Here is a 115461-nt window from a genome sequence, read left to right as displayed (position 1 = left end):
TAGTAATTGAGTGTTTACACTTTAGGAATAGAATGCAGTGAGCCAACACATTACAGAGACTTCAGAGGTTTTACTTTAGGTCTTTAGGGCCTTTCATGTCTAAAGATAAAAGGCATGTTAGATTTTAATTCTGAAAAGAAATTAGAATTAAAGCCATCCTGGCAATTACAGTTCATTTATATTTGCTTAGCAGCAAAGAATAAGTTTGTTATTAGTTTGGTTGTCATATGAGTGCAAAGCCAAGAAAGAGCTGAAATGATCTGACATTTGAAATCACAATTTTTAATGTACTTTGCTGTTTATTGTTATTGGTAATATTTCTTTATATATTCCATCATTTTCTTGCCAGCCTGAAAAACACCTGCAGGAACTGGTTGCATTTCTAGATGTCTTTCAAAGCACAGCATCTGTAAATAAGCAGATATTAAACACAATGCATGTGATTATAAAACATTTACATTTAGCAGTGCATTTGATAAATTGTCTTTTTGTTTGTTATTAACCATTTTAGTAAATACAGTGGAACCTCGATTTAACAGACTAAAGAGGGGAGCACTGGTATGTAAAATGCAATTGTCAGAAACAGCGATGCTTTTTTTCCAGGGGGTGTGAAAATATATGAAAACACAGAACTAAGGTTCTAAAGTGCTAAAATGAGCAGTAAAATGAACAACATAAATAGATATGTAAATATGTAATGTAAACCTGTAAATAAATATTAAAATTGGTGTACTGTACTACTGAAGGGAAATTTCATTTACCTTGTGTGGTGCAGGAGATGTTCATAACTAAGCACTAGAACTTGCAAATACTGTATTAAGCATAAAACGCATAGAAAAAGGCGAAAACAAAGCGAGCCTCCCGACAAAGTAAAGCCTATCACTCATGTAAACAGGTAGACATGCACAGACTAGCGAACAATTACTAAACTACTGGTCTTGGTACACTTTTTGTGGGAATTTTAAACTATCGCACCGGACATTTGGTTTTCCAGATTTTGTCCATTAAATCTGAAATCTGTTAAATAGAGGTCCATTAAATTGAGGTTCCACTGTATAATGTGTTGATAATAGTACCTTTACAAAGCAATGGTTAAACAGTAAATTGGTATGATTCATACTATTAAACAAACTAGTGTTACTGAACTGACCATAGTGCTCGTAAACCTCCGTTTATGCCACTGTGTTGATGTTGTGGAATGCTTTACTCCCATTGCTTGAATAAGAAAATTATGGCCACAATATATGTGGAAGTGAGGATTCCTCAATATGCTATTGAAATGCTACTAAAACTACTTAAACAACCCTTTTAATAATTACAGTTATTTATTGCGTAGTACCTGTATCTGCGAGGTGGTAGCCCACCATATATTCTTGGGCATAGCAATGCTTCCTGCAAACTCCTCGATAGCCACACATCCAGCTTTTTGCATCTGTTTCTGTAGCTGAATACATACAACATTAATAAGCTAACAAAAACTGTAATAACACCAACATCATAAAATTTGGCGATTCCTCTTAAACAAACGGATTGTTACGGTTTGTAATAGAACCTTAACAATTCAAGAATCAGATACAGAACACAAGGTCTAATCATTATATAGCTATGGAGAAATAACACGTATGCGAATCAGCTTTGCGTACAGAGAGCCACGTCCTGATCGCATTATCCCTCAACTCTATCAATCAGCCAGTAGAGGTTGTAACTGCATCAGTTATGAGGTCCCTATCCAGTATGAACAACAAGCCAATCAGCCGTATGGCAGAGCTGAGTTTTGAACCGACAAGTTCGAAATGTCTGCTCTGGTGTGCTAGTGTGTTTTACCGCTGCTCCACCTGAGCGGCTACGTCCACATTTATCAACACCGAGTGAAAATGCCAAGTAAACTATTACAATCTACTAAATTATCAGTTGAGTTTTAGTACAACTGTCCGGTGTTTACCAGGTTGGTTCTTACAGTATGTCAACAATATTGTATGTACAATGTAAGAGCATGTAAAACACAAAAGAGAATTAACTGTGCATCTTCTATTATTATTGTCTGGATGATTCAGAAAAATGTGTTGTTGTTTTTTTTATAAATTATTTTAAAAGCTTAGATAAAGTATGTATTGAGCTCCTCTACATCTCTAGTTTGCTGCTTTTCATGGTAAATGGACCAAAAATGCCACGTACCTTCACCAGCTGTCAGCAGCAGTAGGATAAAGAAGAGAAATCTCAGTGTTTCCATGTTGTTGGGCTCTGCATCATAGCTGCTCAGTTCAAGCTCTGTTTATATATAGACTATTACAACACCCATAATGAGGAGCGGTGGGTGCTTTGTGTAATACATAAAATACCTACATTCACTGCTTTGTTTTTACATTAAATTTTGGGTCACAGATTAAAAAAAAGGTGTCTTCATACATCAAATTACTGTACAGAGGCCAAAGTAAAATAAAAGGATTAGAAGAACATTTTGCACTATTAGATTTAGTATTCTCATATCCCAACTAAGATGTTGAGAAATACTATGTCATCTGACAAGCGTTTCTTTAAATACAAACCCTATTTCCAAAAAAGTTGGGACGTTTTGTAAAACGCATTAAAGAAGAATCTGTGATTTGTTAATTCTGTTGACTCCTTATTTAACTGACAAAAGTAGGAAGAAAAGAAAATGAAATTCTGAAGTTTTCACTGATCAGCTACTTTTATTTTGTAAACAGAAACACATTTAGAATGTGACGCCTTCAACATACTCCAAAAGTTGGGAAAGAGGCAGAATTAGAGTGAAAATGTTATAGAATATTCAAGTTACAGCATTCTACAGTACAACAAGCAGGTAAATTGGTAACAGGTGAGGGAGCCTTGATTGGGTATAAAAGGAGGATCCACCATAAGATTAGACAAACCTACAGATGGTATACATGCTGGCATCAAGGCGATGTGTTTCCCGGGAACAACATTGTTTCAACAAGATTTTGCCAGTTTTTATTCTGTACATGCAAAATCATCATACATCATAGACACAGAAAATGTGTGCTTGACTGGCCTGCCTGCAGTCCATTTCTGTCTCCTGTTAAGAATGTATGGAGCAGCATGAAAACGAGAATCAGATGACAGTTTTCACTTGCAAAACTGCAACAATTAGTATCCTTAGTTCCCAAATCACCATGTCACCATAAGTCTCTGTAACAGGAAAGGTGATGGAGCACAGGGGTCAACATTTCTGTCCCAACTTTTTAGAGTGTTTTGCAAGCATCAAATTATGAATGTGTTTATATTTACAAAATACAATGATCAGTGAAAATATTAGAAATGTTTTCTTTTTACTTTTATCATTTTAATAAAGATTTAAGAATATAACAAATCACAGAATCTACTTTTTTTTACTGCGCTCTACACAATACCCCAGCATTTTTAAAACAGGGTTTGTAAATGAATTTATTAATGAATCCCCTATTGTATAACTTTGTTCATATAACCTACCACACACATCACTTACCATTGACTGTCAGTTACAGTTTGAACTGCTCATACATAAACACACAGTGGTGCGCTGTGAACAGCGAGACACTTTGTCAGCAAAATTGATTCAGATTCCACTACAACAGCAGCAATGGGGACACATGCTATCCCTTGTGACCAGCCACACCTCCTACCTATGAATGGTTGTAAAAGCATTAGAGTTGTGAAGAGGGAAAAACATATTTACTGAAACCTGAACCTAAAATAGTCATTCAGGTAGATACTAAAAAGAGAAAGGTGATTCAACCAAAAATATATAGACAAGTAATGCAGTTTATGTTTCATGGAATATCATACAAAATAAAACTGTACAACATCTGTACAACAACTGTAGATCTGTGGTAAAATAAAACTACATTTGAAGAATTTAGAGGATGCATTACTGTGAATTGTTGCATATATGCAACATGATATCTTGACCGTAACTGCATAATGTTGCATATATGCAACATAGTATCCTTCTCCATAAACTGCATGATATTGCATATATGCACTTTTTTTTCACCTGTTCCACATCAGACAGAAAAAAAAAATCATATATAGCAAACCTTACTTCCAGACTGCAAAAACATTGGGTTTACTGTGAGAAATATTTTTTTTGCAACAAATAAGAGCAGACGCTCTTATCCAGAGTGACTTACAGTAGTGCTTCCATAGTAAACATTTCATTACTGTACTGTAGTTTAAGTAGACAACAGTCCAAATCTGCTAAAACCTGTTAGAACCAAAGTGTTTTTTTTTTATTTTTTTTATTTTATTTTATTTTATTTTTTTTTTTTTTTTATAAATGGGAAAGTGTGTTAGTAAGTAAGTACAAGTCAGCTTAAGTGCTTAGTAAAATGGTGGGTTTTTAATTGCTTTTTAAAGAAAGCAAAAGACTCAGATGTTCGGACAGACAGAGGAAGTTTGTTCCACCATTTGGGTGCCAGTACAGAGAAGTGCCTTGATGCTCGTCTTCCTCTAGTCCTGGGTGAAGGATCAAGTCCAGCAAGACTAGTGGCTCGGAGGTTGCATGGTACGGAGCGGGGTTTGATTAAACCTCTAAGGTAACTTGGGGCTGCTCTATTTTTGGCTTTGTAGGCAAGTGTTTTAAACTGAATGCGTGAGAAGAGAAGGTCAGCTGGTTATCCAGGACGACACCAAGGGGGTTAAATATAACAATGACCATGATGTTTTGTTAGGCCTTTTTAAGAGACATCCAGTACTGGATAATGTCACTGTTGTGCCCTATACTATCCACTTGTTGACCATCTTTACTGTGTTCCATGTCATATGTCTTTTTGCTGACCATGGCTTTTGCTGTAGGATGCAATTAAGTAAATGTCAGGAAAATCCTACTAGACCAGCTACACTTTATATGTGGTTCATCAGAGTCACTTCAATTAATGGTAGGTGTCACTGACCAATGTTAAACATGAGTTTAAATGTGATTGGTTAATTTGTGATTTACACATTTGTGATTTACCAGACAAATTCTAATTTCCCCATTAATTTTGTTCGAAAAAATGACGATTATGTAAACACTATTTACCCTTTAAAACAATAAATTCACAATAATGTGTCAAAATGAATGTGCGTAATCTGTGAGCGCGCCGGTGACGTAATCCCTCTAGTCTCGAGCCGCCAGTTTGTAACCAGAGCGCGCGTGAGCAAGTGAGGAAGCGCGCGCACGCAGTGATCAGGTAAACCAGCTCAATTTTACTTCAACTAAAGAAGTGCACAGTGATTCTGTTACTGCACACTGGGACGGAATGACAGGGTTTATGGCTGCCTTTTCAGTCAATAATACTACAGTTACCAACTCCATCATCATGGTAAGAAAAACACTGTTTGTTTGGGTGTTTATAATTGGGAGTCTGTGGTGTGCACTCGAACCTGTGACACTGGAGCTGATTTCATAGTGTCCACACAAAAATGATGAGGATTTTTTTAAAACTATCATTAACCTTAAGTGTATCTGCTAGCCAGCTTTTTGTGTCCTTATTTATTAATTTATCATTTCTGGTAACAAACGTGTTTTTATTTGAATGTTAAGCATTTAACTTGAAGTGCAACATTAAATGTTGTACTCTTTTGGCATAAATTACAATAGAATTTTAACAATAAGCCTAATACTAATTTTCTTTTAATTTACATTTTTCATTTACATTTTCAGCATTTAGCAGACGCCTTTATCCAAAGCGACTTACAGTATACAATCTGAGCAAATGAGGGTTAAGGGCCTTGCTCAAGGGCCCAACAGCAGCAACCTGGCAGTAGTGAGGCTTGAACCAGCGACCTGTTGATTACTAGCCCTGTACCCTAACCACTAGGCTACATTATTTTTTTAATAATTAGATTTTACTTATTATGCTAGACTTTATACACTGAGCATATTAAACATACAATGTAAGTGATAAAAGTACTAGGTTATTGTAAGTCAACCAGGTTTTTATCTTTGGCTTACATTAAGCTCTTCAAAAAAACATCACTAGTGTCTACAAACTTTATGAAAAATCACTTCACACTTACTAATCTGTTGCATCACATCAATACTTCAGCAAAAAGACTGAGGAGAAAAATAAACAGACATTATGTGACACATATGTAATATAAGCCATCAGTTATTCAAAGTTTACAATAAACTATGGAACTGGGCTGAGCTATAGATTAACATCAAATCACATTAAATGTTTCTGAAACCTGTTATGGTTTTGCAAAGAGAATACATAGTAATTACATAGTAAAATAAATATTAAACATAGACTATTATGTATTGTTATTCAAATACTTTAACTTTACAGACTTGCCTTAATTTTTCCAAAAGTACCCAAGCTAATTTTGTAAAGATGCATGAAAAACTTAACCATAGCAGTCCAGAATATGACTGTACTGTTATTTAACATAACAAAGTGTCAGACACAACATCGTTTTTTTTCTCACTTAGTTCAACACATATACAAAATATTACTGTGTCTTAAAGTTGTATTTTTTGTGATTTAATGCATAATTTGTGTGTGTATTTTATAAACGTACCTGCTGAAATTATTTTTTTAAATTGAGTTTATTATTATTATTATTTTATTATTATTATTATTAGTAGTAGTAGTAGTAGTAAGTTCCCTTTTTTAACAAAACCATTACATTGTTTTAAGGTAAACATGCAAAAATGCTTCAAAACTGCTGTCGGAAATAACCATATAATCTTGCACAGCAACGTTGTTACAACCCTTAAAACTGTTTAATTAGACATTTAAACTTTTATACAGTGTTTAACAATGTGTATGCATGGCAGAACATTAGTATAGAATATTAAATATTTATGTTTAAACATTACATTAATATTCCTAGTCAATCATTGCACACTACTAAATCCTCTGACAATTAAGTATTTATCAGGCATTCGATGCCTTCCGTCTGCTTAGAATAAGGTTTGACTGATAGTAACCCCATCCAGCATCTGTAACCACAGGCAGAGGGATTAGACAACTGAATTTCCTTAACAGAGCACACTCCCCTGATAATGTTCCACAGCATTACTGCCACTCCAGTTCATGCATCACAAGCCAAATAAAAGCAGTTTCTATTTAAAGTGTTGCTGTAATATAATTAATGTGTTACACAATAGACACTTTGTATCCACTTTGTATTGTTTTACATGGTGGAGTACATTCGAAAGGTGCAACAACTTTGTAACAAATGTCTGTGGCTTATCAGATGATGTTTCGGTACCATTATTTGATGCTTACTTTTTAGCTCACTTAAATGTAACTTAATGCTGTGTTCAGATCTCTGTCACTTTCATTTTGCTTAGCACAATACTAAGAGGTCCTAATCAATCTTGTGTTTCCCAAAAAAAGCTCTTATGTTTTTAAAATTATGATCCCTCTTTGGTCCTGCTTTACCTATGTTCTCTTATTTTCTCATTTTAGAACACCAACGGACCCCCTGATCTCATGCTGGACCCCAGGACTGTGTGTGTGTCCGTTGACAATGTGGTGCCCAACCACAATGTGAGCCAGCAGACCGCCTTGCTACATGCACACCTGAAAAAAGTGGAAGACAATCTAACTGAGGCACAGCGCTTCTCGTACCTGCCCCAAAGACCAGCAGTCAATATCGAATTCAGAGACCTTTCATACTCTGTTCCTGAGGGACCGTGGTGGAGAAAGAAAGGTAACCCTAAGTAAACCTGATTTCTAAATACAGAATAAGCCTTTTACTTATTAATAATTCAGATGTTAATGCTAACCCACATGCACTGTGCATTTAAATGTACACTTTGTGTAAATATGATTGTTGTGTACAACCCTACTAATCAGTGAGGTCACTCCCATTGTTTACAGGTAAAATCATATATAAAATCAATTTGGCATAATATAAATTATATGCTTTTTAAATTTGTGGCATCAGTTTGGGGACAACGTCCATTGTTTGACAAGTTTGGTGTGGAGGAACAACTGGGGCTTGCATAGAGCCTCATAAAACCCCTTTGGAATAAATGAGAACATCCCAAATGCTCATTTGAAGTCCTCACAGACTGTGTATTAGGATAAGAGGGGAATACTGTATTAGTGATCTTAGTAGTAAATTTTACTTTGTGCATATTTCTTCTTTAAAATTACAACATTAGACATTATTTTTAATTATGGCAGCACTTCCTCTGCCTACATACCACCCCAGCTGGCTGTTTTGCTTTGGTTTGGGTCTTGCATCATAAAGGTTGGCTAAATTTGCAGCTGGGCTACATTGACGTCATTAGCCATCTGGATTATTTTATACTCATCAGTTGCTGTCTATTTTCTTCTCTCTTCTGTCATTTGGTCATTGTCTTTAAATGTTCTAAATTGACATGTTATTTTGGGCATCTTCATAAGCAAATCACTAGCTGTCTGAACTGAGAAGTGAATCTTACTGAGTGAATTTAATTGAGTTGTATTGAGTTCTTATTAAGTGTCCCTGGCTGCATTTCTGTCTGTGGCTTTGAGTTCTTTGGAAGAGACAGAGTACAGGGGGACCTCATCGGAGGAATCCCTTCTTACAGAGAGCCAAGAATAATCTGTTCTTTACTTGACCTGTGCCATGTCACATGGCTGTTGTTGTTAAACCAATCTGCTGTCGATATATTTAAGTAACAAACATATACAAGAATTTTTTTTTCTGTTCTTTGTTTTTAGTCTTTTTGGAGGAGTAAATTTTTAGTTGACATTCATAATCGATACAGTTGTTTTTAGTTTACTGTTTAGTGGCAATAATTATTTTTATGTAATATGTATTATTTATGTTGGGCATCCACCTAAATTTTGGGGCCGTTTACGTATAAAAGGCTTATTTTTGTGGACTTTCTGAAAACCTTTGATTGTTTTTACCCATTTTTAGGTAAAAGCATTGCAAGATCAATGGTGCTCCAAAAAAGTGTTTATCTTATCACCCAGAGGTTCCGCATGTAGTCCAGATGATGAAATGAGCAGCTTCATGGTAGGAGATTGAAGCTGGGAGCTAATTGTCCCTTCATCTGTTTGGGTGCTCTACCCTAATAATTTTGCAATTCTAGCAAATCTCAGGTATCATTAAGCATGTATAGACCAGGGCAATAGGTTCCTCCTGGAGGTATGTAGCCAGAACCTCAGTTTGTAAATTCGTTGGAATTTCATGGATTGTGGAGAGAGCACATACTATTGATGGATTGATGGGTTTTGATGGGCATTATTATTTTGTTATTTTATTTGTGGCAGAAAAGTGTGACAGTTTCAACTTTAAATGATCCACAACAATGTTAAATAATGTACAAAACAGTTTCCTCTTTACATCCATGTGAAGCATTTAGAAAGTGTTTATATATACATAATGTCTATTAAATATTAGTAAATATACAGTATATGTTTTTTTTTTTGCTTTTTTAATGTCTTACCTACATGCTTACAATAACTGTAAGCTCACTTCTCACTAACTTGCATGCATTCAAAAAGCTAAATTCTGTCCCTTTACTCATCTTTAAATGACTATAACTGAATTTCAGGCCTTTGAGCTAAATCTTTGTAATCCATACTTAGTGGAAAGTGAGATCTGGCTGCAGCGGAGGCCATGACCCTGATCCGTACTGACTGCTCAGGCGGTTACTATCGGTCATTGAACTTTATTAACCTTAGTTCAGAGCACAGTGGGTTGGGCTCTTTATTTATAGAGCGGTACAGAATGATGCTCTGGAGGGGAGGCTGTCATCTGTCAGAAAAAGTTGGCAGTATGGAAAATGCAAATACAAACACAGCGTTTCTTAAATTGACCTTTTTTTTGACAAATGTATTTTATTGAAGACAGTATAAACCCAAGATATTTCATGAAAGAAGAGGGTATGGGTACTGGACTGGCCTCCCTGCAATCCTAACCTGTCCCTAATAGAGAATTTTTGGAGAATTTTGAAGCAAAAAATGTGACAATGACAACCCTGTATTTTTAAATGCATATATTGCTGCTACTGTTAAACATTTAGTTTTCTCTTAGAAATAGGTAGAAGGATAAATTGGCTGCTCTAAAATCCCCCTCTGTGTGACTGAGTTCATATTTAAGTATGTAGTGCCATAAAATGGAATATCGCCCTATTCAGACTCTGGTGGCACGTTGCCTCTTATTAGTATAAAGCTGTTGTTAAAGATAAATGAAGATAAATCTTAATATGGGCCTTATATAACTGACATTACCACTACACCTACAGATTGTAGATTATAATAGAGTAATTTTGAGAATTTGTGCAGTAATTGTAAGCATTATTAAAATATTTTGGTGTAATGAATTATTTAAAATGGTTATCATCAATTTTAAACCTTGTCTTCCAGTGAATCTTTTCAGACCAAGTACCACACCTGTTCAAACCAAATCCCCAGATAGTATGTAAATGTTTTTTAGAGTGAGGCTACATGCAAACACACACACACACACACACACACAGCAGGCTAATAGGTGCATCAAGTGCTTATCATTTTAGTGAGATGAGTATGCCTGTGGGGTCTGTTTTTACATCTTTGTACAACCAATTAGAAAGTTGTGTTTTATACCCTGCAGCTTGCAGCTGTTTTATAATGCGTGCACTGTATGCTAACAGTGTTGTCCGTGTCATTCTGTGTCATTATTCATAAGGCAGTGATAGCTCAACAGAACTCCCAACTGCTGAAAATGTATTTAGTCAAAATTGTAAGGTGATTTGAATAAAAACATCTGTTTAATACCACCAATGTAATTTAGTCTCACCTAGTAAAGCATGTTGAATGTGTTGCCTAGTATTATTATTTAAATAAAATATGAAACCCTGTTTTTTGTTTTCTGAAACATTTTATCTAAATTACAGACATTTTTACATCCACTTATTCATTTCATTTGTTTTATATTTGCATGCAGCAACTATATCAAGGTCATCTGGTGAACTACCTTGGGGTGCTTCATGTACCACCAGTGTTACTCATACCACAGATAAAGAACAACTGCTTTAGTTGAACAAAGCACAAATGAGCTTCCTTACACCCATTTTAGGAAATAGTATTAGTCGTTCACTAATTTTAGGCATTGGTAAATCTATATAGTAAACAAATATTTCGGTTTGGGTCCCGCATCATAAAGGTTGCCTATATTTGCAGCTGGGCTACATTGACATCATTAGCCATTTGGCCAGCATGTATTTACATAAATACAGTGTATCACAAAAGTGAGTACACCCCTCACATTTCTGCAGATATTTAAGTATATCTTTTCATGGGACAACACTGACAAAATGACACTTTGACACAATGAAAAGTAGTCTGTGTGCAGCTTATATAACAGTGTAAATTTATTCTTCCCTCAAAATAACTCAATATACAGCCATTAATGTCTAAACCACCGGCAACAAAAGCGAGTACACCCCTAAGAGACTACACCCCTAAATGTCCAAATTGAGCACTGCTTGTCATTTTCCCTCCAAAATGTCATGTGACTCGTTAGTGTTACTAGGTCTCAGGTGTGCATAGGGAGCAGGTGTGTTCAATTTAGTAGTACAGCTCTCACACTCTCTCATACTGGTCACTGAAAGTTCCAACATGGCACCTCATGGCAAAGAACTCTCTGAGGATCTTAAAAGATGAATTGTTGCGCTACATGAAGATGGCCAAGGCTACAAGAAGATTGCCAACACCCTGAAACTGAGCTGCAGCACAGTGGCCAAGATCATCCAGCGTTTTAAAAGAGCAGGGTCCACTCAGAACAGACCTCGCGTTGGTCGTCCAAAGAAGCTGAGTGCACGTGCTCAGCGTCACATCCAACTGCTGTCTTTGAAAGATAGGCGCAGGAGTGCTGTCAGCATTGCTGCAGAGATTGAAAAGGTGGGGGGTCAGCCTGTCAGTGCTCAGACCATACGCCGCACACTACATCAAATTGGTCTGCATGGCTGTCACCCCAGAAGGAAGCCTCTTCTGAAGTCTCTACACAAGAAAGCCCGCAAACAGTTTGCTGAAGACATGTCAACAAAGGACATGGATTACTGGAACCATGTCCTATGGTCTGATGAGACCAAGATTAATTTGTTTGGTTCAGATGGTCTCAAGCATGTGTGGCGGCAATCAGGTGAGGAGTACAAAGATAAGTGTGTCATGCCTACAGTCAAGCATGGTGGTGGGAATGCCATGGTCTGGGGTTGCATGAGTGCAGCAGGTGTTGAGGAGTTACATTTCATTAAGGGACACATGAACTCCAATATGTACTGTGAAATTCTGAAGCAGAGCATGATCCCCTCCCTCCGGAAACTGGGTCGCAGGGCAGTGTTCCAGCATGATAATGACCCCAAACACACCTCTGAGACGACCACTGCTTTATTGAAGAGGCTGAGGGTAAAGGTGATGGACTGGCCAAGCATGTCTCCAGACCTAAACCCAATAGAACATCTTTGGGGCATCCTCAAGCGGAAGGTGGAGTCTCGAATATCCGCCAGCTCCGTGATGTCGTCATGGAGGAGTGGAAAAGCATTCCAGTGGCAACCTGTGAAGCTCTGGTAAACTCCATGCCCAGGAGAGTTAAGGCAGTTCTGGGAAATAATGGTGGCCACACAAAATATTGACACTTCAGGAACTTTCACTAAGGGGTGTACTCACTTTTGTTGCCAGTGGTTTAGACATTAATGGCTGTATATTGAGTTATTTTGAGGGAAGAATAAATTTACACTGTTATATAAGCTGCACACAGACTACTTTTCATTGTGTCAAAGTGTCATTTTGTCAGTGTTGTCCCATGAAAAGATATACTTAAATATCTGCAGAAATGTGAGGGGTGTACTCACTTTTGTGATACACTGTAAATATTTATGTAAATACTTAAAAAGTGTTTACAGAGAGGGGCACTTAGCATTCTTTTACAAATGTGACATGGCAGGACGAATGAGTTTGAAAAGAGTTGACGGGTGGTTTCACAAGACAGAAAGGAAGCAAGTTTTAGTCTTTACCCTCTCAGATAGGCAGCTGTCATACAATATACAAAACTGAGTTAGTGGATGGGTCCTGGCAACATTTAATTCGGAATTGGAGAGAAATGTCAAAATAAGAAGGTGCTAAAGCTCCACAATGTTAAATTTAGCTTAATGCCTTTCGAGTAAGTGAAGGTTTAGCAAGTCAGCATCTTGTGTTTGGATCTATTTATTACTTGTTCTCATCACTTTTTTTCAGGTTTTTTGGAAGCTTAGCGCTGACGTAAGAACTGACAGTGTTTCAGTGTAAAAAAAAAAGGGTGGCTGTTTAATTAATTAGCACAAGGAGGCTGTTTACTTGCAAGCCAGTCATCTTATTATTTTTATCTGAATGCAGGTGTGTTTGGAGTGAAATTATGTTATTACAAGTTATGCTTGTTTACACACTCACTCTCTGGGTATAACCCATGGCCTCTATGCTAAATGAGGACAGCGAAGGTCAGAGATATTTGTGTCTCTTTCTGACAGATTAAGCCCACAAATCCAATTAAGTTGGTAGCCACTGGAATCAACTGGATTAGCATCTGCGCTACTGCTATTGGATAAAAGCAGGTTACCATCGGACATTTCTCTCAGCCTGGCCACTGTTTCAGCAGATGTTTTATTTCACAGTCAGAAGTTTACATACACTTGTAAAGGGACTTTAATGATTTTTAGAAGGCATTTCTAAAGCAGATACTTTTAGTTCTTGTGTGTTCTCTGTAAATATGGGTTAAAAAATTAAGTATAGATGGTTAAGAGGGGGAATCCTGACAGGAAAATCAATAGGCTATTGGAATATGGTAGTTCTCTTGTGCTGTCATTATAATCTATTTTATACTACCTTTATATTATCTATAACCTACTGTGGGTCTTTGTGAATGGACAAATATTTTATTCATGGAGTATGAATGATTCTAATGCAGTTGTTGATGCAGATGAGCAGGGCTAATATACTGTATGTTGGTTTAAAACAAAACCTTTTGTCATCCTTGTTGATTTTTTTTTAACACAGGGGGTATAAAAGGTTAAGAAACACTGCTGTAGACTATTATTATGACTAGAGGAAGTACACCACTGAATGCCTCAAAAGAAGTCAAGTCAAGTCAAGTCTTGAATTGAACCTGAATTTTATCCTTTCAGTTTATTTCAGAGCAAGGTTGCAGTTGTTGCTGCTAATTATAACACAAGCAGTTAAGAAAGTGGTAATATAGGTGTTGCATTACCTTTTTTATTCTTTAAAATGTTATCTAAAACTGTTTCCTCACTTTCTTCTACTCCTTTATTACATCTTGTATAAGTATCTGAAACCATAGTGTAACAAACATACAATAAATGAATGAAATTCAGGAGGGGGGCAGATGCTTTTTACTGCACTCTATGTGTCATAAGTGTATTTAAACATTAAGGTTTCTTGTGTTTGATATGCATTTCCTCATATATTAATAAATATATAATAAATATAATATATAATAAATTACTGCCCAAACGTTGTCTTTACAAACTTACTCAACTTTAGATCTGATCAGGAATGCATTGTCAAATTATACAAAAGAAAGTGAACAGGTAGAACAGAAAAGCTAGGTTCATATAACCAGTCCAGTTATTTGGGCCAGGGCAGCTGGAGGTCAGAATGAGCTTAATTCTATTACGAACAGGAGCAATCATGCACAAAATACTCCTATCAACCCAATCACAAAGGAGAAAGCACCGAATGAGTATGCTCTTTAGGAACACTGGGAAAGATTTTTCACAGAAATCTCTTTTCTTTTGTATTTTTCTGACTCAGGTAACAAGACCTTACTGAAAGGCATTTCTGGAAGCTTCACCAGTGGTGGTTTGGTGGCCATTATGGGGCCCTCAGGAGCCGGAAAGTCTACACTTATGAACATCCTGGCAGGCTATAGGTGAATACAAAGTACAATCAAATTTATCTGTATGTGCTGTATTTATAACTTATACATAAACACTCCATTGATGTGTATGATGTAGGATGCAACTAAGCTTATTAGTCAATCAAAAGACACCTTTTAATTCACCTTTTTATACATACTATACATATCCTTTTTTGTATTTTAGGGAAACAGGGATGAAAGGACATATCTTAATAAATGGACGACCTCGAGATCTGCGCTACTTTAGGAAAGTGTCTTGCTATATTATGCAGGATGACATGCTTCTTCCACACATGACAGTTCAGGAGGCCATGATGGTAAGCAGCTATAGCTATACATGTATGCATTTCTCACACCTGGGGTTGCCAGGTTTACCTGTGTGAAGCTTTATGTGTGTAAGCAGTTTCAAATGCACATAACTCAATAAAAGTGTGGCATGGTGACTTGGCAGGCTGAAATGTTGTCTGGATTCAGACCTAACTTGTAGTTTTCTAGGAGTAAATGAGTGAGTGAATGTGTGATGCCCAGCATTACACTGGCACTCAGGGAGTGTTTCTGCCCCAGGCCCAGTTTATTTAGACAGTGATGGTCACAGGTTAAAAATGCTGCCTGTTTTATTTTAGATACATGTTAAGTACAAATGCATATACTTAAAAAGCTAATATGGAGCATTTATGTTATAAAATAACATTTTTATAGTTTTGTGTGTTTTTATTGCCCCACACATGACAAACAAGATCAAAAATTTGTTTACAACAGTTGCTCATGACAGTTCGGCTCTTTGTTCAGCTTTGATTATGGCCCAATATATTAGAAATACATGTACTGACTGTGTTATGGGAAGAGGAAAAACATTCTCACACTTATATGTTTGAAAGATGATTTGTGTTTGGGATTGATAGTCCTCTCTGTTCTGTCTCCTCAGGTGTCGGCTAATCTAAAACTTCAGGAAAAGGAGGAGGGCAGGAGAGAGATGGTACTTCATCCTGTTATTTATTTACATTTTAATTAACATTCTATGGTACTGCAGTGGAAAATAGAGCAGTTGGTTATTAGCATGACATGTGCAAAACTAGTCAAGGGTACCTGGTTTGTAGGTAAACAAATCTTACAAATCTAGTACTGGAATATAAAGGCGCAAAAACAAAATTAACTATGTTAAAAACATGATATTTATTATAAATATATAATTTAATGGACTTTATGAAATATGACCAGCTATATGAGGTGGAGTCTTTTATGCAATGATTAAACACATGTTTCGAGAGAGAGTTAATTGCTCATAGTTGCCTCTGTGTTTGTAGGTAAGGGAAATCTTGACTGCGCTCGGCTTGTTGGAGTGTGCTAAAACCCGGACTTCTAACCTCTCTGGTGGACAGCGGAAACGCTTGGCAATTGCCTTGGAACTTGTCAACAACCCACCGGTCATGTTTTTTGATGAGCCCACAAGGTAACCCTTTTAAAAAATAATGTGTTTAGCTGTGTCTAGCTTTGCCCTCATATTACATAAGGATTAGTGCATTCATCTCACTAAGCAAGATGAAAATGGGCTTTTGTAAAAAAACAAAAAACAATTAACAAAATGAGTAGCCCATGAGGTTTTTCAGTCACGCCATCACACCATCGCAATAAGCAGTAAATTAATTTATATTATTTAGACAAGGTTATTTCCCAATGGATATGGTGACAGGATAACTGCATGGGGATGCATGTCCTTTGAGAGCCACACAATCTATTAATTTTCTTCTTCCCATGGCTCACAGTAGTGTTGGGAGACATTAAAAAAATGCTACCCTCTGTTGGTAATCATGTAGAAAAACCATGAATACAAAAACAATTAATTGTGTTTTAAATATACCTTTTTTTTTTACATAAGAACATTAATTGTATTTCTCTTATGTTATCAATTAGCATTAAAATGTATGGCAAATTATACTCACATCAGCATAATTATGTCTGGTTGCTTATTACTTGCATATACAAGTCAATTCAAACATTTATATACTCTTGTAAAGGACCTGTAAAGCACGTCATGGGTTTTTAATCAGTTATGCACATGTTCTTTTGTTATGTAATGATCGGATCTTCTTACTTTAATGTAAAAAATAAAGCTTATTAGTTTGGCACATTTAGAAGCTTATGGTAGGTTTTCTGAAAACCTGCTTGGTTAAATATATACACCCAGAAATGCACAGATTATTGATTTAGTGATCGAGAACATTTAATGCCATTTAACTTTGTGGCAATACCTCCTAATATATTTTTGAATTGTTAGTTTTATTAACAGAGGTAATGTAAACAGGTGATTACATAAATGATCTTTTTTGTATTTTGCTCTCCCTGCAGTGGATTGGACAGCTCCTCCTGTTTTCAGGTGGTCTCACTCATGAAAGCTCTAGCTCAGGGCGGCCGAACCGTCATTTGCACCATCCACCAGCCCAGTGCCAGAGTCTTTGAGCTCTTTGACAAAGTAAGCAATGGTTTACAACAGGTATCTTGCACTCGACAGGTTATCAGGTATACCCAAAGTTACATTTTATATGTAAAAAATTTTTTTTAATTAATCCATTGAGGGTGAGGGCTTTCTGTAAACTATTTATTAGCCTTTCCATTGTATTAAAATTTTTAATAAAATCTTGGCTAGGCCAGTCTGAAATCTTTATTTTTTTTTTTTGCAGTTTAGGGCTGGACTTTCACTGTAATCTATCATGCTTTAGCATTAGACCAAAAACTCCCAATTACCACACCTAATTTATGGTGAATTATGAAACATCTTGAACATTACTTTGTTCTACACCATCTATGTCATCTTTCTACAGCTCTATGTCCTGAGCCAAGGCCAGTGCATCTATCAAGGAAAAGTATCCAACCTCATTCCTTATCTTAGAGATCATGGACTTTACTGCCCTACATATCACAACCCTGCTGACTTCAGTAAGACATTAAACTTTGCTCTCAAAATGAAAATTTACATACACTAGTATGTGACTTACACTATATGGACAAAAGTATTTGGACACCTGACCATGAGCTTGCTCAGCACCCCATTTCAAAAACAAATGGTATTAAACAACCATATCAGCTATAACAACAGACACTCTTCTGAAAAGGCTTCTTACAAGACTGAAGTATGTCTATTGATATTTGTGCTCATTCAATCCAAAAAGCATTTGTATGGCTGAGCACTGGTCAGGAACGCCTCAATTAATGTTCCAGTTCATTCCGAAGCTGTTCAGTGGGGCTGAGGTCAGAGTTAATCCAGAGTTGGCCACTTTTTTTAAACCAAGCTTTTCTTCATGTCTTCATAGACTTTGTTTGTGAACAGAGGGGTAGTAATGCTGGAACAGGAACGGGCCTTCTCTAAATTGTTGCTGCAACATTGGAAGCATATAATTACCTTTATATAATTGATTTATTACACCTGTTAGCAATTATTGAGGCTGAAACACATGGATTCAAAAATTAGATGGGATGTCTCAATACTTTGGTCCATATAGTGTATAGGCTGCATTTTTATTCTTAATTAATATTAAATGAACAAGTTACATTAAAGAAAATCGTATATTTATACTGTAAATAATGTTTGTCTTTGTCATTGTTTTTAAAAACCCACAGTAATGGAAGTGGCTTCTGGAGAGTATGGAGACCACATGTGTCGGTTGGTAAAAGCTGTTCATGAGAGAAAATGCGAGAAGGATTACAAAAGCGAGATGAATGTAGACGAACGCTTAAACCCATTTATGTGGCATAAACCCTCTGATGAGGTACAAACACAATTTTGTACTGTATGTCTTATTATAGCATTGAGTAATACATTTAATAATGATGATAATAATAGGCTGTTTTGCATGATATAGAATAAATGAACCCTTCCAGAAATATTGGCACCCATGGAAAATGATAAGATAATGAATGAAACAGGCTGTGAAAAACATTCTTTATTGCTTATCTGTTTGATCATTTATTCAGTTTTAACAAACACCTTTCCTTTATCAAAAAAAACTGTTAAAAGAAAAAATAATTTGTGCCATAATTGTTTACACCCCAAATAATTCTTAGAAGTGAAATCTAACAGAAGAGTATTGCCATTTTTTATGTTTGAAAGATCATCTGAGTGATTAGGAACATGTAAATGGTTGCTTTTGACTACATGTTCTACTGGTTTAGTGCATTTTGTCTTGTTAATGTGTGTTATTAAAATGATTTTTGTATTTTTAGGACTCCTCTTCCACTGAGAGCTGTCACAGCTTTTCTGCCAGCTGTCAGATGCAGTTTTGCATCCTCTTTAAGAGAACGTTCCTCAGTATCATGAGGGATACGGTAAGCCACTGCCACTTAGTGGACCAAATTATGTATGGCAGTGCTTATTTTTATAACAGTTGTGCATGCTATGCTGATGAATGGTGAGTTTATAGTGCTTACTTGTAGTACAAGTGTTGAGTGCAGCAGATATGACAAAAACCTTGATGACTTTCATTTGAAGGGCCAAATTGTTATGTCCAGATGACAGGTTTGAAGTATTTCCGAAAGGGTGTTCACACATCATTTTAACACTGTTGATGAGGTGATTGTGTCACAACACAGTGCATTGAATCCTTCTGTTAATGGGGCTGTATAGTCATGGGACAGACAAGGGAAGCAAAGGAAGATCGACTGGTCAGAAAGATGATGCACTGTAGGACGATTCACCTCACAGCGTACAAAAGCTTAAGGATCTTTTGAAGATGTGTTGGTACCCGATTGTACTGTGTACAATAGCTAATAACTGTGTATTCTACCCAGTACTTAGCATTTGTTCATAAATTTCCTTGTTGATGCGATTTCTAAAGCTACATTTACACAATCTGTTAAAGTAACAGCACATGTCCATAAAATCAGTGCACATAAGCTTTCCCACAGCACAATGAGTCTGAGTTTGAATCTTTTAGCTGTTTTTGCATGTATTGTTGCTCCCCCCGCCTGCACAAAATGTAATGAATACATATTGAAACAATAAAATGATTATATGTAATTATTATAATGCAGTTCATGCAGCATAATACAAAATAAGATTCTATATCATTTTACTAGGTGCTGACACACCTCCGGATCACCTCTCATATTGGAATCGGGATTCTGATTGGGCTTCTGTATCTGGGCATCGGCAATGAGGCCAAGAAGGTGCTCAGTAACTCTGGTTTCCTGTTCTTCTCCATGCTCTTTCTTATGTTTGCTGCCCTAATGCCCACTGTTCTAACTTGTGAGTAAATTTTTAAATATCGTTCTCTAAATCGTTACTCAGCCACTTACTTGTATATCTAAAAAAATAGCACATTATTAATCTTTTATTTTTATTTATTAATTTCTTCTTACTAATAAACATTTAATGACATGCTTTATCATTTCCATGTTTGATCCTAGTTCCTCTTGAGATGGGTGTGTTTTTACGAGAGCATTTGAATTACTGGTACAGTCTAAAGGCGTACTACCTAGCAAAGACTATGGCAGATGTCCCATTCCAGGTAACATGTCTTATGTTTGAGTCTTATCAAAAGTTTGGATGCTTAGGGAAATTACAGGATAATAAAGTTAATAAAATAATTTAATTAAAAAACTGATGAAAAAACTGTAATAAACTATGAATTGTGTAGTTGCAGTAAAAGCAATGTCATGAGAAAGTCAAATAACTATATTTTCTAAAATAAGAGTTTTTATTTTTACTTTTATTACAGTTTTATGCTAGAACACTGAACAATAATTTCTTTTGTCTCAGATCATCTTTCCAGTGGCATACTGCAGCATTGTGTACTGGATGACATCTCAACCATCAGATGCAGTTCGGTTCATCCTCTTCCTGGCTTTGGGTACACTTACATCACTGGTGGCTCAGTCTCTGGGACTGTTGATTGGCGCAGCATCCACATCCTTGCAGGTGATTTGAAATCATCCCAAACAATTATTATCATTATTATTTAGCCATTATGTTTAAATGCACTTGTTGACCTGATATTATTCTGTTTCCTAGGTGGCCACATTTGTAGGTCCAGTAACTGCCATCCCTGTGCTGCTGTTTTCAGGCTTTTTTGTTAGTTTTGACACTATCCCAAAATACCTTCAGTGGATTTCATATGTTTCCTATGTCCGGTAAGGAATATGCAAATATCCTTTATATACTGTACAGTGAGGAAAATAAGTATTTGATCCCCTGCTGATTTTGTAAGTTTACCCCCTTACAAAGACTTGAACAGTCTATAATTTTTATGGAAGGTTTATTTTAACAGAGAGAGACAGAATATCAACAAAACATTAAATAAAAAAAAACATTAAATAAAAGTTATAAATTAATTTGTATTTAATTAAGGGAAATTAAGTATTTGATCCCCTACCAACCAGCAAGAATTCTGACCCCCACAGACCGGTTATGTGCACAAAAGGCACACAAATTAGTCCTGTCCCTGTATAAAAGACACCTGTCACAGAATCAGTTTCTTCTGTTCAAATCTCTTGACCACCATGGGCAAGACCAAAGAGCTATCAAAGGACGTCAGGGACAAGATTGTAGACCTGCACAAGGCTGGATTGGGCTACAAGACCATCAGCAAGAAGCTTGGTGAGAAAGAGGCCACTGTTGGCACGATAATTCGAAAATGGAAGAAATACAAGATCACAGTCAATCGCCCTCGCTCTGGAGCTCCATGCAAGATCTCACCTCGTGGGGTAAGAATGATTCTGAGAAAGGTGAGGTCAGTCCAGAATTACACGGGAGGAGCTTGCCAATGATCTCAAGGGAGCTGGGAGCAGAGAAATGCTGGATATGACCCCAAGAACACCATCCCCACTGGGCATTTCTCTGCCTCCAAACACGGCGAGTGGAGTTGATGCCAAAGAGCTCAATTTTGGTCTCATCTGACCATATCACATTCTCCCAAGCTTTCTCTGAATCATTCAGGTGTTCATTGGCAAACTTCAGACGGGCCTGTACATGAGCCTTCTTGAGCAAAGGGACTTTGCGGGCACTGCAGGATCTCAATCCATTACGGCGAAGTGTGTTACTAATGGTTTTCTTGGTGACTGTGCTCCCAGCTCCCTTGAGATCATTGACAAGCTCCTCCCGTGTAATTCTGGGCTGACCTCACCTTTCTCAGAATCATTCTTACCCCACCAAGTGAGATCTTGCATGGAGCTCCAGAGTGAGGGTGATTGACTGTGATCTTGTATTTCTTCCATTTTCGAACTATCGCACCAACAGTGGTCTCTTTCTCACCAAGCTTCTTGCTGATGGTCTTGTAGCCCATTCCAGCCTTGTGCAGGTCTACAGTCTTGTCCCTGACAAGCTCTTTGGTCTTGCCCATGGTGGTCGAGAGATTTGATTCTTTGACAGGAGTCTTTTATACAGGGACAGGACTAATTTGTGTGCCTTTTGTGCACATAAATGGTCTGTGGGGGTCAGAATTGTTGCTGGTTGGTAGGGGATCAAATACTTATTTCCCTTAATTAAATACAAATGAATTTATAACTTTTATTTAATGTTTTTTTTTTCTGGATTTTTTGTTGATATTCTGTCTCTCTCTGTTAAAATAAACCTTCCATAAAAATTATAGACTGTTCAAGTCTTTGTAAGGGGGTAAACTTACAAAATCAGCAGGGGATCAAATACTTATTTTCCCCACTGTATACACTATATACACTATATGACCAGGATAATGCAGTCACCCCTTCTAATTAGTTGAATTGGCTGTCTCAGTCAGTTTGCCCTAAAAGAGCTGCCCTGAATAAATGTAAATATTGCTGCTGTGTACATTTTTGGGGGCAACAAGGGCAACACCCAAACTGTCCTTGTAGGACAATAGTTGTTCTTGGGGAGCTTATTAGAAAGTTATTACGTCTGAGGAGCCACATTCATGCCTAAAACTACCATGCACAACAGCTTTGCTTGGAGTGTTAAAGAAACGGTTCTTAACCTGTTTTTCTTAGACCACCGTGTACAAAAAAATCCTTCGTGACCCCCTTGACATTCAATATCATTCCTGGCAACTAGAATGTTTTTAATAGTGCATGCACTCAAAGTAATAGTGTTGCTTTTACGCATTGTTCCTCTAATGCATTATCTAAAGCAACTCTCTTCTGGTTTTTAGGTATGGTTTTGAAGGAGTGATCCTGTCCATCTATGGGCTGGACCGTGAGGACCTACACTGCGACAAAGATGACACATGTCACTTTCAAAAATCTGATGCCATCCTGAAAGAGCTGGCTATTGACAATGGCAAGCTGTATCTGGATTTTATTGTACTTGGCATCTTCTTTTTCTCCCTGCGACTTATTGCCTACTTTGTCCTCCGATACAAAATCAGTGCTGAGAGGTAAACATGTAGAGGATGTAATAGAATAGAACTAAAGAGACTCTTTCATTCTAGGAAGGGTGATGAAAAGGACCAAATCGTGCAGTAGATTTGCAAAACTACCAGTGCGGTGGGTACTCTTGATCTGCAACACACTGAAAAGGTATCTGGATCTAAACTGACTATAAAGATGCCCTTGTGCACTAATAAGCAAAAATTTAGCAGTACTCTAAAGCACTAGCCCACCACTGTAGATGAGTTTTTGAGTTTGAATCTCAGGTGGCTGAGGGAAGTCAAGAGGGTTTCATTGCCCCTTGTCTGGCTGATGGGCCAGGCCTAGTGGTAGAGCGTTGGTGTTTATAGTGTGTCTCTCTGTACAGCTCTGTAAGAGACTCCATCACTACAGACTCACTACTGAGTTACAAATGTCTGAAAACAGCACAAGAACTGTTTGCCAGGAACATCGTGAATTATACATAGCCAAAGAGCTAAACACAATCCTAATATCATGTGCAATGCTAAGTTTCGGGTGCAATGGTGTAACCCACATTGATTGATTGGCATAATTCATATAGATATCAAATAAATATTATTGCTATTGCGATCTCAAAGCAATCCTATTGTGGCTATTTTTGTAACAAAATCTTGTATATGAAATATAAAGCACAATTAAAATACTTGAGCCACTGGTTTATTGCTATATTTGTACCATCTGTATAAAGCATTGTGCCATATTTTCTTTCGACTGATTTTAATTAAGGCAGCTTCCACAAAACACATGGGTTTGTTTATCAGACTAAGACAAATGTGTCACAAATGTTACAGAATAAAAATAGCACATATATAGCGCACCAGCACCGAGTTTCTAAATTGGGTGCCATCTGGCGGGCATAATTGGCAGTGCCTGCAGCAGATATTAATTGGCCACCGTATCTGCTGGGTGGGAACCAAACTATGTGTGGTTTCATACACAGCGTAAGGACCCTGATTGGCGGAAGAGACGCCTGTGCAGAGTGCAGGGGCGAGAAGAGGAGGGCTGTACACGTGTCGGAAGAGGCGTGTACAGTGACGTGCTCTCCTTGGATGCAATCTGGTATCTCTCAGCAGCAGAAAATAAAAATTGAGTGCAGTAAATCGGGAGGAAAATGGGGAGAAAATGCATAAAAAAAATAAATAAATAAAAATAGCACATATATTAATCATATACAAAAATACATCAATAACACAGAAGAAGCAGATGAGATAAAATAAAATTTCCTTCCAAAACCTTCATTACTATGCTAAACGTTCAGTGTTTAATCTTTTTTTATTTATTTATTTTATTTATTCATCCTTACAAGGCAGATGATTTTGTACATGCTTTACTCCTATGGAATTATATATTCTGTACTGTACTTTTGAGTAATTGATACAACTAGACAAATGTGAATATGCAGCTACAGTGTATTTTGTAATAGGATACATTTGTAGCATTATTTGGCATTATGGTTTGGTTAGATCTAAAATAGAATAGAAAATTTGGTTATATGTAAAATAAAGGCTAATATTCAGCTTTAGTTATCAGATCTGAATGTTCATATAAGACGTATCTTGACAGTGTACTCTGAACTTTGCTTTGGATTTTTTACACTGTTACTAACTTTTGATAGCTTGTCTGTCTTGGATGCTTTGTACAGTTTTGCTTTTACTTATATATAATATATGTAATTTCTTTATTTTGTACCACTCTTGCACCATATTTGAAGTTTGAAAAATAAAAAATCTTCAGAAAATGAAATCAAGATATGTCATTTTAGCTCTGTGTTTAGTCATTTATGTTTATAGTGTATACTGAATGCGTAATGTAATGCTCTGGCAGGACAATACATAAATAAATACATTTAAAAACTGTTTAAAAACTCTCTTTCCTCTGGGAGCTCTGTTTTCCTCCCACAGTCCAAATACATGCAGATGAGGTGAACTGGAGATACAAAATTGTCCATGACTGTCTTTGACATTAAACTTGTGAACTGATTAATCTTAAACTACCTGTCCTGTCATCATGTTAAAATCCTAATAAATAAATAAATAAATAACAGACTTCACTGAGATGGGGGTTACCAAACATATCCAAAAATGACTGTTTTTGACAAAAAAATGACAAAAATGGTTTTCATATTAGCCAAGCTTACAAGATTCCACTGGTTGGTATTTAAATGTTTATTCAGTTGTATCAGATGTTTTGTAGCTTCTATCTGGTTGGTTTGTAAACGTGAAGCTCTACCAGCCTTTTGTATATAATACTGGACAACCCATTTAAACACTGGGGCCACTGCCTAAAGTTGTGCATGGCAATGAGTGTTTCATAACAAATGTCAACAAATGTTAGGAATATATCAAATGTTAAGGCTTATTATTTCCAAAGAACATAAAGGTTATGCATCCGGTATAGAGAAGAGAAAGGCTACAGTGGCTCAGATTGCAGATCATTTGAAAACTGGTGATAAGATAAATGAGTCACAACACACAGTGCATCTGTTCCTTCTGGGAATAGGGCTGTGTAATTGCAGACCAGTCAAAATGCATTTTCTAACCTCTATCCATTATTGAAAGCACTTTTAACGAACATGTATGCACCAGAACTGGACATAGGAGCAGTGGAAGTGGGTTGACTGGTCCAATGAATCCTGTTGTTTTTAAGATTATATTAATGACCAAACTTGTGTAAATTGTTTACCCACAGAAGAGGTGGCACCAGGTTGCACTGTGAACTGATTTATTTATAAGCCGTTTTATCCAAAGCAAATTACAATAGTGACTGAATACAATGTAAGATACAATGCTGATGATTAAGGGCCCAACATTTAGCAATTATGTTCTTTCATTTATCATAAAATTTTCATCAGCCACTTTATCCTGCACAGGGTTGTGGCAAATCTCCTTCCACCAAGAAACACTGATCTCAGTAAAAACAAACCTTGATCTCAGATTTGGTGGGTTAGCTAAATAGACCTAGCACCATTATAACTTATATCTGTCCCTGTAACTTACTATAAATCCATTCAAAATCAAATCCACAACACAATAAATTAAGCAAAAAGTCCCTGGGTCTAAAGAGTGAATCAATCGAATGTAAATTGTTAGTAATTAAACATTACATGTGGGTTTACTCTACGATATTTTATTGTACATGTGATTACAATATATTTTATGATATAATACCTGTGGATATACTGTATTTTACTGTATGATACATGTGAATATACTGTATTGTCTTGTCTGATGCATGTAAGTATACTGTATTTTATTGTAAAATGTGTGTGCATATACTGTATTTTATTGTAAAATGTGTGTGCATATGCTGTATTTTATTGTAAAATGTGTGTGAGTATACTGTATTTTATTGTAAAATGTGTGAGTATACTGTATTTTATTGTAAAATGTGTGTGAGTATACTGTATTTTATTGTAAAATGTGTGAGTATACTGTATTTTATTGTAAAATGTGTGTGAGTATACTGTATTTTATTGTATGATACATGTAAGTATACTATATTTTATTGTAAAATGTGTGTGCATATACTGTATTTTATTGTAAAATGTGTGTGAGTATACTGTGTTTTATTGTAAAATGTGTGTGAGTATTCTGTATTTTATTGTATGATACATGTAAGTATACTGAATTTTATTGTATGATACATGTAAGTATACTGTATTTTATTGTACAATGTGTGTAAGTATACTGAATTTTATTGTAAAATGTGTGTGAGTATACTGTATTTTATTGTGATACATGTAAGTATACTGTATTTTATTGTAAAATGTGTGTAAGTATACTAAATTTTACTGTAAAATGTGTGAGTATACTGTATTTTATTGTAAAATGTGTGTGAGTATACTGAATCTTATTGTATAATACATGTAAGTATACTATATTTTATTGTATGATTCATGTGAGTTTACTGTATTTTATTGTATGATACATGTGAGTATACTGTATTTTACTGTAAAATGTGTGTGAGTATACTGAATCTTATTGTATGATACATGTAAGTATACTATATTTTATTGTATGATACATGTAAGTATACTATATTTTATTGTATGATACATGTGAGTTTACTGTATTTTATTGTATGATACATGTGAGTATACTGTATTTTACTGTAAAATGTGTGTGAGTATACTGAATCTTATTGTATGATACATGTAAGTATACTATATTTTATTGTATGATACATGTAAGTATACTATATTTTATTGTATGATACATGTGAGTTTACTGTATTTTATTGTATGATACATGTGAGTTAACTGTATTTTATTGTTTGATACATGTGAGTATACTATATTTTATTGTCAAATGTGTGTAAGTATACAAAATTTTATTGTCAAATGTGTAAGTATACTGAATCTTACTGTGTACTGTATTTTATTGTATGATACATGTGGATATACTGCATTATATTGTATAATAAATGTAAACATAATGTATTTTAATTTATGATAAATGTTAACAGTATTTTTGTGTGATACATGTGAATATTCTGTATTTTATTGTATGACACATTTAATGTATTTTTATTTGAATGGTACCTACAGCACATTCTAGGCTAATTTTTGGAACTCTCGCGATATTATTGGAGATTCTCGCTTGGTGTTCAGACCGCTGTGCGCTCTCGCTACCATGTTTAAGTTTATTATGACGCGAACGGGAATGTATTTACTTCTGTGATTTAAGTTAGTATAATTATTAAGCGTTAATGTTTGGCTGAATTTTGATAAAACGTGAATGTTATTGGGACGCCGCGTTTTGGTTCATATTAATATTAGCAGTTAGTATGTGGTCAAACGAAGAGCTCGACGCTAACGCCAACGGCGTCATAAGCACTGGAGATGTGAATCTGGATAAACTGCTGAATCAGTGGATTATTTGGGATAAGGTCTGTAGGGATTTGTGCACTTTGTATGTGGTGCTTGCATTTATACTGCAGATTATGGAATCTATGCAAATTATGCATTGTGCTAAAGTGAGGTTCCCTTTTGAGGAAACGTCTGAATAGTATACATTAAAGTCACAGTGTTCCATACATTTAAGTTTATCATGAGGGTTTGTATTGATTGCAGAATAAATATTTCAGGTTTTTGTTTACGAGTGTTAAACAGCAATATGTGTTTGTTTATAACATTTAATGTGTTTAAATATAGAATAAATTCTAATTTAGTTGAATTATGTAAATATGTGGAATTGAGCTCTGCTGTAAAGGGCAGCCTTACATGTTTAGTATATGATGTCAGATGCTTTCTATTAATGATACTTGATATAAGATCTGTGTAAGTTTAAAGACTGCACTGTATTTGCAGGACCTTCCTTTTGCTTTCTGCACATGAAGTAACGACTTTCAAAGCAGTATAAAAGTGAAAATATCAACTTATTCATCACCTTTTAACTACACCTATTGTTTTATACACTTTTCTGTTACACTTACTCTAAAAGTGCACTTGAAATTACAATTATATACAGTAGTCCATATGTTGCTTTGCACATTCCCTTTCATTCCCCTTTATCATGCTCATTAGTGAAAAGAGATCATTACTGACTGATAGAGGTGGACTGATCATTTCTTTTGGCAGATTCATATGTAAGTGGTACTTACATATACAAGCATTTTTAATGTTAATAAAACAAAGATTGTTAAATGCATGCAATACTTTACAGTACAGTGTTAAAGTACAACTATGGTTAAATATCATGATCCATGTGTGATTTAGTGAATTGTGTAGGATCATGGTAGTGTATTGCACACTCTGTCTATAAACTTTGGATCAGTTGTGTCAGGTGAAGCCTTGTTGGCATGATGCCCTGTACACGTGTTCTTTTCCCAGCCTCCTGTGGAAAATGCTGTCATGGCCTCACCTTCACCTTACTTTACCAGGTGCCCTTTTGAAACTGTAAACTATAAATATAAACAATAGCACATAAGGTACACCGTGGATAGTGTATGACATACCATGATGATACCATGAATTAAAAAAGGAACAGTTGTGACTTTTGTGGATGAAATTATCCACAATGACTTAATTACTATTGATAAGGCAAAATTCTTTATTTATTTTTTGTGGGGTAAATGTACAGAAAACACACTTTTAACATTCTTTTACTAATGGTTGTTTGTTCTAGAGAAGTTTTTGTCTGTTTTTTATGTGCATTTCAAGTAGCCTATCAATTGGTAGCCCATCGGTTGGCTGGGATAATGTACCATTAATTAATCAAACTTAATCAAACCATACTATTACTTAATAAAGTCTTGAAATACTTAGTCTATGGAGAAAATACATTAGTCAATTTTTTTGTTAAAATCACCTACCTGTTTATTTATAGTATGATATGGTATTCATATGTCATACCTTTAAATATTGGCCACTACTTCAACTATTAACCCAATTTTATACATAATAGGTGTGAAAAAGGTTCAAGACAAATACTATTCTATCTTTATTTGTAAATATGTTCTGTTCTTGAAGATAAACAGCAGTCACATTAAAAAAAAAATCATCAAGTTATTAGATTGAAAATGGTCTCATGCGATTTTATGACATCCAACATGTAGACCACAGATGGCTCAATACTGATGATCAGTTTCAGATTGGAGTCTGTTTTGTCTTGTGCTGTAGATCTCTCAAGGCCAACTGAAATAGTGACACATGTGATAAAGCGATCCTTTAGTATACGTTTAAAAACAAACAGTAATGCTGCTAAAACTTGTACCTTTGTTTTAGCACCACAAAGACAACAATGTCAATAATGGTATTAGCATGTTTAGTTAGGACTGTTTAGTAGTACTGTTCACTGCATTAGGCCTTCATTTGTTTAAAAACGGCTTACACTTCAGGCAGGCTTATTTTGGCTGCAGGCCTCATGCAAAGGCATTGCTATTAATCTTTTATAATAAAATTTTGTTCTGACTGCATCAATAAAATAAATAATTTAAATCATTGTTTTATGTTGACAACTTTTGTATTGACTGCCTGCAAAATACCATTGTGTTGTGTGTTTTCGTGCTGGTGTTAGAATGCAGCAACACAGTCGCAGATCAAAAGCCTGGCACAGGAAGGCCGTGTGGAGGAACTGAGGAGGAGGCTGTGCTCCCGGATGTCTTTTGGAACTGCTGGGCTAAGAGCAGCTATGGGTGGTGGATTTTCTCGAGTCAATGATCTCACCATAATCCAGTCAACACAGGTTAATTTAGATTTGATATTTAAGTAATGTAACATTAATAAATAAAAGAATACATAAATATGGTGCATTTTATGTCTATTTATTTCTGATAATTTTTTATTATAGGGCATGTACGTGTACTTGGCTAAGGGTTTTCCTGATTTGGCTAGCAGAGGCCTGGTGGTTGGCTATGATACCCGGGGACAGGAATGCAGTGAATGCACTAGTGAAAGGTAAACCCCACTTTGAACATTTATGTAAGTGTTCATATACTGTACAGCATATACCGACAAAAAGTTAGGGCAGTAAGAAAATGTAAATTAAAATAGGAGATAGGGAGACAGGTTTGGACTGCAGACAGGCCAGTCTAGCACATGTGCTCCTTTACTACAAGGGCAGCGTTAGACAAGTTTTATGAGTAGATAAAAACTGAATTGACTATATTGCTAAATAAAATGGTTTTGTAATGAGCTTTTAATTAGTAAACTACTGCACACCTCCACACAACAACCAAAAAACTCCTGCAGTGTCTGCTTTAGAACTTGGCAAAAAAATATATAAAAAAAAAAAAACTAAGAAAACATGTGGCATCATGAATTTATTTTTTGCTACATTACCTGGTAATAGAACGTTCTTAATTTGAATTAATAGATAATGGTAGTTTTCTTAGTTTATTGCTTTGTTTATGTAGGCTTGCAAGACTGACCGCAACTGTAATGCTTTCCAAAGATGTTCCCGTTTTTCTGTTTTCCACCTACGTTCCTACCCCATTTGTGGTAAGTTTTACCCTTTGCAGAACATTTATGAAGAATATATATTTTTTTCATTGTAGCTATATGGTTAAAGCTTTTCTCTCTGTCCCACAGCCGTATGCTGTAAAGAAGTTTGGTGCTGCTGCAGGTGTAATGATCACTGCTTCTCACAACAGGAAGGAGGACAATGGATACAAGGTAGGAATGCACATTTCTTAAGCTTTTCTTAACAACAACAGTACAGTTACTATAAGATGATTTGTAGAGTTTTACACTTATACTTGTACATGATGCAAAATATTCACATCATTTTTGTAAAACAACATTACGCACAAATCCACATGTGTAAAGATTAACATGCTGTCATATTGACTCTATATTGACTCTAAACAGCGCCGTTATTTGAAGCCGTTATAGTTCACGTAAGTTTCTGCCTTGTGTCTAGTGTTGAATATTCATAAATTAACTTGCACAGTATTTTTCTCCTCTTGCAATTCTTAGTAATAATAATAAGGTGGTAGCACAGTGCGAATTATGCTAGCCCACTTTCTCTGGGGTCCAGGGTTTGGGTCCCGAGCATTTAGGGCATTTACATACAGACATGGCGGCCAGTCCGAGTTGTGTTACTGCATTGCGCCCATAAAGTGAGGCCCATGGCAACCTTGACCAGGATAAACAGATTGTAACCAAAAACACAAAAGAAAATCACAATCAGGTTTGACTTGTTCCAGTGTTGTTTACTTTAGGGCATTGCAGCTATGGGCCCAATAAAGCTAAAAAAATATCTGTTGGTTGGGTCATATGCATCTAAAAAAGTAAAAATTTAATTTAGCTAAGCCATTCTGTCAATGTTTATTTATTGATCTTTTCTCGCAGGTGTACTGGCAGAACAGTGCACAGATCTCTTCACCACATGATAAAGAAATTTTACGTTGCATAGAGGACAATGTTGAACCCTGGCCTAAATCCTGGAACGATGATTTGGTTGAGAGCAGCTCATTAAGGAAAGACCCACTGGACGACATCTGTCGCTGGTACATGGAGGATCTGAGTACTCTCTGCTTTCACAGGTACAGCTTCACACCACTGCTGGGACAAACCAAATTTCATACAGTACATGAACCTACAGTTACAGATAACTCTTCTGTTCTAGAGAGCTCAATTCTCTGTCTCCCTTGAAGTTCGTGCATTCATCCTTCCATGGAGTCGGACATGTCTACGTACAGAAAGCATTTCAGGTGTTCGGCTTTCCACCTCCTGTCCCTGTACCAGAACAGATGAATCCAGATCCAGACTTTTCCACTGTCAGCTGCCCTAACCCAGAGGAGGGAGAGTCAGTTCTGGTGAGTCTTTCATTGACTAGTATTAATTATTATTGTCATTAGAAAAAGAAACAGCAGAAACTCACAAAATCTCAACTATTAATAGTTATTAAAAGAATAATGTAAACATAGTTGATAAAATACGAAACATTTTCAACTCTTTATTTACTGTCTTTATGATATGTAGCAAATGTGTGTTTCCCACTGTGCTTTTCAGTTGTGACTGCACATCATTTGCCTACTATTTGAATACGTTTTATTTAATCAAATTCAGTCCTATAGTTTAAAAAAGAAGTACCAATACAGTGGTTCGGGTCAATTTTTGTGTGAAGTTTGCATGTTCTCCCCTATCTGCGTGGGTTTCCTAATAAATAAATTAAATAAATTTACATTTTGATTTAAATAAGTATTTCATTATTCCCATTCTTTTTTAGGAGCTTTCACTTCGGCTTGCAGAGAGAGAGGGGGCTAGGATTGTGTTGGCCACAGATCCTGATGCTGATCGCCTGGCTGTTGCAGAGCAGTGTGACAAGTAAGTCATTGTCAGGTTTAGTAATGCAAACATTTACTTGCTAAACAGCCAGTTTATACAGACATCACCACCTCATTTTATCTTATTACTACTAGATGTATGAAAATTGGTGCTTTGGATTGGGAAATAATGTGTTTAAACAAAAAATCAAATATCGATACATTTTTAACAGAAATTGCGGACTTGGATATTGTTATACGAGTGATTTGTATTGATATTGTTTACTTATAGTTGTGTATTATGTTTGTTAAAGGTTTGGTTGGAAAATCTTTACTGGGAATGAGCTTGCTGCATTGCTGGGCTGGTGGATGCTGTTTAATTGGAGGGAGACTCATCCAGATCCAGCAGAGACTCAGAATGTGTACATGCTCGCCACCACTGTCTCCTCAAAAATCCTTAAGGCCATGGCCCAAATGGAGGGCTTCTACTTTGAGGTTAGTAAAAACCTAAAAAATTATAACTCCCTAACTGTTTCTGTTAAAAGTAACTAATAAAAATACAACATGGTACAAGTTTAAGCACACATTTTATTTACACATGTAGCACATGTGGTTTAAAATTTTAAAATGAAAGTAAAAAAAAATTAGCTGTCATAACATGTGGCATTTAAACAACTTTAGCATTTTCAATATCTTAGAGACCTTAATTAAGCCCAGCTTATGCACCAGCAGCTAACCTGCCATACTGAAACACCAAAATGCAATATGGTCATTCCATTTGATACATTTTTAAAAGCACAATGTCTGGCCGTCTATCCATCCATTTATCCTTAGTGCAACAGAACCACTGTTTTACTGAGTTTGTCAAATTCAAAACACATTTTTATACAACTGCTTACCCTGTTTTTATGGCATCCTCTGCACCCTTTGGGTTTGGCATCTAATGCAGAAGTAGTTGAACGTTGAAATATGTACACACCTTGTTTGTCTTGTATGCATTACATAAGTTTGCCACAGACTAGGGCTGGGCGATATGGATCAAAAATTATATCTCGATATTTCTTTCTGAATGGCGATATACGATATATATCTCGATATTTTTTTATCCCATAAGGTAATAACAAAAAGACACTTCTGAGACAAAGCTACATGTTCAAATTTTTTTACAGGCACTTTTATTAATATTCATGCTGGGGAAGCTTCACACAAGAATTATTTTTCCTTAAAAAAAAAAAAAAAAGAGCTATTCTAAGAAAAAAAAACAGTTGTTTTCTAAGGCATCTCCTGTTGTCTAATGTGAATTACAAATATATTGTCTGGCCCTTTAAGAATGTTAAGTGTACTATAGGCCGCAGGGAGCGAGTGTGTAGGGAAGATGTCGGAATGACACGGTTTCTGGCTGAGCTTGTGTGACATTAAAAGTAAAACCCCGTTAAAGTAGACCCCTCGTTAACCCCCCACCCCCCCATGTTTGGACTTTATACATTATTTTATGTATATGTCGCCACAACATAAACATTTACATTAATATTTTCTTTTACTGTATAGAACTCGGTTCTGTAATACAGGCAGAACTAATCGTTCATGTTACTGTGTAACTATTACAACATTTAATGCATTTTAATCAGCGTTCTGCTTCATGCACTTCATTATTATTGAACAGCTTTATTTGTTGTTTAATTGCTGTTTGCGCCTTGTTTACTGCAGAGTTAGTTCATGCAATTTAATAATGTTTGGTTGTTTATTGGCCGACAACAAGAAATACTATAATAGAAGATAAATAAATAAATGACGTGTCGGACGTCGGGCAATCGTCCAGTATAAACTAACACAACCACGTACAACATCCAGTACAGAAATCACTCCCATAATGTTTGTATTTACAGATAGAGCAAATATATGCACATCACATATACAAACACAAGAGTCAGAACAACAGGAGACGCACCGTTACGTTATTATTACTTTCTCAACACTTAATGTGAAGTAAATACGGGCATGTCAGCGCGTGCATGCCCTTGTGTTGGTTTTTAAAACAAATAACGACTCGTTTTCTTGTTTTTTAACTTTGGGATTTGAAGTGAAAAACGAATGAAGGTACACGGAGCTGGAACCTTTTATCTGGACTTGTTTTCGGAATTCTCTACAGAATACATTATTCTGCTGCTCATCTGACACTTTGAAATCGAACCGTCTCCAAATAATTCAAAAATTAGTCATTATTTTTCATTTTAGTAAGCAGCTCCTCCTCGATAGCTTCTGTCACGTCTTTATCCGTCTCCATGCTATCGCTGCCTGCAGGAATTACTGGTGAAGCGGTGGGGAGGGGCGAGTTGTGTTCAGTGAGGGAGAGGGGCGGGGCAGTGAGGGAGAGGGGCGGGGCAGGTGAACATGTGCAGAGACTAACTGGGAGAAGAGAAAGACGAACTGTCTGATCTAACTGGAACGCAACATCTATATCGATATACGCGATATTGTCTTATCTTATATCGCGTATGAAAATATATCGATATTTTATAAAATCTCGATATATCGCCCAGCCCTACCACAGACCCACAGATCCATAAAACAGTGACCCTTCAGGATCTAAAATTTGATACTTCAGTTCTAACCACTGAATCAGCAATAAACTAGCTAATAGATTTCATTCATACATGTAAAATCTTTGCATTCTTGTCAATTGAAAGGCTTCCTGTGTCCTGTTCCATTTGTCCTGTTTGACGTTTCACCATCTCAGGAAACACTACCTGGCTTCAAATGGATTGGAAATCGAATCCACGAGTTAACCAAAACGGGAAAGGAGGTTATTTTTTCCTTTGAGGAGTCGATTGGTAAGCAGACATTTAAATTCTAGTATTCTAGGAGCAAACATATTTATGACTAATTGGTAATGCTTAAAATATTTGTTACACTTTCCAAAAGTATATATCCTTATTTATACAAAGTTGTCTGTCCCAAATAATGGTGCATTGTAACTGTGAAATAGTAAATCTTGTAGATATTGGAATGGTTCATTTGCTTAGTATGAGCATAAGCTCTTTTTGTATGACCTATCTTAAAAATAATGCTTGAGTAATTACCAACATTATATTTTAAATATTTAAGTCTGTAAATGAGATAATAAAAATTATTATTTTATTTTTGTTTGGTGTTAGGCTTTCTGTGTGGAAGAACGGTTCTTGACAAGGATGGAGTTAGTGCTGCAGTTGTTGTTGCTGAGCTGGCAAGTTATTTGAATACCAAAAATCTAACACTTAACCAACAACTTCGAAACATCTATGAGATGTAAGTGTTGCTTTTCATTTTTACTTGAAATCCCATTACAGCATGTCTACAACACAAAAACTAATACAATACAAATAATACTAAGGAATTGACCTTCAGCACTCTTAATTTTAATACATTTTAATACATTTTAATACATTTAAAATAGGTAACAATGCCAGGGATAAACTTGAAAATTGCCCCTTAGCATGTTTGCCTTATTTAAATTCACTTATAAAATAATAAAAATGCTTGCTTATGAAGGACATAATCATGTGAAGGACATGTAATAATGTGAAGGACATGTAATTTCATTTCTTTACCGCCAGATGTCAGTAAATCATTAGGCGCACACTTACTGATTTTATTATGAGTGAGTGGCACCATCTGGTGGTACAGCAGTGCAATTGCACGGCCTGTTAACAAAACATCAAAGGTATTGTTCCTAACATTCATTACTGTTTGTGTTTTTGGGACAGCTGTAAACTGTTCTGTTTCTGCTCTAGGTACGGCTACCACATTTCCAAAACTTCATATGTTATCTGCAATGACCCCATGACTGTGAAAAGAATATTCAGCCGTTTACGCAACTTTGAGGGTGAAGGCGTTTACCCAAAGATATGTGGCGGGTACAGCATTGATCACATTAGGGATGTGACTACAGGTTATGACAGCAGTCAACCTGATCAAAAATGTGTATGTATTCTCTTTGTTTACATGGAATGTGTAACAGAGTAGAGTGCCACGAATACACTAAGAAGGAACAAGAGAATATTGCAGATTTTAGATAAACATTTTAATAAAAAAAAAAGAGTAATAGATGTATGAACTATATATACACATTTAACGCATTTAGTAGACACTTTTATTTAAAACTACTTCTAATTGTGACTGATTGCAGTACAAGCATTAAATGTTCAGTAGCCCAACAGTGGCAATTAGGTGATGGTAAGGCTCTGATTAGAAATACACATTTTGCAGATTTTGTTTAACTGATAACTGACCATAATTTCAAAATGAACACATTACCAGATTTTACATCAACCTTAATTTATGAATCAAGTAAAGACATTTTGATGTAGTTAACATGGCAGTAATGTAGAACAGTAAGATGAACATGAAACACTGTGAGCAGAACCAGTTCAGATTTCAGAATGGAGATTTTTTTACTAGTCAGTAATGAACAGTTTATTACAAGCACTAATCAAACATGCTAATTAAATAATACAGTTGCTGTCCTTATCTTAAAGCTTTCATGACAAAATTGAAGGTGAATTTAAATGTCTGTTTTAACAAACAGAATTAATTGAACAATGACTTCATCGTTTGTTGGTTAAACATTAACATTCTTACATGTTATTACTAGTCTAGTAGCTTAACCAATATGCTACCACTGCCAGTAGGATTGCCTAGTTTCAGTGCTATGTTGTTTTTTTTATATGGTTTAATATGGTTTATGATCATATATATTGTATTTTTTTAGGTTCTACCATTGTCCAAAAGCAGCCAAATGGTCACGTTCACATTTCAGAATGGCATTGTTGCTACACTTAGGACTAGTGGAACCGAACCTAAAATCAAGTACTACACAGAGTTCTGTGCACAGCCTGGAGAAAGGTAAGTGTGTTTTACTTGCACAGTTCTTTTTTTCCCCCTAAAGCAGGGTGAATATGATTCACAGCCCTGGTAGTCAGTTAAGGAACAGAGATACAGCTGAATTGTATTATATTTGGTAAAAGAAATGCACATAAAATGAACGAACTTACCAAAATCACATTAAAGTAATTGTTAACTGTTAGAAATAAACAACAAGCAATCTTACAAGATTTTTCAAAATTGTCCATGCAAGTTTTTTTTATTTGGAATATTCAGTGGTTGATTGTAGTGGGATGGTACATAAAGCAAAATATTGTTCAAAATGCAGTTTTATATTTTCTGTCTCATCAACCAGTCAGTATTGTTATCACAGTGAGTCAGATTTGCAACTTGGGTCTGTGGTTTAAATATATGGGTGTCGGAGGCAGGCCATGTAAACTAAAGATGACACGTTTTGGTTAATATTGCTTATTCCAAATAAATAAATCAATAAATTAATTAATAATTTATCAATCAACCATAAATCAAACAGTCAATCTAGGCTAATGCTCATGACCTTCTCCAGTTCATGTAAACGTCTTTAGTTCACACAGAGACACACTAAACCACAAATGTGCACTTTCATGTGATAAAATTGATCAAAAGAAGGGTAAGGTGGTCTGCCCAAAAAGGGCTTATTTAGGCAGCACGGTGGCTCAGTGGGTAGCACTGTCACCTTACAGCGAGAAGGTTCTGGGTTCGATCCCCAGGTGGGGAGTTTGCATGTTCTCCCCATGTCTGTGTGGGTTTCCTCCGGGTGCTTCGGTTTGGAGATACAAAATCGTCCATGACTGTGTTTGACATTAAACTTGAACGTAAACTGATGAATCTTGTGTAACCAGTAACTACCGTTTCTGTCATGAGTGTACCCAAAGTTTGTGAAACATGACAATAAAATCCTAATAAATAAACGAAAAAAATAAATAAATAAATTGGGGAAAAAAAACTGAGCAGATTATCAACTCAAAGTATATTGACAGTAGTCATTTAAAATTGATCCGTGACAAGTATGTTGTTCACCATGTTTCTAGGGATTAATACTCAGATTTTATTTACTGGTTACTTAAACTACTCAGTGCTGTAATACTTGCATGATACGTAAATATTTTCTCTTATTTATCTAGTGATCTTTCCAGTCTTGAAGAGGAGTTAATTAAGGTGACCTCTGCTCTGGTGGAGGAGTTTCTGGAGCCGGTCAAGAACAATCTTATTCAGAGATCAGTTTAGTCAGATCTTGAGCTGGAGTTATACTTGCTGTATTACAGGTATAGGGTCTGAATATATACTACTGAATACACATCAAGTTTGCTTGCTTGTGAAATAGCGTTTTGCTTTGCTTGCTTGTGAAATAGCTTTAGATAATATATGTATATATATATATATATATGTGTGTGTGTGTTTATGCATTTTCTCCCCTTTTTCTCCTGACATTTTTCGGTATTCAATTACCCAATTGCATTATGCTTCCTCTCTATTGATGCCGATCCCCGTCCTGATTGAGGAGAGCGAGACCGACACACGCCCCCTCCGACACGTGTGCAGTAGCCGACTGCATCTTTTCACCTATTGAAAAGTTGATAGGAGTTGAGGGTTAATGAGGATCAGTGTGTGTCTCTCTGTACACAAAGCTGGTGAAAAGATTCATCAATCAATCAAAAATGCCATCAATCAGCCAGCAGAGGTCGTAATTGCATCAGTTATGAGGAAATCCCTTTCCGGCTCTCACCCTGCTCTTGAACAACAGCTAAACGTTGTTCATGTATGCGCCTGATGAGTTCAAAATGTCAGCTCTGGTGTTCTAGCGTGTTTTATCGCTGTGCCACCTGGAAATTGGGGGGAAGAAACAACAAAATATTATGGCATTTCATATTTTTTGTTATTTTTTTGAATTTAGTTAATTAATTGACCCCCCCCCCCCACACACACACACACACCAGCAGCAGATGCTAAAACAATTAAAAAACAATAAAAAAAACAGTTTGACAAGCAGCTTCCAAACATTTGAATAAGAATAATAACTACGATTTAACACAGCTTTAGCATTGTTAAGTCTAATCCTGAATTCACACTACACTGCTGTCACTACTGACTTGTATTACAGCATGTAAATGCATTGCTTGAATATTTATTGACATGCACAAACATCTTGCTGTTTAAATTCTGGATAGTCATTCGTCAAACAAGTAAAAAGCAAGTATATCTCCAGCCATACAAATTAATTAATATTTGTCTTTGTGGACTAGTTCCAAAGATGAAGTGTGAATTCTCACTGTGAAAGAGACGCTTAGCACTTATCATTTCATTGATGAACAGGTTAAAAAAACAGTCAACAAGCATGCTTAGTTTCTGCACTTATGGTCCATGTACCATGACTATTGAATAAATAGATGTTCTTGTTTTAGCAGAACTCAATGACACTTCTGGATACACAAATTCTGGATACTTATAACTTTCTCAATTACGATGCAGTGTTTGTGTTTGTTGTGATAATAATCCATGACAATCTGTAGTTATCCACTCAGTGTTATTTCCACCACTATTTAAACTTTCTTCTGTATGGACAGACATTATACCATTGATGTAAAACAGGCTACACTTGTTGTTCTGCTGCTTGGTGTTCTGAGCAAAGTCTGATAACTTACCACAGACTGCACAATGCGCTAAAACACTTCAGCTCATATAATAGACGCTGCACTTAAAAAAAAGCAATCAAATGTTACTTGAACTAATTGTGTGGTTTACTGTAGGTTCAGTGAATGGTTTCAGCTGCAGGAATTATTTTTGTAAAATACATTTATTTAAACTATATAGCATGCAAAAGCCACTCCAGATAGTCATATTTTTCTTGTTTGCGTATGACAATACTGTATACACTAATCAGCCATAGCATTAAAACCACCTCCTTGTTTCTACAATCACTGTCCATTTTATCAGCTCCACTTACCATATAGAAGCACTTTGTAGTTCTACAATTACTGACTGTAGTCCATCTGTTTCTCTACATGCTTTGTTAGCGCCCTTTCATGCTGTTCTTCAATGGTCAGGACCCCCACAGGACCACTACAGAGCAGGTATTATTTAGGTGGTGGATCATTCTCAGCACTGCAGTGACAATGACATGGTGGTGATGTGTTAGTGTGTGTTGTGCTGGTATGAGTGGATCAGACACAGTAGCGCTGCGGGAGTTTTTTAATTACCGTGTCCACTCACTGTCCAGTCTATTAGACACTCCTACCTAGTTGGTCCACCTTGTAGATGTAAAGTCAGAGACGATCACTCATCTATTGAGTTTTAGTTGGTCATCTTTGAGACCTTCATAATTGGTCACAGGACACTGCCCACTGGGCGCTGTTGGCTGGATATTTTTGGGTGGTGGACTATTCTCAGTCCAGCAGTGACAGTGAGGTGTTGAAAAACTTCATCAGCGCTGCTGTGTCTTATCCACTCATACCAGCACAACACACACTAACACACCACCACCATGTCAGTGTCACTGCAATGCTGAGAATGACCCACCACCTAAATAATACCTACTCTGTAGTGGTCCTGTGGGGGTCCTGACCATTGAAGAACAGCATGAAAGGGGGCTAACAAAGCATGCAGAGAAACAGATGGACTACAGTCAGTAATTGTAGAACTACAAAGTTCAATGGAGCTGATAAAATGGACAATGAGTGTAGAAACAAGGAGGTGGTTTTAATGTTGGCTGATCGGTGTATATCTATATATGACAGGATTGTGATCGAGTGAATCAGGTTAAAAGAGTAAAACACATCTGATGTAAATTCTGAGCTGTGTACCTTACAATGCAGATGTATTTTTGTTTTGGATATTTATAAAGTATGAGTTCTGGCAGATTATTGCTATATGTTTATTTTGTGATTTGTACATCAAAAGTGTAATACTACAATGCCAACCTGTATGTTTAAAAAGTGGCATTAATAACAGAGCTTTAAAGCCATAGTAAGAGTTTTCTTGATATTATTATTTGTGATGATACTTGCAGCAAAGTTCACATGTTCATTTGTTCCTCTAGTAAAGTTTTGCTTAGGCATATCTTTGTGTAGTTGTTATTGAACACGTCATCTCTCATGGATATAATCATCTCTGTACACTTTTATTTAGAAAGCTAATTGCTCAAAACATTAATAGTTATTGTAGGACAAATGTTCACATCTAGATTAAATACACAGATTCCAAATGTCATTCAAGCATCTGTGGCCTGTGAAAAGGTCAGAACCACATCACAAGTGCACACTTGTCTTTTTTTTTTGGCTTATTGTCGTATTTTAACAATATTATCTAGATGATTATTAAGACATTACATTATTGAGATTTAAAATCAACAACAATATTTTTAGAAAACAATAATGAGTTGATTCTAAAGGGGAGAAGGTGCTATTATTAATTTGATCCCTCTGAGTGCAAACTAAGATTTGCACTTTAATCCCCATGAACGTGCTATTTTAACACTGTGATGAAGGTTAAATCATCAAGCAGGGTTAGATAGAAATAAAATGAACATAATCTAAAAGTATAACATCTGGATTTACATTTTGTAACACGTCTTATAAAGAAATCTCTTACAATGTGGAATTCTTTTCACGCAGGTTATGATTAAAGAAGGTAAATATACTAGAAAGAAGTAAAGTTCGTCTTAATTGCCCAGTGCTTGGCACTATTGAATGTGACAATCTAGACATGGTTTACTGCATTAAAAACTTTTTACATTTGCTGATATCAAGTGTGTGGTAAACTCTCTGTCTGTACAGTTTTACAAACCCATGTCGTATCTGGGTCAGTTTTATTCCATATATAATAGGGTTTAGTATAGGAGGTACAATAACAAACTCAAGGCTTAAAATATTGCGTAGAGTTTGATGTCCCTGTTTATTGCCATAACGAGAGTACATTGCGTCAAAGAGGAGTGAAAAAGTGACGTTAGAGAGTGATAGTAAATGGGGAAGACGTCTGCATGAATTTGACTCGCCCTGAACTGGAGTGCAAACAAGCTCTGATTATAAGAACGTACGATACGACAATAACGATGCTTTGTGAACCATGAAAAAATATGAAACAATAGCCGTACACATTGTTTACGGTCACATCTGTGCAGGCTAACTTAACAACCTCCCAGTTATAACAGTAAAGCTTGTCGATCTTATTACTGCATAACTGAAGTCGTGCTGTTAAGAAAATAGCTCCCTGAAGACAATTAGTCATTGTTTTTGAAAAAGTCTCCATTGGTATTAATACCACAGTTATCATAACCTTTCTAGACCTTTTATATTCATTATTAAGCAGAATGTCTTACTGAAGATACTCAGCTATTACAAACTCATGTATTCATGCACATTCAAGTATGCATAATAAATGTCTTGCTTTAGTATGCAGATATGTTTTCTTCAAATGTGATTAGATTAAAATAATATAAATTCAGACTGTGCTGACCAGATATTGAAAGTTAATTCTTATTTTTTCAGTAAAGGAAATATCAGGGTCAGTTTAAAGTCTTATTTCTTCATTACTGACTGTGTGATCAGCCTGGCAGTACAAAGTTATAAACATAGTTACATACATACGAATAGGTAGGCCAGATTATATTCATACACAAAGCAAACAAGTAATGTTGTTTGTAACACCCCAGTAAACACACCCCTTGCAAAGTGCCCTGAAGCCCTTACTGGATCCTGACTGGTGGAGGACTGACCTGGTGATATACGCTAAAAGCTGGTAGTTATAGGCCTCCTTCCATGCTGAGGTGCTTACCTTCCTGCAGCTTGTTTGGACACAGACTGATCTGTTTGTACGTTGTTCAGTGCACACAATACACAAGTTTATTAGGTTGAAGTGATGGCTAGCTAAACTGATTATTACAAAACTATTAAACTAGAAAGTTTGCATGCAAATGACTCTCCATATAATATTTTTTTTCAACTGCACATAACCATACTGTAAATACCTACATATGGCCAGTTTAAGATTGGTTAAATGAATGTTAGAAGAGTAAAAAGAAGACACATTGTTATCTCTTGTGGTTATAATCATCTCTGTGCACTTTTATTTAGAAAGCTTATTGCACAAAAACAATAAAATAATTAGTTATTGTAAGACAAATGTACACATCTAGATTAAATACACAGATTCCAAATTTCATTCAAGCATCTGTGGCCTGTGAAAAGGTCAGAACCACATCACAAGAGCACACTTGTCTTTTTTTGGCATATTGTCATATTTTAACAATATTATCTAGATGATTATGAAGACATTACATTATTGAGATTCAAAATCAACAACAATATTTTTAGAAAACATTAGTGAGTTGATTCTAAAAGGAAAGAGCTATTATTAATTGAATCCCTCTGAGTGCAAACTAAGATTTGCACTTTAATCCCCATGAACGTGCTATTTTAACACTGTGATAAAGGTTAAATCATCAAGCAGGGTTAGATAAAGTATAACTATATCTGGATTTACATTTTGTACCACGTCTTAAAAAGAAATCTCTTACTATGGTAGAATTTTTCTTTTCACATAGGTTATGACAAAAAAAGGTAAAGGTACTAGAAAAAGTAAAATTTTTCTTTAATGCCCGGTGCTTGGCACTTTTGAATGTGACAATCTAGACATGGTTTACTGCATTAAAAAAAAGTTACATTTGCTGATATCAAGTGAGCAGTAAAGCTTTAACTCTCTGTCTGTACAGTTTGACAAACCCATGTCGTATCTGGGTTAATTTTATTCCATATATAATAGGGTTTAGTAAAGGAGATACAATAATAAACTCCATGCCTAAGATGTTGTGTAGAGTTTGATGTCCCTGTTTATTACCATAACGAGAGTACATTGCGTCAAACACAAGTGAAACAGTGAATGTGAGGAGTGATAGTAAATGGGGAAGACATGTCTGCATGAATTTAACTCGCCCTGTCTTGGAGTGCAAAGAAGCTCTGATTATGAGGACATATGATATGACAACAAAGATGCTTTGAAAAGTATGATAAAATATTAAACAATAGCCGTACACATTGTTTACGGTCACATCTGTGCAGGCTAACTTAACAACCTCCCAGTTAGAACAGTAAGGCTTGTCTATCTTATTACTGCATAACTGAAGTCGTGCTGTTAAATAAGTTCCAATAGATGTTTCTAGCACGGTGGTAAACCATATAAAAATGAGTAATTTTACCCCCTTCTGCAGTGTCATAATTGAATGATACTCCAAAGGTTTGCAAATAGCTACATAGCGATCATATGACATAACTGTTAAACACGTGAAATCACAAAAAATATAACAATACATGATAAACATTTGTGAAAGACAGCCTGTATATGAAATAACATAAGTGTCAGTCACAATATTTGTAAGAATTTTTGGATAGAAAGCAGATGTACCACATACTGCACTTATGAACAAATTGCATAGAAACAGAAACATGGGCTCATGAAGAGTTTTGTCCAGAATGATAGTAATAGCTAAAGTCCCATTTAAAAACAGAATTAAAATATAGGCTGCCAGACCTAATGCAAAGTAAATCTGTCTGTTTGTCCATGTGTCATCCAGTCCATTCAAAACAAAACTAATTTCTCTGGAGGAGTTTTCCATCATGCAAAGCACATTCAGATGAGAAATCAAATAGCAAGCTTTCTAATAAGTCTACAAGAAAACCACAAGCATGTGGTAGTTCTTAAGTGGAGATTTTCTTTTCTCCGTGGGTCTTTTCTCGTGGCTGGTTCACTCATTTATATATGCAGATTGTGTTTGACATGCCATGTGATGTTGAGTGAAATAGGGAGAAGCTCCCTGAAGACAATTAGTCATTGTTTTCCGAGAAAGGTTCCATAGGTATTAATACCACAGTTATCATAACCTTTGCAAATAAACCAATTTCCAAAACCTTTCATATTTATTATTAAGCAGAATGTATTTTAATCCATGTCCTTCTGAAGAGCGTAATATACTCAGCTATTCTAAACTCATGTATTCATGTACAGGGTGAGTCCAAATTATGTTAATACTAATGGATCTATTCTCCACGAAATGTGTGTATGGGCTTTGTTATTGGACACAAGTCATCTCTCGTGGATATAATCATCTTTCTGTACACTTTTATTTAGAAAGCTAATTGTACAAGAACAATAAAATGAATAGTTATTGTAGGACAAATGTTCACATCTGAAATACACAGATTCCAAATGTCATTCAAGCATCTGTGGACTGTAAAAAGGTCAGAACAACATTACAAAAGCACACTTGTTTTTTTTTCTTTTTTTCTTTGTCATATTTCATACATTTCATATTTAAGATATTACATTTTTAAGATTTAAAATCAATAACAATATTTTTAGAGAACATTAATGAGTTGATTCTACAAGGAAAAAGGCACTATTATTAATTTGATCCCTCTGAGTACAAACTAAGATTTGCACTTTTAATCCCCATGAACGTGCTAATTTAACAATGTAATAAAGGTTAAATCATCAAGCAGAGTTAGATAAAGTGTAACATCTGGATTTACATTTTGTAACGTCTTAAAAAGAAATATCATATAATGTAGAATTCTTCTTTACACGTAGGCTATGATTTTAAAAACTCTTTATTCTGAGGTGCCTACTACAAAAAAGTAAAGTTTGTCTTTAATGCCCAGTGCTTGGCACTTTTAAATGTGACAATCTAGACAGAACATTCACTGATATCAAGTGTGCCACAGAGCTTTAACTCTCTGTCTGTACAGTTTGACAAACCCATGTCGTATCTGGGTCAATTTTATTCCATATATTATAGGGTTTAGTATAGGAGGTACAATAATAAACTCCATGCCTAAGATATTCTTAAGATGTAAGATATTTGACTGTTTATTACCATAACGAGAGTACATTGTATCAAAAAGGATTGAAACAGTTATGTTGAACAGTGATAGTAAATGGGGAAGACATGTCTGCATGAATTTGACTCGGCCTGTCTTGGAGCGCAAACAAGCTTTGATTATAGGGACGTACGATACGACAATAAAGATGCTTTGTGAACCATGATAAAATATTAAACAATAGACATACACATTGTTTACGGTCACATCTGTGCAGGCTAACTTAACAATCTCCCAGTTAGAACAGTAAGGCTTGTCTATCTTATTACTGCATAACTGAAGTCGTGCTTTTAAATAAGTCCCAATAGATGTTTCTATTACGGTGGTAAACCATATAAAAATGAGTAATTTTACCCCCTTCTGCAGTGTCATAATAGAATGATACTCCAAAGGTTTGCAAATAGCTACATAGCGATCATATGACATAATTGTTAAACACGTGAAATCACAAAACATATAACAATACATGACGAACATTTGTGAAAGACAACCTGTATATGAAATAACATAAGTGTCAGTCACAAGATTTGCAAGAATTTTTGGATAGAAAGCAGATGTACCACATATTGCATTTATGAACAAACTGCATAGAAACAGAAACATGGGCTCATGAAGAGTTTTGTCCAGAATGATTGTGATAACTAATGTCCCATTTAAAAGCAGAATTAAAATATAGGTTACCAGACCTAATGCAAAGTAAATCTGTCTGTTTGTCCATGTGTCATCCAGTCCATTCAAAACAAAAATAATTTCACTGGAGGAGTTTTCCATCATGCAAAGCACATTCAGATGAGAAATCAAATAGCAAGCTTTCTAATAAGTCTACAAGAAAACCACAAGCATGTGGTAGTTCTTAAGTGGAGATTTTCTTTTTTCTCCGTGGGTCTTTTCCTGCGGCTGGTTCACTCATTTATACATGCAGATTATGTTTGATATGCCATGTGATGTTGATGAATGAAAGAGGGAGAAGCTCCCTGAAGACGATTAGTCATTGTTTTCAGAGAAAAGTTCCATAGGTATTAATACCACAGTTATCATAACGTTTGCAAATAAACCAATTTCCAAAACCTTTCATATTTATTATTAAGCAGAATGTATTTAAATCCATGTCTTACTGAAGAGCGTAATATACTCAGCTATTCTAAACTCATGTATTCAGGTACAGGGTGAGTCCAAATTATGTTAATACTAATGGATCTATTCACCATGAAATGTGTGTATGGGCTTTACATGGTACTGTCACCTCACAGCAAGAAGGGCCTGGGTTCGATCCCCAGGTGTGGCGGTTCGGGTGCTTTCTGTGTGGAGTTTGCTTGTTTTCCCCATGTCTGCGGGGGTTTACTCCGGGTGCTCCGGTTTCCTCCCACAGTCCAAAGACATGCAAGTGAGGTGAATTGGAGACACTAAATTGTCCATGACTGTGTTCTATATAACCTTGTAAACTGATGAACTCTGTGTAATGAGTAACTACCGTTCCTGTCATGAATGTAACCAAAGTGTAAAACATGACGTTAAAATCCTAATAAACAAACAAACATAAATGGTGCTGTTGCTTGCTGGTTTTTGTGTGTTGAACATGATGGGGCACAGGTTGAGACTGTCCTGTAAATCATCTTATGAATGATATGAATGTTTTGTGAATAAACGGTTTCCGCCATTCAAGTGTTAACATCATTTTGACTCACCCTGTACATTCATGTATGCATTATAAAGTATGTGTCACGGTGGGCACTGTCGCCTTACAGCAAGAAGGTCCTGGGTTTGATCCCCAGGTGGAGCGATACGGGTCCTTTCTGTGTGGAGTTTGCATGTTCTAGCCAAAGTCAAAAAAGTCAAAATTGTCCATGACTGTGTTTGACATTAAACTTGTTAATTGATGAATGTTGAGTAACATGTAACTATCGTTTCTGTCATGAATGTAACCAAAGTGTGTAAAACATGATGTTAAAATCCTAATAAAAAAAATTCTGTCATGTTATTGCTAAATGTTTATTATATGTTTATCAAGTGCAACACTACAATGCTAACATGAGCGTTTAAAAAGTGTTAATAACAGAGTATTTAAGCCAAAGTAAGAGTTTTCTTGATAATATTATTAGAGATGATACGTGCAGCAAAGTTTATATGTTTATTTGTTCTATTCATTAAAATGTAGTTGATTGTTATTGGACACAAGTCATCTCTCATGGATATAATCTTTCTGTACACTTTTATTTAGAAAGCTAAATGCACAAAAACAATAAAATGAATAGTTAATGTAGGACAAATGTACACATCTAGATTAAATACACAGATTCCAAATGTCATTCAAGCATCTGTGGCCTGTAAAAATGTCAGAACCACATCACAAGAGCACATCACTTATTGTCATATTTTAACAATATTATCTAGATGATTATAAAGACATTAAATGTTTGAGATTTAAATCAACAACAATAGTTTTAGAGAACATTAATAAGTTGATTCTAAAAGGAAAAATTTGCTATTATTAATTTAATCCTTTTGAGTACAATCTAAGATTTGCACTTTTAATCCCTATGAACGTGCTAATTTAATGCTGTGATACAGGTTAAATCATCAAGCAGGGTCAGATAAAGAATAACATCTAGATTTACATTTTGTAATGTCTTAAAAAGAAATATCTTACAATGTAGAATTCTTCTTTTCACGTAGGTTATGATAAAAAACGCCTCTTTATTCTGAGTTCTTAAAGGTACTAGAAAAAAGTAAAGTTTGTCTTTAATGCCCAGTGCTTGGCACTTTTGAATGTGACAATCTAGACATAACATTCACTGGTATCAAGTGTGCCGTAAAGCTTTAACTCTCTGTCTGTACAGTTTGACAAACACATGTCGAATCTGGGTCCATTTTATTCCATATATAATAGGGTTTAGTGTAGGAGGTACAATAATAACCTCAAGGCCTAAAATATTGCGTAATAAGCACATTTCGATGAGAAATCAAATAGCAAGCTTTTTAAAAGAGCTCAACAGCATAACTCCCAGAAAACAAAAGAAGACCACAAGCATGTGGTAGTGACTTATTTTCTGTGATTGGTTTGCTTGTTTATATGGGCAGGTTATGTTAAATATACCATGTGATGTACCATAAATGACACAGGGAGAAGCTCCCTGAAGACACAATTCGTCCTGTTGTTTTAAGTAGGAGGTTTCATTGGAATCATACCACGATTATATTAACCTTAGCAAATTAACTAATTTCCAGACTTTTCATATTAATATGTACTATTAAGCAGAATGTGTTTTAATTTGTGTTTTACTGAAGAGGTTTATACACCTACAGTATGTATTAAAAACTCATGTGTTCATGCACATTAATGTATGCATAATAAATTTCTTCTGTGTGCAAATTACTCATTAATACATAGAACTGTAAATAATGTCAATTTAGACACTGTAGATAATGTCAATTTAGAATAGACACAGCGAATGCAGAAAATTGCAGGCACGCTGGGAAAATGAGTTCTGAGGGAAGTGGGTACATTTAATTTAAAGAAGTATAACAGTCTTCCCATTAGGATTATCAAGTGGTGAGTGAAAATGGCAAAATGTTAGTTTGCACAACACTGTCAAAGATAGATAGTCTCTCAAAAAGGATGTGTTATTGGTAGTAATCAAGTAGGTCTATTATATTTGATTACAAACAACAGTCTGTTCCAAGTGTTTGCATATTTCTATTCCATCTTGCCACCAACAAGAAAAGTATGAGCACCCCTGTTTTATAACTTCCATCAACCATACAGATACATTTGTGGATACACAAGTACTGATTGTAGCCTATCTGTGGGTCTGTGGACCCATTTGTCAAGTAAAAGTGTCCCTAATAAAAAAAAAGATGTAATGGTGGTGGTGGACCATTTTCAGCACTGCAGTAAAACAAACATAGTAAAACCATAGTAGTGTGTGTGGAATTGGTATAATTATATCAAATGTATCAGTGTCTGGGATTTTAAAACACCTTAATGTCAGTGTTCAAAAGAAAATCGTGCACCAACCACAGCATCCTGTGATCAAAAATTCAAATCCTATGATAAAAGATTTTATGAAAAATTACACACCTCCACAGAGTTGAATCAGTTCATCTGGACACAAGTTTGTTGTAGAGATATGCTTCGTCACTCATCCAAGTGACTTCTTCAGTCTGAGCTGGTGGTGAATACCCCAACCTTATACCCACCAGCTCAGACAGAAGTAGTCACTTGGATGAGTGATGAAACGTATCTTTACAGGTGTCCAGATGAAGTGATTCAACTTTGTGGATTTGTGTACCTGGATTATTGAGCCTGTTAGAGTCATGTTAGTGTCGTTGCAGTGCATTGACTGAAAAATTAAGCACATGGAGTTACAAAGTGTCCAGAGCTATAGATGGGCTATGGAATCTTTCATCTCATCTATGGAAAGTGTAGCTTATAAAAAAGTATTTACCAGATAGGTTGCTTTTTTTTAAATACTATGAAAAATTGATTGCTTTGGCTTCTTCTGCTGCTTAATGTACTTATGCCCAGCCAAAACTTCAATTTTACTTTTTAAAATTTGGTATGTTCTGCACATACTGCTTTCAAATATTCCCTTTTTCTCTCAGCTTTCACAACTAGATGGTAAAATTGTTTTAAAAACAACCAGTTGTACATTGACAATTTATTGTTTTCAGAGCTTTTGTATCACCACAAGATTTTGTTTAACATGTAAATGCAATTAAAAGGCTAATACATATTTTATAGAAACAGTTTGCATCCTCAATGGTTTAAAATAAGAATATTTACAATTACTTTATAATTTAATGACCTAAATAAATACAATTTGGATTTTAACTGTAAAAACACTTGAAAGCCTAATACAAATTTCATAGATTTTTTTATTCTACTGTATTTTTAATCAGACTAAAGATATTTACCATGAACTGAATCGTCACTTGACCAGAACTGTATAAAGGCAGATGTGAGTTATTAAATATTATCTGTATCACATTCAGAGTAAACAGAAAACCAAAAAAAGAGCTGGGCTTGTTTTTCCTCATATATGCATATAAATGTCCATCTACTCTGTGTGATTACAGACAGTGAATCAGCTCGGTCGCACTGCTTTATGCCTGTAAACATACATTTTTAAAAATCCTTGCCGTATCTGGGTTAGTTTTATTCCATATATCAAAGGGTTTAGGAGAGGAGGCACAACAACGAACTGCATAGCCAGAATGTTACGCAGAGCTTGCTGTCCCTGAATTTTGCCATAGCGAGCGTACATAACATCAAAAATCAGTGAAACAGTGAAGCTAATGAGTGTTATTAAGTGGGGAAAACACGACTGCATGAATTTAACCCGACCTGTCTTAGAACGCAGTGATGCTTTGACAATTTGAACATACGACACTACAATGATTGCAGCTTGTAAAATCTGAAAAAATGTTAGAACGTAACCGTACACATTGTTTACAGTCACATCTATGCAAGATAGCTTAACAATGTCCCAATTAGAGCAGTAAAGCTTGTCAATTACATTACCACATAATGGTAACCTGGAAGTCAGAACAGCCCCAACTGATGTTTGAAGTAAAGTGAAAGTCCAGGTGAAAAGAAGTAAATTTCTCACTTTCTGAAGCGTCATGAGAGAGTGATATTCTAAAGGCTTACATATGGCTACATAACGGTCAAATGACATAACTGTTAAACATGTTAATTCTGAAAAAGCATATGAGAAAATGGCAATTACTTGGGCAAAACACCCGATATATGAGATGACATGAGTGTCTGCTAAAAGATCCACAAGGATCTTCGGATAGAAAGCAGAAGAACCACATATTCCATTTGCAAACAAATTACATATAAACAGATACATAGGTTCATGAAGTGTTTTCTCCAGAATAATTGTAGCAATAAGCATCCCGTTTATAAAAAGAGTCATGATATAGGCAACTAGACCAAATGCAAAATAAATGTTATTGTTTGTCCTGGTGTCATTCAGTCCATACAGCAAAAACATGAATTCTCGTGTAGAATTCTCCATCCTTCTCTTCCAGTGCATCTGCAAAGCAAATTACATAACGTTGTTTTAATCTTTAAGACCTAAAACGTCTACAACCACAATAAGTTCACTTATTAGAAAGTGTAATGAATTGATATCTTTTAGTACTGTATGTTGCATTAGATGCTCTCGTTGTTTATATATGCACATGTTTATAGTGTGACATTTGATGTTTGTAAATGAAGCAGTATGAGCTCCCAAAAGACACCTTACCTAATTGCTCACCAAGAGAGTTTGTGTCATCAATGTTCCTTGTAAACAAAATTACAACATTTTTATTGTTGTTTATACCCACAACTAGGGACTTCAGCTGCATAACAGTCTGTGGTCATCGTCGTCTGATTCTCCTCTTCATGCTGCACCATACATTTTTACTAGGAGCTAGCTCTGGACTGCAGGCAGGCCAGTCAGGCACACCTTAGCTTTGCTCATAATAGCATTACATTTTGCATTACATGCATTTAGCATGACTGGCTAAAGTAATTTAGCTGAGGCAGAAAGCATGAAGGTGGATTACATGTCAGTCTGGGCAATTTATAACCTTTATTTCCATGGTATATTTTATCTGTGGTAATTTGTACTTATAACAGAGAAATATTATTTTATCTATAAAATATTTCTGTGAAATTTGCATCATCTTCTAAAAAATTGCTGCATTTATTTGAAAGAGACTAAAGTATGCTATGCTACCATATAGGTGCATATAGGTAGATAACATGTCAGTCTGTGCAATTTATAACTTTTTTTTTACCATAATATATTTTTTTCTGTGGTAATTCTTACTTGTATCAGTGAAATATAGTTTTATCTATAAAATATTTCTGTCAGATTTGCATAATTTTCTAATGTATTGCAAGAGATATTTGAAAGGGACTAAAATATGGTATCAAACTTTTTTTGAAAGCTTTTTTTGAAAGCATACAGGTGCATAACATTTCAGTCTGTGACTATTTACTTTGTCTTGTAATTATTGCTCCTCTTAGATAATTATTGTTTTATGTGTAAACCATGTGCCAGATTTGAGAAACTTTTGTCATATGTATTGGTTCAGTGTACTTGAGTTTACTTCAAAACATGAGCCTGTGGACATTAGCGTCTCTGACAAAAACATATAGAGTATTTGTGGTTGAATTCTACATATATGTAATTATTTTTAAAATAACATCACTGTCACCACCTTTATTCATTGTAATCTCTTTTCTTTTATTATTCTGAGATGGATGGAGACAAGGCTCAATATGCACGCCTTATGGAGTCTCTGAAGAGGAGACAGCGGCTAGGCCCTGACGAGCTTAGGCTTATTGCTGAACATGACAGCGATGAAGATCATGAAGGCATGACCATTGAAGAGAAGGACTTCATGGACATGGAGCTCCTGGATGAAGGGGAAGAAGAGGATGAAGAAGAGCAAGATGAGCAGAGGGATCAACCAACAACCTCCTATCGGTAAATACATGTGTTCCAAGTGTGTGTATTTGTAAATGTGTGTGTGTACATATATGCTGACAATAAATGTCAGCATTTGCACCCACACACACAATCAGGGCTGCCAACAAAATATAAAATCAACAAAAGAGTACAAACTCAGATTATGATTTTTACTAATGTTTGTTTTCTTTTATGGGTTTGGTTAGTCTTTCTTGTCCCATGTCAGGTAGGAAGCGGAAACGCTTCCCTGAATCTGTATCCTTTCCTTCCTATGCTGATGTAGACACAGAAGCACCAGAGCCCATACCATTTAATCCTTCTCGTCCAGTAGGCATAGATCTGGGAAGTGTGCACAGGGCTGTACGGTCAGCCACAAGTACCTTGCGTGAAATAGACTTCTTCAAGTTGTTTTTCACGTACACCATTGTTGCTGAGATTTTCCAGTTTACAAACTCTAAGGGGTGGGAGCTTGTACTGAATAGGCCGTCTTATGCGAACCATCATGGGGCATGGGAAGAAGTGACCCCAGATGAATTCTACCGCTTTCTTGGGCTCCTCATTTACATGGGTTTCACGTCCCTCCACAGCATTCACAGATATTGGGGAACCAGATCTCTTCAGGGTTCATGGGCCAAGTTATTCATGTCCCGTGACCATTTCAAGGAATTGATGGCAGCCCTCCATGTTGTAGATCCTGCCACAGAAAATAATCTTGATCGTCTTAGGAAGTTGCGTTACCTGATGGACCACCTCAAAACCAAGTGTCAGCAGCTTTTCCAGGCTGATGAAAATCTGAGCATAGACGAGAGAATGGTAAAATCAAAAGGTCGATCAGGATTCAAGCAGTATATGAAGGGCAAACCTACTCGCTGGGGTTTCAAATTGTGGGTCATTGCAACTTCAGATTCGGGATATACCTTAGACTTTGATGTATACACAGGCAGTCTTGATGGGCGCATAACTGATTTGGCTATAAAAGTGATCGGAGACCTTGTGCAGCCATTTAAAAATCAAGGTCACACAGTTTGGTTTGACAACTTCTATACATCACCAACTGTTATGGTCCGACTTAAGGAGTGGGGAATCAATGCTTGTGGGACATGTAGGATTAATCGTAAGAAATTCCCAGTGGATTTCAAAGATGTCAAGAAATGGGAGCGGCAAGCTAACCGTGGTGATATGAGGTGGTGTAGAATTGACGGAAATGTCTTAGTTGTTCAGTGGAAGGACACGCGAGCAGTTACATGCCTCTCTAATTTCCACAATGCTAATGATTCATCAGAGGTTTCTAGGATGGTAAAGGTTGGTGCCAAGTGGGACAGAAAAGTAGTCCGTCAACCAGCTGTAGTAAAGGACTACAATAAACACATGGGAGGTGTTGACAGATCTGATCAAATGTTAAACACATACAGTCTGCTTCAGAAAACTCAAGTGGTGGAAAACACTTTTCTTCCATTTTGTGGACATAGCCGTCGTTAATAGTTTCATTTTGTTTCAGGACTGGCATCATTCCAATCCAGCATCACGTTATGGGTTTAGTTTAGCAGGCTACAGCCAGATAAACTTTAGGGAAAATCTTTCGCGCCAACTTGCAGACATTGCCGTAGATTCAATTTTGCCATCTCAGCTTTCAGTAGCTCCAACCACTTCCTCATCGTTTTACGTCACCCACATTCCTCAGATGGAGCAAGTATCAAGAAATTGCTGGCTTTGCTACAAAAAATTCAAAAAAGAAAATAAAACAAAGATTGCATGCATGGCTCCTGAGTGCCAAGGTAGAAGATTTTGTTTAGTTGGCAATCGAAACTGTTTTCAGTCTTGGCATTCTAGTGAAGGAGATGAGTTTCGCAGTTAGACCTACACAGGGCTTCTGTCTTCTACTGTCAGTCCCTCTCATCCTTCCTCAACCCCTGTGTTTGTGTATATGTTCTTTGTTTCTCTTTCTCTTCACAGGTCAAAGTTCAGTGTGCATTGTTCATTGGAAGGAGGTAACTTGAGGTAATTATCCTTTGTGCATTGTCTGTTAAATATTTTGTAGTGAATTTTTGGCAAAATGGCTTAGATGAGATTTGATATCCTGTTGCCTCAAAACTGTTTACTGAATTGTTCAATGATTATCCTGAACAAATAATTGCTTTTTCTTGTATTGTTGAATTGGATTATTTGAGAGTTTGTTTTATGGAGTGATGCATTGTTCATTGTTCTTCAATAGTGCTGAACTATATTGTATTGTTGTTTTGAAATTATTTATAGAATGAGAAGTGTATATAATTCTAATAAAAATCTTTAATGTTTTTGAACTATACACTGTTGTCAGAGTGCTTATTTTGTCAAATAAATTTTATCTGCTGTCTTATTTCAAAAATATGGATGTGGACAATTTAGTAATAATTAAGAAAAAAGTACACTTTCATTGGTTTATAGTGTATGCTGACATTGGTAAAAAGTGAGGTAAAAAAGGAGCGACACGAACATTCTAAATTGCTAAATTACACCTTCTGCTAAATTGGTCATAACTTTTGAATAGAAGATGATAGATTCAAAATTATTTTCTTGACAAATGGCTCACAAAATATTTTTCTCTATATTGCACAGAAATGTGTTAAAAATTTAAGTATTTATGTATGAAATAAAAATTGAGAGGTTTTTTAGGTTGATTTTGAAGGATTTTTGTATAGATTTGGTTATATTACACTTAAATAACCATACTGAGTTTTATATCATTTTAAAGAACTGATTCTTCTGGTTATAATGGTGTGTATATACAGTCTATGCTATGTACGGTATTTACACAATAAGGTTTTTTCTATGACCATGTTACATAGTGTCCGAAAATGGAAAGTTCCACTCAGGCATGAAAGGGTTAAAAAGTATGTAGAGAAATAGATGGACTACTTCTATATGGTAAGTGGAGCTGATAAAATAGACAGTGAGTGTAGAAACAAGGAGGTGGTCATAATGTTATGCCTGATCGGTGAATAATGTGTCTTAAAGGTACTAGAGAAAAGGTTTATTCTAGTGCTTAATGTACACATTCCCAGTGAAAATCTTTAGATTTTAGTTTTTAGAATTCGGTATGTTCTGTACGTATTGCTTTCACATATTCCCTATTTATTTCAGCTTTCACAGCAAAGTCAACTTCAAAAGAAAAATGACCATGAATTTTACTAAATATAAACTGTTGTACAAACAACTGGTTGTAAATTGACAGTTTATTGTTTACAGAGCTATTATATCACCACGAGATTTTTTTAAAACATGTAAATGCAATGGAAAGGCTAATAAATAGTTTACACAAAGTATGAACCAATGGCTTAAAATAAATAAAAAAATACAATTTTTAATTTATTCATCTTAATTAATTAAAATTTACTATGTCATGCTTTGTCACTTGACCTAATTAAAAAAAAGAATAATTAATAAAAACAAAACTGTTGTAATAGCAATGCTAAAAAAGATCCAGGAAAATGTATTAAGGCAAATGCGAGTTACTAAAGATTATTTGTATTACATTCAGAATAAACAGTAAATCAAAGCTTGTTTTTCTTCATGTCCTTCCCATTCTTTGCCCTTTGTAATGACTACAGGCAGTAAATCAGCTCGGTCGCACTGCTTTATGCCTGTAAATGTATATTTTTAAAAATCCTTGTCGTATCTGGGTTAGTTTTATTCCATATATCAAAGGGTTTAGGAGAGGAGGCACAACAAGAAACTCCATAGCCAGAATGTTACGCAGAGCTTGCTGTCCCTCAAGTTTGCCATAGCGAGCGTACATAACATCAAAAAACAGTGAAATAATGAAGTTGAAGAGCGTAATTAAGTGGGGAAGACACGTTTGCATGAATTTAACTCTGCCTGTCTTAGAATGCAGTGACACTTTGATAATTTGAACATACGACACTACAATAATTGCAGCTTGTGAAACCTGAAAAAATGTTTGAAAATAACCATACAGACTGTTTAAAGTCACATCTATGCAAGATAGCTTAACGATGTCCCAGTTAGAGCAGTAAAGCTTGTCAATTACATTGCCACATAACGGTAACCTGAAAGTCAGAACAGCTCCAATTGATGTTCGAAGTAAAGTGAAAGTCCAATTAAAAACAAGCAGTTTTGCCACCATATGAAGCGTCATGAGAGAATGATATTCTAAAGGCTTACATATGGCTACATAACGGTCAACTGACATAACAGTTAAACATGTTAATTCACAAAAAGCATATGAGAAAATAATATATACTTGGACATAACACCCAACATATGAGATTACATGAGTGTCTGCTAAAAGATCCACAAGGATCTTCGGATAGAAAGCAGAAGAACCACATATTCCATTTGCAAACAAATTACATATAAACAGATACATAGGTTCATGAAGTTTTTTCTCCAGAATAATCGTAGCAATAAGCATCCCGTTTATAAAAAGAGTCATGATATAGGCAACTAGACCAAATGCAAAATAAATGTTTTTGTTTGTCCTGGTGTCATTCAGTCCATACAGCAAAAACATAAATTCTTGTGTAGAATTCTCCATCCTTTTTTTCCAGTGCATCTGCAAACCAAACTACATTACATGTGTATTTACATCAAGTCTTCTGTGTCTTCTGGAGGGAATTCCTCTGTATTACTTCACACGTTAAGTTCACTTATTAGAAAGTGTAATGTGTTGATATCTTTTCGTCTGTTGTGTTAGATGTTCTCGTTCCTTATATATACAAATTTGTAGCATTTGATGTTCGTAAAAAAGCACTATGAGCTCCCAAAAGACACCTTACCTAAGTGCTCACCAAGAGAGTTTGCGTGTCATCAATGTTCCTTGTAAACAAACAAAATTACAACCTTTTTATTGCTCTTCATACCAATAGCAGATCTATAGAAAATGCGTTTTATAATAAATTAATTCTAACGGACTTGCTTATACATAATGTCCAGTTTATTTTTGTTTGAACTTAATTACTTTTAGTATTTTATACTTAGTTACTGTATATGGACCTTGATTTTACTGTTTACTGGCACACTAAATTTGCCCCATTAAGTGACAGTATTCCCCTATTAAAAACCATTATTATTTTAAACATTTAAATACAAAACACTGCAGGAAATAAACATTAAGTGACCAATTTGCTACTGCCCACTACATTTTACTTGAACATTATTAACAACTGAAACATGTTTTTAACAGTGGTGGCCTAGTGGGTAGAGCTTTGGGCTATCAGTCGAAAGATTGTCAGTTCAAATCCAGCCTCTGATATGCAGTCATTTTTGGGCCCTTAAGCAAGGCCGTTAATTCTGTCTGCTTTAGGGGTGCCGTACCATGGCTAAACCTGCTCTGACTCCAGCTTCCAAACGTACTCGGATGTATATATGACAAATAAAAGCATTCTTCTTATTATTATTATTCTAAAGTTTAATTAAGGACATGTTAAAAATGATACAATATGTTTACAGTTTTTTTTTTAAATGTCAGTTATCCCAACATGAATAAGTAAACTAATGAAACTAATGAACATTGAGTACATTTTTGTTTGAATAAATGTAATAGAAAGCCCCAGGTCCCAATAAAGTAAGTGTTGCCATATACACTAAAAGCATTGAACACCTGACCAACAGCTTGTCATTCTATTCCATTCCATTTCATTCCACATTCCATTAAAAAAATATTGTATTAAAATAGAGTGACCTCTATATGAGCTTTTCAGCTATAACAGCCACTCTTCTGAGAAGGTTTCTCAAAAAACCTCTGGAAATTAGAAAGCTTTGATGTTTCAGTTCATTCCAAATCTGTTCAGTGGGGCCGAGGTCAGGGCTCTGTGCAGGCTACTAGAGTTTCTTTAAACCAAGCTTTTCTTTTATAACTTTATAGACCTTGTTTGTGCACAGGGGGCACAGTTATGCTGGAACAGGAAATGACTGTCCCTAAACTGTTGCTGCAAATATTTTTTCTTTACTTGCTTTAATAATGCTATATCTTTAAACAATGTAAGTCACATAATGCACTTAAATAAATCAATTGCACTTAGTGTTAAAGTTTATGCTTAGAATAAATAACAACAGTTGTCCTTAACAGGCCAAGCTAAGAATTTATGGGGTAGTGTTTGTACCTCTCTCACAAACCTGATTCATCTCCCAATGACCAACAATTAAATTTGTATTTATTGTAATATTTTAATAATGTTATTTTATTATACATTTGTTAATAACACCAGTTTAAGAAACAGTCTTATTACATTTGAAGAACAATCTCAATATATTTTGCCGTATTTTGGTCAGTTTTAGTCCGTAGATAATAGGATTTAAAATAGGAGGCACAAATAGAAAATCCAGTGCTAAGAAATTCCTCAAGACGTGGGGAACTGAAGATGATCCATATCGACTGTAAAACACATCAAACAACATTGCAACAGTAATATTGAACAGTGCTGCTAAGTGTGGCACACAAGTCTGCATGAATTTATACCTGCTGTCTTTAGATTTCCTGCAGTTTATAACCAAGTGCATGTATGAGAAAGCGATCAATACTGCATGTCCAAAATATACAAGTATCACTATGTAACCAAACACATTATTCAGGGTTGTAGAGGAACAGGCCAGTTTAACAACTGCCCACGTTTCACAGTACATCTTTTCAATAGTTGAACCACATAAGGTTAATCTTGCTGCTAACAAGACTACAACAGCCATGCAAATGAATGGTGGGAGCCAACAAATAAGAATACATTTAAAAATCTTTTGGTTTGTCATTTCAGAGTGATATTCCAGCGGTCTGCATATGGCCACATACCTGTCATACGCCATTACTGTCAAAGTTGAAACGTCACATAAAACATATGAGTAAATAACAAATACCTGAAACAAACATGCAGAGTAGGAAATCTCATGAGTCGGGTTGAGTAAGTCATACAGGAATTTAGGGTAGAATCCTGAAGTGCCGTACAGCGCAGTCAGGCATAAATTACACAAAAATATGTACATTGGCTCATGAAGCTGTTTATCTGATGCAATGCAATAAATTACAGTAAGGTTACATAACCAAATCAAGTTATATGACAGTGCTGTTAAAGAAAAATACATGTATCTGTCTTCCAGAGTTAAATTTAATCCAGTGAGTGAGAATACCAGGACGTTGGACACATTTTCCATTCTGGATAGAGTCTATAGAGGAGAGAAGTAATTGGGTTAAATTATAAATAGTTATTCACAGACATACAGTGCACATATTATTTACCCTACATCATTAACAATGTGCATACTGCACATAATATTTTCACACAGTAACCTTTTTTTCTTATCTAATAATGAGATTCTGCACATCTACAGATGACATACCCATAGCAGATCTATAAAATATGCATTTCTATAATAAATTAATAGTCTAACAGACTATCCATGTTTATCCATGATTAAAAACAATGGTGTATATTATACAGTGTTATAATACAGTGAATAATGTAATAATGTACAGCCATGATAAACATGTGGATTTCTTTTTATAACTTTCTTTTTAAAACAATGCATGTTATGTAAGAAAAATCATAATAATATTATTCTACTGCCTCTTGCTTTGAACTCTGACCAGGTGAATTAGATTTTAATATGTTACTATATTATATTGACACTAAAGTTTACATAATGTTTAACATAAGTGTTAATGGGTAAATCATTTAGCCTTACCATTTGCGAATTTACTTGTCTGTCCTCCGGTGAACCAATTATTGGATGGCCTTTTTATAAGCAGTGTTGTCATGCTAGTTTTTTGGCAATTCACTTGAGACTTGGTCCAAGTGTTAAGTCATTCAGTTACATATTAAATGTGTTTAACATATTATGTTTCATGCTTTCTGAAATACACTCAAGCCATACTGAGTTATTATTATTATTGTTATTATTATTATTATTATGGCTTGGTGGGTAGCACTGTCACCTCACAGCAAGGTCCTGGGTTTGATTCCCACAAGCGGTTTGGGTCCTTTCTGTGTGGAGTTTGCATGTTCTCCCCATGTCCGTGTGGGTTTCCTCCGGGTGCTCAGGTTTTCTCCTTCAGTCCAAAGGCATGCAGTAATGTTAATTGGAGATACTAAAATTGCCCTTAAATGTGTGTGCCCTTAGAATTGAGAGCTGATTAGGATCAGTGGCTTGTGATTATTATTATTATTATTATTATTATTATTTTCTTTTATTACTTTTTCATCAACAGCTTTATCCTGGTCCTTGTCCTTATCCTAGTTGTGGTGGGTTTGGTTTAACCAGGAGACACTGGGCCCAACCTCTCAACATACTTGTCTGCATTGTGTTCTTGCTATTTAATCCATAACTGCATTGAGATGCAACTGAAAAAAGGTTTGAAGGTTTTTGCGTTTAAACTGCTTTGTTTAAATCCGACCAAATATTTTCTATTTGATTTGAATCTGGAGACTGAGAAGGTCACTCCAGGATATTTTAGGACTGATTCCTTTACCAAGCTTTGGTTGAATTGAAAGTGTGCTTGGGATTATTACCAGGGTTAAATTTAACCACAGGAGACAGAACATTCCTCCTTAAAATGACTTTGTATTTTTGTGAATCCATGATGCCAGTCACACAGGCAAAATGGCCAGTTCCTGCAGCAATCATATCATCACTGACCTTTCTTTATGCTTGACCGTGGTGATGGTAGTCTTCTGGTTACAAGCCTCACATTTTTTTTCACCAGAGAAACTGCTGATCCATGTCGCGAAACTTTTGATTCGTCACTTTATAGAACCGTGTCCCAGAACTGCAGACCTATTTAAATTCCTTCCTGTATTTTAGTTAAACCCTCTTGTGCATCTTGGATTAGAATGGCATACGTCATTAAGTTCGGCTATGAAGCCTTTGGTTGTTTAGTGATCTTCTAATGGTGTCACTGACACATTTTATGAGGTTATTCCGTAAGTCATTTGCAGTAACACAGGGGTTTTTCTTGTTGTTTTTATACTCTGTAGATACACCAACTAGGCATAATATTATGACCACTGACAGGTAAAGTGAATAACACTGATTATCTCTTCATTACTGCACCTGTTAGTGGGTGGGATATATTAGGCAGCAAGTGAACATTTTATCCTCAAAGTTGACAAGGGCCAAATTGTGATGGCTAGACGACTGGGTCAGAGCATCTCCAAAACTGCAGCTCTTGTGGGGTGTTCCCGGTCTGCAGTGGTCAGTATCTATCAAAAGTGGTCCAAGGAGACAACATTGGTAAACCGGCGACAGGGTCATGGGTGGGCCAAGGCTCATTGATGCACGTGGGTAGCAAAGGCTGGCCTGTGTGGTCCGATCCAACAGACGAGCTACTCTAGCTCAAACTGCTGGTTCTGATAGGTGTCAGAATACACAGTGCATTAGAGTTGCAGGGCTGTTTTGGCAGCAAAAGGGGGACCAACACAATATTAGGAAGGTGGTCATAATGTTATGCCTAATCGGTGTATGTTGAAGGTTTTGGAAATCTTATGGCCATTGCCATTTGGTGCGATTAAATTATTTCATCTCGCAGCTTTGTGTGGTCCTTAGATAAGACATCACAGCTGAAGCAACATTGGTGTATTCACTTGGAACATAATCCTACTGCCCATTGTTTATTAAAGCAGGAAAATTATTTCTAAGTTTCTTAGTGCTGTACCAACAACAAACACTCAATATTTATTTTACTAGTGCACACAGTATTTTTTTTAATGAGTTTCTACCAAACAGTCGAGATGATTTTATGGATGATTTTTCTGCTGCTAGCTTTAACACATTTTTAGAGTTTAACACGTCACAAGAAGTAGATATGGGCCAAACAAGATTATTTAAATACAGCTTATTTTTACTCCAATTTAGACTCTTACTTTTAAGGTTTCTCTGTGACAATTGTGTGACTATTGTTAATCAGTACAAACCCAAAACTGAGCAGGTGAGGGTTAAAGGCCTTATCCTCAAGATAGTTAATCACTGGCAAAGAAATTAACTACTGAGCTGTCACTGCATCAAGTATTTTTATTCTACTGTGAGTAATAACCAAAGAAACCCAGTTCTTAAAATCATGTTATATTTCAGTAAAAGATACAAAAAAATAGTATAGTCAGGTGTGCATTACATTTCTTTAAATAAGCAATGCCAGTTAAACACACAGGGTGGTTTTTATCTTTCTTAAACACATTTAATTCAAATTGTGATGGATTACCCTTTGGCTCAGATAAATACAGTCTGATACAGTCTGATACAGTCATTTACTGGAAGACACTTTCTACACAACGCTTATTCATGATTTGTACCTAAGAAACAGTTTCACAAGGTGTCTGCGTATTTTAGTGAGTTTCAGTCCGTAGATAATAGGATTTAAAATTGGAGGTATTAAAAGGATATCCAGAGCCAAGAAATTCCTCAAGCTTTGAGGCACAGAAGTTGAACCATATCGACTATAAAACACATCAAACAACAATGCAATAGTGATATTAAACAGTGCTGCTAAGTGTGGCACACAAGTCTGCATGAATTTATACCTGCTGTCTTTTGATTTCCTGCAGTTTATAACCAAGTGCATGTATGAGAAAGCGATCAATACTGCATGTCCAAAATATACAAGTATCACTATGTATCCAAACACATTATTCAGAGTTGCAGAGGAACAGGCCAATTTAGCAACTGCCCACGTTTCACAGTACAGCTTTTCAATAGTTGAACCACATAAGGTTAATCTTGCTGCTAACAAGACTATAACAGCCATGCAAATAAATGGTGGAATCCAACAAAACAGAATACATTTAAAAATTCTTTGGTTTGTCATTTCAGAGTGATATTCCAGCGGTCGGCATATGGCCATGTACCTGTCATACGCCATTACTGTCAAAGTTGAATAGTCACATAAAGCTGACGAGTAAATAACAAATACCTGAAACAAACATCCTGAATAGGAAATGACATGGGCCGGGGAGAGTAAGTCATACATGAATTTAGGGTAGAATCCTGAAGTGCCGTACAGAGAATTTATACACAAATTACACAAAAATATATACATAGGTTCATGAAGCTGTTTATCAAATGCAACACAAAAAATGATGGAGAAGTTACATAACAAGATCAGATTATAAGCCAGTACTGTTAAGGAAAAGAACATGTATTTGTTTTCCATCGTTAGATTCAATCCAGTAAGAGTGAACACTAAGACATTGGAAACATTCTCCATTGTAGGTAGAATCTGCAATACATAAAGTAAAAATCATTAATATAAATTAAATATTCCAAAAGCTGCCTGCCTGGATTAGGACCCTTTTTAAGCTTTTTTCTTCTCTTTAATATTAAATAAGTATTATTCTTTTGCTCTTTTTAAATCCTTGGTGCATCTGTAGAACTACTTTAATTATGAATTATGAAATATAAAAAGAAAGTCTTAAAACTAAAAATGGTTCATTTAAGCATATTGTAGTCGTTATTTGGGTAAAACAGCAATAAGAATAGTATTATTTTATGAATTATTCTTAAAACGATTTATTTAAAGGAATAATTTAAAATGAATAAATAATAGGTTCCATACCGTCTTATGCCTTTGCATGTGTTCTACAATGGAGAGACGATTTGATTGTCTTTTTATAACCAGGGGTGTTATACTGTTTTACTCTGCTCATTCTTTGGCAGAGCCCTTGAGACCCCTTCCCAGTGAACACCAATAAAAATAATCATTTAAATTCAAGCTTAACCAGTTAGTCTAGTACACAATACAGCCAACATTATGCAAACACACTGTTTACTTTATGAGTTCAGTTGTTTCAGTCACACCTACTGCTATTGCGTATAAAATCAATTAAATTAAATATATAATATGCTTCCAGTGTTTTGGCAACAGTTTGAAGAAGGGCCTTTTTCTGTTCTGGCATGACTTTGTGCCAGTGTGCGCAATGAGACTTCCATAAAGCCATAGTTTGTTGAGTTTTGCGAGGAGAAACAGTAGCCTCCACAGAACCCTGACCTCAGCTCTACTGAACACCTTTGGAATAAATTAATATGTTGATTGTGTGCCAGGCCTTCTACTTCCACTCTGTCAATGGCCTTGACTTTAACATAAGAGTAAGGATGAAGCATGACGCCAGGTCAGGGGAAGTGTTATTATTATTTCCCAGTCTTTAAATCCATTTTCGGATGCAGTCCTTACCTTCTAAGATAAAATCACTAGTATTTTTAGCAAATGTCCCGGTAAAAGTGTTTGCAGAGGTACAGATGCTTAATTTATTTAGGTTTCTATTAGAAATGGCTTTTGTGTAAAAAACTGAGGTGAAAAAGATGACAAAGGTGACATCTACCGGGTAATATTCAGGCTTATCTTTTGGTTCTTTATGCTCATTCTGGCAACACTGTAGCTGTTAAAGACTCTTATATGTGGCATTTGTTGACATGATACGTCCTTTTTTAGATATTTTAACTGCTTATGTATGTTTGGGCATGTTAACAGCTTAACATCTGTTCTATTTCCCCATGATTATAGATGTCAGTGTGGATGTGTAGTAAGTTTAATGACAATATTTAACTTTGTGGCCTTTTTTATTACTAATTAGTGTAAAAATAAAGTTATTTTTTAATAATTAATTCTTCCATGTTCCCAGAGACCTGGATTTGATTTATTTTGCTTCTGAGATTGTTTTTTTTTTAATATACATCAATTTCTGCATTTCTGGTCCAAATTGGGCAATTTAGTCTTTGAGGAGGAAAGATGGGCAGAGGAACTCCAGTTCCAACAAATGTGAGAGAAAATTATTAAAATGTTTTAAATAGGGCTGTCGAAGTTAACGCGATAATAACGCATTAACGCGATCTCAATTTAACGCGATTAAAAAAAATTGTGCCGTTAACGCAAATTCTATTTGGCCCTGCGAGTCATCCGTATTTTCATGTTGACGCTTGCCACCGTTTTTCATTTGCGGTTTGTTAACATAATGTAACCGAGCGTCGTAGTGATGCACTTGATTAATAAAGAAATAAATACATGGTATATTCACAAGTTGTCGGGAGCAGAACACTTTATTAACTTCTTCTGTTACTGTACCGAATAGCGGACAGCTAGAGTCATCGCGTTAGCCAAGCATGCTATTCCATGAACTATGGAAGCCCCAAAGGGTCAAAACACACTCACTTCGTGTAGAAACGTCCATCAAACCATTGTCACGATACAACCACAGAAAAGTCTGTAACAATAACTACGTCTTATCCCACCTAAAGCACCACTGATTTACAATGTTTGCTGATGGAGAAATTTTAACCTACAATCTGACATATATACGAAGTCAAGGGTCTCTGCTGGATAGTATTACTGCCTAGTATGTGAGTGAATAAAACTCCCTTACAGTTTTCTCTTGTCCCAGCAGTTTTTAACATAAGTACATTTAGCATAAAATGTGTTCACCATTTTAATTGTAACATTTCACTTAAAAATCCTTGTTTTCTTCTTTTTAAAAAAAATGCGATTAACTATATGAAATTTTGAGATTAATCGCGATTAAAATTTTTAATCGTTTGACAGCCCTAGTTTTAAAACAATGTTCCTTAAAGAGTGATTGGAAGTGCTTTGCATAGCGTCATTCATCAACAGTTGATTTAATCACATGGGCAAGGGATTACTTTGACAAACCTTTATTAGGCACTACAATACAGAGTCACATTTACAATGCCACTTAAAACTTTACTGTGTGAAAACAAAGCCTTATGTTAACCATGTCCAAAAGCGGTGTCAAGTTCTCTGGGCTCAGAGACATCTGGGATGGACCATCACACAGTGGAAACTTGTATTGTGGTCAGACGATTCAGTATTTCAGATCTTTTTTGGAAGAATTGGACACCGTGTGCTCCAGACAAAAGACAAAAAGGACCATCCAGACTTTATTAGCAACAAGTCCAAAAGCCAGGGTCTGTCATGGTATGGGGCTATGTTAGTGCCTTTGGCAAAGGTAATTTACACTTCTGTGATGGCAGCATTAATGCAGAAAAGTACATTGAAATTTTAGAGCAACATATGCTGCCTTCAAGACGTCATCTTTTCAACAGGACAATAAAAAAACACATGCTGGAAGAAGAGGGTACAGGTACTGGACTGGCCTTGCCTGCAGTCCTGACCTGTCCCTAATAGAAAATATGTGATGACTTTTTAAAACGAAAAAAGGTGACAACCACAACCCTGTATGTTGCACACCTTAAGATGTGTTTGCAGGAAGAATGGAACAAAATAACACCTGAAACAATAAATTGATTGGTATCCTCAGTGCCAAAACGTCTAAGTGAAGTGAGAAAGAATGACAACATAAAAAAATGGTAAATGCTTTACTGTCCCAAGTTTTTTTAAATGTGTTGCAGGCCTGAAATGCAGGAATGGATGTATATTAACAAAAAAAATTAAACTGATTAGACAAAACATGAACTATCTTGGGTTCATAATTAATGTACGAAACACTTAATTTTTTTATTTTATTTACATTTTCCATCCAAACTTTCTAATTTGGCGTTGTACTATAATAATGTCCAAACAACAAGCACCGTGTGAACGGTGTAATTTATTTATTTTCAAACAGGTGTTTAACATCCATGATGACATGATGCTATTAAAATTTGTTTACATGTTATTTTTACTGTAGGATAGTATGCAGAAATACATTCTGCTGTTTATCAGTACAGTAAAATCTCATTTGTACATTTTGTGGTAACAGAAATGTGGCATGAATTCATAACACGACAGGCACATATTAAATCATAGAATACATTCACAAATATTCTTACAAAGGCTATGAAAGCACTTCATAGCATTAAAACACCCAAAGTATACTGGGGCAGTCAGATAAGAAGGCCATAAAATAAGCACTTGTTCATACAGTATATCATTAATAATTGGTAAATACATACATGTAGATACAATGCAGAGTGATTTTACTTATAATAGAAATCAATAAATATTATTAATGATATTTATTTTTCACATATTGTTGACTACTTATAATAAATAATAACTCTTTCCAAAATTATAGAATGGGACTGATGAACAAAAACATCATTTAGGGATGTTTATACATGTACTGATTCTTAACAGTATAATACAAATTTCTTAAAGTTTACACTTACATGTCTTAATTTACATGTAAGAAGATACAAATTAGCCTGTAAGATTAATCCATTACTAAATTAAATACAATTATAAAAGACTATGATACATTCAACTTCGCATCTGAAAATGGCTCTTTAAATCAGTTTAAAATATGTACTTCAGGTGTGTGTGTAGTAGTCCATCGATTACTGATGATGACGATGTACTGTAGGCATTTATTATTGTTTTTTGTCATGTGAATCCACAGGTGACTGCAAAGGCCAAAGATGTTAGAGTGTAAGAGTCATTAAACATACAGCAGTTACTTCAAAAAATAAAACAATAGGTAATTAAAAAAAATAGTTCTTTAAAAACAATGAATTCAATTTTTAGACCAGGTCCATTAAATAAAAAGTGTCAGTCTTCTAAAGGGGCCTTGTAGCCAACATCTGTTATAATGTTTTTATTTATAGGCCTCATCAATGTATTATCTTCCAATTGGTTATATTTAAGTCATGAATTAATTTGAAATAAAATAAAAAATAAAATGTACAGTATTTTTGTTAATCTGTTCATACAGTACATACATACACTATGCTGAACATTCAAAGAGCACTGTGATATCTTCTAAGACTGTATTATTGAATTAATTGATGTATTATTTCACATTATTGTTTAATAGGTTAACCATATTAATAAAAACATTTTTATAACAAAGATTGCAAATATTTAACTATAGGGCTTAAGCTACAGGAACTTTGTGTTTAAAGAACAATCTCATGAGGTGCCTTCGTATTTTGGTCAGTTTTAATCCATAAATGAGAGGATTTAAAATGGGAGGCACAAATAGAAAATCTAATGCCAAAAAATTCCTCAATCCTTGATGAAAAGTAGTTGAACCATATCGACTATAAAGAACATCAAATAACAATGCAGTAGTGACATTTACCAGTGACATGAGATGTGGCAGACATGTTTGAATGAATTTCTTTTTCCCTTCTTTTGACTTTCTGCATTCATCAATCAAATGGAAATAAGAGCAAACAATCAATACTGCATGTCCAAAATATATTATTATTACAATATATCCAATTACATTAATCACTGTTGTAGAAGAACAGGCTAGTTTAACAACTGCCCAATTTTCACAATAGAGCTTTTCAATATTTGAGCCACATAAGGTTAATCCTGATGACATTATAACCATAACACCCATGCAAGTCATTGGTGCGATCCAACAAAAAATGATGCATTTGACTAATTTCTGGTTCGTCATTTCAGAGTGATATTCGAGCGGTCTGCATATTGCTATATACCTGTCATACGCCATTACTGTTAAAGTCGAATAATCACATAAAGCAGATGAGTAAATAACAAATATTTGTATCAGACATCCTGCATAAGAAACCACATGCACTGGAGACAGTAAGTCATTCAGGAATTTAGGGTAGAATCCTGAAGTGCCATACAGAGCATTTATACACAAATTACACAAAAATATGTACATAGGTTCATGAAGCTGCTTATCTAAGACAATGCAAACAATGACGGTGGTGTTGCAAAACAAGATCAAATAATAAACCAGTGCTACCAAGAAAAAGAATACATATCTGTTTTCCAATGTTCCCTCTAATCCAGAGAGAGAGAACACCACAATGTTTGACTCATTCGTCATTGTTTTATCTGTAATAAAAAAGTAGTTACATTTCAGTAAACGTTTGTTTTTCGTAAGCAAAAATTTAAAATGTCTTTTAACATTTCTGCCCTAATGCGTTATTAATAAAGATGTGGAGAAGCTATCTCCATCTGCCTAAATAATTCTTCTGTAGTAAAATAAACAATACCCTTTCGTGCCCTTACATGTGTCTCTTCCAATGAAGCCTTAACTGGACTGTCATTTAAATACAGTGTTGTCATGTTACTTTATCACCTAAATACTACTGATGCATTCAAAATGGTCCTTAGAGGCTTTTTCCCTATGCTGAAAGGCGGGTCCTTTTTAAATGCTGCTTATTATGTTTAAATAATGTAAATAGTTTTTTTAATAAAACAGATGCAAGTTCATGGATATTTGATACCAGAATATTATTGGCATAATCGGCCTAATGGGTAGAGCTTTGCGCTATCAACTGAAAGGTTGAGAGTTCGAATCCCAGCTCTGCCATGCAGCCACTGTTGGGCCCTTGAGCAAGGCCCTTATTCCTCTCAGCTCCAGGGGCGCTGTACAATGGCTGCCCCTGCGCTCTGACTCCAGCTTCACGAAGGCACGCCTGCATAACAACACTGTGGCAGTAAAATACAGATAAAATGAGGTGGAATAACTGAATGAACACGTTCATAAAACTCAAGAAATTAAGAAACCAAACCAACCCATAAGCTGCACCCCTAAATAGGACTCAAAAATTAAAAAACAGATGCCAGAAAATTACTAATACTCCTGTAATGCCGGTTGTTTCAGCCTGCAGAGTTCAAATTTTGTCTTATCAGACCAAACAATTGATCTCCTCGCTGTGCCAAAGTCTGTAACACGCTATTTAGCAAACTACACGGTCAACAGGGACTTTTGTCGGCCAGACTTATTACTAAATGTGCTGCAAAGATAATTTGTCATCCATCAGGTTTAACCTTCACTGCAGAGGAATTTTCAAGCTCTTTTAGAGTGACTGTTGAGTTCTTACTTACATCCTTAATCAAGGCCCTTTTCGCCAGCCAGCAAACTGTAAAAAGGTTTAAGGTTCCAAGCTTTTTCCATTTCAAAACTGCTATTTTGTCCCTTAATTTTAATTACTTTGATTAATTCTCATTTGCTCCAATTGTAATTTGCCATTGATGTAGTATGTGTAGGCCTGGCATTGTCTTTCTAAAATAACTATGGACAAAAAATAAGTCACCTTAATGGCAGCATATTTTTCAATAAAATCCCAAAATATTCCTCCACATCAATAGTACCTTCACACATGTGCAATTCACCCATGTCATGGTCATTGATGCACCCCTAAACCATTACAGATATTGGTATTTGCTTTTACTGATAACAGTCTGGATAAACTTTGGAGAACTCTAGGCCTGTTGTTTCTGAAAACAGTCTAACAGTGCAGTCTTTTGGACCACCTGAGATGAGCTTGGGCCCAGATAACTTTGCTGTCTTTTTGTATAGAATTAATGTTTGGCTTTCTCTTTGTGTAACAAAAGTTTAAAGGTCATGCACATGTTTTCAGCCTTGTTTTATACAGACTGAGATTTTTCTAGATTCCCTTATTGTTTTCACAATATATACCTGGTAAATGGTAAAAAAACAAAACAAACCCTAATTGTTTGCAGTCTTGTATTGAAAATATTTGTTTCTTGAAGTTTGGCAGAAATTGGTGATCCACATCACAGATTCCTCTAGTGTCCCAGCTTTTTTTTTTTTTTTTACAAAATAAACATTAAGATGTGGTAATTTTGCTGCACTGTTTAAATTTGCATATTTATCAAAACAGTAGAAAGAGTATTGCATAAGAAAATATGTCAGTGTGTGGTGACAGTAAATGTTCTAGAAGTTTTAAATAAGTTGTTTTTTAGTAATGGTTATGCTTGTTTTGTTTACTGAGGTAATGAGAATGAGACCAAACAGTTATGTATGTACAACATTATACAGTACTGTATAATCATCTTAATATTATATACAATAAAAAGACTACTAAATTAGTCTGTTTGCAGTAGTGGTAACATACTTGTGCTATGGAACAAATATCAATGCAGTAATAATGTTATTACAGACTGTCAGACAGCTAGTGCCATAATTGTCTGTGTATATTTAGAGTAATACAAAAATTTAAATAACGGATTCATGCACATGTTTTATTTAAAACAAATAATAAATATTTTTTATAAAACTGAATAGGCATAAAGGCCATAGGTCAATTTATAGTAAAAATCATTCATCTGAGCACCACTGTCCATATATTTTGGATTTCACTGTGTTCCAGAATGATGTAATTCAACTGGACTCGTAAACATGTTTGTTACAGATCATTATTATGTTTCCAGTGTCTCAAATGAATCCCTGGTTTAATAATCCCAGAAGAGTTTTGTGTCCACCACTATGTCTCTTGATGGACATTATTGCACCAACCCTTTGATACAATGACAAATGATAAGGATTTTAATTGGTCCCACAGGTGAACCTCTTGCAATTGCTGCAGGCCATGACCTCTTGAATGGAAATGTAACCAAATAAGCAGTACAACATGTGGTATGTCTATTTACAAAGTCAAAAATTTATAGGTTGGCTAAAAGGTTAATGCAAAATGTGTTTGGAAAAATATGTACTTTATAACTGCGGTACTGTAAGGTACAGTCAAGTGAGAAATACTGAGCATTGTAGTTATATGATGTGATTGTATTAACATTGTTTATTGTGAAAAGACATTACTATAGAATATGTGGTAATATACCATTAATAAAAGGTTTATTCTGAGGAAGTGGGCCTAATTAATCTAAAGTCATTTTGTAATAAAAGGGATACAGGTGATTTACAAAGTGTACAGAACATATAGCATATATAAATGTTCCAATACTATTTTATCTGCACCTGTTTACTGTTTGTGTTGTATATTATTTACTGTTAGTGTGAATAAATCATTGCTTTATTAAGGGCAAATGCTACATTTTAGCAATAAAAAGGCTACAACTTGCCATGCTGTTTGTATAATAAAATTGAGAAGAACTAAATACTGGTCTAGTTTAGTTTCTTTTAACTAAGTATAGATCATGTCTTAAAGAACATATTTCTTCAGTTCTTCAGTTTTACTGTTAAACATTTATTTGGAAATCTTTTATAGGTGTTCAGATAGTTGATTTTTTTTCACATATGAAGGCCACAGAAAGTCAGCACATCGAAACATTCAGTTGGCCACTCATATGCCACTCATATTAGGTTACAAATGCTTTGTTATATTAACCAGACATTCTTTTAAAATAAGTTTTTATAGGTTTGCATTAACCCTTCTCTCTAAAGGGGAGATTGAATTAAACAATAAAAAAATTTACCTTAAAGCATAACAGAACCACAAGACCCACTTACTGTAGAGGTCAAGCATCGAGCATACAAGTAAGTTTTATTTTCTTGGTGTTCACCACAAATGCACACTTTTTAAGAATATTGTGTAGAAGGGCAGTAGTAGCCTGGCGGTTAAGGTACTGGACTAGTAATCAAAAGGTTGCTGGTTCAAGCCCCATCACTGCCAGGATGTCACTATTGAGCCCTTGAGAAGGCCCTTAAGCCTCAATAGCTTAGACATTATACTGTCACAGTACTATAAGTTGCTTTGGATGAAAGCATCTGCTATATGCTGAAAATTAAATGTAAATGAATGACTAAGTTAACTGTATCAGTTTTACCATTTAAGCTGGATATGCTGGATATTACTGGTCACCAACCATTTATTTGGTTTATTTGCTGGATATGCTACAGATATAGGACAGTGGTAGTGGATAGAGCTATGGGCTGTCAGAGAGTTCAAATCCTAGCTCAGCCATTCAGCCAGTGTTGGGCCCTTGGGCAGGGAACCTTAACCTCCTCTGCTCTAGGGGCACCGTAGAGTAGCTGACCCTGTGCTCTGACCCCAGCTTCCAAACAAGCTGGGATATGCAAAAAAAGAATTTCATTGTAATGTACACCTGTATATGTAAATATGACAAATTAAGGCCTGGTGGTTAAGGTACTGGACTAGTAATCAAAAGGTTGCTGGTTCAAGCCCCATCACTGCCAGGATGTCACTGTTGGGCACTTAAGAAGGCCCTTAAGCCTCAATAGCTTAGACATTATACTGTCACAGTTCCTATAATTTCTATCTCACTTTTGGAAATTTTTGTTAGACCTTTTCTCTTGTCATCACAAGGTCAATTTAATTGCTTAACTATATTATGTTAAAATAAATACTGCATTTTTTAGATTCATTGTATCATTGTGTTAGGCTCAGAAATTATTTAATCGACAACCATATCTTGGAACAGCAACGTTAGCAAAAAAATTTATTGAGTTTTAGTTAAAGTTATTGCATCATACAATTATAATTCAGGTAATCAGACAATGACCTGCAAGCACAAGGCCTTAAAATGTTATTTTAGCTTTCCTATGCTATGGCAACATGAGACTTTGGCCACTTGTGCTCTCTGGTATTCCCACATGACGTGATACAGCACAGATAAACATGTTTGTAACACACCTCAGGTCCAGCCTAAAACCTTCAAAACAACTTAGCCAATTTTATCCTCTGAGAATTGTGTGCGGTAAGGTGGGACCAAGCTCTTCAACACATTTTGTAATAAGAGCTTATGTAATGAAGTCCCACTGGTCATGCTATTAAGTAACACTGTCCTAAGTTTACCTAAGTTTTCTAAGTTGATGTCAATTTAAAGTTTTACTAAATGATACAGTATCCCCCATTCATTTGGAACTTGTTTAATGGCAATCCTTCAACATCAACTGTTATTCCATGACATCTCTATAAATAAAATTTTTGGCATCTTCATTAAAGCAGTATTACAATACATATTATTATATTATTATTGTTCTTAGTTTGGAAAGTGGTGGCTTTGCAACAGTTAAGCTTCTGGACCACTGATCCGAAGGGTGATTATTTAAATTCTGACTCTATCAAGCTGCCATTAATGGGTCTTAGCCATCAACTACTAAATTTGGGCCAAAAAGAAAAATCATTACAAAGGTGTTTAATACGACTGAGGTCAAAGCTCTGTGCAGGTCACTGGAGTTTTCCCTACACCAAATCTATCAAACTATGTCATTATGAACCCTCTGTATGCACAGAGGCTCCATCTTGCTGGAACAGAAAGAGGCCTTCCCCAAACTTTAACCCCAAGCTGTGAGCATACACTTTTTATTGTTAGCAATATACGTAAGTCCTAATACAGAATTTAAAAAAAAATGTATAATAAAAATTATAACAAGAAGAACAGTCTTTGCTATATGTTTATGCTGGCTCTGCTGGTTTTGCTGGTCACCAGCTAGCAGTTGGTGTATTAGTGTTGTATGATTTGTTGTGTATTCATGCTCCTTATGCTGTTTACCTACCAAAAAGTGTTGTGTTAATTGCTGGCTATGCTGATTTTGTTTGTGATTGACCAGCATTTGTTGCTATTATCATATATAAGTAACATAAAAAACCCAAACAAGCATAAACACAAAAGCAGTCATGGGGTTTATATGTTGGTTGTGCTGTTTTGTTGTTGTTTACCAACTAGCAATTGTAGTGTTTATATGCTGGATGTGACGATTTTTGCTAGTCGCCAACCAGCATTTAAGCTGGATATACTGGATATTACTGGTCACCAACCATTTATTTGGTTTATTTGCTGGATATGCTACAGATAAGACAGCGGTAGTGGATAGAGCTATGGGCTGTCAACTGAAAGTTTGAGAGTTCAAATCATAGCTCAGCCATTCAGCCACTGTTGGGCCCTTAAGCAAGGCCCTCAACCCCCTCTGCTCTAGGGGCACTGTACAGTAGCTGACCCTGTGCTCTGATCCCAGCTTTCAAACAAGCTGGGATACGCAAAAAAAAGAATTTCATTGTAATGTGCACCTGTATATGTAAATATGGTATATTTTGTTGTTCATTGACCAGTGTTTGTGAGTTAATTTGTGGTTGTTTTGCAAAAGTTGCTGTATTTTGAACAGAAATCTGCAAAAAACTGCTATATAATCAGCCACCATATAATGGGTGTATGTGCCATTTTCCAGCCGGAAGTTCATAGCTGCCTACCTAAAACCAATGTACAAATATTTTCCTTTATTGAGGCAAGGCCAAGATCATGCAGTGGCCCAGAAATTCATATTTTAATTTAAATCTTAAAATAAACCTAAATCTATTTGGTAACCTAATCTGACCCAACCTTTGTTAATTTGGCATCTGATGTACTTTTATCATCTATTGTACTTAATGTTTTTAAATTTCCTAAAAAAGGAAGACTTTAAGGAATCTTAATCTGTGTAGGGCAAAGCCAGAAATCATTAATGCCAATAGCAAAAAATGTTTTGGGTTGAGCACATAGCCACTGATGCACCGCTGCTTTCACATCATCATCACATGAAAATCTTCTTCCCCTTAAAGCTTCTTTCAGCGTCCAAAAAGGTAGAAATAAGATGGCACTAAATCCGAACTACACACCCTCTCAGGTTATAGCAAAAGAGTGTGTTTAGTGACAGCAGTTTATTAAAGAACCTCTGAGCAAATTGGGCTGTATTATCACAGTAGTGTGCCAGTTTTTCATGCTCTGTTGTCTGAGGGCTTAAAGGTCACACATATTCAACAGTAGTTTTTGTCCTTGATGAACATGGACTGAGATTTTTCTTGATTCTATAAATTTTCACAATATTATGTATGGTAGATGGTGAAAGACCTAAATTGTTATAATTGTTGTTATTAGTATGAGATTGTATTTTTTGGTGATTGAGGCTTTGGCTTAAGGATTTTTTGTTATACGTTTTTGTTTTTTTTTTGCTTTTCTGATGGAATTGCATTGTTGCATTCATTAATTTAGTTTTAGGCATTATATTGGTTCATGAGTGATCACAAGCTATGTTTGGGTCTGTCAGAGTAATATTTATTATATTCTATTTTATTACATTTTAATTGCTTATTAAACATGTGGGTAGACTGTTTATTATGAGCAAAGTCAAACATGAATAAAACCTATAATGTGTTTATTAGATGAAAGGAAAAGTGAACAAAAAGTACAGCACTTGTGCCATTCTAGGCAGATAAATTGCTGAATGTGCATTGGCTACTCTAAATTTCCCCGTGAGTGAATTAACCGTGAGTGAGTGACAAATGTGTAGACCTTTGATGGATTGGTGTTCTGTCCTGGTTTACCTCATAGGACAGTGATAGCCTAGTGTGTAGCTGGTTACTAGAGAGTTGTGGGTTCAAGTCCTAGTTCTGCCATGTAGCCACTGCTGAGCCCTGAGCAAGGTCTTTAACCCTCTTGGCTCCAGGGGTGCTCTACAATGGCTGCCCCTGCGTTCTGACCCCAGATTCCAGAAAAGGTGGGATATTTGAATAAAGAATTTAATTGTACTGTACACATGTTTATGTATATATGACAAATAACGGCATTCCACCCAAGATTATCCTTATGAATAAATTAATAAGGAAATTTTATTAAAAATACTCTAGTAGTTGATGCTAATTATTGTTATACCACTGACTTAGCCAATATGTTCAGTATTATTGATTATGTTGTTGGCTGCACAGTGGCTTGGTGGGTAGCACTGTCGTCTAACAGCAATAAGTTCCTGGGTTTGATTCCCAGGTGGAGTGGTCCGAGTTCTTCCTGTGTGGAGTTGTCATGTTTTCCCTGTGTCTGCGTGGGTTTCCTCCAGGAGTTCCGGTTTCCTTCCACAGTCCAAAGACATGCAGTAAGGTTAATTGGAGATACAAAAATTGCTCTTAGATGTGTGTGTGTATTTGACCTGTGATGGACTGGTGACCTGTCCGGGGTGTCTTCTACCTTTAATCCAGTGAATTGAACCCACCCCGACCCAGATTAGGATAAAGCTGTGGTCAAACAGACAATGAATGAATGAATGATTGTGTTGGGAAAAACAAACAATCCTATTGGTGGGGCTTGAACAAAATGCAGAGATTTTGACGTGGCCTGTTCTGATTGTGTCTGAAGGGATAAGTGACAAAATCCCTGGGCACTATCCATGCATAATTTTTTCTGTCCATTTCCCAACCTATAAATTTGAGAGATTCTACACTACAGCAACACACTTGTTTGGATGGTGTGAACATTTTAGGCACTGCTTAATTTTATACATCTGTAATTTTTTACATTTAGCTAGTAATTCAAAGCAAATTTACTTTAGATTTGAATGTAATTCTGAGCAATTTACTGCTCTCAGGTAATTTTGCTTGTTGTTTTGTGAACTGAACTGTTCTGGTTGCATTTTATGTATTGCTATCTTTCAAAATAACCTGGTTCAATCTTTAAAAAGATTTGGACCCATATAAAAATGACTGAAAGGATTGCTACTCTGTTTTTGAATAAATGAGTAGTACGTTTTTATGTGAATACAATGTTAATATAGTATTTTCAAAAGTATAGTATTCAAAAAATCTGCATGGAATTTAATGTCAATAAATACGTTTGTTTTTATATGATGGTTTTATGATTGAGATGGAGATATTCTATATAAGCCATGCCAGTACTCAGCTTTATCTACTACATTTAGAATATTTACAGGACAGGTTTTCTAAATGAGCACATGTGGATGTGTAAGAATATACTGTATATATTGTTTTGGTGATTAGAATCACATTTCCATTTGCATTTTTAGATCTTGCTGATGTGCACCACTGACACTGAAGTGATGTGAACTACTATAGAAAATCCCAGATGTGCTACTATGCCTAAATAATTTCATCTGCATTCATCTGATTCTTCCCTTTCACCAAGGATAATGGCTAACTCGACACAATTCACAACTATTCTACTGACTGGCTACTTCGATGTAGGACAAACTAAGTACATCTATTTTGCTATTTTGATGCTAATGTTTATTGTAGCCATAATAGCAAACATGTTACTGATTGGTCTGATTTGTATTGAGAGATCCCTCCATGAACCTATGTATATTTTTGTTTGCTGTTTTCCCTTTGCTTCTAACCAATATAGTCTCTAGGATACATGAAGTTACAATTGTTAACTGTTATGTACAAATGTTCGTTCTGTACACATACGGATCTGTGGAATTTGGCACTTTAGTAATTATGTCTTATGACCGTTACACTGCTGTTTGTTTTCCATTACAATATATTAGCATAATGACTAGGCAACGGGTATGTATATTAATTGCAGTGGTGTGGGTGATATCAGTCTTCAAGTTCAGCATCAATATTTATTTGAGTTTACGCCTAGAGTTGTGTGGAAATGTCATAGAGAAAGTGTATTGTGATAACTTCCTTCTGGTGAAACTTGCATGCTCAGATACCAAAGTGAATAACATATATGGTATCACGAGTACAATTTTTACAATAGTTCTCCCCATGTTTCTGATATTGTATTCATACATGAAAATTTTGAGAGTTTGTTTAAAATCCACCACGGAGACACAAAAGACCCTGCGTACCTGTATACCACATGTCGTCTCGTTGGTTAATTTTTCTCTTTGCAGCTTATTTGAGATTATTTCAAGTAGATTTAACATGATATATATGCCTCCTGTGCTGCGTATCTTCATTTCGGTTTACTTTCTAATCAGTCCACCACTTTTGAGTCCTATTATCTATGGCATTAGGCTATCTAAGATAAAGAGTGCATTTAAAAAACATTTACTGCAGAGTAGAATTATGTGAACAACCTTTCTACGTCTCCAGTTAATAATGTGTCTGCCAGATATTTGTAGCACTAGTAAATTTACATGAACTTTAACCCCAGGTTGTAGTTTGGGAAGGTGTCTTTATGTTTCAGCAAGATGGAGCCTCTGTGCATATAGAGGGTCCATAATGACATAGTTTGATAAGTAGAGAGCTTTGACCTCAGTCTTTTTGAAAATCTTTGTGATGATTTTTCTTTTTGGCAGAAATTCAGTAGTTGATGGCCCATCAGTGGCAGCTTGATAGAGTCAGAATTTAAATAATCAAATAATCAGTCCACCACTTTTGAATCTTGTTATGTATGGCATTAGGCTGTCTAAGATAAAGAGTGCATTTAAAAAACATTTACTACAGAGTAGAATTATGTGAGCCACCTTTCTACTTCTCCAGTTAATAGTGTGCCTGACAGATATTAGTAGCACTAGTACATTTACATGATGTGTACCTTTTTATTCTTGCAGATCATGCTTGCAGAAACAGATTTGACTGATGTGCATATAGTGTGTAGGATTCTGTTCTATGTATGATTGTATCAGACAAATAAGGGAAGTGTTTTCATATTTTAATATTTGTGTTTCAAATATATCTTACAAAGAATTCTAAGTAACACAAGAAAGAGATATAATTTACAAAGTATATATGCTGTCTGTGTTGCTTTAAAAATTTCAGTGTATTTTCTATTCAGTCCAATAAGTATGTAGGGCATAAAATTATCTATAATAAATTTATAATAAGTTTCTGTCATGAATGTAACCAAAGTGTGTAAAACATGATGTTAAAATCCTAATAAATAAATAAATGTAACACGTTTGAAATTAAACACACCTAATATACTCCAAAAATAATGTTTTTCTTTATTTATTAATCAATTAAAGTCTATTTGTATTGACCCATTTTTTTAATCCATGCAGTTAAAAAAATCTCAAACACAGTGGTACAGTTTAACATTCTGTAATATAAGCATTAATTAGTCAAACTTAATATTACTTTGGATAAGGTGTGTTATGTTTTACTACTAGAACAAAGAGTGTATGTCAAACTGTAAATAAGTGCCCCATTGAATTAAGAATAATAAACTAATTAACATATGTGAAATGCATGTGGGTTGAATTGTTTAGACCAGTGCTTTTTATATATCAATTATTTAAATGTATTAAAAATGTGTGTATATGAGAAATGAGATATTATTAAGTATTTTATCTATGCTTTATTTAGAGCATTTAGGTAAGTCATATCTAACAGTTGATATGGTGTTTGGACATCTGAACAAATTGGACATGTTCCAAAACCATAGGCATGTAGTCAAGGACGGATTAAGGATAGTCTGGGCCCCTGGGCAAAGAGTTGTAGGTCCCTAGAAAGTCAAGGAGCCATGGTAAACGACTTCTATGGAAGTCAAGGGCCCCATAGCAGGGGCCCTCGTGATCAAGGGCCCTCTAATGGTATGCCCTGCTCTTCTCTAGGGCCCCCTGGTAGGGGCTCTCATAACCAGGGCCCTCTAAAAATATGCCCCCCTCTTTCCTAGGACCCCTAATAGCCAGAAGTCGAAGTCAGAGCAGTGCCGCAACGCCTCATCCATTTTCATAAGGGGCCCAAAAGCATGGCTAGGGCCCAAAAGCATGGCTAGGGCCCCCAAAAGCATGGCTAGGGCCCAAAAGCATGGCTAGGGGCCCCAAAAGCATGGCTAGGGCCCCCAAGAGGCCCTGGGGTCAAAGTCCCTAATAGTCAGAGGATCCTTAAAATGGAGGGCCCCCGGAAATAAAAATATATTGTATCATAAATGTTGATAGGCATCGCAAAATGTTTTGGGCCAGGGCCCCCCCGGGGCCCCCTGACCTCAAGGGCCCCTGGGCGCTGGCCCCACTGGCCCGGTCAGTAATCCAGCCATGCATGTAGTGAATCTACACAAACCTCCTAAAATGCCAAGTTTGTGTGATTTAAACAACTGAGACAAAGATGAATAATTTCAGAACTTTTTCTACCTTTAATGTGACCTATAATCTATTCCCATTAGTTTATATTAATTTAGTTTATTATATCATTTTAAAAATATATTACATTTTACATATATTACATTAAATATGAAAATAAATGCACTGTATATAAAATTTCCTCTCTTTTGTTGTGAAACAGCCTCCATTCTCCTGGATTGGATTTCCAAAACATTTTCATTGTGTGGTTGTGTACATTTGTGCAGTCTAAAGCACATTTATAATGTCAGGAGGTCAGGGCTCTCTGTAGGCCACTTTGTAGGCCACTGTGAGCCATAGTGTATGTTAGTATAGTGGACACATTTCCAGTCAGTAATAAGATTCTTCCTACTATGAATACACAAACAAGAACATTTTGAACAAGTGTTAAGCTTACAGGTCTTTACCTAGACTTTGACTAGTCTAATCTAGTGCTATATATATCGCGATAGAAAATGTTTCAATAACGGTGATATGATTTTTAAACAAATTTGATCGATATGCATACGTCGGTGCGTGATGACGTGCACCACAGGCACGAAGCCAGTGCTCAGCGTTACCGCTCTGATTACACTCCGCTACAACACGGTGGATATTAGCGGCTAAATGAGTTCAACAGCTGTGAGTGAACGAGCATCCACAGCTGAAAAAGAAGCAGTAGAAATAGTTGATAAGAGAGGAAAGATTATACTCTTTTTTCTGTAGTCTTCAAGCACAACACCTGATATAGCAAATTCTGCAGCAACTCTAAGCACTTTTGTTCAAAAATGTTTACATACAAATAATAATCAGTCCATGTTGTGGATTAAAGTTAAGACCAGAGGTGGAAATTGTGTAGTTTTTTTGTGTACTTGTACTTTTTAAAGTAGATTTCACAGCCTGTAATTGCAATTCGCTACATTTTAAATAAGATCTGTTACTGAGTAAAAAACGCTAAAAAAAAAACGCGTCTGGGAAACTGCTGCAGTGAATTCTGCGACAGGGAATCGGATCTTTTGTCTCGGTTCCTTTTAAAGAGCCGTATATATACATAACGACTCCCAGAAGCGCGAATCGGTTCCTTTATTTCAGTTTAAAGGGCCATTCAATAGATTCGAATCATTCTACGACACATCACTAGTGGTTATACAGTTTGAAAAAGTTTTATGGGACTAAAATGACACATTACACATCCCTAAATGTTTTAAATGTTGTATCAACATGTTTTTTCTATTATACTTTAATTAAAAACAACTATTGTGAGATTTATATCCACTTGTCCTGTTTCCATTACACAGAAGAGACCCCACCTCTGTTAATAAAGTAACTAAGTAAAGTTTACTCTGAGTACATTTGAAATGAGTTACTTTTTACTTGAGTAGATTTTTAGACTAGTAACTTTACTCATACTTAAGTAAAAATTCATTAAAGTAATAGTACTTTTACTTGAGTACAATATTTTAGTACTCTTTCCACCTCTAGTTAAGACATATGTTAATATATTATATTATATATTGTCAAGGCTTATGTTTATTTGAGAATGATGTCGTGTTTTTGTCTGTATACAAATGCTGAATACAAGTAAAAGGTAAAAGCTAATTTATTTGTATTATTATTATTATTATTATTTCTAAAATATTATGTAGTTGTAAAGGGTGAGATTTCATAGACTTTGCAAATAAATTTTTCAGAGGTTTGCAGGTACAGCCTTTCAATGTTGGTGTTTCTGGCAGTTTTTCTGACATTTGTATTATTCATATCGATATCAGAATTATATCGTATCAACCGAAATTAGGAGTTATATTGTGATATAAATTTTAGCCATATTGTCCAGCCCTAGTCTAATCACCTAAAATCATTAGGTGTTAAGTACAGTAAGGGAATTATAATAATAGCGTTGGCACCATCTCATAAAAATAATCCTTTAATTACTCCATTAAGTGCATAGTCATGTACTAGTCAACAAATATAAGGACCAAGTGCAACTTTTTCTGATGGTGTTTCCATATTACAAGATGACAATGCTTCCATACAAACTGCTATATTAATTTATGAGTAATTTATGTTGTGATGCCTCCCTATTCCCCAGATTTAAACATTAATGAAACTTTTAGTAAAATTTAAAGGCAAAATGTACATAAGATCTTAACCTTTAATCAATAGACAATAATCAAAGATTTTTCAAAAACAACATCTCAGAAATCATTCAGGACTTGTTTTAATCTATCCCTCTTCTCTTTTTAGCCAACTACTGTTATTTGTCTTTTTATATGTTATTTTGTTCATCCCTTGTGTTTTCTGTGCATAACTAAAATCACAATGTTAATATTTTATTTATACTCACCGGTCACTTATTAGGTTTACTGCTCTTGTATGTACATTTAATAATTTCATAAGGTGGCCAAAGAATGCACAAAAAATAGATATGTGAACCTATAATAAATTTAAATGAAGTTATTTACTAATCTTGTACATACTATATGGCAAAAAGTAAGTGGACAACTCTTATTGTTATTTAGCTCACATTAGGCTGAGATCAGGCCATTCATTTTCTGTTCCAGCATGGTTCTTTACATATAACCCATGGTTGTGTAATATGATGTCCAACAAGCTTATTTCCAGGTGTGTTGGCCATGTAAATAATTATATTACAATTTTATTTCAGCTGCAGCATTTAAAACACTATATACAGTACATCTTTTATATTAAAGTCATGGCCAAAGTACAATTCACATAACCCATTTTATATAGAATTAGTGTAGAACTAATCTAAAACAAAATACACAAACACTCACATTTTTTATGAAATCATTTAATGTAATTCTCATGTAATGTACATTCTTTACATTCATATGACCTATAATAAATGTAAATAATTATGAGGAGTTTATACTATGAGTAAGTGTCTAATGTTTACAGTTTATTCTTGAATTAAAAACATTTTATAATACATTTTAAAACAAATATTTACATATATTGTCATTAGCTTTTGTTAACTTATTGGCATAACAGAACACAACAACATTAAAAGATATGTTTTAATTGATGTACTTATTTAAGAGCAGTTGTGGTTGTATTCTTAGCATATGGCAGTAGGGTGAACATTATTGTTAACAATTGTTAAAAATATTTAACCCTTTTATGCTTGAATAAAATCAAAATTATATTTAAAGTGATATGCCTAGAGGTTATGGTTGCTGGTTCAAGCCCTACCACTGCCAGGTTGGCAAGTTGGGTCCTTGAACAATTCAATTACCTCTTAATTGCTTGGATTATATTTTGCTATCTTTGTCACTGACAGTCATTACGGATTAAGACTAAAAATCACTTAAATGAATGAAAAAAATCAATTCATTCTGGTCAGGTTAGCAGTGCAAAATAAAAATACATTTTTGACAGGTTGCCAGTTCATCACAGGGTACCTCACAAGTTCACTAATACCTAAAAACGATTGAAAGCAGCCAATTTAAACTTTGCATGTGCTTTATATGTAGGTGAAAACCAGACATCCCAGCAAAACCCACACAGACATGAAAAAAAAACTTGACAAAATTCCCACAGATAGGGAAAGGAGGAACCCGGCTCCCCAAAAACAATGTTGCTGTGTGGTTTTTACTCTAGCAACTTCAGGTTTATGTTCTGTTAATGTGTCACAAGTAAACTATTAACTAGTATAACTATCCTCGAGCATAAAAAATATACATGAAAGGGTTAAATAACTCGCTCTCTCTCTCTCTCTCCTCTCTCTCTCTCTCTCTCTCTCTCTCACACACACACACACACACACACACAATCACATTTACTTCAATTAAATGTTTTAGAACCTCTTATCTCGAAGGTAAATACTGGCCTCTATGTACTTTTTTGTAACATGACCAATATCGTACTAAGCTTGGTCCACTGCAGCACCAAAAGAGCAATCTGATTTTAAATCTAATTAAAAAGTAAAAACCCTTTTATTTAAAAGTTTTAAAAGACTTTTACTTATTGTTTTAGTTTTTATTCCATAGATAAGTGGATGCAGTAAAGGTGGTACTAAAATAAAATGTACTGACATGAAAACATTAAGCTCTTTAGAAAGATCATTATTTAATCTATTGTATATCACAGAAAAAAGGGTAGCCAATGAAAAATTAATAAACGTGATTAAATGGGGAACACAGGTTTTTAGAGCTTTCTTCTTGGCATTTGCTGATGATTTTAAACTGACAAGTAAAATTTTTACATATGACAGACTAACCAATAGCAAAGGAAGAACAGCAAAAACAACAACCCCAGCCAAACCAAACAGGTCTCCAAATGCACTTTTTACACAGGACAGGCTGACAACTGCTAGGTTATCACAGAACAGCTTATTTATTTTATACCCACAAGTCGGCAACTTGGAAGTAATGTAAATCTGTACAGCTAAAAAACAAAAAGGAAAAATGTAAACGATCCCTAGAAGCAACCTAACCTTAGTGGGTGTCATTATATTATGATATTGCAGTGGTTTACAAATAGAGACATACCTATCATATGCCATTACTGTTAATATTGCATATGCACAGATTGCATAAAAATTAATAAAGAACACTTGCAGCAGACAGTTGCTATAGGAGATCATTTTTGCATCGTCAAGAAGGTTTTTCATGATGTTGGGCAGAACTGCAGAGCCTCCAATCACTCCATTGATTGCCAGATTAAATAAAAAGATATACATAGGTCTGTGAAGATTTGAGTCAGTGTAGATCACCAGCATTAACATTAAATTGGCAAAAACTGTTGCCAGGTAAGTTATAAAAGTGACAAAGAAGACACCATAATTAAGTGGCCCTGAAGGTCCATAAGCTGAAAAAATGAATGTTATATTAAAATTGAGCATATTTACTGATCCTGTTGGAAAAAGACAAAGAAAACAGACATTAAAATATGTACTGTAAAGACAATTAAATGTAAAATATCCTATTTATCTTCTCTGAAGTGATAAAAGGAGATGTAATTATCAGGTAAGTGTTACAACAAATCATACCTTTAACTAGTTAAGAATGTGCTGTCACAAACTTTACACGTGCCTAACCTGTTGATGTTAGGTTATATAGCTTGCCTCAGGCATCTCTCAGTGGAAAGCTAAGCAAGAGTTTCCCCTTTGGAATTAATTAAAAGGTTTGACCTGTCATTTTAGGTCTAAATGTTTATTTTTACTGGTGGAGCCTTTGTATCAATTGATATCTGGCTATGGCCAGATGACTGGGTAAAAGTCTCACCAAAACAGCAAAGGGTTCTTACAGGCAGCTGTAGTGAGCAACTTTGGCTCAAATTGCTGATAATTTTACAACTGTTGATGAGGTAAATGTGTTACAACACAGTGCCCATGCTAACTCCTGTCTACTGTTGTAAGGACTTACAATTGGCAGGCTAGCAACAGAACTGGACATCAGAGCAATGGAAAAAGATCGACTGGTCTGAAATTCTGTTTAAGCAGATTGCTGGGCCAGTGAAAAGAGACAACACCACGACACATTGTAGGAAGTTTATTGATTAATGGCCCACTTGCTGTTTTTTATTGGAAGCTTCTTTTTGGAAACTCATGAAAACTGATATTAACAGGTAATATAAAAATCCTTTTAATAATGTACTATAATAATCCTTTGCTATGCAATTTAATGAGCTTATTGTATAAAGTACACTCTAAAAAGTCATGTGTTAAAAACGACACACTGTGGAATTTCAACACATGTACGGAGTGTGCTCAGGGACGACACATACTGTGTTGATTTAAACACAGTAAATGTGTCATCCTGTTTTTGCACACCCACCGTGTTAGGGTACTTAACACACACAATGTGTTGTTCTCACACAATGTGTGTTGATTATGTGTAATCAAGAAAATGGGTAAAATAAAGACTAATACAAATATAGCCATTTTATTTTACTGTATAATATATTACAAATGTTTAAATAACATTCTTTTTTTGTGACAATACATTAAAACAAGATTACAAACAGTTTAACAGTAAATGTACAAAATATATCTTCCTTGAACTTTCTTTTCCATTCTTAAAGATGGTTGCAAAAACTCGTAAAACGTCTGTTCCTCTGTCCTAAAAGAAAGACAAAAAATATCATTACAAGGTACTGTGTTTCTCTCTGAGAGTCTTGTGTAATCACAATACAAAATATTAACTGAGACATTTACAACATTTAATATTTTGAATAACATTCTGATTAGTCAACCAACCAAATGAGTAATCAGCTAACAACTAATATTCCTCCAGATGTCTCTGATTATTCACATAGGCTGTTTAACAAATTATTAAACAAGTCACCTGAAAACTACAGTTACAGAATACAAGCTAAAATGTTTACTTTACCAGAATAAAGTAAATCGGATGATGAATTTTGGAAGAGTTGTGCTTTACCCTAAATACGTACGTATATCCACCACTACTACTTTAATGCTAATAACAATAAGCAATGTTTCTAACGATTCGATTTAAAGAACCGATTCTTCCGAACCGATTCTGCACTTCGGAACCAACTGCATTAGGACCACTAATGAATCAATCGATTCAGTTTTTCGATTCGTTTAAACGGATGATTTAAAAGAACCGATTCGGTAAAACGAACTGAGCTAAACTAAGCTAAAACAAATGTTAAAATGATTAAAATTCGCTTCTCATAATGAGATTTAACTTAAATAATGTTACTCAATCACTATAATCACATAGTTCCCATGGGTCAGTTAAGTAAGTCACCTTGAGAAAACGAAAAACAGAGGGTTGCTGAGGTAACCTTATCCACAGTCATTCTGTTGTGGCGCCATTTTGACCAAACTAAAAGTCCAATTTACGGTTAGCCAGTTAGCTAACGATAAATAATACCAATAAAAAGAAAGACTAGTCAGGTTTAACAGAACATTTATTACTGAATAGTAACAGAAAAGCAAACTTAGGTTTATATTAATGTAATTCAGTGCCTCCTTTTTTACTTAACTAAGTCAACTGTGCTTGACTTCATAAAACACACAACAAAACACTGATAAACATGAACTAAATAAAGATTAATAAAACATACTCAATACTAGACTATTTTGAAACCCCACTGCTTTTGCAACTTACCAATAAGGATGAGTCCTACTCCTTTCCTTGCATCATGGTCCAAGAAGAGGGAATCAAACGTGAAACACAGATATACTTGATAGGAGAAATGTGATTGGTTAACGCATATTTTTGAATTTATTAATTTACTTTTAATCTTCCATGGGAAATAATCTATGTTTCTAGTCAGAAATGCCATTATTTTATCCAACAATTTTTTTAAAAATTACTTAAATCCAAACCATTTAAGTAAAATTGAGTAAATATATACGTATTTTTACACAATGTATTTTCTCACAGTTCTACACATAAATGTGTAGAATAACTATTAGAGTTACTTTACACGTGTCTGTGTAAGAAGTGGCCAGAAATGACACAAAACATGTTACAGACCACAGGACACAGTAGTTGTGTAGAAAAAATGACACATTACTTTTTAGAGTGTAGCAACAAACTTTTGTTCATAAATCAAAATTAAAATAAATCTATAGTAACTTTTGGCCTATATTCTGTCAAATTTCTCACAGTTTCTAAGTCATAATAATTATTAATTAATTGCATGGCTATAATTTTCATGCATTGTTATCATTGTGTAGCTAGCTGCCTTATAGTACTGTAAAACCCGAATTTCTAGAAAACATTGGGAGATTTTGTAAAATGCATTAAAAACATCAATGTTTACATTGACCAAAAATAATTACACTGAAATATTTACAAATATATTAATTTACAGTTACGCTTACAGTACTGTGACAGTATATTATCCAAGCAATTAAGGGTTAATGGCCTTGCTCAAGGGCCCAACAGTGGCAACCTGGCAGTGGTAAGGCTTGAACCAGTAACCTTTTGGTTACTAGTCCAGTATCTTAACCACTAGGCTACAACTGCCCTAAAAACTATTACAAATGCTGTGGTCAGGGTCATAGAATTACCGAATATCCATATCATTCACAATTGTGCATAAACATAAAAGCTGACACTAGATGGTGGTAAGTTAGCAGGTATGACGGTAGGTCACTGGCATCAGACTCCGGACCTTTGCAGTGATATGGTAAATGAAACACAAGTACTTACAGTTTACACACCCTTGTGAGCAAGAAATCTCATAGCAGTCATGTAATATAAATGATTTCTCTAATTATTCTTTTTTTTGTGATTAATTGATTAAAGCATACTTTTTTTTTTGTTAAGAAGGATTTGATTTTTTTAAAGGTCTATTCTTTTTTTTTGTAAACTTAGAGAAAAATTACAAAATCATTGCATTTAAAGGGACACAGTATTTTAATAATAGAAAATTAAAGTAACCATGACAATGTGTTTACTGTAATATTGGATTAAAAGTAGAGTTAAGTACAAATTGGGGGTAAAATATGCTATATTATTTGGTTTAGATTTACTTTCCTGTTTGGCGTTATGAAGACAGGAATATCTTACATGTACAATATTTACTCATAGAGTTTAATTAAAATATAGCTAGAAAGGAAAAATCTGTTTATTATGTAAAAATGCTGACACAAATGAATGTAATTTATAAATTTAATTTATAAAATATTCAGGTCTGTTAATAAGGGATAAACAATGAATGAATGAATATCACTTAAAATTAAAGATGTTACTACCAGCCATTTATTTTGGAGGGTCTTTGAAGTTATTTGAGATTTTTTCCCTTCAATGTCCTTGGGAACCTTGTTAGAGTACATGACATCATGAACCATTTAAATTAATTAATACATTTAAATTAAAATGTCCTGGTAAAAATTTTTTTATTTTTTTCAGTGAGATTAAGCAAATTCACTAAAAAGGTAAAATTCTTGTAACTCTTTTTCATCTTTACATGGGATGCCAACAATTGCAAAGAGGACTGTATTTTTTATTAACTAGGCACTAAAATCTGTCAAAAAGGCACCGATATTGGTTTCCCTGCCCCTTTAACAAGGCAGCAAAACAGAAATTACCTGAGCAAATTAATTGAGCTTTTCTAAATGCTGTTTAAAAGCATGCTAAGGCAAAACCAATCAAATGTGCCGAAGATCCCATTTCATTTCATTGCATTTCAAGTGTTTACTATTATATAAAGTATTAGATCCTCGTACATTTTTGTCCATACGTGATTGTAAACTTGCTCAAAACATTATTTTATAATATACAGTGTTAAGCAAATTTTATTTTATTTAACTTGTTATTTCACAGATTATGACTGACTGTATAACTGAATTATATGGTAAGTAACTAAAATGCTTAAACTGTATACTTTTACAGTTACTTTTAAGTCGTGTTGCAGTGTTAGCTGTAATAAAACAGTTTAGATTATTTTTATCTCTAGCCAGACTGCAATTTAAATGTTAATTATTAAAATACTCAGTATTAATTTAATATTGCCACAATGCCAATAACATTCAGTGCTCACTTTTTATTATCAAGTGATTTAATCATGGCTTATGGCTAATTTTTTTTTCTCCAGACATTTTTGTTTGTTTGGTCTTAAATGTAATCACAGCTCAATTACTTCACTTTCATGATGAAAATGACAATTCACTGAAAAGCTTAAAATCCTATTAAGCAATGTGTGGATAATAGCATCATTTCATCTGCCTACATTAAGTTCAAGTTCAATTAAAAATATCAACTTTGTACAACTGTAATCAGAAAATGTAAGAAAATAGGGATTACTGATGAATTTTTGACAAATCTTTCCTAAAGATCTAAATTTTTGTTTAAAATGTAAAATAACGGAATTTAGCCAAAAACAGCAAAAAAAACAAAGAACTTGTATAAAACAATGTTTTATACTTTAGTACAATAAGTCACTCTTAAAAGACTGCAAATAACTAATAAGTATCATTACCTTTCACAAGGTTTTAGTAATAGTACAGTTTTCATATTTTATCAGGATTACATATTTTATTACATATTTTTACAAGAAGAATTACACAAGAATTTAAAATAGATGACTGATAAAAAAATATGCTTATTATATTAAGTCCAGTGTGTGAACATCTGTCTATCCAAACAAGGTTGCCATATAGTGTTTTTTTTTTTTTTTTTTTTTTTTTTTTTTTTAAGTATTTCCGGGTGTATCTTGTATTTAGGACATTTTGTTGTAGTTTGTTACACTCATTTGGTTTAGAAAAAAATATTGAAGAAAAGTAAACTATTTATACTTTTTAACCAAACCTAGATAACACTCTTTCAAAAAAGGGAATGTTTAACTGTATAAATGAAGAGGTTCAACATAAAGAAAAAAAAACAATAACAATTTTTTGGTTAAAACAAATTTGGTTTGGTACACAAAAATGGGTTTTTGCTTAAAGAACAGGAGTCATTTTTATGTCTGTTCAAACAGTTTGTCTTGGTTTGCAAAAACTCTTATTTTAGGCATTATGATAAAGTGTCTTCCATTAGATGACTGAAATAATTATGGCTGCTGTCTATTTTAAAATCCATTTGGCACAGTGACTTAAAAACTGGGCTTTCACTATTGCAAATGTTTAAAAAGCATAGTAATATTCCATTTAATTCTGTAACAATATTTATTAATGTTTCCATATTTTAAGAAGACGTGAGTAAAAAGAGATTTTGAAATGTTTGGAATCCAAGGTTACCACGATACAGTTTACAAAGGTCTTTTGGTTTCGTATACAGAATGGAACAAAAGTAAAGCATTGTTGAAATTTTTTTATAATGACTATTTTGTGTAAATCAATACTTGTCTTTTGCCATGCTTCCTGTGAATCTTGGTCCACACAGACATTTTTGAGTTTTTGCATTTGTTAACTATCTGAACATTTAGTTTCACAATGACTTTAGTTTCACAAAACAGTGACTTTCTTTTTTGAATATGAATTTAAAAACTTGGGCTCCACTCCTCTATACAAAATATGTAAAAGTCAGAAAGGTTTCATATTTCTTTTTCAAACAAATGTCTTGTTTATTGTAAATACTCCAAAAATACGAAAAACCTTGAATTAGACGTGTGTCTAACAGTATAAACAGAATATCACCTGTAACATTTTGGTTAGAATACAGTTCAGACTATAGAAAAGTAAGGAAAAAACACTTTCAAACAGTTCCTTAGCTGCTTGTCAAAGCTGTTGTGAATAAATTTGCTTTCACATTATTATAGTCATTACAAAAACTAGTTTTGATAAAGAACTGACAGTCGTAAAAGCAATTGAAGTGATGTATTATAAAAATGTAGAAAAAGTTGTATGACACTGACAGTCATAAAAGCAATATAAGTGATGTATTACAGGCATTTGATAAAAGTTATATGACATATACAACAACAATAATAAGTGCAGTGAAAACTTAAATTGTGTTCGTTTTACTACATATTCATATAAATGATATGACTGTTTAGACTAAACAAACAGATGACTGCAATTCAGATTTTAACAGTTGAAACCTTTACATTAAACACAGTATTTACACGTAATTTAAACATTTTCAACAGTGCATTTCTGATCTCTTTGGTTCGAACACCATAGATAATTGGATTGATGCATGCTGGAAAAAGTATATATGTGACACCCAAAAATGTGTTAACATCCACTGGAATTGAAATACTGAGGTTATGTGAGAGGAAAGTAACACTTCCTACGAAATAAAAACACATCATGACAATTAAGTGAGTGCCACAGGTATGGAATGCTTTCGATCTATGCTCCCCAGCTGCAGCCCTTAGCACCACATACAGAATTTTCATATAGGAAACAAAAATGATAGATATATCAATTCCAACAAAACAAATAATCACAGCAACCCCCATCAAAGCATTCTTTTCAGTAGAACTACAGGATAAACTGACCAGAGCCATGTGGTCACAGTAGCAATGATGAATAATATTGGACCCACAGAAAGACAAAGGTGCAGCTAAACCAACCAAAGTGCCCATTATTGTACCACTTCTGATCAATGTGAAGAGCAGTAGTTTTACAAACAAAGATGAGTTCATGATTGTTGTGTATCGAAGTGGCATACAGATAGCCACAAAGCGATCCAGAGCCATTGCTAGAAGAATGGTGGACTCTACAGAACTAAAAAAATGTATGAAAAACATTTGTGTTAAACATCTGTCTAAAGTTATTTCATTTAAATCAAAGAGGAAACTCAAAAGCATTTCTGGCACAATTGCAGTTGGTACAACAATGTCAACCACTGCAAGGGCAGATACAAGAATGTACATTGGAGTGTGTAGAGCATTTGTATTTTTAATTACATAAAGCATTAATGAATTTCCAACCAAAACTACTAGGTAACTGAGAAAAAATGGCAGGACAAGCAGTTGTCTGTATTTAAAGATCTCTGGAAAGCCGACAAAATAGAACTTGGTGTGTGAGAGGTTCACTCTTTGGAATTCCTCAGTCATGGCCCTGCAAAGACAGTCAATGATTTGTCAGTCAATGATGCAGATTAACTTATTCAGGTCATCAGCTTGTTAGATGCTTAGATCATGTTCTTCTTTGACTGTGAAATTGTATAATATTTAATGATTATGATATTTTACATACATGTCAACTTGTATAATGTCAATTAATGTTTGCATAAAACCCGTATAAAATAAGTCATTCATTACATATTCACACATATACACATACCTATTATTTGTTTTACATCACTGTTGGTGAAATAATGATATATGTTATAATTTCACACAGGTAAGCTTTATCAATGCCTGATTCATTCAGTTAAATCATAATCATTTGTTTCATGCAGAAATATAGTTACCTGTTCGAGGTTTTCTGTTGCTCAGTCTTCTTGTTTGGCTTGGTCATTTATGCAGCGAACCGTGAGGGCCAAACCAAACTCTGCATGCGACCATGTGAAAATATATTTATACCCTCAGTCAGCCTTGTGGTCCCAGAGGACTGAAAAACCCACCAACAGTCCAAACTGACCAACATGAACACATGCATATACATAAGCTTATGTTACACTTTTCTGTATAAAATACATTGTTTCAGTAAATGATTCATTAAACAGAGACACGTTAGTCACCTTTTGGTTACATTAAGATTAAGTGACTCTTAATAAGTAAGTATAAATAAATAAGTATATAAGACACAGACTATACTACTATTATTCATTTGATATGTGAATGCGAATTATATTTTATCTTGTAACACATTCATTTAAAGGGACAATAGTAATAAGATAACTCTGTGGTTAGTAGTTAAACAAAATAATTAAAATAAGAAGTAATTTTAATTAATATTTTAAATGAACCTTAAACCCCTAGCATAAGTGTTTCTCCCTCTTGGTTTAACAAATGTTATTAATATGCTTATACTACTTAAACACTTTATTGAGCTTGTGTGGCATAATGGTAAATGCCATGCTTCTAAAAATGACAGTACCTTAGTTCCAAGGGTTTGAATTCTGTGCTGGGCTCACAAATACAGAAGGTGCATGGGGTTACATGTACTTCGCCATTGAGGGGACACACATCAGTGCACCCTTAATGCTGTTCCCAAGTATGGATAAATACATGGTTGCATCAGGAAGGGCATCCAGCATTAAAACGTATTAAATGTGCAGACTAGCAGGAGCAACAGGAAACAATCATTCATTCATTAAGTTAAGGAAAATAAAAATGTGCTTTAATAAAAATGCACACAGTCCAAATTTATTCAAAATATACTGAGGCATCATAATGAGTAATGGCCTGTTTATCAGCTGAAGTCTTGCATCAAGTAAGAATTGGCTAACAATGAGGGTGTCAGGTAAGTTGTGGAGGTCTGCAGCAGAAAAGGTGAAATGTGTTAATATGTTTAGGTTATTGGCTAGATTGGGGGAAATATTTGGGTGATTTTAACAATTAATTGTAAAACAAATATGAATATTTTACCATTCCATGCATTAATTAAAAATTAATTAAAAAAAGAATGGCCACAAAATTAACATCAAAATCTTTATTTTAATGTGTCACATCAAAATGTGTCACCTTGTCATATTTTTAATAATACAATCATGTTACATTCTTATTAAAAAAATCAGTTTTGGTGCTGCATACCTAATTAAATTCATCAGCACTCAAGGGTTTAGCATCGGTAATATTTATAATTATACTCATGTGCTTTCACCAGCACATGATTTAATTGGCTATGTTCAGATAATAAGAAGTGTTCCCTCCAGTGTTCCCATGAGTTCTTGTTTGTTGTACTTGTGGCTCATTTAATCAGGTTCCACTGTGGAAATGAAATCCCTACAGTTACCTGTGAGAGAATTAACAAGCTCACTAAGAACATTTAGACTTGGGGTGTTTGTACCATACATAATGTACCATACTTAGTACTGCACTGTACTGCAGATATCAGATTTCATGTTGTGCAGTTATTTTGTTTATGTTTAACAGGCATTTAATGTAAAATGAAGACATTAATTAAGGCAGTATTTTAATGGACAAGTGTTGGACACTTGATTTTACCAAATAGTAATTAGCCGTGCTACACTCACATTATATTAAAGCCATTTTTCTTTTAAAAAGGCTTTGATTTGTAAAAAATTGTAGGTGTGTGTTATACTAATATACTTATAACCCAATTGTACTTACTACTTTTGGTAAACTTAAGGTGTGAAAATTATCATTAATTATAGCAACTTTATAATTAAATGTAGCATATTTAGCACTAATACAGTATTTCATTTCAGATTTCATTAAACAAATTTAGTTAAAAACTCCAATGTCATTTCTCCGAAACATTTACATGTCTTTACTAATATGTCATCTGGACCAACTGCTTTTCCACTTCCCATTCCGTCTATAGCTGCCCTCACTTTCTCCTTGCTAATCCTGAACACTCTGATTCATATCTCTATGTCATCCAACCTTTTCTTTCCAATTTTCTTCATTCATCAGCTCCCTAAAGTACTCCTTCCACCTTTTGCAACTGTCAGCACATCTGCATCCTTTATCATTCTAATCTGCTGTATAACACAATATTGTTCCTATTTTCCAACTTCTCATTTAGCTTGATGTCTTGGCACCTTTTCTGTAACCTTTGGTCTTTTCTCTGCTTACACCACATCTTCTTGTACTCCTATCCTCTCTCTTCACCATTTTAGAGACCCCAGCCCTCCTAAAACTTCTGCACTTCTGCACTTCCTCATTCCACCACCAAGTCCCATTTTCTTACTTTCTCTGCTCAGATGTCACAAGTACTTTTCCAGCTGATTCCCTCTGTACTATGGTCTGAAATCCAGTGTGTAAATCTTATTTTTGATCTGCATAATTGATTTCACACTTTTTTTCCTGACACAACTCTCCCTAGTTACCTGGGCTTGGGATCGGCACTAAGAGTGCACTGATATGTGCCAAACATTTTTTCTGCCAAAGACTTTATTGGTTTGATTGCAGTTGTGGCCTTAATACCATCTGTGTGAGTTGCAGATCATATGTTTTATTTGTGGTTCAGGAATGGGATTTTTTAAGGAGCTCATGAATAATTGTCAATCTGCTTTTGGACAGATTGTTTATATGTGTACATATTGCAACTAAAAATAATGTATTTATTGTCTGTTTTACCACTGCTTTATCTTGATCAGGGTTGCATTGGGTCCAATTCACTGGGTAATATGCAGAAAACACCCTGGACAGGGTGCACACACACACACACACACACACACAAACACACACACTTAGGACAATTTCCTATAGCTTTAATTGGTCTGACTGCACATCTTCGGACTTCAGTCAGATTAAACTGGAGCACCCAGAAGAAACCCCATGTGGACACAATGGGAACTTGCAAACTCAACAAAGAAATGACCTTGGCTGCCCGGCCGGGGAATCGAGCCCAGGTCCTTTCTTGCTGTGAGCCGCCCTAAAAATAAACATAACTGCATAATCCATTAAAAAAGTTATTCTTTTGATGTTTATCCCAAAATAAAATTAAAACCCATACAATCCAACGTCTTCTTAATCTTCTTAAGTAAAAAGCATCTTTTTTCTTCACATACTGTAATACTTCACAATATTTTTATGGGTTGGATGCCAAAGATAATTTAGGGTATGTAAATGTATATTTAATATGCTCTATTGGGACGATGCAGAACAGTATCAGGGATGGACCAAGATTATTTAAGAGCTTTCAGACATCGGGCTAGTAGGAGAGAATAAAACAGCATTGAACAATACTGGATAAGATTTTAAGGAGGTCTTAGTATGAAGAACTAAGAACTAACATCTCATATTTGCAGGTAATGATCATTTGTGTTAACCGATTAATAAGAATTTATAATGTGTAATTATTGTTTAGAATGCTTACATTTGTTTTGTGATTATTTGCTGTCTTTTATGTAATAAATTTGTGTACCAGGTGAAACATTATTCAGCATTTTATATATAAAATAATGAACACATCTTAACAATCTGTAAGCACTGCGTTACACTGGATTCTTAAATAATCAGATTTTTCTTTTTTAAAGGTACAAACAAAAGTTCTGACTCAAGAAATGGATACTCAGCCTGTCTACAATGTTTCCTATTCAGAATTTTACTTAATTGGATTTACAGATCTCCAGGAGTACCGGCCTTATCTCTTCATTCCCTTTGCTCTGATCCTAATTCATGCATTCATTGCCAATGTTCTTTTAATATTTGTAATTGCAAAGCAGAGAAGTTTGCATGTGCCAATGTACATCCTAATTGGAATGCTTGATGTTCTTGGGTGCACTGTTCCAGTATTTATTATTCCCAAGATGTTGCATGGTTTTTCACGGGGTTTAAATGGATTTACTAAACATGAATGTCTCCTCCAGATGTTTCTTGTACATTTTGCTGGTTGTTTTCAGTCAAGTGTTTTACTCTGGATGGCTGTTGACAGAATTTTTGCTATTATTTTCCCTTTACGATACCATGACTTTGTAAATGTCAGAAACTCTATTCTGTTTAGCTCTATTTTTATAATTCGAAATATTGTGTATACTGGTGGAATGGTTGGTCTTGTTGCACCATTGCCATTTTGTAAAACGAATATAGTTTACCATAGCTGGTGTGAGCATACATCAATAGTTGCTATAGCATGTGGTGATGTTTCCAGAAATTTTTTAGCTGGTACACTAGGTTTTGTACTTGTTAGCTCTGACTGTATCCTTATTCTTCTTACTTATTTTGTTTTATTTATTGTCATATTTCGATCTCCATCAGGGGAATCTCGTCATAAAGCCATTCAGACATGCAGCACTCACTTAATGTCTATAGCAGTGAGCTACTTTAGTGTGGTTGGTGTTTTTATTGGCTATAGGGCATTCTCAATTCCACGTAACATTCGTGTTTTATTAAGCTTGCAGTATATCCTTCTTCCTGCATGTCTGAATCCAATTATCTATGGAGTACGAACAAAAGAAATTAGAGTCAATCTAAGTAAATATTTTCAACTAAACAAAATTAGTGCAAAATGATATTTGCACTTATTGTAGCAAATTATAAAATCTGCTCAATTTATTTTAGAAATGCATACATAATAAATACATACATAAAAAACATAAAATTATGATTAAGTAAAATGACTCTGGGCCTCATTAGCCATCTCATTAGATCTCCTCAATATTTATGTAAAAGTGTAGAGTATAAGTGCTGTTGCAGTTTTTTTTTATTCATCTAATATAATATTTATTCCTTGCATAATTTGGTGCAACTCCCAACACACCTAATATAGCAGTCTGGATTGAGCTGAAGAGGGTATGTTAAAATAAGCAAACATGAGGTGCATGGGTACTTTTAACAAACTCTTAACAAACCTTTAAATTTACCAGCCTTGTTTGAAAACTGTTTGTCTATTAATTTAACACATTTCACCATCAAGTTCATTTACCCAGTCATTACAGAAACAGTACAAATTGATACAAGCACAAACAGAACAGCTCATATAGAACATACACATTTTATTTGTACAATGATAACAATTTATTTAAAAATCAAATATACAAACCGAAATATGTACTTTAACTTTTTAACAAGTCAGTAGATTTCATATAAGCACATTTCAATCTCTATTGTTACATATCACACCTTTAATCTTGCATATGGCACCTTTGGCATTCCATATTACACCTTTAATCTCAGTATAAGAGACTTTATATTTTGGTAATGATATATATTACAATAAATCTAATAATATTTATTAAAAAATGATAACGTCTTGAAACTTTAATGTGTACTTTAACTTATGAGCACATTTCAATCTCTATTGTTACATATTAGCGAAGAAAGAATTTCATTGTACTGTATATGTATATATGACAAATAAAGTATATCTTCTATATCTATCTATGTTACACCTTTAATCTTGCATATTGCACCTATGGCATTCCATATTGCACCATTAATCTCAGTATATGAGATTTTATATTTTGGTAATGGTATATATTACAATAAATCTAATAATACTCATTTATTAAAAATGTATTAATGGGGCTACTTGTGTTGTATTTTTGTTTGGTGTCAGATTTTAATATCAGACAGAGCTGATGTGGCTTTTAATTATAAATTCTGATTGTGTCAATTTTAAATGTTGTAGTCCATCAACAAAATCCCTTATAACAGGAAACTATACAACACATTTATATTTAGTGAATTTGAGAAAATCATTTTGAGATCACGATTTTGTGGAGCTATAATTATATATTTAATATATAATTATATATACTGTGATATAAACATTACAACCAAATCCTCACAGTTCTTATGCGTGCAGCTGATTAATCTACATTCTACTGTACATTTGGTTTATTAAATTGGACAGATCTTCCACTTTTGAACTTATATAGACAGTCCAATTTCATAATCTGCCTTTTAATAAATGAGTAAATTATGTAATATTGCCCAGTGTTGGAACTTTAAACCTTACATATCATACTTTTTCATCACAGCTATAATTTACATATGATTAAAAAAGATCTTTTACAATCATTTATTCATTCTTTTATTTTTACTAACAGCTCACACATGCACTCACTCCACACCAAGCCACCTTCTGTTATGAGGAATGCAGACGGACCCAAGGATGCAGAGTAAAAAAACAGGATTTTATTAAATGACAAATAAATAAGAACAAAGAGAAATAACGAAAACAAAAAACAACTCAGGCAAAGTGCCGAGTGACGCCGCTGGACCGCTGGCAAACTGAATGAGAGGGGAGAACACAAAAATAACAAAACACAGGAGGCGAGGCGCGAACCCGGATCGCCTAGTCACGAGGCGTTCGCGCTGCTCGCTGCGCTATTAGAGCGCGGTTTACGGAAATAACGCTTGCGCTTTAGAGGAGGCGTAGCCGACGCAAGCGCTCGGGAAAAACAGTGAGATCGCTAAGGGAAAATAAAACACAAAAAGCAGGCAATAACAATCGGCCGGCGTGTCACCAGCGGTGGTAAGTCCGCTGGGAAGAGCCGGTGTGAGAGTTAAAGAATAAAGGATTCTGCTGAGGTGCGGATTCGAACCGGGAATACGGCGGGAGGCAGCAGAAGCCCAACCCACACAACCAAACCGGATCTGGGGAATCCGCTAGGCAGAACGGCCAAAGAGGAAGAGCTGAGGATGCGGTTGAGGCTAATGATAGCCAAATGCTAACCGCAATTCCCAGCAAGGAACGCTGCGCTGCAAAACAAAGACAGCGCGAGGGCTGTACGAAGTCGCACCACCTTTCCCTACCAGGTAACCAAAATCCTATAATACCTCCGCCTTTCGACGTACACACCCGCCGCTCTACAAAGCGCCCGGGGCTACCCAAAACTGTCCCTGAAAAACGAAGCGACTTGAGCAGTACTGTACCGAAATAAAGAGAAAGGTGCGACGCCGGCAACCAGATGACACCCCCTTAAATAGGGGAATCACAGGTGCCGCGCGTTAGCACCTAATGAGCTGGCCTAGTATTTAAGGCCGAGCTCTTTGTTGTTCTGTAACGCCTGCGACGCTGTGACCTGATGGTACTATCACCAAACGTCGCAGGCACCCTAACAGTACCCCCCCCTCTAGGGACAGCTCCCGAGGTCCCAAGACCCGCGGTTCGGTTTCTCCTGAACTCACGGATCAGTTCGGGGTCCAGGATCTGGCGAGCCGGTACCCACGAACGCTCCTCGGGGCCGTAACCTTCCCAATCCACCAAGTATTGGGTGCTACCCTGCACCCTCCTGCTATCCAGGAGGCGGCGGACCGTGAATGCAGGGGCACCCTGGATGATACGAGGGGCGGGAGGTTGGGGGAGGGGTCTAGCTCCCTCGCACGCAAATGGGCGAAGTTGGGAGACATGAAAGGTTGGGTGTGCCCTCATCCTGGGGGGCAACTCCAACCTGTATGTCACCGGATTTATCCGTCTGACCACCTTAAACGGGCCAATGTACCTGGGTGCCAGCTTGTGAGGGGCACCTTTGACGGGGAGATCCCTCGTCGACAGGAGAACTCGTTGGCCCGGCCGGAACATGAGGGCCGGCTGCCGCTTGCGATCAGCAGTACGCTTCATGGAGCGTTGCGCGGCTAGAAGAGCCTGCCTTGCTTTTCGCCAAGCGGCACGGCAACGACGGATGTGTTGACGCACAGTTGGGACCGCCACCTCTTGTTCCTGCTCGGGAAACAGTGGAGGAGGGTACCCAAACTGTGCCTCAAATGGTGACATTCCTAATGCGGCGTGGTGCAGGGTATTGTGGGCGAATTCAGCCCACAACAGTTTATCCGCCCAAGTGGCTGGATTCCCTGCAGTGAGGCACCGAAGCATCTTGCCCAGATCCTGGATAACCCGTTCCGACTGCCCGTTGGACTCGGGGTGGTACCCCGAGGATAAGCTTGCCGTTGCCCCTAGGAGTTGGCAAAAAGACCGCCAGGTCTGACTGATAAACTGCGGGCCCCGATCCGACACAATGTCGGATGGGACCCCATGTGCTCTCACCACATGTTGCAGTATCGCCTGGGCGGTCGCCATGGCAGACGGTAGCTTGGGCAGAGGAACGAACAGACAAGATTTAGTGAACCGGTCAACAATCACCAGTACCACCGTGAATCCCCTGGATTTGGGCAAGCCCGTAACAAAATCCAGTGCCAGATGGGACCACGGTCTTGACGGTACTGGTAATGGATGGAGAAGTCCTCTAGGACGCTCTCTAGTGCTCTTATTAGTCGCACAGATAGCACAGGCTCGGACAAAGTCCTTGACCTGTATCTCCATCCCCGGCCACCAAAATCTTCGGCGCAGTAGCTCCAGGGTCTTAGAAACTCCTGGATGAGCCGCAAATGGGGACGCGTGGACCCATTCCAACACCTGATGACGGACTGTAGTGGGCACAAACAGCCGATCAGGTGGACCTCCACCGGGGTCGGGTTCCACAGCTTGGGCGTCCCTAATGACTTTTGATATGCCCCACACCATTGGGGCAGCAATCAGACTCGGGGGGATGATAGGCTCAGGCTCGGTTTTGGGTCCGGTCGACTCCCACTGCCTGGATAAAGCGTCAGGCTTGCCATTCTTCGACCCTGGTCTATAAGACAGGGTGAAGTGGAAGCGACTGAAAAATAGGGACCACCGAGCCTGCCGGGAGTTCATCCTCTTAGCCTGCTGGATAAACGACAGATTTTTATGGTCTGTCCAGATCAGGAAGGGATGCTTCGCCCCCTCAAGCCAATGTCGCCATTCATCAAGCGCTAGCTTGATGGCTAAAAGCTCCTTATCCCCCACCGGGTAGTTACGCTCGGCGGGAGTTAGACGATGTGAAAAGAAAGCGCATGGGTGCAGCTTCTTTTCGGGACCCACTCTCTGGGACAGCACTGCCCCAACCCCGACATCAGAGGCATCTACTTCTACTATGAAGGACTCCTCTGGGTCGGGCAACTGCAAAACCGGAGCAGTGGTAAGGAGAGTCTTAAGCCTGTTAAAGGCTTGCTGGGCCTGCATCGACCATTTGAACGGTCCCTTGCCTGTCAGGGCCGTCAAAGGAGCGGCGACGGTGCTAAAGTTCCGAATGAACCGCCTGAAAAAATTTGCAAAGCCTAAAAATCTTTGCACTTGGCGTACGGAACTAGGAGTTGGCCAGTCCTCCACAGATTTCACTTTAGCCGGATCCATACGTATGGCACCTTGGGAAATGATAAACCCCAAAAATGAAATAGATGGGGCATGAAAAACGGATTTCTCTAGCTTGACGAACAAACGTTGCTCGAACAACAGCTGGAGAACCCGACGGACGTGCCTAACGTGTTCTTCAATGGACCGGCTAAAGATCAGGATATCGTCTAAATATACATAGACGTATCTATCAAGGGCTTCCCGCAAAGCCTCATTGATAAAGCGTTGGAAGACCGCGGGGGCATTCATTAACCCAAAGGGCATCACCCGGTACTCGTAGTGTCCCGTGGGCGTAATGAACGCAGTCTTCCATTCGTCCCCCTGCCTGATCCGGATCAGGTTATACGCACTGCGTAAATCGAGCTTAGAAAAAATGGTAGCTCGCTGAAGTGCTTCAAAAGCTGTGGCCATCAGCGGCAGTGGATACCGATCCTTGATCGTGATGGCGTTCAGACCCCGATAGTCGATACAGGGGCGCAACGATCCGTCCTTCTTCCCAACGAAGAAGAAGCCTGCCCCAGCTGGGGAGGACGACGGACGGATGAACCCCTGATCGATTGCCTCCTTGACATACTCCTCCATGGCTTGCCTTTCGGGAGCCGACAGGGAAAAAAGGCGCCCCCTAGGAGGAGTAGTGCCAGGAAGCAGGTTGATGGCACAGTCAAAGGGTCTGTGGGGGGGCAAGTCCCGCGCCCGGGACTTGCTAAAGACCTCACGTAGGTCATGGTACACAGGGGGTACCTGGGTCAGATCGGGGGCCATCGCTTCAGACGATGGTGGCGCCGGCGACATACTCGCTGGCAGCAAGCATGCGTCATGGCACCTGGTTCCCCAAGCAAAGATTGACCCAGATACCCAATCGATCTGGGGATTGTGCTTTCTGAGCCAGGAGTGTCCCAGGACCACTTGGAGCTGAGGGACCTGGGTCACCAAAAAGGTGATCCGCTCCTCGTGGTTCCCCAGACGCATCGTGAGGGGACGCGTCTGGTAAGTTATGGGACTCCCAGCTACCGCTCGGTCGTCCACAGCGTGGACGGTTATGGGCACCCGTAGCGGTTGAAGCGCAATCCCCATCCTGTGCACCAGGCGGCGGTCGATGAAGCTCTCCACCGCACCCGAATCGACACACACCAGGAGGTCCGTAGAACCCGAGCCCCAGAGCAACACGGCATCCAGGAACAAACCATGTTGAGGGATGGTGGGTCGGCCCACCCTCGACTCCCCGCCTCGAGGGTGGCCTACTCGTTTAACCGAGCCCGGCTTCTCGAGGGGGGGTCGGAAGGTAAGGTGGGCCTTTGGGTCGTCCCTAGCTGCATGGGCTCGGGATCCAGGTCACGGGGCACCGGACGGGACGGTCCTGGGAATCGGGCGCCAAGAGGGTACGACGTCCGCTCCCGGGCCCGCTGTCGGAGCCTGGTGTCGATATTGGTGGCCAGGGCGTAAAAGGCCTTGAGTGAGGTGGGGAGCTCACGAGTAGCCAACTCGTCTTTGACCTTCTCCCCCAGCCCGCGGTGGAAAATGGCATGCAGCGCCCCCTCATCCCAGCCGCACTCTGCCGCAAGGGTACGGAACTCAATCACATATTCCGCTACTGATCGCCCCCCTTGCGACAGCTCTAATAGGCGTGGACCCGCGTCTCTTCCTCCCACTGGGTGAAAAAACGTGTCCCTGAGTGCCTCCCGAAAGGAGGACTCTGAGAAGCACTCCGGGGCATCCTGCTCCCAGAGAGCAGTGGCCCACTCTAAGGCTTTGCCAGTGAGTAATGAGATCACGTAGGCGACCTTCGAGCGCTCTGAGGGAAAGCGGGCGGGCTGCAACTCAAAGATGAGGGAGCACTGGAGGAGGAACCCCCTGCACTTTTTTGCCTCACCCGAGAAACGTTCGGGGGGCGGCAAAGGGGTCTCTGGTCCGGTGGCTGGGGAAGCGGGAGTGGAGGGCGACTGGCGCTCCGAGCTGACCGCCAATGCCGGCAACAGCTGGGCGATCTCGGCTATTCGGTTGGCGAGCTCATTAAGCGCCAGCTCGTGTCTGCCCAAGGTTACCCCCTGGTGACGCAAAACATCAGTCACGGGGGGCGACTCTGCTGGGTCCATTATTGGTCGCACCTTTCTGTTATGAGGAATGCAGACGGACCCAAGGATGCAGAGTAAAAAAACAGGATTTTATTAAATGACAAATAAATAAGAACAAAGAGAAAGAACGAAAACAAAAAACAACTCAGGCAAAGTGCCGAGTGACGCCGCTGGACCGCTGGCAAACTGAATGAGAGGGGAGAACACAAAAATAACAAAACACAGGAGGCGAGGCGCGAACCCGGATCGCCTAGTCACGAGGCGTTCGCGCTGCTCGCTGCGCTATTAGAGCGCGGTTTACGGAAATAACGCTTGCGCTTTAGAGGAGGCGTAGCCGACGCAAGCGCTCGGGAAAAACAGTGAGATCGCTAAGGGAAAATAAAACACAAAAAGCAGGCAATAACAATCGGCCGGCGTGTCACCAGCGGTGGTAAGTCCGCTGGGAAGAGCCGGTGTGAGAGTTAAAGAATAAAGGATTCTGCTGAGGTGCGGATTCGAACCGGGAATACGGCGGGAGGCAGCAGAAGCCCAACCCACACAACCAAACCGGATCTGGGGAATCCGCTAGGCAGAACGGCCAAAGAGGAAGAGCTGAGGATGCGGTTGAGGCTAATGATAGCCAAATGCTAACCGCAATTCCCAGCAAGGAACGCTGCGCTGCAAAACAAAGACAGCGCGAGGGCTGTACGAAGTCGCACCACCTTTCCCTACCAGGTAACCAAAATCCTATAATACCTCCGCCTTTCGACGTACACACCCGCCGCTCTACAAAGCGCCCGGGGCTACCCAAAACTGTCCCTGAAAAACGAAGCGACTTGAGCAGTACTGTACCGAAATAAAGAGAAAGGTGCGACGCCGGCAACCAGATGACACCCCCTTAAATAGGGGAATCACAGGTGCCGCGCGTTAGCACCTAATGAGCTGGCCTAGTATTTAAGGCCGAGCTCTTTGTTGTTCTGTAACGCCTGCGACGCTGTGACCTGATGGTACTATCACCAAACGTCGCAGGCACCCTAACACCTTCTGCATGTTTTGGGAGCTGGAGGGAAGAAATCCAAGTATCCTTTAAAAATATTACATCATTACATATGATAACCTTACTTAGCACATACAGCCTATTTATTATTTGGAGGAAAAAAAAAGATGGAAGAATTACTCCAGTCTCACCGCACTCCTTGCTGGGTTAAGGTAGCACAAGAAGGCTTTATATCGTCAGGAGATCCACTTGGCCAGAACGGTAAATAAAAAATAAAAAAATAGGCTTTCATCTTTATTTTGATTTTTCAGCGAATCCTCTAAATAGCTGAGATGAATTGTGCAAAATCCTTCTTTTCCAAAACGTGCGCGTTCACAGTCGCGGCGACGCGCTTACTTCCCTTAACTGACTCGCGTAAAAACAAAAAAAACAAACGTGGTTTAGTTTAGAGTCTTAATAATATAACCAAAGCTTTATTGTATTTAAAATACCTTACTTATAATGATAAAAGCATAAACACGGATCTCTCACGTCCTGAAAAACCGGCATCTTCACTCTTCGATGCACTCACTGCTCTCTCTCTCTCCCTTTGTGTCTTTAAGCTTGCCTTTTCTTTACTTCAGAGCATAGACCATTTTTATTTTCTTTAACCGATTCATTCTGGTCAGGGCCATTTTTATTTACCGATTCGTCTTGGTCAGGGTCCTCCGCGTTGTACTGTGTTAGAGTCTAAAGCTTGGCACGAGCCAGGAATTGGGTCCAACTGTAGCCTTGGTCGCAGCTTTACCTGCACTGGTCATGTGATCATAATCTATAATATTGCATGGTTGTAAAAAATATAAATCACGTTTACAACCATGCAATTGAATAACCTGAATAAGTCCTGTAAGTCCATTTTACATGTGACAGACTGACGACCTGATATATTTTTATTTCTGTGCTGAATTGTATCTAAATGTTGCCATCTGTGCTTTGTTTGCTCCATTACTGTCAGGGAAAAAAGTTTTTGCTTTTTCCTAAAAAGTTTTTGGAGATACGTGTTTTTCATCGGACAGCGACGATATATTTATATAAATAATTTTGGTGGCCTCTAATGTCTGGTTAAGGCACTGGCATGGGTAGCTGAGGTACACACCGAGCCCAGTGTGACTTACCATGGGGTGGCGTACTTAATTTCAGTCTGGCTTTTTCCTGACAACATGGTTTCCTGGATGTACACTATTTATGATCTCTTTAATATGAACAGACTTGGTTGTGCATGCATTTTGATATGTGTATGTGATATTCATATTTTTGATCCTGTATTTCTGAACCCGATTGTGGATTAGGCACTTGGCTTAAATAAGTGAGACAAGCACAGCTCCTTTCAGTAAAGGTCAAGTACCTTACAATTATGTTTCCTGGCAGCATCTGTGGCAGTACAAAAGATTTTGGGTCTACATTAAGACTTACAAAATATTAAAAAAGGTACAACTAAATTAAAAATGTTTAGGGTTCCCATAGGCAAGCCAGACAAAAAGATTTTACATAAATTCATATTCCATTTAGGCTTTGGGTCAAATTATATTAAAAAGTATTTAATAATATGTCAACATATTGCAATTCCAATGGTAATGTTAGAATAGAATAATAGAATAGTTACTACTCCGACTCTAATGCAAAGTTCACAAATTGATGCAGACTTTTATATTAGTTTATAATAAAGTAACTAAACATGTAACTAATCTGTTTTTATTGTTGTAGCCAAGTTATTTAACAGCAGGAAAATATATATTTTTAAAAATACCAAAACAACCCTTTTTTATATTATTAAGGCAAACAGTAAAGAGGCAAGCAAGCAGACATGTACTAGTCATGTAGGCCACAGCAAGAGGAGTTATCAGTATTATTATTTTTTTATTTCAATATATGCCTGTTATAAAGAGCAAAATGTTATCTCTGAACTGTGGTGATTAATTATTATATTTGCACAAATGTATATATGAAAATAAACAATAATAAATGCATTTGTCTCTAGTTTAAAAAAACATGTTGCCCTTACACAAACATATAGTTAAGATAAAAAAATTTGCTAATTTGTGTATACAAAATATTTGAAAGATAAAGGTATACTACAAAATTACATTTTATAAAACAACCATACACTCATTAAATTCTTTGCTGTTAAAATATAACATTATACAAAATTATAACATATAGGAATTTATTATTAAATATCAATAACTAGTATTATAAGTTAGCAAATAAATTACCATTTATTTTGTGTTTTGAAAGTTCCTGGTATGTACAGTAAGTTATGTAATTACACACTTTAACATACAAGAGCATGCATGCAAATACAATAGCAACACATAATATTATTTGTAAATTTGTCAACAAAATTGAGATTTATTCTGTGAAATCAATATTTTATTATTATTATTATTTTTATTTTAGTGGAAGTTACTCCAATTATTCATTTTTTTTTTTACAAAACCTGAAATGAATTGATAATATTGAATTAGGGAAACAAAAAATTTTTACATCACAAATAATGCATCTTTTTATTCATAATGTAGCCTTTATTGTGATTGTTGCTGCATTACAATGGTGAGACCTTCAAATTGCTAATTAGTTTTAGAAATTGTTGTCTTATTTCTGTTGTTCTTACTCCATAAATAATTGGATTAAAACAGCATGGAAATAGTATGTACATCGTACTCAAGAACAAACGGGAGTCAGGAGACAAACCATTCCTGGTTCTGTACGACAGAAATGCGATCAGGACAAATAATAAATTGACTGTAATGACAATTATATGTGTAACACATGTGTTAATGGCCTTTAAGTGGGCTTTACCAGATTTAAATACAGAAACAAATATTACTACATATGATGCAATAATGACTAGAAAATCAACCATTGGTATCAAAAGAGTTGATACAAGCCCGATTAAGCTATTAAGAGAAGTGTCTCCACAGGCTAACTGAACCAATCCCATGTGTTCACAAAAACAGTGTTCCATCACATTTGAACAGAAACGTAATCTTCCAGCCAGGCCTATCATTAAAGCATTTAAAAAAAGAAATCTAAAAACTGGCACAATAATAAATTTTAAAAACTTGTGAATTTCCATATATTTATGATAGTTCAGAGGTTTGCATATAGCAAAAAAACGATCCATAGCCATCCACACTAGTACTGTGGACTGAAATGCACCAGCAATTTGAATAAAAAACATCTGTACTAAACAGCCGGCAAGAGAAATTCCATTCCAGCCAAATAAAAAGTCCAGCAGTAAACTTGGTACAAAACAAACAGGCCATAAAAAGTTTACAACACCCAAAACACCAATAAGAACATACATAGGAGAGTGCAGACTTCTCTGAGATATAATTAAATAAATTATAACAGAGTTTGATATGGTAGACAGTACAAACAGTACAAAATATGGGATGAATAGAATGGAGCGCCATTCCCCCAAACCCACAAAAGCACTTAGTTTAAAAGTTGTAAAAGAAATATTTTGTGTTGGAAAATTTTGCATTCTGATAAATGTTTGTTTAAAACCAAAAAATTAACACAAGGTTAAAAAAACATTCATGTTATAATATTATTATAATATTATAGGTAAACACCAGTATTAAATAGTCCAGTATAACATGAAAAATAATCTACAATTAAAATGATCCATACACATTGAAAAAAATGTAAAAGACAATTGTCCACATAATTATAAATTACAAATAACAATAACTGTAAAAACCTAACATCACATTAAACACATTCTTTTGCAGTCCTGCAATGATTCATGTAACAAACAAAACTAAAATATAAACAAATGCTCACACTGCATTGCACAAAGATAATGTAGAGCACATGAATATAAAACAAAATCAACCCCACCCTTAATACAGATACTTATCACACATCCTAGTAGCAAGTACAGCCGTAACATGCATCTTGTATTTAAATACACTTTGTGTTCTCATGAGGTCGGGCTTTATTCCTTTAGGCTTAATATCAAATGTTTGTATCAAAATATGAATATGTAAAAGATTTGTTTATCTCTGTATTGCATAAGCCTCCAGAGTAATTTTATGGCTGTGCATGGCAACACAATCATACAGTGTTATGAATAATACATTCATATTAAACAAAGACATCCTTAATGAACACAATAAATAATCAACATAAATAATAAATCTATATAGTGAATATAAAAAATATAAAATGTTTTACCACCCCTCTTACAATGCCAGGTTTTTCTAATGTAAAAAGTTGAATCATTACAAAACGTTTCCTGGGAACTATAACATGTACAATGTAATTGAAAACCAAACTGAAATGTACATTTTCAGCATTTAGCAGACACCTTTATCCAAAGCAGCTTACAGTACTGTAACAGAAGACAGTCTGAGAAATTGAGGGTTATGGGCCTTGCTCATGGGCCCAACAGCAGCAACCTGCCAGTTGTGGGACTTGAACCAGCAGCCTTTTAATTACTAGTACTAAACTACAACTCCCTACATGTGTTCATGTGTTAAATTGGGGGTCTAATTTTTGTTTGAAGCATTTTTTCATTTTATGGAAGTATTCTGTCTTTTTGGTTAGGACCCTATCAGCATATCTTAACCAAATTATGCAATTATAAATTATACTTAGATACTATATATTCATATGGTCATTTGATTGTGAGTGTCAATGTATGCAATGTTTAATTGTATTTCAGGGTTTAAATCAGTTCATTCACGTGAAAGAAATGTGCAGAGGAAGGCCCAGGAGATGACCCAGGACTGCTGCAAAGTAAGGGTTGGACAGGTGATGTAGGCTGAGGTGGGGTAGATGGGAACTCATTTAAACATACAACTACTCCCCCAGACATCCCTTCAGTTGCTGTTGGGCCTAGTATTCCCAGTGTTTTTTCCTCTTCCACAGTGAGGCCTGTTGCAGACAACTGACCTCCACCTTTCTTAGCCCTCTCTTTCCTCCCCCTTTCTCTTAGCTTGAATAGCAAAGTCATGTTATTTTTTCCTGATCTCGATGCCAGATCCTTCAAATATCTTTTGGTAGCATAACAAGCACTGATGTTGCTGGTAATACTCTCTCATTTCTTGTTCTTTTATTTGCTAAATTTCCCCGGGCTTTGCAAAAGCATATGTTTTTTATTTTTCAATTTCATCAAGCTTTTGGGTAAGTTCTTCTTTCAAAAAAATTATGTTTGCTTTGTACACTCTTGGTTGAGGCAGTTGGGTTACCTTGCTGGGTTTTTTCTCACTCAAATAACCCAACTGTGAGGTTATTTTCTTAACCCAGCACTTGGGTTACCATGTCCTGTTGCCAATGGCTAAATTCCCTTAAGAATATACACTGATCAGCCATAACATTAAATCCACCTTCTTGTTTCTACACTTATTGTCGATATTATCAGCTTCACTTACCATATAGAAGCACTTTGTAGTTCTACAATTACTGACTGTAGTCGATCTATTTCTCTACATACTTTTTTAGCCTGCTTTCACCCTGTTCTTCAATGGTCAGGACCCCCACAGGACCACCACAAAGCAGGTATTATTTACGTGGTGGATGATTCTCAGTACTGCAGTGACACTGACATGGTGTTGGTGTGTTAGTGTGTGTTGTGCTGGTGTGAGTGGATCAGACACAGCAGCGCTGCTGGAGTTTTTAAATACCGTGTCCACTCACTGTCCACTTTATTAGACACTCCTACCTAGTTGGTCCACCTTGTAGATGTAAAGTCAAAGACGATCGCTCATCTATTGCTGCTGTTAGAGTTTGTCATCTTCTAGACCTTCATCAATGGTCACAGGATGCTGCCCACGGGGCGCTGTTGGCTGGATGTTTTTGGTTGGTGGACTATTCTCAGTCCAGCAGTGACAGTGAGGTGTTTAAAAACTCCATCAGCATTGCTGTGTCTTATCCACTCATACCAGCACAACACACACTAACACATTACCACCATGTCAGTGTCACTGCAGTGCTGAGAATGATCCACCACCCAAATAATATCTACTCTGTGGTGGTCCTGTGGGGGTCCTGACCATTGAAGAACAGCATGGAAGGGGGCTAACAAAGCATGCAGAGAAACAGATGGACTACAGTCAGTAATTGTAGAACTACAAAGTGCTTCTATATGGTAAGTGGAGCTGAAAAAGTAGACAGTGAGTGTAGAAACAATGTGGTGGTTTTAATGTTATGGCTGATCGGTGTAAATGTACATTTGTAACGGCCTGTGTTACCAGATTGGGCGGATTTTATTTGAAACTGGAGGAGAAATTGGCAGGTTTCAAGCAGTGGCGATTTCTCTAAGACTGCAAGGGAAGCTCAGCTTCCCCTAAAATGTCAAAAATTAAATGGTCAAATATGTACAGTTGTGTTAACATTTCATTGACAAATGCGTTAGAACACGTTCATCTCGAAGACGAGTTTGTTCAGAATCAGCTACTTATCTCAAATCGACTGACTCGAACTTCTCATACATTCCCGTAGCTCAATGCATTTGCCCGCAGAAGCTGAGCGTCTCTTCACTTCTATGGGGCTGCATGGGAGGTTTTTTTTCATTGCTTCGAAACTCGTCGGTCATTGGATAAATGCCACGATTTTGTCCCGCCCCCGGACCCTGAGCGTCTCTGGGGGTGAATGGAGCTGTGGGCGGGTCTGGACGCGGAGCTTCTGCAAGATGATTGGAGGATCAGTCGAAAAGCTGAATCCCGTTTTGATTGACAGCTTGAAGCCTTCAGTCCCATCGCGGATTTTGCGAACTGCAACCCATTTCAGGCCATTTTCTTGAAAAGGAACAGAGGGCACAATTTATATATAAATAAATTGACAAATTTTATGATGTAAGCCGACAATGAGCTTCCCCTGTTTGAAAGACCAGCAGCCGCCACTGGTTTCAAGGTATCATGACATTGCAAATAAAATATTTTAAATATCACTACATTTATAATCACTATTTTGTAAGATATCAGCAGTTAATTAGTATAATGTTGTTCATGAGTATGTTGGGGCAGTTTTCCATGCATTTTGGCGGATTTTTAAATACATTGTGACACTAGCAATCTGGCAACCCTAGTAAGGCACAGAAACAGCAGTTTGGAGATTTGCTGCAGCAGCATATGTGAGGTAAGTGTTTCCAGTTCATTTTAATACTTTAAATGCTCCCCAGGAGATAGTAAACTTGCTAACATTAGCGATAGATACAATATCAGTGCAAGAATGAATGGAAATTGTAGCCTGCTGCCTGCCTGCCTACTGGCTAGCTAACCTAAGATACAAAAAAAGCTCGCTAAGTTATTTTAATTTCAATAGAATAGTATGTAGCCATTATAACAAAGCTAACTAAGCTGTGCAACGATTTTAGAAGCTAGTTAACGTTACCTTAGCTAGCTGCAGCTAGGGTGGCCAGACGTCCGGTTTTAGGTCGGACAGTCCGGCTTTTCAGCTGCCAGTCCTCCATCCACGCAACGCTAGGACGGACACTTAAAAATCCTCCTTTTGGAGTGAACTGGTTTCATTTTTGATCAATATTGTCTGTCATTGGCTCAGGTACATGTCAAAACAAATGCTTTGTATTTCATTGGTTTAACAGCCTCATTTGACTGCTTATAGTGCTACCACTGACCAATCGCAGAAGGTCCGCCCTCTAAATGCTAGTCTGTGATTGGGTGGTTGAACTTCGCCCGCCCTCTCTGTTCTGCATACACCTCTACCTGAGTCAATTAGTCAGTTCTCAGGAACGCTGTAAAAATCCCAAA

General features: G+C 36.1%; 12 protein-coding genes, 1 long non-coding RNA gene and 1 pseudogene across 13 annotated transcripts; 4 read left to right on the top strand and 10 right to left on the bottom strand.

The window, feature by feature from the left end:
* The first annotated feature begins 5258 nt into the window (after window positions 1-5258).
* abcg1 (ATP-binding cassette, sub-family G (WHITE), member 1) lies at window positions 5259-23184 on the top strand. Its single transcript, XM_063016703.1, has 15 exons — window positions 5259-5321; window positions 7419-7662; window positions 14736-14853; window positions 15026-15158; window positions 15767-15817; window positions 16146-16291; window positions 17188-17311; window positions 17661-17775; window positions 18457-18605; window positions 19060-19161; window positions 19912-20080; window positions 20242-20342; window positions 20594-20752; window positions 20846-20964; window positions 22956-23184. The coding sequence occupies exons 1-15, from the start codon at window positions 5259-5261 to the stop codon at window positions 23182-23184; spliced, it is 2022 nt and encodes a 673-aa protein (XP_062872773.1).
* A 4794-nt stretch (window positions 23185-27978) lies between these two features.
* pgm2l1 (phosphoglucomutase 2-like 1) lies at window positions 27979-39114 on the top strand. The gene is made up of 14 exons (XM_063016679.1): window positions 27979-28080; window positions 30210-30377; window positions 30483-30589; window positions 31048-31132; window positions 31223-31306; window positions 31985-32178; window positions 32262-32451; window positions 32865-32962; window positions 33216-33396; window positions 35639-35732; window positions 36057-36186; window positions 36672-36861; window positions 37649-37782; window positions 38925-39114. The coding sequence occupies exons 1-14, from the start codon at window positions 27979-27981 to the stop codon at window positions 39025-39027; spliced, it is 1860 nt and encodes a 619-aa protein (XP_062872749.1). The 3' UTR covers window positions 39028-39114.
* Window positions 39115-42506: 3392 nt separating this feature from the next.
* Window positions 42507-45409, bottom strand: LOC134334903 (olfactory receptor 4E2-like). Its single transcript, XM_063017368.1, has 2 exons — window positions 44478-45409; window positions 42507-42657 (listed from the first exon to the last, which is right to left on the bottom strand). Exons 1-2 carry the CDS (start codon window positions 45407-45409, stop codon window positions 42507-42509), a joined length of 1083 nt encoding a protein of 360 aa, XP_062873438.1.
* Window positions 45410-46496: 1087 nt separating this feature from the next.
* Window positions 46497-47441, bottom strand: LOC134334901 (olfactory receptor 4E2-like). Its single transcript, XM_063017367.1, has one exon. It carries the CDS (start codon window positions 47439-47441, stop codon window positions 46497-46499), a length of 945 nt encoding a protein of 314 aa, XP_062873437.1.
* A 4310-nt stretch (window positions 47442-51751) lies between these two features.
* LOC134334536 (olfactory receptor 4E2-like) lies at window positions 51752-52708 on the bottom strand. Its single transcript, XM_063016886.1, has one exon. The coding sequence runs from the start codon at window positions 52706-52708 to the stop codon at window positions 51752-51754; it is 957 nt and encodes a 318-aa protein (XP_062872956.1).
* Window positions 52709-57731: 5023 nt separating this feature from the next.
* Window positions 57732-58670, bottom strand: LOC134334457 (olfactory receptor 4E2-like). Its single transcript, XM_063016770.1, has one exon. The coding sequence runs from the start codon at window positions 58668-58670 to the stop codon at window positions 57732-57734; it is 939 nt and encodes a 312-aa protein (XP_062872840.1).
* Window positions 58671-60343: 1673 nt separating this feature from the next.
* On the bottom strand, window positions 60344-61276 carry LOC134334900 (olfactory receptor 52K1-like). The gene has a single exon (XM_063017366.1). The coding sequence runs from the start codon at window positions 61274-61276 to the stop codon at window positions 60344-60346; it is 933 nt and encodes a 310-aa protein (XP_062873436.1).
* Window positions 61277-64394: 3118 nt separating this feature from the next.
* LOC134334899 (olfactory receptor 52D1-like) lies at window positions 64395-65324 on the bottom strand. Its single transcript, XM_063017365.1, has one exon. It carries the CDS (start codon window positions 65316-65318, stop codon window positions 64395-64397), a length of 924 nt encoding a protein of 307 aa, XP_062873435.1. The 5' UTR covers window positions 65319-65324.
* Window positions 65325-69933: 4609 nt separating this feature from the next.
* Window positions 69934-71108, bottom strand: LOC134334898 (olfactory receptor 4B13-like). The gene is made up of 2 exons (XM_063017364.1): window positions 71052-71108; window positions 69934-70956 (listed from the first exon to the last, which is right to left on the bottom strand). The coding sequence occupies exons 1-2, from the start codon at window positions 71106-71108 to the stop codon at window positions 69934-69936; spliced, it is 1080 nt and encodes a 359-aa protein (XP_062873434.1).
* An 8554-nt stretch (window positions 71109-79662) lies between these two features.
* LOC134334897 (olfactory receptor 4B13-like) lies at window positions 79663-80557 on the top strand (annotated as a pseudogene).
* A 5907-nt stretch (window positions 80558-86464) lies between these two features.
* LOC134334483 (olfactory receptor 8I2-like) lies at window positions 86465-87391 on the bottom strand. Its single transcript, XM_063016803.1, has one exon. It carries the CDS (start codon window positions 87389-87391, stop codon window positions 86465-86467), a length of 927 nt encoding a protein of 308 aa, XP_062872873.1.
* A 1028-nt stretch (window positions 87392-88419) lies between these two features.
* LOC134334917 (uncharacterized) lies at window positions 88420-89713 on the bottom strand. The gene is made up of 2 exons (XR_010015530.1): window positions 89628-89713; window positions 88420-88610 (listed from the first exon to the last, which is right to left on the bottom strand). It is a non-coding gene; the product is annotated as an uncharacterized LOC134334917 (long non-coding RNA).
* Window positions 89714-93979: 4266 nt separating this feature from the next.
* LOC134334896 (olfactory receptor 56A1-like) lies at window positions 93980-100007 on the top strand. The gene is made up of 3 exons (XM_063017363.1): window positions 93980-94037; window positions 99097-99241; window positions 99851-100007. Exons 1-3 carry the CDS (start codon window positions 93980-93982, stop codon window positions 100005-100007), a joined length of 360 nt encoding a protein of 119 aa, XP_062873433.1.
* Window positions 100008-110285: 10278 nt separating this feature from the next.
* LOC134334553 (olfactory receptor 52K1-like) lies at window positions 110286-111230 on the bottom strand. Its single transcript, XM_063016911.1, has one exon. The coding sequence runs from the start codon at window positions 111228-111230 to the stop codon at window positions 110286-110288; it is 945 nt and encodes a 314-aa protein (XP_062872981.1).
* Between the last annotated feature and the right edge of the window lie 4231 nt (window positions 111231-115461).

Source organism: Trichomycterus rosablanca, chromosome 20, assembly GCF_030014385.1.
Source record: "Trichomycterus rosablanca isolate fTriRos1 chromosome 20, fTriRos1.hap1, whole genome shotgun sequence".
Classification (NCBI taxonomy): domain Eukaryota; kingdom Metazoa; phylum Chordata; class Actinopteri; order Siluriformes; family Trichomycteridae; genus Trichomycterus; species Trichomycterus rosablanca.
This window is presented reverse-complemented; position numbering and strand designations above follow the sequence as displayed.

Bases quoted from the DNA above. Each gene is read 5' to 3' on its own strand.
- abcg1 (XM_063016703.1), top strand. From the start codon at position 5,259: ATGACAGGGTTTATGGCTGCCTTTTCAGTCAATAATACTACAGTTACC. The intron at 15,818-16,145 runs GTACTTCATCCT...CTGTGTTTGTAG, and splicing joins AGGAGGGCAGGAGAGAGATG to GTAAGGGAAATCTTGACTGC. The intron at 20,753-20,845 runs GTGATTTGAAAT...TCTGTTTCCTAG, and splicing joins CAGCATCCACATCCTTGCAG to GTGGCCACATTTGTAGGTCC.
- pgm2l1 (XM_063016679.1), top strand. From the start codon at position 27,979: ATGTGGTCAAACGAAGAGCTCGACGCTAACGCCAACGGCGTCATAAGC. The intron at 31,133-31,222 runs GTAAGTTTTACC...TCTGTCCCACAG, and splicing joins ACGTTCCTACCCCATTTGTG to CCGTATGCTGTAAAGAAGTT. The intron at 36,862-37,648 runs GTATGTATTCTC...GTATTTTTTTAG, and splicing joins GTCAACCTGATCAAAAATGT to GTTCTACCATTGTCCAAAAG.
- LOC134334903 (XM_063017368.1), bottom strand. From the start codon at position 45,409: ATGATGGAAAACTCCTCCAGAGAAATTAGTTTTGTTTTGAATGGACTG. The intron at 42,658-44,477 runs GCTCACTTGATA...CAATATTTTAAG, and splicing joins CAGAGAGTTAAAGCTTTACT to CCTTGAGTTTGTTATTGTAC.
- LOC134334901 (XM_063017367.1), bottom strand. From the start codon at position 47,441: ATGATGGAAAACTCCTCCAGTGAAATTATTTTTGTTTTGAATGGACTG.
- LOC134334536 (XM_063016886.1), bottom strand. From the start codon at position 52,708: ATGCACTGGAAGAGAAGGATGGAGAATTCTACACGAGAATTCATGTTT.
- LOC134334457 (XM_063016770.1), bottom strand. From the start codon at position 58,670: ATGGAGAATTCTACACAAGAATTTATGTTTTTGCTGTATGGACTGAAT.
- LOC134334900 (XM_063017366.1), bottom strand. From the start codon at position 61,276: ATGGAAAATGTGTCCAACGTCCTGGTATTCTCACTCACTGGATTAAAT.
- LOC134334899 (XM_063017365.1), bottom strand. From the start codon at position 65,318: ATGGAGAATGTTTCCAATGTCTTAGTGTTCACTCTTACTGGATTGAAT.
- LOC134334898 (XM_063017364.1), bottom strand. From the start codon at position 71,108: ATGACAACACTGTATTTAAATGACAGTCCAGTTAAGGCTTCATTGGAA. The intron at 70,957-71,051 runs GTAAGGGCACGA...ATAACGCATTAG, and splicing joins CTTCATTGGAAGAGACACAT to GGCAGAAATGTTAAAAGACA.
- LOC134334483 (XM_063016803.1), bottom strand. From the start codon at position 87,391: ATGCTCAATTTTAATATAACATTCATTTTTTCAGCTTATGGACCTTCA.
- LOC134334896 (XM_063017363.1), top strand. From the start codon at position 93,980: ATGACTGCAATTCAGATTTTAACAGTTGAAACCTTTACATTAAACACA. The intron at 94,038-99,096 runs GTAATTTAAACA...TTTCCTATTCAG, and splicing joins ATTAAACACAGTATTTACAC to AATTTTACTTAATTGGATTT. The intron at 99,242-99,850 runs GTACATCCTAAT...TATTGGCTATAG, and splicing joins AGAAGTTTGCATGTGCCAAT to GGCATTCTCAATTCCACGTA.
- LOC134334553 (XM_063016911.1), bottom strand. From the start codon at position 111,230: ATGCAAAATTTTCCAACACAAAATATTTCTTTTACAACTTTTAAACTA.